We start from the raw sequence: 121,896 nt of genomic DNA on the forward strand, positions 1-121,896 counted from the left end.
TAAAGGCAGGACAAGAAACAATGGATGGAAACCAATCAAGGGGAGACCTAACCTAGAACTAGGAAAAATTTGCAGACAGTTTGAATGATTAATCAGTGGAACAACTTGCCTCCAGAAGTTGTGGATGCTCCAATACTGGAGGTTTTTAATAAGAGATTGGACAGCCATTTGTCTGAAATGATATTGGGTCTCCTGCTTGAACAGGTGTTTGACGTACCCCAACAGGTCTGGTATCCATCAGCCTTTTCACTACCACCACCATTTAGGATTTATCTCAAGATACTGTCATTTATGCTTCCTATTTTCATGGTGCTTCATTCTCCTTTTTCATTTTCATTTGACTAGTGCTTCAATCTCTTCCTTTCCCTATCACCACATTACCAATCTATTAGTATACAAGTCCATATGCTAGGTAGTGTTTATGTTGACCAAGCTATTTTCTCTTTGCAATACATATAGTAGTTGCTTGATGTATTCAATGTATGATTGAAAAATACAACTGGAATTAGCTGGCAGACCTCAAAAGTTTCCACTTCAGGAGTATCCACTGAAAGTACACTGTGTAATTCTGCTGTGGAAACCAGGCCTCCAAGAAGGATCCTTTGCTCTACCAGGCATGCATTCAAATGAACATATATGAGTTCATGCCTTGCTATCAAGAGAGACCCTATGCAATCACACAGAGTCCCATTGTGAGTATTTTGTTAACCGTTTACTTTTTGATTTGCTGCAAATTAGTACTGGATATTTCTTATTTATATTGTGCAACAACACAATGCTGAGCCCAAAATTTCTGTTGCTGAGCAAAACAATTGTTAAGTGAGTTTTGCTCCATTTTATGAACTTTCTTGCAATGGTTGTTAAGTAAATCACTGCGGCTGTTAAATTGTAACATTGTAACATTCTCATTCTCATTGGCTTTGCATGTCAGAAGGTCACAAAAGGTGATCCCATGACCATGGGACACTGCAGCCATCATAAATACCTGTGTCTGAATTTTGATCACACGACCATGGGGTTGCTGCAATGGTCGTAAGTGTGAAAAATGGTCATAAGTGACTTTTTTCAGTGCCATCATAAGTGAAAAACTGAAAAACTGTAAACAGAGAACTACCTATATTTGCCTTTTGTGGGGGCAAGGATATACTTCTCTCCAGAACAATAGAGATTTCTTGCTTTAGGTTTAAGCCTCTTCTCTTTTACAAGAACCTGGACGCCTTGTGCAAGCAATGACAATAGAGGAGGATATATATCCCAAAACTATGACTCCCCAACACATTCTTAAATTACATTTCATTCTGTGGATTTTTATGGCAGTCAAATGTTATGCTTCACTGTACATACCATGGAAGGATTTAAAGCAGCTTAAAAAGATCTTTCATTATAGATATCACACACAAGAACCCCTCCATTGTACGCATAACTATCTGCATATGATTTAAATTCCCAACAGTGGCTTAGGAGAGACTGAGGCCACACAGCAGCCATAGGTGAATTTTGCCACAATAGGATTTAGGATGTTCTCTTGCATTAGTTAATAGTATTGCAAGAGAGATGGAAAGAATGTAATCCAGTGGTGGTGCTGTGAATGAAGTATTAGGCTGGGGAGATTTGGACTCAAATTGCCACCCAGCTATATTACATTGGGCGAACAATTATAATTCATTTTCATCTATCTCATGAAATATGGCTGTGGTTGTTATGTTACAAAATGGAGTGGTGCAGACTATAGTGAGTGCAGCGTGGTATGCCCATATAATACCTCTTCTCCATGAGCTGCAGTGAGCTTCCAGATGCAATTCAAGGTGCTGGTTGTCACCATTAAAGGGGGCCATTAAAGGGACTGAGTTGTGAGACCTGATGGTTTCTAACCATGCCACTAGACGTGCCACGGTAGGCATGCTCCTTATCCCCTCAGCAAAACAGCATCACTTGGTGAGGCCCTGGAGGCAGACTTTCTGTGACATTGTGCCTTTATAGAACAGCCTCCACTTGGAAATGTAGATGGCCTCAACCAGGGATGGTATACAGTTACCTTCCCTACCAGTTCGCAAATGTGAGTGCATGCACCACCTCTGCGCATGTGCACAGCCATTCGTGCCTGCGCTTTTGGCAAAAAGGGGGCCTAAATGGTTCTATAGCCAGGGTAAGTGGGCGGGGCCACCCACGATTTCTGCTACCAGTTTGGGTGAACCAGTCTGAACCGGTAAAATACCACCTCTGGCCTCAACTGTAGGAGACAGCGAGGCTGAGCCAGAGGGGGAGGGGTCAAAAGCATCATCAGTCATGAATCCCTTCATGCCCACAAGAGTTCTAAGTTCAGCCAACTGTGAATTGCTTTTTATTCTTAATTCCCGCTAATTTCCCTTGAACGTTAATAGTTCAGATTTTTGTAGAAAGCTTACTGAAAGATTGTCACACATCCTCAGCCATCTCAAATAGGAGATTGTTTATATATGGATAGAAAGCAAATAAAAAGCCTTCTGTGACATTCTTATAAAGCATCTTGCAATTAGTATCCACAAGTTACAGAACCATTTCAAAAGCATTTCTCCTTAACCAAGAGAGAATCCAGAAATGAGTCTAGGATGTTAGCTGTGGATAAGGAAATAATGACAGAGGAAACCAAGTGAGAAGTTTCACTTTACTGCAATTGCTGTAATGAATCAGCATTGGCCTACCATGGAGACCACTAACCCCAGTTGTAATTGCATCATTTTTCAAGATTGTTCCCAGGTCTTCTGAAATGAGAATGTGAGAAGTACCTGTTAGAAAGACCAAGAGACCACCTGGTCCAGAATCTTGCTTCTGTGGTGGCTATTTCAATGCCTCTGGGAAGCCTTCATGCTACATTGGACGCATTAGGCTAATGAATACACAAGTGAACAAGTAGAAAATCTGAACAATTGATGACTTCCCCAGAATAACAAAGCCCAAGATGACCAGAAGATTGGGGAAACAGTGCATGCCTCAGCATGTTCATTTTCTGCTGTTTGTCGGAATTATTAAGAGCATGCTTTCATTGACAAAACTTTTTCCTTTTTTGTGTTCTGTTAAGACATATTATATATGTACACCCTCATATTTCAGTTTGCCCTTAACAAAGCAAGCTGCAAAAGGTGCAATTATCAAAACAAATACAATTGTTGTTTAGTCACTAAGTCATGTCCTACTCTTCATAACCCCATCGACCACAGCACACCAAGCCCCCCACCCTCATCCTCCACTGTCTCCTGGAGTTATCTCAAATTCATCTTGTCATTGCATCAATGACACTATCTAATCATCTCATCCCCTGCCGTCCCTCTTTCCTTTTGCCTTCAAACTGTTTGGTAGCCCATTTGCAATGCATTGTATTCTACTAATTAGGAGTTTTCAATATTCACGTCAGATTACCATTTTATCCAACTTAGATCTTAAATCCAACAGATTTCTGGCTGCCATTAAAATGACTTCCTTGGAAATATCCACCTAAAGCAATGTCTCCTTAAATCCCTGAGTCTGACAGTCATAGGTTGTTACTTGAAACAACAGCTATAAAAAAATGTCCTGCCTTAATTTTTTTAATAGAAAAAAGGACTGACCAACTGTAATATATTCAGTACCTTAAAAATATTAGTACCAAATATTCTATAGTTCTAATGATCCATTGAGAATTAACAATCTGTAAAATATCAACATATATTTGATATCTATGTGACCCGCTAAAGGAGAATCTACTTATGCAGTGATCTTCAGAAAGTATAAATATATTATGTGTGTAACACACTCCTCTTATCAAAGTTTCTCTCCATTGTCAGTTTGATGCTTTTCCTAGTTAATTGGCCAAAGAGCATTATAGATGCACTTCTGTAAAGCACCAGCTTTCTGATTTAGACCAGAGTTACAAACTGTCTCTGCTCTCTCCCTATTATGCCTAATGAAGAGTGTGCCAGGCCACTTGCTAGCTAGAAAGCAAAGCTACTGTGCTGCTTGAATGAAGAAAAATGCCCTTGGACACAATGTGGAAGGAGAAAATATTTGGCAAATGGATGAAATTAATTCAAAGGAAATGGACAAGAATCTTTCAGAATCATCCTTGAAAAATACCTGCACTATGCAATGCTGAGCAGAAGGCCAAAAAGAGCTAAATCTACTCTGCTTAATAACATAGGCTAGTCACTTTATGCATATGTCCTTGTCTTATCTGAAATATACAGGGAGATAATTTTATCCATGTATTTGTCATGAATGTCTAAAAGGAAATTACTTCCCTACTGAAATTTTCCATTCAAGCTATTGCCTCCAAGGGTTTGGTTTGGCTTGGAAGAAGGTTATGGAATTTGTGTTTTTTTCCTCTCTCTCCCCTCCCTCCTCTCTGTCCCTCCCTCCCTCTCCCCTGTCTCTCTCAACAATTACACAATTTTCTGTGAGATTTATTCTGAGCCACAGTTGAAGACTCAGAAACTATTTTCAACGTCAAGCCTTAAGTATGATACACCAAGATACATCTGATGGATGCATATTCACACTTTTTCTGATAAAAGGCTGCCTTAGTGAATTTCTACATGTCTTCCTTGGCCAAGAGAAATAGATCAGCCTTGGGCAAATGAGATTCCCCTCCAAGGATCCTCATTCACTTTAATACTTCTAAACGGCACCAGGGCAGTTCCCATTCAATGGCTGACTCTTACTCCATGTCGGAGATTTCCTCAACCTGGTGCCTGGCAGGTGTGATAAGACCACATCTGCAGGGCTGTAGATCTTACTGACTGAAAAATATAGCAGCTATGTTTCCAATACTTCTGAAGGACTTCAGATTGGAGAAAGCTATGTTGATCAAAATGATGCCATCTCGGTTTTACGTCTTCCTAAGAGAAGGAAGTTTTTCAGTTATCCAAAGAATCAGAAGGGGAGCGGGGATGAAGAGTTCTGGAAAAACATTCATTGACATCCATTACTAAGAGAATCTAAGACAGGTAGGGCTTAAGTTCTGACATTGAGGGACCAACTCCTGCTGTTCCTGAAGACCATGTGGTCATTTTGTTCTCAACATTGTAGCTTCCTCTAGTTTGCTATTCTTGGTATCTATTTAATTTTTTTATGATATTTATTCCAACATATTAGTACTATCTAACATTTCTATGGAAGGTATTTCATTTGTTCTAGTCAGGGAGTCTTATATACCTAGAATCTCTACAAAAGTAGTGTAATTTGCTAGCATAAGTTGAGTTACAATCTGAATTATCAATTTAAAATTAACAGTAGAGTTTTATTTCTGTCTTGGGTTCAGCAACAAAATGCCCCCAAAATCACATCCAACTTGGGGTTTGATACTAGAACGGAGATCAGAAAACAACAGACCAGATTTTGAGTCTTACGAAATTTCAGTTTGGTTTAGACAGAATTTGTTTTTTCTTTCTTCATTGACACTCTGGAACTGAAAAAAATGCTAATCTCTTTGGCATGATATGAACTTTCTGATCTAATAGAGAGTGAATGCAATTGATGGTTCCATATTACAATATATTTTCATATGCAAGTCTATCACAAGAAACCTTGGTTTCCAGAATTTGAAGAAATAAACAATAAATCTTGGTTGAGTCACAAACTGGGTCTGCTCTTGTTCACTCGAGGGATCTTTATAATTGATTCCACCTATCCTCAGCTTTTCCCTGAATTTCAGTAAAAAAAAAATCCATTCTTTCATCTTAGACGTTCACACTTCACACTAAAAGCTAGGCAAATTCTCTTCTTAAAGCAGATTCTTTTCCTTTCTCCCCTTCCTAAAGTCTACCATTGTCTTCAATGGCATTAATGCGTTTACAAAATGCAAACAGAAGATCAAATAGGGCAACAGGTTCTTAAAAACTTAGAAGCCAGTGTAGGGTCATGTGTTGAACCTCTTAAAACCAGGATGGGCTGCTACGAGTTCACCCGGGTTCGGAAGAACACGTAGCTAATGTTATGGCCGGTTCGGAGAACCTCCAAATCCCACCCCTGGCTGGCCCCTCCTGCCCCGCTGTGCCCCTCCCAGTAGTCTCCAGGTGGCTTGTTTTGGATGCAAGGTAAGTGTAGTGCCAGCACAGAGGGTCAGGGAGGGGGGAAAATGGGCCTCTTGGAGGTTCCATTTCCGGTCTCCAGAGGACATCCAGAGCCCAGGGGAAGCAGTTTTTGCCTCCCAGAAGCTCGAGGAAAGCCTCAGAAGCCTGGGGAAGGGGAAACGTCGCCCTCCTGCTGTGGTGCAGGAGGCTAGATAGGCCATGCCACCATGGCCATGCCCACCCAGCAACTGGGCAGAGAACCAATTGCTGAAATTTTTGAAGCCCACCCCTGACTTAAAACATTCAATGGTAATTTTGCTCCTCCCAAATGACAAAGTTCATTTTCTTTCATCCCAGCCTGTTCTTGTTCTTGTTGCCCCACATTTTAGCATTTTTCCAGTTATTTCTGGTTTTAACAGTGTTGTACTGAATTACTATTTTGTGTTTAGAGGAGGAGGAGGAGCTTCCCTTAAAAACTTGCTATTGAGCAGCCACTGGCATCATGATGGTATTTTCCATTTCTGCTTGCTTTGTACCGAGTAGCATGGATGGTACATTTATAGGACAATTGGTTTGCATTTTAAAATGACAGGAAGACCCTTCCCTCGAGCTCCTTCCCCACTCGGCTGCAACTTCTGCTGTTCCATCTCATATTCTCCCTCTTTGCCAACACAAAGGTGCTGCACCTTCTCCTGTGCAAATACAGCTTGTGTGGAGCGCTGGTGACATGTTGTGGTTAGGCTAGCTAATCACAGGTGTTGCAAGGTGGCTTTCTGAGTCTAAGCTCCTGATCTGCCTGAAATTGCAAGCTCTGTTCCCTTGCACTGGGAGCCAGAGAAGAGGGCTCAGGGAGTCAGATGTAATGACAAATATCCCAAAGGCAGAGAAGTCTTTTTGTGCTTAGCAGAAGGCAAATTACTTGAAAAAGGCCCGGAGCTGTAACAAACAAAATTGGGTTGATATTTGCAAAGTTCTCTCCTATGGTCATTCAGAAGGAGTAGAAATTGGCAAAGTTGCAGAGGGAAGCAAGTTAGGGCATTGTCCACTTTTAAAAGACACTTCTTTCATTAACCATTCACTAGTACATTGGCTTTGGTCTGAAATTCAGATTGGAGTGTAAATTTCAATCAGACAAGAGCTGGAAGGGATCTTGGAGGTCTTCTAGTCCAACCACCTCTTTAAGCAGGAGACACTATACCAGCGATGGCGAAACGTTTTTGGCTTGCATATCATAACCGGGGGGAGCGCAGGGGGGGTCGTGCACAGGCGTTCCATACCCATAATGCAATGTGTGACCCACCCCCAGTGCACATGCACACATGACAGACGCCCCCCCCCCATTTTTTGCATGTTTTTTTCACCCTCCCCAGGCTCAAGACGCTTTATAGGAGCCTGGAGAGGGCAAAAACAGCCTCCCCACCCCCTGGAGGCCCTCTGGAGGCTTCAGGAGCTTCCCTGAAGACTCCGGAGGATGAAAAATGACCCTACAAGCAAATCAGAAGTCACTTCCCATTTGCTCTTAGGTCGGTTTTTAATCCTCCGGAGTCTTCAGGGACCTTCAGGAAGCCTCTCTAAAAGCTCCGGAGGACTAAAACAGCCCTACAAGCAAACGGGAAGTGACTTCTCGTTTGCTCGCAGGGTCATTTTTCGTCCTCTGGAGGCTTCCCTGAAGGCTCCAGAAGACTTAAACCAGCCCTATGAGCAAACTGGAAGTCTGTTCCTGAACTTCCTGTTTGCTCATAGGACCGGGTTTTTTGCACTCCAGAGACTTCAGGGAAGCTTCTGAAGCCTCCAGAGGGCTTCCTGGGGGCGGGGGGAGGCTCTTTTCACTCTCCCCAGGCTTCTATAAAGCCTCTGGAGCTTGGGGAGGGTGGAAAATTGCTTTAATTGCTGACCTAGTCAGCAAGCACATGCACGCTGGCCAGCTGACAGGGCAACACCTCACGTGCCATGACAAATGGCTCCACGTGCCACCTGTGGCACGCATGCCATGGGTTCACCATCCCAGCTCTATACCATTTGAGATAGGTGCCTGTCCAGTCTCTTCTTTAAAACCTCCAGTGATGAAGCACCCACAACTTCTGAAGTCCAGCTGTTCCACTGGTTAATTGTCCTCACTGTTAGGAAGTTTCTCCTTAATTCCAGGTTGCTTCTCTCCTTGATTAGTTTCCATGGTGCTGTCATGTCACACCTTGTCCTTCTTTTCTCTAGACTGGCCATACCCAATTCCTGCAACCGTTGTTCATATGTTTTTGTCTCCAGGCCTTTAATCATCGTAGTTACTCTTCTTTGCACTTTATCCAGAGTTTTCCAAAAATCAGTGTTCTCTTTCCATTTTCTTGCTTTTCTTCCATAAGAGCCATAAACTTTTTTTCATAAGATCATGGTGAGAAACTAGCGGTATAAACCAGCGGTATAAAAATTTTGACATCTTGCTTTCCTTTCATGTTATCTTAATGTACACATCTCCCCTAAAAATCTAATCACCGAAATGAAGACAAATGACTAATGAAAATAATGCAATGACACTTGGGTAAAGAAGGATTTATTGTAAAATGTACGACTAAAACATTCTTCAGATTCCCCTAGTATCTGTCTATACCTCCCCAAAGTAGGGACACCTCACTTTGGGAAGCCCTGATAGAACCAGATTTATACCACCATGAGCATCTAAACAAACATAGATTAACAATGGATAGAAAAAGAATTGCTAGGCAATTGCTCATATTTGCTTATTGCAATAACAACAAAAACCTTAGGGCATCTTAGAGATGAACAAATGTCTACACCAGGGGTGTCAAACTTGATTTCATTGAGGGCCACATCAAGGTTGTGTTTGTCCTCGGAGGCTGAGCTGGGTGTGGCCAGGGTGGGCATGGCCAGCTCGATATCACTCCTGTTGGGGGCGCCTGTGGTGCAGTGAAGTGCGGTGAGGGTTACCGTTGGTGAGACAAGAGCGCAGCAGCGGCGAGAAGCAACGTCCCTGCCGCTGTGTCCGACAGGCGTCTCGCTGCTACCGCACTCTGCTGCCTCACCCCCCCCCCACCCTCCTCCGTCCCCGCTGACATTCCAAAAGGACATTCCAAAAGTATGCCACCGAAGAGCAGCAAAGCCGGGATCATTGCCGCTCAGGTGGCCCTCAAAGGCAACAGTAATATATTGGGCTTTCTGTCTGGATGGTCTCTTGTGACGAGCCGATGGACAGAGAATGGAAGCAGTTAGCTTCCTCCCATAATTGGGGCATCCCAGGGGTTGTGACACTAAATATATATTTGTGCTGATAAATAAATAAAGGGAGACTAGTATAGAGCTATTTCAAGCTATTTAGCTCTCATTTGGGCATACCATATTTGGGCATACCAGGGGTTGTGACTTTAAATATATATATATATATATATATATATATATATATATATATATATATATATATATATATATATATATATATATATATATATATATATATATATATATATATATATATATATATATATATATACATGTATGTATGTATGTATGTATGTATATATATATATATATATACACATACATACATACACACACATATGCATATGCATATACATACATACATACATACATACATACATACATACATACATACATATATATATATATATATATATATATATATATATATATATATATAACTCAAAGCAGTGACCATACTTAACCTTCCTCCTCCTATTTTCCCCCCAACAACAACATTGCAAGGTGGGTTAAACCAAGAGTGAGTAACAGGCCCAAGGTTGCCCAGCTGGCTTTCAAGCTTAAGGCAGGACTAGAACTCACAGTCTCCTCGGTCCTAGCCTGGTGCCTAAAATAGGTTTTATTAAAATACGTAATTGTAAACCAATAGGAAATTGTTCATGCGGCTTTCAGCTTATTTTTTAAATACAAGTTGGTACAGCTCCTGATATTCTATGACACCAACTCAAGGATTTCATAGGCATTAGAATTAATGTTGCCCAATTAGTTAAATGCTAACTATAATTACCATTTGGGTTATGACATATAACCAAATCAAAATTTTCTTAAACAATCTTGCCTCTGAGCTTAGGGGTTGTTTTTGTTTGGTGGGTTTGTTGTGTTGTATTGTGGTTTTTGTTTTGTGGACCAGCGGTAGATTGTCATCGCTGGAAGAGTTAGAATCTCCTGAACACTTAAGGCATGGCTTGAAGGAGTCTGATGAACTGATTCTGTCAAGAAAGGTTTGTATAATCTTCTGGGCTTGTTAGGAAAAAGGAGGAAAATCTAAATGCATTTTGACATTTGTTTTTCAAACGTTATCTGTCAATTCTGCAAGGAACGGCATCATAAATTTCCAAAGCTGCTCTGTGGCTATCTAAGGTATCACTAGCAATATGTAACTCATACACATGATTTAGTTTGAAAGTCAAATGTCTAAAAATATAAGAAAATTTCACAACTGCACATGCATACACAAACATTAGAGTGGTTTCAACAATGGGAAGAGGAGAAAAGTCATGCCAGACAAACTTATCTTAGAAATAGATATAAATCCAAAGAGGTCATACATTTGTGGCACTGAAAGTAATTTCATGGTATTCAGGTGAAGATACATAGACTACAGTACTAGACTAAGTGAGGCCGAAATTTCTATTGCTAAGTGAACATTTTGTTAAGTGAGTTTTGCCCCATTTTACAACCTTCCTTGCTAGAGATGTTAAGGGAATCACTGCAGTTGTTAATGCGGTTGTTAAGTAAATCTAACTTCCCCTTTGACTTTGCTTATCAGAAGGTGGCAAAGGGTACTTATATGATTGTGGGGGGCACTGGAACCATCATAAATATGAGTTGGTTGCCAAGCATCTGAATTTTGATCACATGATCATGGGGATGCTGCAGCAGTTGTAACAGTGGGTTCCGGCCAGGACGCCCCGGTACAGGCATACTGGTGCCTGCTGGGAACAGCAGGCACAATTTCGGTACAGTACTTCGGAGGACACACCCACCCGCCTGCGTTCCTTACCTGTATTTGACCCAACTGGGCCATTTGTGCATGCGCATGCAGCATACGGCAACTGCACAATGCTCCGCCAAGCAACTGGAACATTATGGGCGGTGGGTGTGCATGCATGCGCGGCACGTGGTGGACACCTGGCGCTGTCGCAGCGTACCATTTGCGATGGGATCTGGAACCTACCACTGAGTTGTAAGTGTGAAAAATGGTCATGGTCACCTTTTTCAGTATAATGTTGTAACTTTAAATGGTCACTAAATGAACTGTTGCAAGAGGACTACCTGTATAGCTTTGTATAGTATAGCTAGAAATATTAACAGTTTTATTTGACTGGAGTAATCAGGATTTAAACCTATTCAACCTAAAGTTGCTTTTTCAAGAGACAACTGGACTTTCCGTTTGGAAAGTCCAATTGCCTCTTTCAAAAGTACCTTTGGGACAACCATAACCTGGATAATAAAATATCTATAATCTTTAAGGCTATTCCATCATCCTCCACCCTACTTTACTTATTTTCATTCTCAGTCCTCTTTAGGGATTATCAACTGCAGTTATTCACTTAACAACTGTGGCAATAAAAGTCATAGAATGGGGCAAAATGCACTTTACAAATGTCTCAGGTAACAACAGAAATGTTAGATTCAACTGTGGTTGTAAAGCAAGGACTATCTGTATTTGTGACCTACACTGTAGGGCTACTGTGTAGGTACACTTTACCCCACTTCACCATCTATATATGGAAAAGTTGGTAAAACACTTGGCAATCCATTCATAATCATGACAGTTGCAGTGTCCCGTTTGAAGTCTTCTGATCAACAAAGTCAATGGGGAAAACAAATTCACTTAATAACCCTGTTACTGACTTAACTATTGCAGTGATTCACTTAACTGCAGCAGGAAAGGCCATCAAATCAGGCAAAACTCTCTTAACAAATGTCTCACTTAGCAGCAGAAATTGCAATGTTCCCTCTAAGCTGCGCGGCTGCGTGGCCGCACGCATGGCAACAAAACACCGTGCAGCAGTTTCCAACTGCTGTGCAGTGGTTTTTGTGAGACGCCTTCCACGATATTAGGAGAGGAGAGACAGCCTGGAGACAGCAATCAGTTCTAGGTCCACAAGGCAGAAAGTAGCTGAGAGAAGGGGTGTGGGGGTTGGGAGAAGACATGGGACAGGCTCCCAGCAGTGGCTGCTCGGATTTGCCATTTGCGAGAGAGAGAGGGGGGGAGGGAGGGAGCATGAGCATGTGTATCCCTCCTTCCTTCAGCCCAACACTTTCGCTGGCATCCTGGCCAGATGAGAGGGACTGCAGAAGGTCTCCTCAAGGCTAGGGCAATGAGTCATTCAATGGGAAAGTTGCCTCTTCGAAGGAATGACCCGGCTTGAAATGAGATGTTCTCTCTTACTCTTTCCTCTTCCTCTCTTCTCTCTCTGTCTCTCTCATCCTCTTTCTCTTTGTCTCTCTTCTCTTTCTCCTTCTTTTCCATTCTTCCTTCACTTTCTCTCTCCTTCTCCCTTCTTCTCTTTGTCTCTTTCTGTCTCTTTCCGTCTCACTCATCCTCTTTCTCTTTGTCTCTCTTCTCTTTCTCTCTCCTTTTCCATTCTTCTGTCACTTTCTCTCTCCTTCTCCCTTCTCTCTCCTCTTTGTCTCTTTCTGTCACTCTCACCCTCTTTCTCTTTGTCTCTCTCTCTCTCTCCTTCTTTCCCACTCTTCTGTCACTTTCTCTCTCCTTCTCTGTCTCTTTCTGTCTCTCTGCCCTCTTTTTTCTTCCTCTCTTCCTCTCTTCCTCTCTCCCACTCTTTTATCACTTTCTCTCTACCGCCCAACCTGTCCCCATACTTATCTTCGACTGATCATAATTTACCTTTTCTAAATAGGCGCAGTTCCATTACCGTATCCCTCGTTCACTCAAACACACACACACTCACGCACGCACAAAACCATTTTTCTCCATTCCAATTCGGATTCTATAAATCAATTGCTCTGTGAAACAAATTCAGGTGCTCAGGAAAATGTGCTGCTCAAACACTATACTTTTCTGCACACACTGAAAAAAAATTAGAGGGAACATTGGTTAATTGTGGTCACAAATTGAGGTCTAATACCTATACATACACATCCAAGGCTAGTTTACTTTGATGCTTCTGCTAAATAGACTTCTTGCCCTATTTCTTAGCAAATATATTAATATTATTGAAGGTCAAGGGTTTTTTTTTCTATACCAGGAGTTTACCTAGTGGATTTATCTCACTACAGGGGGGGGAAAGTACCTACATTATTGTATTTGCTTAGTTCTCTATTTTCACACTGGCCCAGACCAGGCTGTTGCTATCAAGCAAATTGCTATCAATTTACATTTAATTTGTTCAGTACAATTTCTGCCATTGCAATCTCATTCAGTCAAACTCACTCCAAGGTGATCTGACTGAGAAGCTTCCAGCAGTCACATTAGATTCCTATTTCCCCTCTGTGCTTGTCATTTTAACAATATGCAACAAGCCCTATTATTAAATAAAATATAACTGTATTGTTCGGGACACATTTGGAAGGTTATATATTTGCATTGCCAATGTTAAAGAAAGCCTGACCTCCCAAGCCTGCTGTACATTACATTAGATACTTTGATTTGTACATAGAATCTGCATAAACTGATGAGACATTGTACCGTAGAATTACAACAAAACTGCTGATGAGATATAATATAATATAGAGAAATTCAATGTGATTCAAATAGGAATTCAGTGGAGACACCGACTTCTCCAAATAATTTGAAATCACACATAGTATGTTGATGGGGTTTTATTTCAGCTGATTATAGTATTTCCAAAACCGAGTGCTATGGTTTCCCAACCAAAGGAGGACCAAAATTCATGTGTGAATCACCTAACCAAACACCAGCCTGAGCGTCAAATCCATGAAGCCATGAAAATGCTAGGTAAATTAAAAGAAGTATTGAATGAACCCTGAACCCAGACAGCAGACCATGGACCTGTGTGAAAAGTTGGAATAAGATTTATTTTTTAGTAATCTAATTTAATTTAAGATCCCTTTCAACTCTGTTATTATGTTAGTCAATATATATTTCAGTCTATTTTAGGTACACTGGGGAGACGTTTTTTTCTACAAACTCAGAGGAAATCAAATGTGAAAGACACACACATACCAGGAAGTTGCTGATGTATCTATGGAATCAAAGTCAATCAAAGAGAATATTTATAGCTCAGGGTTGAACTGTGGGCTCCTTATGTTCTCCGAGCTTGGTTGTTTTTCTTGCAGAAGTTTCATTTTTATGGCACCTTCCAGATGTGCACTGATGATGTTCCCAGCTGAGTAATGAAACATCTGCAAGAAAACAACCACGATCAAAGAGCACCAAGGACCCCAAGTCAATCAGTTGTTGTGGATGGGATGAGTCCATCTTTCAAGCACTAGTTCTTGCTTCCATGGGAGGGAACCTTTGGCTGATTTGTTTCTACTATCAGACAAAGTATACCAGTATATTAAAGTATACAAGTATAAATATGCATACTGGTTTCTGAGTTACATATTGACAGAAGAGTTTCTATACCATGTTTCCCCAACATTGGTCCCTTCCAACTATATGGGTTTCAACTCCCAGAATTTTCAACAATGACTTCAGTGGCTGGGGAATTCTGAAAGTTGAAATCTACACACCTGGAGGTTCTCCAGGTTGGGAAAAGGACTTGCATAATGAGAAGGTTCTTTATTCCTAAAAAATACTTTTTCTCTTCTTTACTCATCTTGGAATTAGTATCTTCTTGTTTTCCTTCCTTTTCCCAGCACTGTTTTTTTCCCTTTAAGTTCTGAATGTGCTTACAAGATAATATTCCAAAAGTAAATATACAATATATTTTATTATTAATATTGTATGCTTCTGAATTCTCCATCTTCTAAAAACTCAGTGCAATGTACAGTGATGGGAGAGATCAGGCTATGAAGTTTCAGGATAGGTTGCTTGAGCAAAGATTCAAATTAGACTTCTCTGTTCAAGTTTGCTCTCGGATCTAGTATTCCACAACTCCCATTTTATTCAAAACAAATAATTAATATTTTCCACAGAAATTCTGGGGTGTTTTTTTCTTTCTAATAACCTCAGACCAATGAGGGCCATTGGCATTCTGGTCATGTTAGGAATTCAATATTCAATAATAGCATCAACAAAACAACCATTTTATGCAGTACATTCTATTTATTGCAGTGAATTCTTTATGGTTGTTGACGCAAATGCCCATGTTGTATCTTTATTCTGAATACTGTGGGATTTCAACTATATACAGGATACAGGATATAGAACCACAGAGTTGGAAGGAACATTGGGGGTCTTCTAGTCCAACTTCTTGCTCAGACAGGAAGCCTATACCATTTCAGACAAATGGTTTCCCATCCCTTCTTAAAAAATTCCAGCTTTGATAATTTAGCTCTGGCACAATCTAGAGACAAGTTCAGATATTATCAATTGTTCTGCAAGTTTTGCAAACTACTTGAATGGTTTATAGTTGGGTAAATTCAACTTTAGATGAATCACTGGAGACCGGCTTTATAAAGCTTTTTTTTTATAAAGTTATATGCAGAGCAAACAAATGTTAGCAAATTTTTTCCAGAGTTTTATGCGACATCAGCAAGAAACTACAATGAGAAATATAAAGAACTTCAAGGAAGATGTGGTTGAAAAAGCTAAGAACATAGCAACACCTAGAAAAGATCCAAAAATGTGTTTATTAAAGTTAGCAAGTTACAATGAGTTGTGCAGCTGTTAAAGTGAAGAGCGTAATCAACGGCATCCCTGTGTCCAGAAAAAGAACATTTCATAATGTAAGGCACTTAACCTTTGAGAATATGATTGCCAACCAAGTGTTTTAACTTCTTGATCCAGCATCCCACTTAAAATGGGGAAAATTGTAAATATAATTTAGATGTCTTTTGATTTGCAAACTACATCTACCCAAAGGTTGCAACTCCAGAAGAACATACATCAAGAGAGTGGTAATTGTGACATGAAAACAAGGAAGACTGTTTAGCAGTTAAGGGTATTGTGACTAGTAACAATGTAATTAATGTAAACAGAGAATTAAAACATAGAGATCCTTCCAAACGTGCTTTTTCAAGAGGCAACTGGACTGGTTTTTCTTTGAACACATTTCACCTCTCATCCAAGAAGTTTCTTCATCTCTGGCTGGATGGTGGGGAAAGGAAGGATTTATACTCCTTGGAGACAGCTGGTCATTTGCAAAGGGACAACCATGAGCTGGATGACTGAAAATCTCCATTGACCAGAGGTATCAAACTTAATTTCATTGAGGGTTGTGTTTGACCTCAGAGAGCCAGGGTGGGCGTGGCCAACATGGACGTGGCCAGGTTGACATCACTCATGTTGGGCGCCTGGGGTGGCCCAAGCACTTTTCCAGCTGCCAAGCCTGTGGGTATCATCAGTCTCCTTTAAATAGGGAAACAATAACTGCTACAACAACTTCTGGTCCTTTTTTCTTTCAAGCTGCAGTCAGAGTCAGTGACAATAGCAAGAGAGAGAGAAGGTGAGCACCTGTCACTCTTTTCTGCACTGTCCTGCTGTCTTCCCTTCTTCACTAGACTGGTAACCTGATCTAGTTCAGCCTGGCCTAAGCAACTTATGTTTGAGGAAAATACAATATTTTTTTTCATATGGAAAGCTTTATTATGAAACAGTGGAGGAAGATTGATTCCCTGGGCTGTGACCTGCCTTGTGCCAGTACTTTTAGTGAAGCGTATAAAAGAAATTATCAGATGCAATGGCTCAGTGTCTAAGACATTGAGCTTGTCGATCAGAAAGGTTGGCAGTTTGGTGGTTCGAATCCCTATCGCTGTGTAAGTGAGCTCCCATTACTTGTCCCAGATTCTGCCAACCTAGCAGTTCGAAAGCATGTAAAAATGCAAGTAGAAAAATAGGGACCACTTTTGGTGGGAAGGTAACAGCTTTTTGTGTGCCTTCGCCGTTTAGTAATGCTGACTACATGACCACAGAAACGTCTTCGCACAGCGTTGGCTCTTTGGATTTGAAACGGAGATGAGCACCTCCCCATAGAGTTGGGAACAACTTGCACATATGTGCAAGGAGAACCTTTACCACCTTTACCTATAAAAGGAATTGCTCAATTGATATGTCAATAAGGAAGGAAGAACTTCACAGATTATACCTGTAGATTAAATTGTGAGGCAGAAACAGAAACACCCAGCTTCCTGCTACTTGGCAACAAATATGTGAGCAGCTTCTCTGTAATTTAAAAGCGGACAAAGTTTATTGCAGGTTTTTACAGTTTAGCAAATCTGATGAGAGTTCCTCTTCCAAACACGTCAAGAGATACAGGAAGCCTTATTCATATTTGTTTCTCCAGATGGGAAAAAAGGGCTGGAGCAATTTAACAACCATCAGCATTCTAATTGGCACCAGACATCTATCTATGCTACAGCACTTTAAAAACCTGGATTAAACATTTCTTCCAGGTTTTTTTAAAGAAGGCAAACAGAAGCAAATGCAAGTAACTACAAGAGAACTGTGAGCCATCTCACCATCTTTCTGATTATCTATTCTGTCAGTGTGTTACCATCTATGGCCATTGTTGGAAGAAATGTCCTTCTGGTTCAGTTCCAAGTGGAGAGAAAGACACTGGAAACATGGCGGCTGTTTGGAAAGATGGTTTCAATGGTGGACAGGATCACATGCTTTGAAGATATTGGGTGAAGAAAAAAAAGGTGAAGAAATGCTGAGAGTGCCTGAGTTTTATGCCCTCCCTGGGCTTTTGAATTTGAGCTTGTATTCTGATTGGTTGTCAGACTCCCATTGGGCCATGCAGGGGCAACTCTGTAGGCTCATGATGACGAACCTATAACACACGTGCCGGAAGTAGCACGTAGAGCCATCTCTCCAGGCACACCAGCCGTCACCTGTTACTCTTCCAGGTTCCAACATGCACATGCGTGCCAGCCAGCTGGTCTTTGCATGTGCGGGAGTGCCAGAAACCAGAAGAGCAGCTCCCTAATGCACATGCCAGGAAGCTGAGCTAGTTTCTGGTGCATGCATATGCACCGGACAGCTGGTCTTCGCGCACACATATGCACCATAAACCGGAAGACCAGGTGACTGGTACACATGTGCACATTGGTAATTGGAAGCTCAGTTTCTGATGTGCACATACGCACCGGGGAAATACTCTTCCAATTTCCAGCACTCTCCCACGCACGCGTTCCTGTTTCGGCACTCAATGCCAAAAAGGTTCACCAACGCTATTATAGGCTGTCCTGAGTCCCAGACTTCATTGAGCCTTGCTGGGTGATGTAATCTTCTCAGGTGACATGTGGTGAGATGTGTAGCATTGTTGGATCTTGGGTGAGGGCACCCAAGAATAGATCTAGCTATCTCCTTATCTCTTAAGTGCGGACATCTGCTGTGGGCTATTGAGGATGGTGGGGGCTATTAAGAGTGAGTTTGTTTCCTGCCTAAAAAACATGTTTCTCAAATCACATATGTGGATGAGAGACCCTACGTTTCATTCAGTGACTTTGTTCTCTCAACCCTCCTTACAGCATCAAGAATAACAGAAAGTCCAGTTGTACTATTTTCTATTTTTACCTAATAGATGTTGCTTTTTTGGACACTTTATTACAAGACAGTCTACCTCCTTCTTCCAGCAGATTGTTAAGTTTTTAATCAAAGCACTTTCTGTGTGAATTTTTTTGCTCTTTGGTAATCTATGTATAGAAGAATAAGAAAGTAAAATATATTTGTTTTGCTCTTTTTATGTTATTTCAAAAAGTTTAAATTTTTACCCATGCTGAATACTCTGTATGATTCTCTCTCTCCCCCTCTCCCTCCGTGTGTGTGTGTGAGAGAGAGAGAGAGAGAGGGAGGGAGGGAGGGAGGGAGGGAGGGAGGGAGGGAGAGGGAGAGAGGGAGAGGGAGAAAGAGAATGTCCTTTCAGCTAACATTCTGAGGGCCTTCCCTATGTAGATTGCGGTGGGAGGGAGGGAGGGAGGCATAAATCACAAAGCTCTATGGGCTGCAAATCCATCCTTCAATATTACTGGCTTGTGCTGTTCCTTGGTTTTCACCAACCTTCCTGATTGAGATACTTGCTTCCATTCTTCAGCAGCCAGGCCATTGTAAGTTTACTGTGTATGAATATCAATGAAGATTCTCAGCCATCCAGGTGGAGTCATCTGGAAGCTGAGTCACGGCAACTGGACTTGCCTTCTTGTTGGTGTGAGGCATTTCACTGCCCATCCAAGCAGCTTTTTCAGTCTGAACAAGTAGGTGAAGGGAATCTGAGTAGGCAGAGAGTCATTGGAATGTGGCGACTCCTAAATTGTATGTTTACTGTATGCAAACTCCTTGAGTTTCTGCAAAGAAGAGTCTAGCAGGACTTAAGAACACCTGAGCTGGTCTCAGTGAATGTATGCCTGCACTCACCATCTCTATCTATTGAGTAACACACTATTGAGTAAACTGATTCTATTTCATCCCGTACCTGGCCTGCAATCTACTAATCAGAACGATTCTTGAAATCAGTCATAAGTAGATATATAAACTGCATCTGCAGAATGGGGCAACTATCCTGCTCCAGGCCTTGCAAGCTTTCCATTTTCAATGAGATGGCAGAACACATTTAGTTACATTTTTTTGGTTCCCTCTCCAAACCTACGGAGGGCATTTTCATACATGTCACTCAAAGCAATTCTTGATCCCATTAGTTGCTGATGGGAATGTAAAAGAGCTGTGTTGGCCACAGGCAGTTTGAGCCGTGGCTCTGAAAACACTCATTTGCAGCAGGCCTGTGCAATCTGCAAGCTACCGAGATGAATGTAATGCCCCAGCTACAATAGCAGTTCTCTAGGGACCTGATAAAACTTCAATTTTCTTGCCAGCCTGGAGATACACAACCTTGCAGGGTAAAATAGGTGAATGGAAGATTACATTCGTTTTCCCAAAGGAAAAATTGTGTCTGTCAAAGCCTTCATTTCCTCAGGTAGTCTGTTGGGTGCTACCTGGTGTTCGCAGACAGAAACAAATGTGAGGATGGACATTTGTAAAGGCTCGGCGACCTCTTACGCTGAGCCATAAAGTGTGATTTAGTTTAGCATGTTATAAAAAGTCAGCCAACCATGGCTGATTCAAGAAACAATGGTTAGAGCAAACATGGTTTAGTACAATGCTTAAATTCAATGTCTCTTTCTGATACCCTCCTTTGTCCGATAATCCTTTTTCTCCTTTGCTTTCTAAATTCTTTCTCACGCAGTAGATTCCAAGAAAGAAAAATCACCAAACAAATATGCGGGCTGAAAAGTGTGTGTGTGTGTGTGTGTGTGTGTGTGTGTGTGTGTGTGTGTTGATTTTTAAGAATCATGTGTAAAGATTTTTGTTATTTCAGGACTGGTACCAGTGGTGGGTTCCTGCCGGTACGGCCCAGTACAGTCGTACTGGTAGTAGTTGGGAGCAGTGGCCACCGTACTGGTACAGTGGATCGTTTGGCCCACCTGCGTTCCAGATGTTTTTGAAGCAACCAGGCCAATTGCGCATGTGCATACAGCGTGCAGCATCTGCGCAACCTCCGATGAGCAGCTAGGTGTTGCAGGGGCAGTGGAGTGCGTACCGCATGTCTGGCACATGCACAGCGCACATCCAGTGTGTGCATGAACAGACCACGAGCAGCGTACCGGTAGCAACAGGAAAGCAACCCACCACTGACTGGTAGTAACTGAAGTAGCAGGACATTGATTGGATTTTGGCCTTTGAATTATCTTATTGGCATGTGAGCTCTGTCTGGCTATTGATATTTTTCCCTTTTGAAGTCAGCGGAAGGGATAGTGAGCATAGGTTAGTTTGAAACTGCATCCTCTTTGCCGTACTTTTGAGAGGCAGTTGATATAAACTTATGCCCATTTTCTTTTTTTTTAAGAGAGCTTTTTTATTTTTCTTTAAAAAAAAAACACAAACATGTCATCATTTATCAATCATTAAGACATTGAAGTACAATTTTTTTTTGTTGTGTATACCCCTCCCTCCCTCCACCCCCCCATCCCCCCTCCTCCTTCCCCCCCCCCGACTTCCCAGAACCCGTACACGGTATGGATTTTTAACTAACACAGTCTAAAATCTATTGAGAAAAAAGAAATAAAGAAATTAATGACATTCTAGATTGAACTTAGCTTCTTCTTACTGAACTGACTTTTAACAGTTTAAATCATTTCTGATCTTAAGCATAGGCTAACTGGAATTTCTTAGTCCCGTATTTATTTTGTATATAGTCAATCCATTTTTTCCAGTCTCGTTTATATCTCTCATTTGAATGATCTTTGAGATATGCCGATATTTTAGCCATTTCAGCTAAGTTTGTTACTTTCAATGTCCATTCTTGGATTGTAGGCAAGTCTTCCTTCTTCCAATATTGCGCCACCAACAGTCTTGCTGCAGTTATCAGGTGCAGAATCAAATTGGTCTCTACCACTGTAAAATCAGTACATATACCTAGTAAAAATAACTGAGGAATAAACTTTATCCTTCTTTTAAAAACATTTTGCATGACCCACCATATTTTTATCCAAAATGCCTTAACCTTTTGGCAGGTCCACCATATATGATAATATGTAGCATCGAGAGAACCACACCTCCAACATTTAGGCTGTACATTCGGATACATAGAAGCCAACTTTTTAGGATCTAAATGCCATCTGTAGAACATCTTGTAAAAATTTTCTCTCAGATTTTGAGCTTGTGTAAATTTCACATTTCTTACCCAAATTCTTTCCCATGTATCCAACATTATTGGTTCCTCAATATTTTGAGCCCATTTTATCATACAATCTTTAACTAATTCTGTTTCCGAATCCATCTGTATTAATACATTATATATCCTCTTTATATGCATTAAGCTTTGATCTCTTATTTGTTTAAACAGATTATCCTCAACTTGAATAAAACCAATTTTTTGATCTATTTTCCACCTAGCCTGTAATTGCCCATACTGGAACCATGTTTGAACTACCTTCTCCTCTTTTAATACCTCTAAAGATTTTAATTGTAATACCCCCCTTTCCGAGGTAAGAAGCTGTCTGTAAGTAAATCTGTCCTGTTTTTGTGCTGTATTCATATTTTCAATTGCATGTCTAGGAATTGCCCACATGGGTATCTTGTCATTTAATTTATATTGGTATTTCTTCCAAACCCGCAATAAAGCATTTCTTAAAATATGACTTTTAAAGTTCTTATCCAATTTTTTGTTGAATAACAGGTAAGCGTGCCAACCAAATACCAGATCGTGTCCCTCAATGTTCAATATTCTATCATTGGTTAAATGAATCCAATCACTAATTACAGATAATACCACTGCATCATAATATAGTTTTAAATTAGGTAGTTTCAGTCCTCCTCTCTCACGTACATCTTGCATTATTTTCATCTTTACCCTCGGCTTCTTTCCTGCCCACACAAATTTGTTGATACCCTTCTGCCATTCTAAAAGGTTCGCATCTTTTTTAAGTATAGGTAACATTTGGAAAAGAAATAAAAATTTTGGTAAAGTGTTCATTTTCACTGCCGCTATCCTGCCCAGCAAAGATAAGTGCAATTTCTCCCATTTTTTCATCTCTGTCTGTATGCTATGCCAAAGTGGTTCATAATTATGCTTATATAACTTCCCATTTGAAGTTAAAATGTTAACTCCAAGATATTTGACTTTTTAAACTACCTCACATCCTAGCATCACTCCTAATTCTTCCTTTTGTTTAATATTCATATTTATAGCTAATGTTTTGGTTTTTCCTAAGTTTATTTTAAAGCCAGACACTTGACCATATTGATTAATCGTATTCATTAAAACCATACTGGATTCCTGCGGTTGTTCCAATATTATGACCAAATCATCCGCAAAAGCGCGGACTCTATATTCTTGCTGCCTAATCTTGATCCCTTTTAAACCATCCAAGCCCCGTATTTTATTCAACAATACTTCCAAAGTTATAATAAACAATAATGGGGACAAAGGACAACCCTGTCTTGTACCTTTTCCAATTTGAATAGAGTCTGTTAAACTTCCATTGACTATGATTTGTGCTGTTTGCTGTTGGTATATTGCTTTAATTGACTGTAAAAAATTATCTCCTATCTGCATTTTTTGCAATATCTTCAGCAGAAATTGCCAGTTAACTCGATCAAAGGCCTTCTCAGCATCCAAAAATATAAACGCAGCAGGGATCTGGTTGTTCTTTCCCAAATATTCTAATGCATTAATAATTAATCTGACATTACTTTTCATCTGTCTCCCTTGTATAAAACCTGTTTGGTCCGTATGTATCAATTGTTGAATGACCAACATTAACCTATTTGCTAATATTTTAGTAAAAATTTTATAATCTACATTCAGTAATGAAATGGGTCTATAATTTTTGGGTTGAGTAGTATCTTGATCTTCTTTGGGTATCAAAGATATAAACGCTGTCTTCCAAGATGGAGGGACTTTACCTTCCGTTTGAATCATATTAAATAATTCTCTAAGAGGTTCTACCATTTCTAACTGTAAGTTTTTATAGTAAACCGCTGTCAAGCCATCTGTACCTGGTGCTTTCCCTGGCTTTAATTGCTTAATTACCTGCAGGATTTCCCCCGAGGTTATTGGTTGATTCAATTTTTGCCTGTGTTCTTCTCTAACTGAAGGTATTTTCTCCTTGTCTAAATATTTGTCTATGTCTAAACCATTAATTTTATCCCCTTTATACAGTTCTGTAAAAAATTCCCAGAAAGCCTTTTGAATCTCTTCCTGTTGGAACACCTCCTTCCCTCTGTAAATCAGTTTAGATATATTTCGAGTTTTCCTTTTTTTCCTAATCTGATAAGCTAACCATCTGCCAGGTTTGTTTGCATTACAAAAAGTATTGTGTTTTGCATATAATAAATTAGTAGCTACCTGGTCAGAGATCAACATGTCAAATTGAGATTTTAATATGTTAATAGTTTCCTTAACCTTTGTATCGTCTGGTTTCCTTGTTAACTCCAGCTCTTTTCTCTTAATTTCCTCTTCCAGTTCTGTTCGTTTTAACCCTTGCTTATTTCTATGTGTTTTATTTATATTCATCAAAACTCCTCTCATATACGCTTTGCTTGCATCCCATACAAATTCCATAGATGTACCCTTATTCATATTCAAAACAAAATATTCAGATAGTAATTTTTTACAATCATTAATATAGTTTTCATATCTAAATAAATTTTCATTCAGTCTCCAAAACCTTCTTGCCTGCACTACCCTTCCCAACTCCATCCAAACTGGGTTATGGTCCGAAAGGACTCTAGCTGCAATCTTTGTTTTCTTGACCCTAGAAAGCAAATCATTAGTGGTTAGAATAAAATCAATCCTTGAAAGGGATTGATGCCTGTCCGAGAAGAAAGTGAAGTCATATTCCTCTGCATTTCTTTCTCGCCAGATATCTCTCAATTCAAAATCATCCATAATGTCAAAGAAGGATTTGGGTAACTTTGCTCGCATCTTGGTATTTAGGCGGGAAATCTTCTTATCTCTCTTAGTGTCTATCACTCCATTCCAGTCACCCAATAGTATACAGGAACTATAGTCCCACTGTACTAATTTAGCATGAAGATTTCTATAGAATCTATCTTGCTGTTGATTGGGTGCATAAATTCCCAAAAGTAATGTCTTTTTCCCTTCTAAGATCAAGTCTAAAGCAATATATCTTCCGAAGGGATCTGCTTCTATTAATTCAGCTTTCATATCTTTTCTTAAGTATACAACTATACCATTCTTCTTTTCCATAGCAGAAGCTGCAAAATGTTGACCAAGTTTTGAGTTGATCAAATATTTTTGATCAGTTGACTTGATATGAGTTTCTTGCAAACAAATTACATCGTTCTTAAACTGTTTAAGATAATGAAATATTTTCTTCCTCTTCTGTGGGGAGTTCAGTCCGTTGACATTCCATGTTAAAATCTTAGTTGTCATCTTTGGTTGGTTGAAGCATTTTTAGAGCTTCCTGCACGGCCTGTTTAACCTTAGGTTTAGCTCCTCCCACTGCTTCCAGATTTGTTGTTGTAGTTCCTTGATCGATGGCCAATGATTGTTGATACTGTTGCTTCTTAGCTTGTTTCTCCATACGTCTAGTAGTCATGCGGCTAGGTCTTGGTTCCATAGCACCTTGCACTTCTAGAGAAGAGAGATGCTCCATCTTGTCTGGTGGTTGTGTAGTTTGCTGTCTATCCTGTCCTTCTTGTGGTCTTTCTCTAGGTCCAGATGGTGCAGGGTGTCCGGCCTTCAATATATTATAATAAAAATCTCGGGCTTTCCATACAGAGTTGAGGCGGTACCTTTGCTTATCAAATGTAAATATGATGCCGAATGGTGCATCCCATCTATACTGTATCTGACGGTTTCTGAGTTCTTCGGCCAAAAAAGCGTAGTCTCTTCTGGCTCTTAACATTTGAGGTGGTATCTCTTTCAAAACAGCCAGGTCTTGACCGCCAATTTGAAGCTTAGTGTTATAAGACGCTTGCAGTACCATATTTCTGAACTCTCTTGTAGTAAAATATATAACGATGTCTCGAGGAAGCTGCTTCTGCTTTGCCAGCCAGGAGTTAACGCGGTAAGCTTTGTCAATTTGCCAGCCTTGGTTGGTCCCTGGTCTTCCCATCAGGCGGTCAAAAGCTTCCGATAGGATCTGTTTCAGGTTCTCCTGTTTCTCCTCACGCAGCCCCCTTACTCTTAATGCGAGCTCCATTTGTCGGTACTGTATCATAATAATTTCTTTTTCAGCATTTTCCACTTTTTGTTCCACCACCTCTGTTTTCAATGTCAAGTTAGCATTGGCATCATTAAGAACCTCTAGAGTATCTTCCACTCCAGAAATATGTTCTGTTAATACAGTTACAAGACTCAGCATGTCGTCTCTAATTTTATCAACCTTAGCCTCAAATTTCTCATACAACTCCTGTTTAAGTCCTTTTATTTCACTTTTAATTTCACTTTTAATTTCTTCTTTCATTTCTTTTATTTCCTCTTTTCTCTCCTCTCTATTATCTCTAAATTTATCTTCCATTTTAATTGTCTGTGCATTAAGAGCCTCGCTTAGATTACTCAGAAAAAATTCTTTCGTTAACACATCCCCAGCAGGGGGCGTAGGAAGCGGAGGCTGCAGCTTTGTGCCAGGCACTGAGGATGTGCCCCTGGAAGTAGAGGGTGACGACTTCAAGTTAATATTTGGTTTTGAGGCCATTTCAAAATTTGTCTGCCTGCAGTTAATAAAACTCTATAGCCTAAATATGCAGCTTTAAGTAAAGAGGCTTTTATTTTGAAGTTTAAGGGTTATGCCCATTTTCTGAAGTCACATACCAGTGAGAAGAGATGAACCTTACTTAATTGGCCCGCACAACTCCATATGTCAACTGTGAGCTTACATTTGGCAAGGAAGCACAAGATGCAACCTCCCACATCTGTAATTTCCTTTCTGTTAAGGTGCGGTGTGATTAATCAACACCCAAGCAACTGTACGATGTTTCTTTTTTAGTACGAGATGAGCAGACAGTATAGTTTCTGTATTCTGTGACCCTGTGACTTTGTATGGAACATGAGTACACGTAAACATCATTTTGTTTGTCACAATGCAGAGTTGTAGCAATTTAAGCTTTATGTTTGAACTGTAAATATAAAAATGCAATGTTCATTTGGAATATCACTTGGGGAGATGCTAACCGGTGAACCTCAATATCTAGCTAATTGTGTCCCTGCATGAAGTAACGCTAGGAGAAGACCCTATAGTTGAATTTTTATAAAGTGCATTGTATATTCCAAAGTGAGCTGGTGATAGCTCAGAGTATAAACACAGCTGTTACTTTATTCACTTAGCTCTACAAAAGCATTGCTGTCTGGCACTATGGCCCTAACAAACAGCTGCAACATATTTTACAAACCAAGGCAACATAAGAGGGAAAAGAGTCTTAAAAAAGAAGTTGCAAAATATGTTGACAGCCAAATAAAATATGGTGTTTCATTGCCTGCCTAAATATCAACTTATTTCCAAATTCTACCCTCCATTGAAAAAAAAGTATCTTATATTCCTACTATATGTAGTTTTGATTGGGGGGGGGGGTTGAAACCCACAGAAATAAATAGTAAAAATGAAAGTAGTTTTAATAGATGCTGCTTATTCATCCTTCAACATTGACCAGACATATGGTGCTTCAATGTAGAAGAAAAAGTTCAGTTGTGAAAATTGTAGTCAAATTCCCTAGTGGTATGAATAGCAATATTCAAAGTTTTTCATTATTTCTTCAGGCAAGCAGTGATTTCTTCCCCTACCAATTCAAATTAGTTCTTCATATTCCAGTCTCATTTTTCTTTTATCTACTCTTTCAATAAAATTGAATTATTGTGATCTTCTTAGCTTCCTATGCTTCTCTGAACTATAAATTCAGAGCATGGCCTAATTTTATTCAACACTTAATTTAAATCTCTTTTTTTTCCCTGAACCAAAGATACATTAGTTTACAAATCTTGGTTTCAAGAAAATGCCTTAAAGTGTTCGATTTAGGAGGTCAGGGAAGAGATTTGTCTGGAAAAACTTTTGCTCAGTTCACGCTCAAATTTGATTCCAATCACACATATCTTCTATCTAATTTCAAGGAATTAGGCTTTTCCAGTGTAGAAATCCACTCTCTTTTTGCCAGATACATTTAATTAGTACGGAAGATATATGTGCAGTGAAACATACAAATCCCTTTTATGAGATCTGCTACATAAAAAAGAAAATCTACAAAATCTCAAAATGCCCAAGTATCCTGTATTAGTTGTTTTAACAAGAAGGAGCAAAACTAGCTATGGGCATATGTCCTTGGGGAAAGAAGGTCTAATACTTTGGCCACCCATATATATATTTCTTTTGTTCTGTTTGTTTGGGGGTGGCAGGAGAGATATTCTCAGCAAGTCTTCCATAAATGACCAGACTGGGACAAGTTCAATTTTGGCAACATGCATAAATTGAATTACATGGGAGAGACTGTTTGGGGGAAACAGTCACTGAATTCCACCTTTTCAGGTCTCTTGGAAAGGGCTCTGTTCATCAGATGCATTGAGGGACCTTTACAATCCACTCCCAAAATTAGACGTTTGTCACACAGCTGTAGTATTTCATGAAGTCAACGATAGTATTTTATGGAAAAGTGTACATTTCCCAAGCAACGGAGGTTCTCTTTTTATCATTTGAAGATTTAAGTCATTATTTGTTTTTTATATTGACTTGTCCTGAATGTTATATGTACATTCTATAATCCACCTACAATCCTTCTGGTTTCTGATGATAGGCAAAAAATAAATACAAGAGTTTCTTTCATTCATTCATACGAAAGAATGAGAATTAAAACCGAGGTCTGTCTTTGAACTATGTCATCCTTTCTCAGTTAGGGTGTCCTTCAACTGTCTAGACTGCAACTCCTGGAATTCACAGCCATGGCAAGGACAGTTGTGGCTTTCTACAAAGTGAAGCTCTCCCTATCTAGATAAGGTCTTCTTCAAAGCTACTACAGGATTTGAGAGGCATGTAATCCATCACTGTATCCTTCCTCCAGAAATACACTTAGTTGCATCTGCTTACCTTCTAATCCATGTAGTTTTGGTCTCTATCACCCACTCTTCTTGCCTGATGAACTTGGGGTCACTGCTATCAATGACCCCAGTATTGGATTATGGTAACACAGCTCTCCATGTATTTTCTCTGTTGATATGAGCTTACAGCAATTTCCAAAGAAGCTGCCTCTCTTTTTCTTTGCTCAAAATATTTCGCCAATCTTCAGTGACCACTTCACTGAATGAGCTAATTAAATGATGTTTCAGGGAGTTTTGTTTTAAAAAGCCATTTCATCTAATCCTTTTCAAAGTGAAGATGATTTTCCCTAAGGAAGTGTGAACAGCTTCTAGGGGATGTGTTAAGACTTTTCTGGCCTGTGAAGAGGTTCTCCATAAGCACGTTTTGCTGTCATTTGCAGAGAATGGCAAGGCTTGAACACAAGTGTCTTCTTTGACTAAAAGAATGAACTGCATTGCTATTCCTGCAGACACATCAAGTGTACACATTAAGGGGAGAGGCTCTATTATTGTAACTCTTCTAATTTAATCTAATTTAGCCTACAGAAATAATACCCTGCAGTTTGCTAACCATGCCAAAACTGCTCTGTGTCTAGGACACCATTGGCATCAATCAAAATACTTCCAGAATGTATCTGGGGCACCTTGATTTCTGGGAGAAGAGCTACTTATAACTCTGATAATGTTGCCCTAGTCAAAGCATGAAATCTTTGCATTCCTGATTTAAGGATAGAGTTACAGTAGAATAACTGGGTAAACCTCATTCTTTTTTAATTTATGTTGTGTTCAATGGACTTATTCCTTTGTAAGTGGAGTTTAGGCTGTAGGCCTAAAAATGTTTACCAGAGAGTAAGTTCTGAAAACAAGAAGCTGTTGATTAAACATGGATAACTTCTCAGTTCAAATGGCTCAGCCCCTACTTACAACTTGTGTCTTGTTTTGAAAATGATATTAATAGCAATAGCACTTTGACATATATACCGCTTCACAGTGCTTTACTTAGAGTCCTCTCTAAGGGGTTTATAGAGTCAGCATATTCCCCCAACAACAATCTGGGTGCTCATTTTACTGACTTCAAAAGGATGGAAAGTTGAGTCAACCCTGAGCCAGTGAGAAGCAAACTGCTGAACTGCTGACAGCAGGCAGTCACCAGAAATAGCCTGCAGTACTGCATTCTAACCATTACGCCATTACACAATGGTTAGAATTGTGTTTTTGTTTTATTATTAAGCTGTTATTAAGGTGTTTCTTTTCCTTTATTCTCTTTGATCTGATACTAATTACTACTGTCTTCCTTCCATTGCCACCCATTGTGCAGAGGGGTTCCTAGATATTAAGCAAGCTCTTCCTTCAACTTCTAATCAAACTAAAAGAAAGCAATATCTAGGTGCTCAAGAAAGACTGTCAGTCACAGATAAATGTTGCCTTTGCTCTATAAATGGCCCCCATACTCATCATATTCAATTGGGGTGGGGGCTCCAGATCAATCCTGCAGAACATACGACGATATGCAAGAATACACAATGACCAGTACAGAACATACAAGCAGTCTTGTGCGGATTACCAGCATTTACCAGTATCATAAATTCACCATGCCCACCTCCAATATGGGCACCTTTATTGGCTCCAAGCATCACATGAACTCCAACAGTGCTGCCATTCTGCTGGCCACCAAACAACTGATCAGCACACCAGGTATTCCTTGTTAGCCCGTGTTGCTGTTCCTGTATTAGCAGTCTGGTGCTTTAAACACACCATCAACAAGATATAAGCACTATGATTCCCAGCAGTGTCTTATCCTGGCACTATTGGAAACAATAGCAATCAGGTTGCATCTCCTGTACAACAGGCATGCAGGAGACTGTTGACAGGTGCAAGGAACCAAAATAAATTCATGACTAGGTCAAAGCAGTCTCTTTATTGTTGATCACCTGTATTACAAGAATCTTGCCAGGTTGGCTGTATTCCCTTTGGGAACCAGTAGATAAGGCTTCACTAGTCTAGTCTATGAACTTTCCTCCACTGGAACCATTCTGATACACCTCATTACTCCTCCTTCTCCTTTAGTCAGTGTTCCCACCAGAGTCTGACCAATTTGATCCTGTAAGGTTGGTTCACTCAGGACTGCTTTGATTAAACGTCTTCTTTCAGAACCTGTAAGCATACTTTCTCTGAAACGGCACCTGTCTTCTGGAATGAAGTATCCCCGAGATCCAGATGCTGCCCCACTGCTGTTATTTAGGGCAATCATTAAGACTGAAGTCCTGACTTTTCTCCCAACCCTCCAGCAAGTCCAAGAGAGACCCCTGTTTTTACATTTTACGGTTTACTGATTTTATTGTAATTTATTTGCTTGATTGTTGTGAGTCACCCAGAGTCATTGAGGGTTGGGTGGCATACAAATTAATACATTATTAATAATAATAAAAGATACCAACACATAATAATTTTGTTCTTCGGGAATTTTTCTAATCTCTTTGGAAACTATCTCTAAGTGGTAGCCATTGTGGTAATGAATTCTTCAGCTATCACTATAGGTGAATAAGTCAGAATCATTATTTGTTAATGCATTACCAACAGTTGTTTCTTTTTCGAGAAAAGCAAGAAATGCATTCTTGAAATGTTTCTGAAGTTTTAAAAAAATCCATTTTATCCACTAGGTGGTGATCAGAAAGATCATTCCAACTGTATTCAACAGAATACTTTCAGCTCTTTTCCTTGTAATGAGAATGTTAGATATATCTCTGTCACACAAATTGTTATAATTGTATTGCAGGCTAAAGAAATGTCATCCCCAAGAAACAAACTTAAATGGAATATGAACTGAAATAAGAAGCCAGTTCATGACCTATTTCACCAAATTGTTCAGCACCAATTTAGGGGTTTGCTCCATTTTGCAGTTCCCCAGCAGAGTTCATGCAGCAATTGTCAAATCCTTTCACTGTGACATTTGCCCTCTCATGTTGCAGACAAAATGGGTTAAGTAGTGCCAGTACTTAACCTGTCATCTTCCTGTGCACAGATTTCAAGAGATGTTGTCTGGAGACAAAACAAAACAAAACAAAAAACACCATAGTCTATTTGGTTCACCTGCATATATTTGCTTACCCACATCTTTACAAAATGGTTACTTTCCATAGGCAAATATCACTGTGGGCAACTCCTGCATTTCCTTTCCCTCTGAATTATTTTTTATCTTAATTCTCCACCCCAAACACTGGTGGGTGGATAGCCTTCTTCCTAACCTCTCTCTCTCATTTCACAGAAGACATATTTCAGATAAGGAATCTCCCATGTAACTCCATGAATTGCTGAAGATTGGTAGTACCCTTTTGTGTATTTTCACTGGGAAGCTGTTTGTGACAGAGGCTTTTTGCTACACACTTAAACAGCAAGAGAGGTAGAGGAATTGGTCATGTTATATTCCTAGAACCAAATTCCTTCGGATTTTCTTTGTCATAGTAATTTTTAATATTTTAAGTAAATTGGAAGAATGTTAGCAACAGCCAATGTGCGAATATATTAATTAATATATTCTGCAACAAAAAAGAATCCTTGAATTTTAGGGCAATTTCACATGGCCTCTTTAAGCTGCTTAACCGTGGATACCAGTTAGAAATAAACCATCTGAAGAAATTAATGCCTGGATTTCAAGCTCTGCCAATGAAACTGAACAAATGTTTTCCTCAGACCAGTTAGAATACCACTTGTGGACTCTCCTTGGTTTTTGTCCTTTGCTCCTGTGCAAGGAAAGGAAACGTTTCTAGATAGTTCTTTAAGCATGTATGGTTTCCACTGATAGACCTCTATGGGCTCCCATTTGTGTGTTTGGCACTTTCCCATTGGGTGTGTCCACTGGTGGAGAAAAGATCACCTCAGTTCACTCAGAAGAAGAAACTGGAATAAATCTTGCCAATTTTACTCCATAGGAAGAGGGGGGGGGGAGAGAAAGAGAGAGAAAGTATAGTCGTTTTATCATTCTTCCTCTCACCCTAGCTAGACAGGAAACTGACAGAATTGTCAATTTCACCTTTTAAAATGAGGAAGGAAGGAAGGAAGGAAGGAAGGAAGGAAGGAAGGAAGGAAGGAAGGAAGGAAGGGAGGGAGGGAGGGAGGGAGGGTTTTATTTAACCTCCCATTCACTAGGATCAAAAGGGGAAATGTCAACTGGTTCTTTAAAAAGGAAAAGACCAGCCTTTCATCAGTCCAGAAGCCCTGGATAAATTGACCATAGGGAGCAACAATTGATGATCAGAGGCAGAAGTGGGTTTCTACCAGTTTGGACCGGTTTGGCCAAGTAGGTAGTAATTCAGCCCGCCATGCCCCCGAACCAGTTCTATTGTTGGTGCCACCAACTTGATTTTTGGGCCTGCACATGCGCAGAACAATCTTCATTGCAAACATGTATTTTTTCCCTTTTCTAATGCTGTGCGTATGCGCAGACCTTCTTAGATGTAAATGTGCACGAGCAAAGTTTGAGTTTGAGTTTGAGTTTATTGGGATTTATAGGCCGCCCTTTTCCCTGAGGGGACTCAGGGCGGCTTACAACCACAAGGGAGGGGGGTGCAGTGTCAAAAAAAACAAAACAAAATGTGAACAAAGAAAAATAGTAAAAACACAACTTTCGTTCAGCAATCAAACACTCGGGCGGGTGAATTGGAACCTATCCCCAGGCCTGCTGGGAGAGCCAGATCTTGAGGGCTGCGCGGAAGGTCTGGATGGTGGTGAGGGTACGGATCTCAACGGGGAGATCGTTCCATAGGGTCGGAGCTGCAACAGAAAAGGCTCTCCTCCGTGTGGTCGCCAGTCGGCATTGACTGGCAGATGGAATTCGGAGGAGGCCCAGTCTGTGCGATCTAATTGGTCGTAGGGAGGTAATCGGCAGAAGGCGGTCTCTCAAGTACCCAGATCCACTACCATGGAGTGCTTTAAAGGTGGTCATCAGTACCCTGAAGTGCACCCGGAGACCAACAGGTAGCCAGTGCAGCTCGCGGAGGACGGGTGTAACGTGGGCGAACCGCGGTGTGCCCACTATCACTCGCGCGGCTGCATTCTGGACTAACTGTAGTCGCCGGATGCACTTCAAGGGCAACCCCATGTAGAGCCCATTGCAGTATTCCAGCCTAGAGATCACAAGGGCTCGAGTGACTGTTGTGAGAGCCTCCCGATCTAGGTAGGGCCGCAACTGGCGGACCAGGCGAACCTGGGCAAATGCCCCCCTGGTCACAGCCGACAGCTGGTGGTCAAAAGTCAGCTGTGGGTCCAGGAGGACTCCTAAGTTGCGGACCCTATCTGAGGGGTATAAAATTTGACCCCCCAGCCTAAGCGTTGGTACATTAGCCAAATTATTGGGAGGGAAGCACAACAGCCACTCGGTCTTGTCCGGGTTGAGTACCAGTTTGTTAGCGCTCATCCAGTTCTTAACGGCCTCAAGACCCTGGTTCATCACGTCCACCGCTTCATTGAGTTGGCACGGGGCGGACAGATACAGTTGCGTATCGTCCGCATATTGGTGGTATTTTATCCCGTGCCTCCGAATGATCTCGCCCAGCGGTTTCATGTATATGTTAAATAGTAGGGGGGATAAGACCGAACCCTGGGGCACCCCACATGTTAGGGGCCTCAGGGACGATCTCTGCCCCCCGACCAACACCGACTGCGACCTGTCCGAGAGGTAGGAGGAGAACCACTGTAGAACAGTGCCTCCCACTCCCACCTCCCGCAGTCGTCGCAGAAGGATACCATGGTCGATGGTATCGAAAGCCGCTGAGAGATCAAGGAGAACCAGGATGGACGCATAGCCTCCATCTCTGGCCCTCCAGAGATCATCGGTCAATGCGACCAAAGCGGTTTCTGTGCTGTAACCAGGTCTGAAGCCGGACTGGAAGGGGTCAAGATAACTAGCTTCCTCCAAGGCCCGTTGAAGCTGGAAGGCCACCACCTTCTCAACAACCTTCCCGATAAAGGGGAGGTTGGAGACAGGACGGAAGTTGTTTAAAATGGCTGGATCCAAAGATGGTTTCTTCAGGAGGGGTCTCACCACCGCCGTTTTAAGTACGGCGGGGAAGTGCCCCTCCCGAAGGGAGGCGGTCACGACCGCCTGGATCCAGCCATGTGTCACCTCCCTGCTGTTGGCAACCAGCCAGGAGGGACACGGGTCCAGAATGCAGGTGGAGGCACTTACAGCTCGAATGGCCTTGTCCACATCCCCAGAGGCAACATCCTGGAACTCAACCCAGAGGTGATTTGCCAAGTAGTCCTCTTGTGTCTCGGCTGGATCTACTGCGGTGGAGTCCAAGTCCGATCGAAACCGAGCTATTTTGTCCGCCAAGAATTGAGCATAGTCCTCAGCCCTACCCTGCAAGGGGTCTCCCGCATCCCTCCTATTAAGGAGGGAGCGGGTTATCCTAAACAGGGCGGCTGGGCGTGACTCGGCGGACGCAACCAAGGCAGAGATGTATGATCTTTTGGCAGTTCTTAATGCCCTAACGTAGTCCTTGGTGCAGGTGGTCAGAAGTGCTCGGTTCGCCTCGGACTTATCGGACCTCCACAGGTGCTCTAGGCAAAGTGAGCACAGGTGCTCTAGGCAAAGTGAGCACAAAAAGTTTTGCGCGCCAAACCGGCAGTAATGCCGGCAGCAACCCACCCCTGACCAGAGTGAAGAGTCATTCCACCTCAACATCCAGTAGCCAATCAGAGCAGAGAAATGAAGGACATTTCCTATTAGGAAATGAAGGGCAGCATACAGACCATACAGTAGGCCTTGTGCGGTGTGGCCTTATATGTGGCACAAGCAAGGACAGGTTGAGCTTGTCTTTGCAATGAGTTGGGAGCAGGTCAAGGAGAGAATTGTGGGTTCCTGTCTTTGAAACGTGGTTAGCGGACCTTCCTTATACCAGATGAGAGCATGTTCTGCTTATCTCAGAACAAGTTGCTGCAATCTAGAAAGGCTGCTGTTCCAAACTTCTGTACAGCAGGAGACTGCTACAGTTCTTAGATTGTCCTGTCACTTAAACAAATTAAGAGCTCTCAAACTACCTACGTATTACTTAAACATTGCATATATTTTTCATAGCAAAGAGTGCTATTCTATGTAACTCCCATTCCTGACTCTAAGCATTTTTCCTTCATTGGTTTCCCTTTTAAGCTTGATATCCTCCCTCCCTCTCCCCCCCCTCCCATTTGCAGATATCTGACAAAATGAATACCCCTTATGACCCATCTTCAGGCTACTTAGTGCAATGCTGGAGCTATGGAGAAGCGGGAAATTGTTGTAGGAGTTCACAGCAACTGACATGATTTTTCAATTTATTGTGTGTCTCATGTTATTTCACATGTATGATTGTAGATGCAAACGAGAGAGCAAAATATGAAAATGAATGTGAGTAGATTGATTTCTACCGAAGGCCTGGGGACTAAAACACATGAAGAATTGTGCAGGAACTTGTATGGCTGGTCTAGAGAAAAGAAGCACTAGTGGTGACATTATAGCAATATTCCAGTATTTGAGGGGCTGCTACAATGAAGAGGGAGTCAATTTATTTCCAAAGCACAAAAAGGCAGGACAACTGAAAACTACTCAAGGAAAGAAGCAACCTGGAATCAAGGAGAAACTTCCTAACAGTGAGAACAATTAACCAGTGGAACAACTTGCCTTCAGAAGTTCTGTTTCATCACTGGAGGCTTTTAAAAAGAGACTGGACAGCCACTTATCTCAAATTGTATAGAGTCTCCTGTTTGAGCAAAGGGTTGGACTAAAAGACCTCCAAGATCCCTTCCAGTTCTAGTCTGATTGATTGGTAGATGAGAAAAGGAGGAGGGCGGAGAAGAATAAGGCAGAAAGAAACTAAGGGCAGGAGGTAGGGAGGAGAAGCTGTTCAGAAGATTGGTGGGTGAAGGAATGATTGAATACTTATTCTGCATGGACCTGACATTTTTCAGCAGATTGTACTAGCTGGAAGCTCCCGTGGTCCAGGCATCCATAAGGCATCAGGCCATGTTATATATTTAGTTTGCCAGCCAACAGACTGCCCTTCATCCTTTGTCCCCAGGCTGCTTGACTAAATGCCAGGATTCCTCCAAGATTAGAAAGTGATTTTAGGGTAGCAGCCAAAAATAAAAATACCAAAGCCATAATCTGTTCTGTTTACTGGCTTCCATGAGACTGGCCCCTTCCCCAATCTGCATTTTCATAAAGACAATGGGACAGGGAAAAGAATAAACAAACATTTTTCTTTATATTTATGCAAATATCCAAGTCATCTCATCTGCAGTTCTCATGCTGAGTAAATAATGATGCTCCATTTCCTGGAGCAAAGTATGGGTGTTAATTGTGAACTTCATTTGTAAATCCCTTTATGATTCTGAAATGTACCAAAACTCTGACTTTATAGCAGAATCTTGGAGTAACCATGGTATTTAACTGTTAGTGAAAAACACTTAGAAAACAGAGTAGAAAGTGGATGAGAAAATTACAAGCAGATAAACAATGCAATGAAAGTGGCATGGTGGCTTAGTGGTAAAGATGTTCGTCTCACACTCAGAAGATTGAGAGTTCAAACCTAGGTAGCAGCAGCAGGTGTTTCTCTCTTAGAGAGCAAAGAGAAAAATATCTGCTGCAAACTCTGCTTGGGCAACACTCAGCTCCAACTAGTTGCAATGACCCCACCCTGAATCAAGGGACTACAGGGTCATTAAAAAAGAAATCATACAATGCCACTGGCATTATAGAATGAATACATTATTAATGTCCTGTTGAGACTGACTTCATTTGGATAGACTTAAAGATAAAAGTAAAGGATCCCCTCGCACATATGTGCTAGTCGTTCCCAACTCTAAGGGGCGGTGCTCATCTCTGTTTTAAAGCCAAAGAGCCAGCACTGTCCGAAGACATCTCCGTGGTCATGTGGCTGGCATGACTAAACTCTAAAGGTGTATGGAACGCTGTTACTTTCCTATTTTTCTACTTGCATTTTTTACGTGCTTTCAAACTGCTGGGTTGGCAGAAGCTGGGACAAGTAACGGGAGCTCACTCCGTTACACCGTGCTAGGAATTCAAACTGCTGAACTGCCAACCTTTCAGATCGACAAGCTCAGCGTCTTAGCCACTGAGCCACTACATCCCTTGGATAGACTTATGCATCTTTTAAAATAATTAATAAATAAATGAGGGACTGGCTGAATTTTTAGCCCCATAAAGTCACTGTATTAGAATTCGCCTAATACGTCTCATAAAGTCCTGGCTCAAATAGAGCTTCTTTGTACAGGAATAGAGAGCATACATCTATAATCATTTGCTCTGATGCTACTACAGCACTACGAGCAGTTAAAGTAGGTTAACGGGCAAAAAGCTTGCAAATATTTAACCCCTGAGAAATATTGCATTGCAAATATAGAATGGCCTTTTCTAATCACACAATCAACATATCCACCAGTCTGGTATGAGATACTTTTGCAAATCTCAACTTTCACTTTAGAGAAAAGAGGAAAAGTTTCTAATTTTTTTACTTATGGCATCAGAATAGGGGAGAATGAACCCAGCATTATTTGAACGATTTTGTTCACTACAAAGTATGCTTGTTAGAGTTTCCAATATCATAGCTAATAAAATGCTTTGTGTGGAAAGTTTTTCTCTTAGTAATTAATCTTCACTGTGCTTATACTTGCTTTTTTCTAAACTGATTTGTTTATAGGACAAAAAAGTGACAAAACAAGTGAAGAAATATGGGGATTTCATGAGTGCATTTTAAATGCTTAGTAAAATTCCAGAAATGATGTAGGGTGATTATATCCTGAAAATCTCTTACGGAAATATCCTATGCGGTTAATATTACAGCTTAGACAACCAACACTTGCACCTTCATTTTTTTAAATGATGTGTCTGTAATGGTATGTGGAAATGACCTTGGGGGACAGAGGGAAGGACGGCAGCCAGGGCCAGGGTCAAATAAGATGCAGTTTAGCCCACAGCACAAATGTAGGCATTGCAAATATCTCAGAATGGATCTTCCCTAGTCTCTGCAAAAGTGACCATGAGAAAGGATGGAAAAAACTTGCAAGATTCTGTTCCTGTAATCTTGCTAGAATTCATTCATCTCAGTGTCTTCCCTGGACTACTTCACTAGACTGATATTAATGGGGCAATACGCTTGTACTCTTCCAAAGAGAGGAAGAAGATCCTCCTGACAATTTTCTAGACAGCCTCTTTTCCAGCTTGGCTGTGGCTCTTCCCTGTCTCCCAAGGTCATTTCCACATGCTACAGCATCAAGTCTGAGCCTGTAGGGTGAATAGCTTAAATTTTCTCTCCTAGAAGCCCTTTAGGACTATACAACCTAGCTGTACATCTTGTCTTGCTTTGCAGCTTGATATTACTGCTGATACCGATATTATTGTTTGTAGCTGAACCCTTTGCTATCAGATGATTACATTCGCAAGTTTTCCCTTTTTTCACAGCAGGGGTTAAATATAATCTTCTTGATTATGGTATAATACAGGTAGTTCTCAACTTATGACCACAACTGAGCCAACATTTATGTTGCTAAGTGAAACAGCTATTTCTGTTGCTAAGTGAAACAGCTGTTAAGTGAGTTTTGTCCTATTTTATGACCTTTCTTGACACAGTTAAGTGAATCATTGCAAGTAAGTTAATATCACAGTTGTTAAGTGAATCTGACAAAAGGGGATCACATGACCCTGGGATGCTGCAACGGTCCTAAATATGGAACAGATGCCAAGGATTTGAGCTTTGATCACATGACCTTAGAGATGCTACAATTGTGTGAGTCACTTTTACAATGCCACTTTGAAGTGGTAGACAGATAGCCCTCAATTTACAACAGTTCATTTAGTGACCATTGACTAAATGGGCAGTGAAAAAAGTGACATGAACTCTTTTCACACTTACGACCCATGGTCATATAAACAAAATTCAGATGTTTGGCAACTGACTTATATTTAGGACGGTGGCAATGTCCCAGGGTCATGCAATCAGCTTTTACGGCCTTCAGACAAGCAAAGTCAATGGAAGCCAGATTCACTTAACAAATAGCTGTAGTGATTCACTTAATAACTGTGACAAGAAAGGTCATAAAATAGGGCAAAATTCACCTAACCATTGTCTTGCTTAGCAGCAGAAATGTTAGGGTCAATTGTGGTCGTAAGTCTAGGACTACCCATATAAGTCTAAGTGCTATTGCTATTGTAACATCAAACAGTCACTAAACAAATAGTTGTAAGTCAAGGACTACCTACCCTGTCTCTCCCTGCCTTTGGTTGGCAATCCTAGTAAGCATTTGGGGTCTAATCGAAAAGAACAAGAAAGCACCAAGTTACTTAACGTATTTTTCAGAGTATATAAGACGCATCAAGGTTTTGAAGAGGAAAATTTTAAAAAAAAGGTTTTGCACTCCGCAAACCTCCCAAAAACGGCCTGTTTTTCATGAAAACGGGTCTGTTTTTTGTTTTCAAAAAAGGGCATGAATAGCCCTTAGGCGGCTTGTAGAGTGCTGGGGGGGGGGGGCAAAAACAAGCAAAACACGGCCCGTTTTGCATCAAAAAAGGGCATGGATAGCCTTTAGGAAGCTTATAAAGCGCTGCTGAGAGTTGGGGGGGGTCAAAAACCAGGCCATTTTTCACTCATTTCTGTCCTCCCCAGCCCCCAGGAGTTCTCTGAAAGCCTTCTAAAAGCTATACACGACCATTTTGGTGAAGGGGGACGGGTCGGGAGGCAAAAAATGCTCTATTCAGTGTATGACGCACCCAGATTTTCAGCCTCTTTTTTGAGGGAAAAAGGTGTGTCTTATACAGTATCTTATTCTCAGGTCAACAGCATTCTCCCATTCAGCTAGGGTAAATTCTGTTATCAGTCTTTATAACTTTTGGCACATCGGGGGCTGTAAAGGACTGGCTAATGATAACATTTTTTAAAAACAAAATCATCACACCCTCCCACAGAAACAGGCCACACATCTGCAGTATAAAATGGGCTTGCTAATAGAAAATTAAAGCATGTGTCAGGGTCCTAAGAAGAGAAACTGATACTATCTTGTCACAGCATGCTGATGGCAGCATAATCCACCCATCATTATTTCTTCTCTGTGGGTTTCTGCAAACTGGATTTTGCCTATAATCAGCTCAGTGTCAGCGAAGCCCTCTCCTTCGCCCATTTCCTCTCTCTCAAATGCTATTGGTTTAAATCTGGGTTCTCACCAAATGTACAGTACACCGCACCCATTGAAAGTGCTCTTTTTCAACAATATGCTTTTTAAAAGGGTTCTTTTGGGTGTAGGGATGTAAGCTAGTACAGCAGGTATCCTAGAGGAAATTACAGTCTGAAATTCTATGACTGCCTTGGTCCACCTGCCATTAAGAGACGATGGTGTTGTCTTCTCACAGGACCCAGAACAGCTACAAAGATACATACAGGAGTTGCACAAAGCAGGAGAACCATTTGATTTAAAAACAAACTTGAAAAAAGAGCCAGGTTATGTTTAATAAATTCACAAAAGAAAGAAAAAGCATATATCTGGAGAAGAACTAGATGTAGCAGACCACTACATACCGTATTTTTTGGAGTATAAGGCACACCTTTTTCCCTCAAAAAAAGAGGGTGAAAATCTGGGTGTATCTTATACACTGAATACAGCATTTTTGGCCTCCTGAAGCCCCGCCCCCTTTGCAAAAATGGTCGTGCATAGTTTTAGGAGGCTTTCAGAGAGCTGGGGGCTGGGGAGGGCAAAAATGAGTGAAAAACAGGCCATTTTTCGCTCATTCCCCCCCCCCCCCAGTCCCCAGTCCCCAGGAGCACTCTATAAGCCTCCTAAAGGCTATGCATGCCCTTTTTTAAACAAAAATGGGCGCGTTTTGGGGAGGTCTGCAGAGTGCAAAAACTTTTTTTTAAATTTTACCTCTTCAAAATCTTGGTGCCAAGGATCTCAATGGAAGGTTATACAATAAAGGAAATTGAACAGCATATTAAAGTGTGGTTGGCAGGCATTCAGCAAAGCAAGCATAATTTTCAAGAACAACCTCACCCCATGCTGAAGAGAAAAGTTTTCAATCAGTGTGTGCTACCTGTTCTAAAATATGCCAGTGAAACATGGACACTAACCTCACAATCGATACAAAATACATCGCTAGGTCTCGCTGCTTTAGCAGAGTAAGGAAGATACTCAGAGATGATTCACACCCTGGTCAGTGTCTCTCTGCACTTTTACCATCAGGCAGAAGGCATCAAAGTATAGCCAGCCGAACAAATAGGTTTAAAGGTAGTTTCTATCCTTGGACAACCACAATCACTCCATGCACACACTAGTTCTTTTTTCTTTTCTTTCTTTTTTTGTTTCTGCTATAATTTTGCACCAGTGAGATTAAAACCAATTTTGTTGTATTTAAGTACAATGACAATAAAGATTATACTTATGCTTATAAAAGCTACGAGTGGCACAAAGAGCCATGGAAAAATACATGCTCAGGATTACAAGGCAAGATAGAAAGACCTGCACATGGATTAGAAAACAAACGAAAGATATGATATCATCAAGAGAGTAAAAGAATTGAAATGGAAATGGGCTGGTTATGTAACAAAAACAGATTATAAAAAATTTAAAATCTACAGATCACAAGGAATGAGTAAAGGATCACCTACAGCAATAATATATCTTTATTACCCTAAGTGCACTTTCCTATGTTCTTTCAGTCCTTTCCCTTCTTTCAGTATTGAATGTAAACAAAGTAAGAAAAGCAGAGAACTCCACAACCTCAATTTAAATACGGAAGTTTCTGCTAATGAAATCAAACTTAAGACCTGGGTTTTAGGTGCTACTCCTAACAGAATCGCTTGCAGAAACCTCAGAAGAAGCAAAAGCCAGCTCTGAATTTGGCAAGTGCATTTAGCTTTCTTCAGAAATCCCCTTTTAAAGTTCCCTACACCAGGAGCCATTTCCTCCCCTTTTGAGTCCTTTTGAAATATCAACATCGAAGAGTTTTTGAGAACCAAAGCAATCAGAAAGGCAGAGACATTAGTTTACCTGGGGCCTAAGATCCCAACCTATATATGAGGCTTGGATGACCTTTTTAAACCAAGGCAGAAGCAGCAAGCTTTTTGCCCAGGCCTAATTGCCACTCCAGAAAGGTAAGGCAGCGGATTTGCCAATGGAGAGGAAAGAATTAATTCTGGTCTCACCACTTTCTATATGGCAATTAGGCTTAGAGAGAGAAAAATAGTGTCAATAGACCAGAGACTCTGATCCTTGCAGCATCCTCCATGCCACAATTAGGCTTGAAGGAAGAAAGTTCTCTTTTATTAAAAGCAATGGAAGTTTTTTAAAAGCCCAGTTGCAGGAAAACATCATACCTATTCTCCAAAAGGAAAAGGAAAAGGGCTGAAAAGGTCAAAGACAAGGAAAGAAACACATTTACTGTTTGATAACAGGCAGGAAGCCCTTTCCTAAATATCATAGAACAGGAGTGGGCAACTATGACAACTTTATGATCTGTGGACTTCAATTCCCAGAATTCCATACTGGCTCAGGGATTCTGAGAATTGAATTCCGCAGGTCAAGTTGCTCTAGTTGCCCACCCTGTCCTAGAAAAACTTAATATATACCGTTTCCCCAAAAATTATTTATTTTATTTTGACCCCCCCAAAATAAGCACTTGGACTTATTTGGGAAAAGGTCTTATTTTTGAGGTGCAGGAGGCAGCAAGCATGGTCACCTCATGGCTGCTGCTGTGTTGCAATATTTTCAGGGCAGCTTATTTTCAGGGGAGGGCTTATTTTAGCGCATATGCTCAAAAGCCCGATTGGGCTTACTATCAGGGGAGGTCTTATTTTCAGGGAAACAGGTATTTGTACTATGGCATCTTTTTATGCTCTGGCATGTTCTACATGCGTATAGATTATACACACAGGAAGAAACAAGTTCTTTATGGATGTGATCTGTGTGTGTTGCTGTAGAGCAGGAGAATCAGAAGTTGCGGAGAAAAGGGGGCATCCAATGTAATGGCTCCTTTCCATCTTCTTGCTCTCTCGTTTCTATCCTTGCTCAGCCTAAGAAAGCCTCTTTCTTTCAGCTTCCCATTCCTGCTTCATAATAAGCTTCTTGCATTCTCTGCATTTCTTTATACTCTTCCTGTTTTATGTTCCACTTTCCAGCTTTGCTCTTGATACTATTTTTAAAAAACAACATGCAATTATATAATATGGCTTACATCTAGGAGTATTTATACATGGTCCAAAAAGTCAAGATGGCAGGCACCACCAATGTACATAAAAATGAATAGTTTTGTCAGTGCTGTTATAACCACTATTTTGACTTTTTGGACCCTATCCTGTGGATATCAGAGTAGCCTGCATCAAATATAATAGCTATACAGATATGTCTGTGTCACTTCCTTGATATTAAGGCAGAGTTTCCCAAATTTGAGAAGTTTAAGATGTATGGACTTCAACTCCCGAAATCCCACAGCCAGCCATGTTGAATGGGGAATTCTAGGAGTTGAAGTCCACGTCTTAAAATTCCTAAGGTTGGGAAACATTACACTTAAGTGACCACCATTGCCTTCCTACAGGATGATTTTTTTCTCTATCTATAGATTAATCTCTGTTCTGAGTCAACCAAGGTCAGCTATGCGCTGCCACCTGTTGTGGTCATTTTTAGCTCACATTATATTTATGACGATTGTCATGTATGAAAAAGATAATTCCAGAAAAGACTTGATGAAATGCTGAAGCTGAAACTAATTGAGAAATGAAAAACTTTTCCTCAATTATTCTAAATTTGTTTTTGGATTAGTTCTGGTCAATTGCATAGAGTTACATCGTTATAGCAAAAGTTATCAATTTTAAATACGCAGACTGGGCTTCTATTTATCTCATTAATTGATGCTTTTGTTTTTAATTATTTTTCTATTCAGAATCATAAATGGGAAGGGAAGCTTTATACATTGATGTAATCTTGTGTGTGTGTGTGTGTGTGTGTGTGTGTGTGTGTGTGTGTGTGTGTGTGTGTGTGTGTGTGTATATTCCAGCATAACTCTGGAACTCCTCAATCTCAACCAAACTTGGTACACAGATGTCTTACTCTCTGGAAACAAATACTGTGGGGATAAGACACCCCTAACACACCTCAGGGGGGGGGTGTTCTGTTATGATACAGCCTGTTGTGCCTTCAAATGGTTTCTATTGTACAATGCAGTGGAGTTGCCATGGTAACGGATTCACAGTACTCCACAAGGGGACTCCCTCTGGTAGGGGGGGGGGGGAATCCAACATTAGAAATTATGTTTGGTCTGGACATTTTTCCCCTATAAATAAATACCAGGGCAGCACCAGGTTATCAGCTAGCTAACAATAAAAAGAACCCTAGAAATGTACAATTGCCGGTTTTATTTAAATCTTGATTATCCACGTATTGTTCACCCCCTGTTGTTTTTGCAACATTCCTGTAAGAAAAGCTGAGCTCAAATATAGGGACTAGTAAACCTGAGATGAGACTGTATATCAACAATGTCTCTCAATTGTAAATGTCAGTTTCATTTACACACATACAATTAATCAGAAGAGTTTTCTTTAATATGCAACAGCATTTCCCAACCTCAGGTCCCTGTTGAGCTTCTCAACTCAGTGTAAGCTTTTCTTTGGAGCAAGACTGAGGAGGCTTCCCTATGCCTTGGATTTCTTGGTGGTCTCCTTCCCAAGGAGGAACCAACTCAAAACCCGCTCAGCTTTTTCAAAATCAACTAGACTCCCTTGTATTGGACACAACTTTTATATAATATTGACTGCATTTATCTCTCGGAGCTCAAAGTGAGATTACTTTTCAGCATCAAAATATTAGACGGAGGTAGATTCACCTGAGATCTATTGGCCTCTCAAGACGTGGGGGAATCACATCTGTTGCAAACCAAAACCGATTTGGGTCGAATGAACGACCTAATTAGCTCCCTTTCGGGTAGATTTTTAACTAGGTTTGCCTATTTAAATTAAACCTGGTTGTTCGCCATTTGCACGCGCGTTTTTCCGGATAAAGCAATCAAAAAGCCAGACGGATTTGGACTCTTTGTGCCAGGAGCCGGAGCTCAGGATCCACCGTCCCACAAGAGGTAAGAGCGCGGCGGGGCTTTGAGCCACCCACCCTGCCGCTTTCCCCCAGCGTCTCGGATCCCGGAGAGGCGGCGAAGGGCACCGCGGCACTTCCTCAACAGCGGCCGAAGCCCCCCTCGCACATAACACGTGCACCGGTGCCAGGCCCGGATCAGGAGGCAGGCAGGTCGAGCTCGCTCGTGGAGCGAGGCGGGGAAAGCAACACGGAGCTGGCAAGAGGAGAAGGGGGAGGAGTCCGCCGTTTTTAATTCCCTCGCCCTACGAGAGCGGCCAAATAAATGAAGAAATAAAAAATAAAAAGCGCCCACTTTCAACCTCGCTTCGTCGTCTGCCCTCCCGGACCCCGTAGAGCGGTGAGTAGAACAGCCGGCCGAACGCGGGGAGCCCAGCGGGGGAACCACGAACAGGCGTCCCTTGGGCTTGGACTCCCAATTCGGTCGCGGCTTCTCGCGCTGCGTGGCTGAATGCCATTTGCTGGCCGTGCGTGGAAGACCAGCGGGGGGAGGGGGTGGGAGGGAGCGAGGAGCTATTGCTTGAAGAAAAAGGGTGGAAGAGGCGCTTATAGGGGAGCCCCTAAGGCGCCGGGAAGGGCCCGGTCGACAGGCGACGCTGCCTTCGCCTCCTGCTGCCTAGGGAAGCCCCCTTTTCCCTTTCTTGGGTCCCTTGCGAGCCACAGGCCGCGCCCCTCAATGGCAAGTCTCAATGGATGCCCCCCCCTCAATGGAAGGGCTTCGCAGCCAGCCGCCTCCCCGCCCAAAAAAATCCCTACGAGACATGCTTTGCGCGGCTTGGTCGGTTCCCGTCTCGATTCACCCTCCTCTCCAAGTTCGCTCGCCTCGTCTTCCCTTCCGGGCGAGTCTCTCTCCTCTCCACTCCCGCTTGTGTTTCTCTCTTGCTCCGCTTTACTCTAAAAGCCAATGATTTTTATTTTAATTTCAAAGAGTCTGGCGTGTAGAGTGGGGGGAAGGGGGAGCCGTTTTTCTCCTTCATCTTCCCCTCCTTCCGGAAACTAATCGTTCGGCCGCTCTCATGTCTTAGATTTAGAGGAATAATCTGCATGGCGTTAAGATAAAAAAAAAGAGGGCCGTTTACGGGGCTCCCGCTTTCTGAAGCGTGTATGCAGGGTCCGGTTTGTGGGTGCTGTTTAAAGCGACGGTGCAAGAGCGACTTGAAACCTGTTTTGGATGAATGTCGGTCTTGGGGTGTATATCGCTTGTAGCGCTACTCCGTCGCCTGCTCCTGGTTTTCCCCTTGGTGCACCTGGATTACTTTAATATTATAGGCTGTGTTGCTTCGATTCGTTCTGTTGTAGCAACCTTGTCCCACTAGTCGACTTTAGTGGGGTGGGGGGAAGTTTCCAGTAAAAATCTTTTATGTTTACCTACCACCGATTTATTTATTTGTTGAATTTATTTGCTGAATTTATTTGCTGTTGCCGTGGGGGGGGGGTACTCTAGGGGCTTATAATAACAAACAGGAAGAAAAATGAAAGGAGTGTAAGCAGAACAGTAGTAAAATAATAGAAAAATAAATTAAATAATGGCAAAGAAGGAATACAATGAGAAGAATATGTCAGAGTAGGTCATTTTTAAAAACACATACTTTTTCAGTTCTATATCTTAAAGGGAAGACCCATTGAGAGCTGTATGCGATGAAATTTCATTTTAATGGATGCCTATTAGTGTACATTCAAAGTGACAATGAAGTAAGTTCTAAGTCTATTAGCAAGATCTGTAAAAATAACTGAGGTTGGGCTCTATTCCTAATGACCATGGACATGATTTTGTTGTCAAGAATAAGTTTCCAGTCTAACTTGCAGCTTTATGATTTTCTGGTGGTCCCCCATTCAAGCATTAACCACATCCCTGTTATCATTATTTTTTAATTCCACAAAGCAGAGTTAGATGGTGGCATCTGAGCAAGGCAGCCGCAAAATACTTAACTGCTTGAATGCTGGATTAAACTATTGAGGAGAAAATTATATCTATCCGCTACTATTTCATATCTATTGTAAACAGTGGATTAGATTAGGAAGGCATGAAATTTTTCACTCTTTCTGTGAAATAACATGAAGGAAAAGATGAGCTTTTGAATGAAACATTCAATTGATTCCCATCTTGCTTCTAAATGTTTTTATTGTGGGCATAAACTAGCCTTCCCAGTTCCGTAACCTCAGGATTTATTGAGAGTACACATTTTAGGCCATGCTGGTTGGCATAAGTTTTATGAATGAAAAGTTTCATTTAAGATTTTTTTTAAAAAAAATGCTCTGAACAATATACGCGTTGTTCAGCCTACTCGTTGTGAATTTCTCTGCCATCAAATTCTTAAATGTTTCCTAACTTTTTAAATGTGATCACAAAATAGAGCAAATTATCAGACATCAAACATTCCCTACTGCACCTCTCTTGATAAGGATTGGCCTTATGACTGCCAGTATCTCTTACAAGCAACATCTTTCTTTGCCTAAACCATGTTCCTCAACCTTGGCAGCTTTAAGATATGTGGACTTCAACTCTCAATATTTTCCAGTCAGCATGTTGAGTGAGTTAATATCCATACCTCTTCAAGCCACCAAGGTTGAGACACATTTGGGCCTAAAGCTAGCTTAGTTAGTGATTAAGGCACCAGACTAGAAACTGGGAGACAGTGACTTCTAGTCCTACCTTAAAAATAAAGCAAATGCTGGGTGACCTCGGACCAATCACACACTCTCAGCCATAGGAAGCTGGCAAAGGCAAATCTTTTCTAAAATCTGGCCAAAATACCCAGCAGAGACTTGTCCAGGCAACTGCCAGGAATCAACATTGACTGGAAGGCAAAAAAAAAAAAAAAAAAAGCTAATGATTAAGAGAGCATATGTTTATATTGGTTGTTACATATGGCAAAATGCCAACAGTCAGGCTGTAAGTTAAAAAGAGTAGAATTTTGTCAGAAACGTTGTACTTGAGTGTTTTGCCTTTGTTAAGAAACTTGTTTCTTGGGAGGGGGGAAGGGTGGGGGATAGTAGCAATAAGGCAGATCTTCTATAGCAATAGCAATAGCAATAGCAGTAGACTTATATACCGCTTCATAGGCCTTTCAGGCCTCTCTAAGCGGTTTACAGAGAGTCAGCATATTGCCCCCAACAATCTGGGTCCTCATTTTACCCACCTCGGAAGGATGGAAGGCTGAGTCAACCCTGAGCCGGTGAGATTTGAACCGCTGACCTGCTGATCTAGCAGTAGCCTGCAGTGCTGCATTTAACCACTGCGCCACCTTGGCTTCTATCCTTAGTTTCAAAGGAAAAAGTTGAAACTGCTCCATTTACTGTTTTTTCCTTGTAGTTGGTAGCAGTTGGCAGGAGGATACATGGATTGATTCTAAGTTTCAGTGTTCTTAAGACGTCCATTAGCTACTTTGGTACCTGCGACAATAAGTGTCCCACATTCTCTCTGTGTATCAGAATGGCTCTATGGTAACACTTATGTGGTTAGGGTGCAGTACTGAAGGCCACTACAGCTGACTGTTATCTGCAGTTCAGCGGTTCTAATCTCACCGGCTCAAGGTTAACTCAGCCTTCCATCCTTCCGAGGTGGGTGAAATGAGGACCCAGACTGTGGGGGCAATATGCTGACTCTGTTAACCGCTTAGAGAGGGCTGAAAGCCCTATGAAGCGGTATATAAGTCTAACTGCTATTGCTAACTGCTATAATATGGAAATTCATCCTATTAAACAAGCATTAGACTGCACTAGTAATTATACAAGGAAACAAGCTGTGTACTACTAAAACTGTCGTCATGGCTTTTACCTGGACAAAGTAATGTGTCATAGGTCAACAATTTTGAATCTGGGACCACAAGTATGCTAACTTACAGAATGTGTCCAAAATCTGGAACCCATGACCCATTATTTGGAGAAGTTGTGACTGCTGATGTGCCATGGGCTGCTGCTGCCGTCATGTGATCTGCATTTTCAACAATCGAAGACATGTTCCCAGTCACTCATTCCCCCCTTACCCAGAAATTACCTGCCTAATGGAAAGGGGAGGCTACCCTGTGTGCCTTCCCCGGATCACACGGCTACCCTGAACATCATCTTCCCTCTCCCATCCAGCAGTCTCTTAATCTGGGCCTGTCTCTGGTTGCCAAAACCCACTAAATCTCCAGGTATATATTCCATCCCTAACCCACACAGCACCTCCTGAATCCCTCCATGCACCCTTCTCAATACACATCAGTCCTGACATGCAGCAGGTATTGAGTAGTCCATGCACCCTTCCCACCTCTTGCCAGCCTCCTTGCACCATCTCTGAGCTGCATGGCACCTCTTGCACACTCTTAAACACTCCCAGGCATCTTTCCCAATCCACATTGCCACCACCCACATGCCATCTCTGGCGTGTATGGCACCTGTCACATACTCCTGTGACCCTCATTCATTATTCTTTACCTATGCCATCCCTTGACTGTCCACCCTGCTTGACCCATGCAGCACCTCTTGCACATCCTCATGAGCCCCATGCATCCTTCTCAGCCTATGCTATCACCGCCCTCCTGTGTGCCTTACCTAACTTTTGTGGATATCTGAGCACCCTTCCTGACCTATACTGCCTACCCATGTACTCTTCCCAATCACACACCCTTCCCAATCATCCAGCACCCCTCCCAGAAACCCATGTACCCCCCTCATCCCCTCTCTCACCCAGGAGCAGCCACTTGCTTGCTTGCTAGACTCAGACTAACAGGTGCCTCCTGGCTTCCCCACTGACTTCTCTCTGTTAGCTTCCCAGAGTAAATTCTCCCAAAATATTTTCAGAAAGTAATCCACAATAAGAATTCTGGAATTCTGAAAAGTGTTTAGTTTGCTGTGCCCAACTCAGCAGTGCTAGATCGTCAATCAGTAGCTTCAATATTAAGACACAGAATTTGTGACACTGAAATCATGGCTGATTTATGAAGAATAAAAAGGTACAGGAATTGGGTAATTAAAAAGAAAGCAACAGGAAGCATCAGTCATATATTACCTCTTATTAGAAATTAATAGGGGGATTGATTTTTGTTTTGTTACTGTCACTGGGCAAATGTCCAAGAGACTTAACTTTAAAGAATGCCAGAGGTGGGACTTCAGATCAATTAAGGCTCTCTTACCTAATTACCCATAATGAGCACGCCCAAGCGTCATGGAAAATACGATCAATTCTACCTAAGTCTTTTTGTAAGCAATGGGATAGGTAATTTTACAACAAAAGTAGGGAACAGCAAACATCTGAATTTCCACAAATCTCTTTTTGACCCATTTTTCTTATCTAATGCAGCTGAGGTATCCAAGTTTCCAAATCAGTTCACATTTTGAATCCAGTCCAATAGAAGCTTTCAGTAGCAAAAAAACAACAACAACACACACACACACACACACACACATACACACACATACACAAACACAACCATCATTCTGAAAGCCTTTCTGGCTGAAGAGCAGAGTATAAATGCTCTAAATAATATATAAATGGCAGAAATATATTGATTGATAGCTAAGTCCATATTACTTATTTATAATCCATTTTGCTAACTTTTCCATATAAAGATGGTGGGGTGGAGTGAAATGTACCTTCACAGCAGCCCTGCACTGTAGGTCAAGAATTGTGGTTGCCTTACAACCACAATTGAACCCAACATTTCTCTTATTACTTGAGACATTTAGGTGAATTTTGCCCCCACAGTTGTTAAGTAAATCACTGCAGTTGATGAGTTAGTAACCTGGTTGTTAAGTGAGTCTGGCTTCCCCACTAACTTTGCTTGTCAAAAGGTCGCAAAAGGGGATCACATGGTCTAGGGACACAGCAACAGTCATAAGTATGAACCAGTTACCAACCATCTGAAGCATATGATCAGGGGGATGCTACAAAAGTTGTAACTCTGAAAAATGGTCATAAGTCACTTTTTTCAGTGCCATTGTAACTGAATGGTCACTAAAGGAACTGTTGTAGGTTGAGGACAACCTGTATTTTATTTTATTGTCATACCAAATGAATGCTGAGGGGAAAGGATTCCATGAAGCTACTGTTTCATCAAGAGCAAAACCTGAGCACAGGTTTAATCAGTCCAGGCCTGCACCCTATTGTAGATTGATCCTTGCAATTCTCTGGTTCAGAAATGAAAATTCCAAATTTATAGCAAAAAACTAGTTCCCTTGCTGATGGATGAAGTAGTTGAATTCTGAAATCGGAGCATGAACTGTAATACAGAATTTAAGTAGGTGATGTCAATTTAAATTGTTCTTTGCTGCAGTATTTTTGGGGAGCAAACCTGAGATAAAACTGTCCATTAGATGTAACCGAAAGAAAAACCACATTTGGTCTCCAAATAAATTACCTTTAAACTTGGTGAGTTTTCAGTTTGCTGAGAACATGGTGATGGAAGCAGTTGAGGGTCTTTCCCCGACATGGGAGAATTAGTTTAAATCCATCCCCTTTTCAGATTATTACTGACAACACAATGATCCCCAAAAGTAATTTTAAAAGAATCCTTTAAAATCTAAAGACAGAAAAAAAGTATTCTGCACACTAAATAAATGTCCAAGTTTCCATATCAATATTATGGCCAAGATAAGCAATTGAATTAACTATGAAATACTTCTGATTTGCCATAATAGTTTTTTTATTATTATTACTTGCATCTTTTTACATTTTTATCATTTTATTCCTATCGTACTGCATTGCTTTATTGAAAGAAATAAAAAAGAACAGTGATCATACAAAACAACAGGTCTTTCACTGGATGAATGCTGTTTATTGATTGCATAAATTAAGCAGTTCATCAAAAATTTAATAACTCATATTTAATATACGACAATACTGCTGCAATGGAATAAAGTTGTCTCAGCTTTAGTGATTCATCAAGTAAAGATTTGTTAATAGAAAGTTAGGGAGTATCAATTATCTGGATAGAAAAACATTTTCCAAAAGCAGTTATTCCTCACCCCTCAATCCAAAATGATATGAATTAAGGAGTTGGACTAGGAAAAAGAATTTGGGGGTAATTGCTTTTGTGCACTTCTTGTCATTCAGATAGCAACTCAATTTTGTTTTTCAAGGAGAAGAAGTCACACTAAGTTTTATTTTTTTGACCAGACAAAAAGGAGGGAAGGGGTCTAACTTTACATCTTTTAATAAAAAGATAGATTGGGCCTCCCTGCATCTGCTGTTTGGAAGAGAAGGGAGACAAGAGGGTTGTGGAACCCCATCAAATTGGGGTTCATGGTTTCATTCAATACATTTACGCACACATAGAAAACACACAGCATGGCACTCAACCTATTTCCTTTAAGTACATAGCTCTCTAAAAATACTTTTTCCAAAGCAGCAATTGATTGACTTCTTTATTATTTAATAATAAATTCATTCTTATTTACATAAATATGTGTGTGTGAGAGAGAGGGAGAGAGAGAGGGAGAGGGAGAGATTACAAACACATTTTAAACATCCATCTGAATAGCTTTGTCCAAAATGATCTTTATACACATGTGGATATTCGATTGTAGGAATTGTCAATAAAGCTAATAGCCAATTGAACTTCAAGCTATAGATTAACAATGCTACATTAATTTGGCTGTCATGTTAATTTTTTAAATACTGAGGATCCAGTAGAAACATTCTACAGAATTTTTTCCAGTGTTTTGCAATAAAGACCTAGCCTTGTACAGATTGCAATCATTTGAAGTTTGAAGTTACTAAGGCCCTGGGGAGAAAATGAATTATGAATGGGTTTTGTGACACTTAACAACCATTTCAGCATTTCCATGGTCACGTGATCAGAATTCAGGTGCTTGGCAACTGGCATGTGCTTATGACAGTTGTACTGTCCCGGGGTCATATGATCACCATTTGTAACCTTCCCAGCTGCCTTCCAACAAGCAAAGTCAATGGAGAAATCCAGATTCACTTCATATCTGCATGATTCACTTAACTGCGGCAAAAAAAGAAAGAATGAAGCACAACTCATTTAACTTGCCTTGTTTAGCAACAGAAAAAGTTGGGCTCCATTGGGTTGTATGTCAAGGTCTATCTATACTGCCAAATTCTGTAAATGTAAAGTGTCTCCTAGTTTTCTTCAGGTTTAGTACACAAAACACACCTGACTAGGCTAAATAGGGTTGGATGATTTCTGGCTCACTGTGCTATGAATCAGATAATTATATTAAGTAATCATTTGTTTGGGCAAAGAATGTTTTATAACATTGGTTTAGCACTGTGATGGTAAACCTATGGTATGCCATAGGTTGTCCATTCCTCTTTCGATGTTGCCCATTCCTCTTCCAGATTTCTGGCACACAGGTGCACGCGACAGTCAGCTGGCCTTTGTGTATGTGGCAGTGCCGTAAGCTGGAAGAGCTGGTCTTCCATATTCCAGTGTGAGCATGCATGCCAGCCAGCTGATTGGCGCATGCACATTTGTGGTAGTAACCAGAAAACTTGCCAGTTGGCGCACATACCAGAAACCGGAAGTACATTTTCCAGCATGCACATGCCCCCTGGGCAGCTCATCTTCCTGGTTGTGGCCAAGACGAGAATGCATGAAGTGCTCCCTTTTCGGCACTCAGTGCCACGTTGAGCGCACATGTGCTCCCTTTTCGGCACTCTGTTTAAGCATGTGTGAACCCAGCCTCAGGATTTCTTAGGTCCTGCTTAGGCTAGAAAAAAGCCAGGCTTCTCATGTATGCTAACCTTGCAATATCCTACTGTGTTTCCCCAAAAATAAGACCCAGCCAGAAAATAAACTAGCATGATTTTCATGATGCTGATAATATAAGCCCTACTCCAAAAATAAGCCCCAGTTAAGCTCATCAGCCAGATGGATGCATTTAGTACTGTATTCCCCTGAAAATAACACCTAATCAGAAAATAAGCCCTAATGCATCTTTTGGAGAAACAATTAATATAAGACCTGGTTTTATTTTGGGGGAAACAACGGGTTTCATTGTTGAGGAAACAGTCAGCCAAGCAATAATATTTTGCAAACAGGCACAGGGAAATAATTTAAGAGATGAATAAATACAGTATATCCAAAGGCCTGGTTAACTCAATAATAATAATGACCTGTGAAACTAAGCTTGATTTTGCTCTGGCAACCCACAGGGCTATTATCGGATTCGTGATGTTGGGTGTTAGAGTGGATTTGCTAGGACCAGCCACCCTTTTGCCCGCCTTGTGTAGGTTTTCCACTAAGCCCTTTTTGGTGCCATTTGCATTGCACTGACTCCTTTCAGGAGAGTTTGTGGTAACAGAGCTCATGTCACAATTTTCCAACTGCTATTTAGAGGCAAAACATGTTAGGTCACAAATTTGAATAGAAACTGTGCCTAGGAAAACAGATCAACTTCAGGTGCCAAAATACCTTTTGAAAAAGGTGCCCTCGGGGGAAAGGCGTTGAGCAGTGAAGAGAGCTAAATAAAGCCTTTAGAAAAATAAGAACACCCTGTCTTTGAACAGTGAATACAGTTTGACCGGAATCAGAACGTAGGATATAAATCCGTGGTAGCAAACCTATGGCACGCATGCAGGAAACAGCATGTAGAGCCATCCTGTGTGGGACGCATGGCCTCGTTGGCTCCTCTTCTGTGTTCCTGTGCTGGTCAGCTAGCCTTCGTGCATGCAGGAGCACCAAAACCTGAAAGAGCAGTGTTCCGGAGCGCAAACTTCCAGGTTTCCGTTACCCCAGGTCACCGCCTAATATTGGGTGTGGCCCGTTTGGAATTGGTCTGTGCAAGTGGCGGGCCGGTGGTTCCCCTCTCCCCCTCCCCCTCCAGGCCATCAAGTCATATGCCATCAATGGGAGGCTTTAAAGCCAATGAGAATAATGGCAAATATGAGCAAAATTTCCTTCGTTCCTTCCATATCCCTTCATGTTTTCTTTCCACTCTTTCTTCTAAAGACTACCAGGAAGGGGGAAAATAGCTGTTGCCAACAGTCTCAATTAGTCACTGAGTGGGTGGGGAGGCTGTTTTAATTAGGCCAAGGACAGCATAAGGCCCTAGAGCATCAAGCTGATCATCTTTCCAACTAGTCCACCAGCCATATGTATTATATTTTCTCTAGTACAAAATCCGGGACTTGGCTTGCTCTGGAAAATGTGACTTCCTAGAAGCAGTGCAGAATTTGGAGGTAGAACATGTAAATTGCCTGGTGCCCTTTAAAAAGGAAGAAGCAAATGCATTGAAAGTACCCTTAAGTGATCAGTCATTAGCGGTTGCAGGCAAGGAAGCAGGCTGTGTGTGTGTTTGTGTGTGCCAAAAGCAGGCTGTTGTGTTGTATCCTGTTGGTGCTTTGTTGTGCCTGCTTACTTGCTAGCAACCTTTGCAGATGGCCTTGAATGTGTCTTGCCTACAACAAACCATTTATTATTTTAATCTGCCGATGTAGCTAAGCCTGTAGAAAAATGATTTAGTTCCAAAGGGATTCAGTAGCTGTGTCAGTGCAGAAGAGAATGCTGAGTATCACTCCTTAATTCCTTATCTGCTTCTATAGAAGCAACTACAGAATATTTATACTTAGTAGGTTATATAATATGCCTTAAACGTGGATATTGTGCTCCAGTGAACAGCATTAGAGAGCAAACTACGTAACATTAGAGTTTCAGTTGTTGGACTAAAGTGTGTGTGTGTGTGTGTGTGTGTGTGTCATAGTTGTTTAGTATTTACTATGCTAGCTAGACTGGTGGCAATTCAGCCAGTGGTGAGATTCAGCCAGTTCACACCACTTCGGGAGAACCAGTTGTTAACTTTCTGAGCAGTTTGGTGAACTGGTTGTTGGAAGAAATCATTAGGGCAAAGAACCGGTTGTTAAATTATTTGAATCCCACCACTGAATTCATCCTATTGTGCCATGATTTAATTAAGCATCCAGGCACTATGAGTGAGCTATATGTGAGGATTTGGGAGTACATCTGAATGTGTGGAAGTAAGGAATGTGAGTCTCTCTTAATCAAGTTGACTCCTATCCTGGTGACTCCATGGAGAAGTTGATGTTTTATGATACAGTGATAGACCATTTCTGGATTTTCATTCAACTATTCAATGTACTCTACAACTTGTGATATCCTGCTAGTCTTCCATTCAAAAACTAGCCAAGAATGACTTTGTTTGGTTTTCTTTCAATCTAGGTTAAAAGAACTTGGGCATTGAGCCATGGCCTGTTCTTCTAAACCTTCCCATTTCCAAAGCCATTGAAGAAATGTACTGCAATCCTGCCTCAGTAATAGAACACTTTGAAAGTCAAGGCAGAAAATAGAGAAGCAGGACCACACCCACATAAGAAATGAAAATTCCTAATATGCAAAATTTGGCAACAGTAATTCAAAATTATGCAACCTTAAACCACAATTTATCTTGTTTGTGTTTTTGACTTTGTTTGACTTCAGATAAGTAAAAGAAAGTGAACTCTTTTTCAAACTGAGGTCATCCCATGGTATTCCATACATCCGTGATGATGAATCTTTTCAGCACCCAAGTGCCCAAACCGGAGTGTGTGCGCATGCATGTCGGCGTGCTAGAGTGCCGAAAACCCAAAGACCAACTGGCCAGTGCACACTGCCTGTTTTGGGGGCATTTTGGGCAGTTTTCAGGCTGTTTTCAGGCTATTTTTGGATCTTTTTTGGCCCAAAAAACAGTCCCCAAACAGCCTGAAAAGGACCTGACAAACAGCGTGATTTTGGGTCATTTTGCAGGCCATTTTTCAGGCCGTTTTGGGCCATTTTCAATGACCCCCAAAACAGCCTGAAAATGGCCCAGAAACCAGCCTGTTTTGGGGGTGATTTTTTGGCCATTTTCAGGCCATTTCCTGGTGCTCCAGTGCCCACAAAGACCAGTTGGCAACAGTGCCTGTGCCCACAGAGAGAGCTTTGTGTGCCATCTCTGCCACGTGTGCCATAGGTTCGCCATCCCTGCCATACATGATCCCATGGCCATTCCATGCATCATAGATGCATCTGTAATATAGTTTTCTTAGCAGCATTATTAAAGTTGATCATTGTTGTTTTTTTCAAGACGTTTTTAAGATTTCCCAGTCTGGTTGACAATTCTTAGATTCTCTGGTCGTCTTCCCTCCATGTACCAGACCTAACTTTGCTTGGCTTAATTTGGCGTCCCTTCGCACTCATAGGAGACCTATCTAAGTCCACTGAACCTTATGTTCTTTTTGAAATACGCAAGGGAATTGTCAGGAATTCTCTGAGTTCCATCATGGGGTTATACAAGTAGTTCTTGATATACAACCATAACGGAGCCTGCTCATAATGGTCGTTATGTCATGATAATTTTAAAAACGGGTTGGTGACATGATCCAATTTTATGACTTTGTTGTTAAGTAAATGCTGCAGTGGTTAAGCAAACCATGTCAGCGTTCCAAGTATCATGCAGAATTAAATCAGAGTCCAAGGCAAAACTATCCTTAAAGTTCCAATTTAATAAGTCAGACATCTTACTACATCTGTGGAATCCCAAATCTGAAACTTCCTGGGATTCCACCCAGTTGAAAGTTCATGATCTTATCCCCACACCCATAAATCCATCACATGGTCCAATCTTCTTCGCTCATGTTGGCATCTCCACCCAACTGGTTCCAGTTCAGGTGCAGAGGTGAGGAGACAAAAGATGACCTTGGGCTTCTAGAAAAGAATGACAACAACACATTCCACAATTCTACTCCTTTCTATTCCCCCCTCCCAACTACTACACTAATGAAACAGCATAATGAAATAAGAGAGAGTGTGGAAGAGATCCTAAAAGGGATATAACTGGAGGCCTGACAGGCAGCCTCTCCTCAGAAGAAAAACGTTTCCTGAAAAGAGAATAACATAAAAGTTAACATAACACAATTAACCACCTCTTCCCCCCCAGGGGAACCCTTCGGCTTATCGGGAAACTTCTCATGGAATTGTTCTGGTGTTGGTCGCCATGATGTAGAAAAGATGTGGAGACTCTAGAACGAGTGCAGAGAAGAGCAAGATGATTAGGGAACTGGAGACTAAAACATATGAAGAACAGTTGCAGGAACTGGGTATGTCTAGTTTAAGAAAAAGAAGGACTAGGGGAGACATGATAGCAGTGTTCCAATATCTCAGGGGTTGCCACAAAGAAGAGGGAGTCAAACTATTTTCCAAGGCACTGAGGGTAGAACAAGAAGCAATGGGTGGAAACTAATCAAGGAGAGAAGCAAATTAGAACTGAGGAGAAACTTCCTGACAGTTAGAACGATAATCAGTGGAACAGCTTGCCTCCAGAAGTTGTGAATGCTGGAAGTCTTTAAGATGATGTTGGATAGCCATTTGTCTGAAACGGTATAGGGTTTCCTGCCTAGGCAGGGCGTTGGACTAGAAGACCTTCAAGGTCCCTTCCAACTCTGCTATTGTATTGTATTGTAAAGTGAGGCAATAGAAGTTGCAGGTAGTCTTCCATTTACAACCATTTGTTTAGTGACTGTTTGAAGTTACAAAGATACTGACAAACGTGACGTATGACCAGTTTTCACACTTACTGCCATTGTAGCATCCCCCATGGTCACATGATCAAAATTTGGACACTTGGCAACTGATTCATATTTATGACGGTTGCAGTATCCTGGGGTTATGTGATCACCTTTAGTGACCTTCTGACAAGCAAAGTCAGTGGGGAAGCCAGATTCACTTAACAACCACGTCACTAACTTTAAAACTGTAGTGATTCACTCAACTGTTTTAAGAAAGGTTGCAAAATGGGGCAAAATTCACACCTCAACAGCTATCTTGCTTAGCAACAAACATTTTGGACTCAATTACAGTCATTAAGTAAAGAACTACCTGTATTTATCAGTATTTTTCTCCCACTCTCCCTCCTTCACTGAAGATAAGTGATTAAACTAATTTTCAATGGTTCCACCAAGCTTTTAATAATCTCATGGGAAAACTTGCGAATACATACACCAAAGTCACCATCTAAGTTTAAGATGATCCAGGTCATCCATGTTCAGGGAAGCTGCTCTGTCTGATGCTTCTATTTCCTTTGTAGTAATTTGGTTTCTTTTATTTTGTGTCCAAACAACATGCTTGCTAGGTGCTGGATATGATGTTGTTCTCCCCTTTATATTTCCAACAATAAGGAGCTACAGATTAAAATGCCCTGAAATATCTGCTGCATTAGACAACAACAATAAAAGCTTAACTCTCCAAAGTTGTTTCCTTTTATAAAGACTGTTTTGGCTACCTCTCTCATAGCCTGTAATTATTTATCTATTTAAAAGATTTGCAGACTGCCATTTAGAATAAAACCTCCCAAGACAGCTCCCTGCATATGTTTTTACAATAAATAATCAACTATGAATTTTTTAAAGCATAAAGCATTGCAGTATTAAGAAAAATAATTCAGAATGAGCATTCATAACATGGTTTGTTAAAAAATAAAATACAGCTAGAATTGCATAGTATTTACAGAAGATAAAGAAATACTAAATGCATACTATAATAACTAGGCTAGAAACCAGGAGTCTGTGAGTTCTAGTCTCACTTTAGGCATGAAACCCAGCTGGGTGATCTTAGACCAGTCATTCTCTCTCAGCCCAACTCACCTCACAGGGTTGTTGTAGAGAAAGAATAGGAGAAGGAAGGACTGTTAGAAATGTTGTCGCTTGAGTTCTTTATAAAAACTAACAAAGACAGGATCAAAATAAATATCATGAAGCTTTAAAATGTGGGAATGGAGCCCTGTGTATTCCTACTAAAACTGAGTTCCATAAATGCAGAGCCATCACTGACTCTTCCATTTTATCGACAGGGTAATGATTGTTACTAGTAGGTTAGTAAAATAGATTTACTGTTGATCTAAGAATGCAAAAAAAGCAGTCCATCGTGTAACTTGAGTACAAGCTACTTAGAGGTTTCAAGATTCTTTTCTTGGGTGTATTCCTCCAAGTGAGATTTTCATTCCTGTGCCTGGACAAGTCTCTTCAATTTTCTTGGAATGATTTTAGAAGTGGTTCGTCGTTGCCTCCTTCCGAGGCAGTGACTGACCTAAGATCACGAACTGGCTTCATGCCTAAGGCAAGACTAGAACTCATAGTGTCCCAGTTTGTAGATGGTGCTTTAACGACTACACCAAATTGGCTCCTCAGAATATACAATATCAGTAAATGAAATAAAACCCAATAATATATACCAGCTAAATGTAAATTAGTATGATATGGACCCCAAGTGCAACTGCCTAACCATAACCCCAAATGCAGAGCAATTCCCATTAGTATCACACTCCTGGTAATTTTGGGACTGCTCTTAAAAGTGATTTTTATTTGTAAAATATTTCGAAAATTGCATTTTGAAAAACAGACTTTATCCATGTATCCATGCAGCCCTAGAGAGAAATAAATTGTGCAAAACTAATACCCTCCCGCCTTGCAGTTCAGAAGCATGCAAATGAGAATAGACAAACAGGTACCACTTTGGTGGGAAAGTAACAGTGTTCCATGCGCCTTTGGCATATAGCTATGCTGACCACATGACCACAGAAATTCTCTTTGGATGACATTGGCTTCCTTGGCTATAAAACGGAGATGAGCACCACCACCACCACCCCCGAATCCGACATGACTGGATAGAGGAAGCCTTTTATCTTTAACTTTTATATGATCTTGTCTGTGTTTAGTCACTTAAGAACTTCTCCCAGGGCCATTGCTTATTCTCTCTGCCTGTACCAAGATGCCAGATCTTTCTTGCTACTGCTGTGATTGGAAAGAAAGGAGAAGTGATTGCAGTTAAAGCTTTGGGATTTTAAAAAACCGCCTTGCTTTTTCCCCACCAGTATCATATGAGTTCCAAACAAAATCAGAACAAATGGTACAGTTGCACCAAGGAGGGAGTCCTTTTCATTGGATTTACCTTAGTTCCAATTTTGGAAAGCCGGAACAAGGTATCTCTGTATATCCAACACTGTCTTGCTAGAGATAAGCACTGCATATGAATCAGCAAAAATAAAGGCTTAGTGTGGACCACCAATGGCGTCTGACTCATCTGTTTTAAGGTGAGATACTAGACCACACTCCTTTATAAGAATCTTTGAACAAGCTGTCTTAATCATGTTGACTTCAAACAATGGTCTTAGTTAAATCTACCATTAGTGAGAGTCCAGACTTCATCTAGTCCCCTCCTTTTAAAAATACCACTCTTTTGCTTTTATTTTCAAAGAGTGTAATGCTTCAGATTTAGATGGATTGCATCATCTATTGTCTTGGCAAATCAAAACAAGAGAGCACAATGTTTAATTTAAAACTTTGCAAATCTGCCCTTGCTCATTTTGAATGGCAGTTTGCAAAACACAGGTGCCAGACTATAAAAGAGACTAGGACAGTTCCTTATCCGTGGGGAGAACAGCTTGCACGTTTGAGGCATCACTGGTTCATGAGACAAATCTCTAGGTAAATTCTATCTTGACATTACTGAATATTTATATATCTTAATTTCACTTAGACAGATAAGGTTCTGTTTGTTTGAAGTCTGAACTGGGCAACAATTAGCTCTGAAGCTGTCTCATTCCCAATCTTCTCTAGCGAACATGTCCAATAGTGAGGGATAATGGGAGTTATAATCCGAGGTCATCTAAATTCTAAAGGACTGCATGTCAATCATGCTGCTTTAAGAGTATAGCTTTTAAGAGTGCTTTTAAAAGGAACTTCTGAAATAGAGCTCAAAAACTGATCTGTTTTTTAAACTGATAATTTTGTTCATTGGATTAAATGAGTATAATATAAGAATGTTTCTGCTGTAATTACAGGAATGGGTTCTCAAATCAGGGGTTTCATATTATGAAATGCAATTCTAATCTGTATTTATTCCAGAATCTTTATTGCAGATGTTTTTGATGTTTTCTCTAAAGATAATGCAAAAACAATAAAGATTGTTGGACAATGTTTTAAATAAACTAATAAGCATAGAAACATCATGAAATTTAATTCTTATGAGCTAATCATGGAAATGTGTAATATTTTCTAATTCATACTTACTCAAGTGCTAAAAATATTCTGTTAAAACACTATGTATTTATAAAATCATATTAAGACTTGCTTTTAAAGTAAAATTTAGCTCTTCATCAGGAAACACCAAAGATTTTAGAAGTAAGTTTAAATGAAGTTTGTAAGTAGGTGTTTTCTTCTTTACTTAATGAGTTAATACTTAAGTATAATTCAATATTTTAATGACAAATTCTGAAGCCTGATTTAAATATTTATTGATTAAAGTATTTACTGATTTAAGTGTTTAAGTATTTATTATAAATGTTATAATAACATTCAACACTTATATTATAGTGTACAACTGCATGAGATAAAGAAATTATTCTGATTTTTATTTGAGATGTTCAAAGAACTTTCAGTGTGGGACTTAAGCTATATACCGTCAATAATCAAGCAGATGCTTCATGAAAAAACCCAATGTGGATGTTTGATATGACCTTGTGTTTATTTGCTTTAGCTTTACGGGATGCCAGGAGGCGACATGGCCAAACCACTGCTAGATCATCAGAACACGGACAGTAATTTAAGTCTGGCCCCAGCTGCTGGGAGCAGGACAATTGGGATTCTGGGAAGTGGAGACTTTGCACGCTCCTTGTCTATGCGCCTGGTGTGCTCAGGTTTCAAAGTGGTGGTCGGAAGCCGGAACCCGAAGCGCAACACCAGCCTCTTTCCTTCTGCAGTTGAGGTAACATGCCAGGCAGACGCCATAAAGAAGGCCGATATCATCTTTGTGGCAATTTTCAGAGAACACTACACCACGCTCTGTGACCTCAACAACGAGCTTTCTGGCAAAGTACTGGTAGATGTTAGCAACAATGCTGAAATAAATCATCACAAAGAATCCAATGCAGAGTATCTAGCCTCGCTTTTGCCAACCTGCATAGTGGTCAAAGGATTTAATGTCATTTCAGCCTGGACCCTGCAGTCAGGTTCCAGAGATGGGAACAAACAGGTAATGTTTTTTTTCCCCCTTTGGTACATTGTGGACATACCGGCGTCTCTGAGCTTCTGAGATTTTCCCCTCCTCAGAAGAAATCATAATTTTTAACCAGTTTCTTCTGCGTAAGGTTGAGACCCATCAGAAACTGTGTGAATTTAGCTTGGAAAAAAAGGGAAAAGCATCAACCATCTCCACCCCAATGGAGGAAGTTGATTGATTAATAACAGATCCCATCTCCTCTTCCGACCCTGCCTCCCCATCTATAATTGACTTTTAGCAATTGGATTAATTTATTTATGAGAGTGTGTGTGTGTGTGTGTGTATGCACGCACACACACATATATCCTCCATCATACATCATATATGTATGCTTGTAAGTCATCAAAGTTATCTTGTGTAAGATTGGCAACCAATTTTTTTTTCTTTTAACAAACCTGTAATCCCTTGCTGGAATCTGGGTGGCTGAATGGAGCTGAGCATTTCCTGACTGAATGCCCTATGTGGAGTTCACAGCAGATATTTTCTTTTTGCTCCCAGAGAGAGAAATATCTGCCACTACCAAGGATCAAACTCACAGTCTCCTGCTTGTGAAGCCTGAGCTCTACCTTTACGACAACACGCTGTTCATAAGATGGGCAACCAATAAAATATTAGGCTCAGGCATCAAATTCTGGCTGGCCTTGTAATTGAGGTAGTCATCATTATAGAAAATTATTGATTCATTACAATTCATATAAAGTACTTCAGTACCTTTTTTACGATCCCTCACCAGAAGCTTCTTGTTATTCATAATGGTTCACTGGGGGGAATGCTTATTTCCACATTCAAGAATAAGACTATCATGGGAAGTAAAAGCATCCAGGAACAGAAAAGAAAATGATGTTAGGTGAATCATTTTTCACTGCTGCTACTGCTGCTGCTGCTGTGGTCATCCATCCACCCATTCATCCACATTTATATCCTATCTTTCACCTGAGAGCTCATACGGTATACAAGTGGATTTCCTCTCACTTGACTCTGTATGGTAGGTTGGAGTGAAAGAGAATAAATGGCTCCAAATCAGCAATGAATCCCATGGTTGAATAGGAATTTAAAACTGGGCTTCTCGGGTCCAATTCTAAAACCTTAACTACTAGACAACACTATCCTGTTAAGATTCCTTTGGTTGCACAACTGCCTTGGATTCCTGGTTGCAATTTCCCAGATGTTCCCCCCCCCCCCTCTTTTCGTTGCAGGTCTTCATTTGCTCTGACAACCAAGAAGCCAAACAGGCTGTTGCTGAAATTGCTCATGCCCTGGGCTTCATCCCAGTGGACATGGGTGCCTTGTTCTCAGCTCGGGAAATAGAGAATATTCCGTTGCGTCTCCTCCCTGCCTGGAAGATTCCCGTCTTCTTGGCCCTGGGCCTCTTTCTCTGCTTCTACACCTACAACTTCATCCGGCAAGTCTTGCATCCTTACATTCGAGAGAAGAAGAACAAATTCTACAAGATCCCTGTGGAGATCGTCAACACCACCTTGCCTTGCGTGGCCTACGTCATGCTCTCCTTGGTCTACCTTCCTGGAGTGCTCGCAGCCATCTTTCAGCTGTACCACTGCACAAAGTACCGGCGTTTCCCTGACTGGCTTGACCAGTGGCTGCAACACCGGAAGCAGATAGGCCTCCTGAGCTTTTTCTGCGCAGCATTGCATGCTGTCTATAGTCTGTGCCTACCCATGCGCCGGTCCCACCGCTATCTGTTGCTCAACGAGGCAGTCAAGCAGGTACGGTACCCTGAGGAAGGAAATTGGAAAGCTGGCTGCTTACTCCTTTCATTGCATGATCTTAGGAATCCCTAGCTCCGCTGCTTCATTCCAAGTTGCCGCAACCTTGTGCTAGCTAGTGGGCTGTATAAGTAGTCCTCAACTTAACTACCATTTGTTTAGTGACCGAAGTTACAATAGAACTCTAGCAACATCTCCGTGGTCACATGATCATGAATTCAGATGCTTGGCAACTGATTTGTATGGTTGCAGTGTCCTAGGGTCATTGGATCACGTTTTGTGACCTTCTGACAAACAAAGTCAGTATGGAAGCCAGATTCACTTAACAACTAGATTACTAACTAACAACCATGGCAAGAAAGGTCATAAAATTGGGAAAACTCATTTAACAACTGTCTTAGTAAGAGAAATTTTGGGTCAATTGTGATCATAAGACAAGGACTACTGCAATTATATTTTGGCAGGATGGGAGCCGCAGTAGAATGGTGATACCAAATTGCCAGGATTAGAATGTCATGGGAGCTTTTTCTTAGCTTTGGGAGTGAGATAGTTTGGAGATTGTTACTTTAAGGAGAGAAAACACTTCATTGAGCTGCTATCAGGATTAGCCCTAAAGTTTTTGAATATTCTCAGAAGGACTTCATTGAATAGAGGAGCCTAAGGCCACATTCAGCCGTGGAAGTTTGGATTGCCCACCATTCATTCATTCCATAGTTGTAATCAAAAGAAGAGAGTATTTGTAGCTCAAGGTTGAACCGTGGTGCTCCCTAAGCTTGGTTATTTTCTTGCAGATGTTTCATTAGCACTAATTATGTTACCTACTTCGGTAATGAAAGGTCTGCAAGAAAACAAGCTCAGAGAGCTCTGAGGACTCCATTGTTATGATGTTTGTACCTTTAAAAGATACAAAATGTGGGTTCTTTCTGGCATTTTGTTCTGATTAACCATGCAACAAAACAAAGAGATTTTAGTCTCCTTCCACACTTGTTTTCTGGATTTTCCATCCCAAAATTTCCATAGCCATTCTTAGTCTATATTCTAGATACCAGAAAACTGGCTGTTATATTCTAGCTAGCTTAGGCTTCCAAGTATTTCCCATGAAATGAGACATGAATGATTTAGCCCAGGTTCCCATTCTCCAAGGATGAAAAGAAGGAGATCCTGGACATAGCATTCACCTGAGCCAGTAGGAGGAAAGCTGGGTCAGAAGGCATTATCCAGTGTGAACTGTGGATATTCCTGGTTTTCCTTTGCCCTTCTGAAAAGTTAGAAAAGTGGTTTCTTTCTATGTGGAAGTCAAGATCCACGCTTAACCTCAAAATCTAAGGTATGATTAGATGATTTCTATGGAACACTTCAATATAATGGTTTCATTTCAGTTTCTAAATTAGCAAGGACCCCATAGTTCAACCCTGAACTACAGGTATTTTTTCCTATCAATAAAGATTATAAACTTGATGAAGTGGATGCCAGGCAGTGGTGGGATTCAAATAATTTAACAACCGGTTCTCTGCCCTAATGATTTCTTCCAACAACCCATTCATCAAACTGCTCAGAAGCTTAACCGGTCTCCCAAAGTGGTACAAACTGGCTGAATCCTACCACTGATGCCAGTGGACCTCAGTTCTACTTAAGTAAGTGAATAAGAGATGCAGTGTAGAAAAACAATTTCAATTCCATTCTAGCTTGCCTGCATGATCTCTTGCCCATTCGCCTTCCTGTATTTGCTGCTAGGAACACAATATCCCCACCATAGCTTTTAATTCTGTTCCTGTTTCTTTTGGGTGATTTTTGTAAATAAATCTCAGGCAGGTTTTCCTGGTCTGTTTGTTTCTCTTCTTATGCTAGTTATCCCTACCCCCACCCCCAAGCTTCATGAATCACATTGATTTAACAGAATAAATGGAAGGAGCTAAGTGTCAGTCTCTGTAATATAGTACAAATCCCATTTCTGAGAGGTTTTTTCCCCATTAGCCTGAAGACTTCTCTCCTAAAAGCATTTAAACCAAATCCCATTAAGCCCTTAAGCTGTCCAGCATTCAGAGAGTGATGTTTGTGGTCTTTGCTTGAAATTAGAGCCTCTTTGCCATTTTAACTGTACCTTTCAAATGGCAAAGTGTGGTTTGATCTTCCAGGCACCAAATTCCTGGCACAAACTTGCAGAGGTCGGTGAGAGTTATAGACATTCTGTTTTCTTTCTGCCGCATTTCAACAATATGGGGGAATCAATTCGGTGGCTCCTATATGGGTGACTGGGTTTAGAATAATAGTTTTGTTGCCAATCCAGCTGTCAGCCTCATCCAGATACCTATGTGTGGGTATAAGTAAGATTCACTCTCTTTATTGGTACCAGATGGTAAGTGAAGGTAAGTGGGAGACACTCCTGCAGCAGAATTAAATTCACATTTTTGTTTCAATCCGCATGTGTCCACCAGGAAAAGGAACAGGTTAAATCTTGCTGATTGATCAAAAGTTTTTGCCCAGCCCTAAGCCACATGGCACAATTACAAAAGCTCTGAAACTTTTCCTTTACAATATTTTTATGCCAAGATATATGGTTGTTGATTGGTGTATTGATACATGCTCATCTCTAGGAAAATTGTTTCTAAACAGATTGTGATCCAGAAAGAGCTTTCCATCCAGCCTAGGAGAAGCAAAACCCTAAGCACACTTAGATGCCAATAAGTGACTTAAAGGAAACTTTGGGAGGGCAGTACTAAAAATCCAACACATGCACAAACAGTGTACTGCATTGAAAACACAGGTGAACCCTCCTTTTATGCAGTATTAAGAGCAATAGGAAGGAAGCTGTTAGCTAATTGCCAGTGGCACAACTGAAGCACTTGTACGTCACTTGTGGGAATTAACCATGTGCCAGCTTAAACTATTTAAACTTCACTATCATTGATGAACAATTATGAAACAGCCCCACATTGTGTATGCAAGCTGTGTGAAGCTGCCTGGGGCAATGGAAGGAGCGGGCCAAAACTGACGGTTGGAACCCTTGTGACTATTCCCAGATATGAAAAGTTCCCACTCCTATTTCTTCAAGTCAAATGGAGGTTAGGAATCAGTATCTGATCAGAAAAAAATGTTGGCTGAAGGACAGGCTTCCTTTGTCCAAAGTTTCAAGATATCCTGAAGCTGGCAAACATTATATGGAAATTAAGCCTGCCCTCGAGCTTTTATTCAGTTCGCCATCCTGTTCCCCATTGCTTGGTTTATTCAACATGACTTTCCCACTGTTCTTTCAGGTGGAGAGGAGAACAGATGCCTGGGTGGAAGAGGAAGTCTGGAGGATGGAGATATACATCTCTTTTGGTATCATGGCTCTGGGCTTGCTCTCGTTACTTGCCATAACCTCACTCCCGTCCATCTCTAACTCTCTCAACTGGAGGGAATTCAGCTTCATTCAAGTAAGTGCTACAGTTCAAGGTTGTTCTACAGAAAGAATGAATTCCTGAAGCCAGACTGGTGATGAAGGAGACCGTGTTCTTAGGTCCATTCAGTATACACGTAAAGAATTTCATCACTATCCAGCCTTGTTGCTAACCACCATAGGTGAATATATCTTCTGTGACAGCATCCCTTGAATGGAGAACCAACATGCTGATGATGCCCACATAAATAGGAAGTAGAATGCCCTTGGCTCCAAGCCACAGGGAATCTTCCAGCTGCACGAAGATTGCCCAGCACTGCATTAAATAGGCCTAGATGAGATGAAGTCCACCCTCTGTTCTGAGCGAGATAGAAAGTGGAATCAAAAAACTCAGATTATTACATGATGTTGATGATTGGCCATCCAGATGTTATCCAATTCAAGGCAGCATATATACATACCTATTATGTCCCTATCAGTAGTGGGTACTACCGGTTCAGACAGGTTCGGCAAAACCGGTAGTGGTTTGGCGGCCTGAGTCGCTGGAACCAGCAGTGACCCAAGCCTACCACGCCCCTGAACCGGTTCCCCGGGCGGCGCCATCTTGTTTTTCAGTTCTGTGCATGCGCAGAACAATTTTAATTACACTGCACATATGTGCGAAGTGCACACATGAGCAAACCGGCAGTAGTGCCTGCCGGAACCCAGCCCAGGTCCCCACCTCCTATTTTCTTTACTACCACAACCGCCCTGTGAGATGGGTGGGCTGAAAAGAATAAGTGGCCAAAAGTGGGGATTAAATTAAGACCAAAAACCCTGGGATCCCTAAGTTCAGTTGAGGAGGGGGGAATGTTGGTGGCTCTAGAAAAACATCTTTCTCAATAGAGTCCCATAATAACAGTTTTACTTCTTTAAGGACCCTTTTGGCAGCGAGGGTGAATATTTCAGTGATGGCAAAATTCCACAAACCGCACATGTGCATCAAGAAGATCCTATAGTGCAGGGGTCCCCACCCTGTGCGCCACAGCCCACTACCAGGCCTTGGCCATCAGGCCACATGAGTGGCTGGCCAGTGGGCATGCATGGGCACACACAATTCACCCACTTACATTAGCACTGCATGAACGTAGTGCAGATGCTACCCTCACCGCAGACACTGCCGTCACCACGAACATCACGCCCACCTGCAGCTGTTTGCACATGTGCATATAAAACCACCTGCCCCCCCTCCAGGCCACCAAGCCAGTAAGGTTGGGGAACTCCACTGTAGTGTACCAAGAAGATTTCCTATAGGAAACCTTGACAGTTTCATTGGTTTCAAGAGAGACATTGGTTCACTACAACCTTCACCTGACATCCAGCGGACTGCTCTGATGAAGGATGTTGCAGGCATCCCCCATGGCTGAAGAAAACGAGGGTAACGGAAAGGGATACTGATGAATGAAAGCAGTCGATTCTCAGAAGAGTTTTTTGCTACTCAGAGCTGTCTCATCGTCAAAAGAGATCCTAGCAAGAAGCTGTTCCAGTTTAATGAGACAGAGATTTAGCTTAAAACACCAGAGCACTGCCAAAAAAAAAAAAAATCACCCAGAATATAAATAGATGTTCCTGGTTTTGAAACCAGTCCTAATTTTCTAACAAAATCAAACAATGTCACCAATTACTTCTGTACATCCACTTAGGTTAGTCTTTCTGTTTCCTGCTCTGACATGGCTTTCTGGGCTCTTGTTCTGATTACAGCACTCCTGTAATAAGCCAGAAAGGCAAAATCCTTTTCAAGGTCAATGCTAATGACTTTCTCTGACAGGCAAGGAATCTTTCTGCCAGACAGCCTTGTGCACTTTCAGAGATGGTTGCTGTACCATTGTGTTGTAATAAGATAATGTGGAATACATAAAGGACTAGCTGAAAATACCGTAATCCTTTCAGGAAGGATGCTTGTTGAGTCCTTAGACGAAAGCCCTGGTTTTGTTCTAATTATGATTTGCTGCATACAGTTAAGTCACAGTGACTGAATTCAGCCATACTAAGGCATATAAGCAAAGGGGAAAGCCATACGTACATAGATTTGCTTAAATTTATCAACATAAATGATAAAGAGGGACCCATGTCCCTCTCCAGCAAAGATTGATCCTGTTGAATTTTTTTCTATTGGCTGAGGCTCTGCTAAAAAGATTACAACATCACACAAGGGCTCCAAAGTTATTGCTCCACGTATTTGATTCAAGGTATATGTTGGGTTAGGTCTGAAGGAGGTTTTGATGATATTTGAACTAAGAGCTCTGTTAACTTAGCTACCTATGTCTATTATGTGCAGATTTATGGCACATGAAGCCATGTGGAAGTTTTCAGCCATGCGAGCCTCAGGCCTCCCAAATGGCAACTGCTTGTAAACCAAACACATATTTCATATTACCAGTTACAGCTCCCTCATGATGTTTGCTCAGTCCTTGTTTCTAGAAGAAATGGCATAATGATTCTTTTTTTTAAAAAATGCACTTCCTTCCCAAATCCGTCTATTACAATTCAGCACAGGGCAAGATGCTTTAACGTATGTCAGAGCCTTGCATATTTACACATTACTGTTTTAAAAGTCAAAGCAAGCCAGATTTGTAGTCTAATATATCATTTGGGACTCGTAACAGTCCCTGGCTGTGTCACTGTAAACACGGGCCTCCTTCATATCTTTGGCTGCTGATGAGGAGAGAGTTCAGGCCAACATCTAGCTTTATCTCCATTTAGTTTGAAGCACACCTGGCATTCAGCTCAACCCATCTCTACCAGGTTATAAGTGGTAACTTAAGTCTTTTGAAGGGGCAGAAATGAACCTTTTGCACCCATGATGTGCTCAGTTTACAAATGGTAAAGGGATCAGAGTTCCTCCCAGAGCCTTCCAATTTCCTATATCACTATTATTTTTCAAAATCTCATTGGACTTGGGGTGCAGGTGTCCATTGCTCATCTAAATGACTGGAAAGGGGTTGACTATACCCTAACAAAATTAACAGTTATGTTTCCATTGACTTCAACAGAATTAATATCACATTTCAGGGATATTTTTCATGTGTAAGTTAACTGCTTGTGGGTTTACTGGAGACTAAATTCTGTTGAGTCAAGGATTCAGTGCTAAGTGCCTGAGTGAATCAAGATAAATTTCCAGGTCTGGATGTATGTTTGAAATAGAGCAGGGGTGTCAAACTCAAGGCCCGCAGCCGGAACTGGCCTGCAGGGTGCTTAGATCGGGGCCATCCTAGAAACAGCAAAGGACTAGCCTACAGTACAAGCTCTGTTTTCAGCTGTGATGGTTTCCTGCAACCCTCTGCCAGCAAAAACTGAGCTCGGCCCTCCCAAGCTTCATTTTCGCTGGCAGAGCGCTCATGCCCCCAACATGAGTGACACTGAGCTGGCCACACCCATCCTGGTCATGCCCAGCCACCCCCATCCCCAAGATCATACACAACCCTAATGTGGCCCTCAATGAAATTAGTTTGACACCTCTGAAGTAGAGTATAAAAGTTAACATTACAGAAAATAACAGGTCTTTATTCCTTCCCACTTTTTTCAGTCTACCCTCGGTTTTGTTGCTCTGGTGATCAGCACATTCCACACCTTGACTTACGGATGGACAAGAGCCTTTGATGAAAACCAATACAAGTTTTACCTGCCTCCCACTTTCACCCTCACCCTCCTGGTACCATGCACCATAATCCTAGCTAAGCTCTTTTTCAACTTTCCTTGTATGAGCCAAAGACTGCAGCGCATCAGGGGTGGGTGGGAGCGGAACAGGTATGTCAAGTTCACGTTGCCAAGAGCATCCGGGGAATTTTCCAGTGGAGAAAGCAGCAGCATTGTGTGATGCTGATGAACCTCTGTTTCCATTACAATTGTGAAGAAGCATTATGATTCTGTTTTTATTGGGTGCGTGTTTTTTTTTTAAAAAGCCTTTTTGGTATCATTAAATGGTGGGCAATATCTTATTTCAGGAGAAAGTTATCCAACAGAGTAACATTGAGAATGCACTGATAATTTCCTAGGTTATAAAAAGGTTGCCTTAAAAACATCAGTGCAGAATTTTCACTTAGATCATTGAGGAAACACAAGCATTCTGCTTCTTTAATACAGGTAAAACACAATACTAGAAACATTTTGTTTTTCCCTGATACCAGTCTTTTTTTTTCTCATAAGGCTGCAATCTGACACACACTCATGAATAACATCTGGATTTCCTTCTGAGCAAAAACAAAATATGTTTTAAGTTCTGTGAAACGGACTTTCAGCTATACCCAGCCCCTTATCCATTAAACAATGAGAACTAATTCTAACAAATAACAAACATCTGGTTATTAAAGAAAATATTTTAATTCACAGGAGAAGGGGGAATCAGCCTAGAGGTTAGTCAACAGAGGTCAGGGAGGGTTATTTTAAATACCCTGCAGCTCATTGTTGTGTTCCTCCCGGTTCGGCCGAATTGGTAGTAGTTTGGCAGCCTGGGTTGCTGGAACCAGCAGCAACCCAGGCCTACCACTCCCCCGAACCGGTTCTCCACCATCTTGTTTTTTGCTTCTGTGCATGCGCAGAGCAATTTTTATTGCTCTGTGCATGCGTGCAGCACGCATCAAACACGCATGCACGAAGCATCCACAAGCAAACCGTATGTAGTAACTGCCGGAACCCATCCCTGCTGCAGCTACTGATGTAGCAACTGTGTTTTAACTCCTTCCACTTGTTTCCAAAACTTTTCAGCATAGTGTTCTATATACAACATGATATGGGCAAAGAAGCTTTGGGGCTACAATATCAGCCATTATGGAGACAGAATTAAATATTTTACATATGTACACATAGCTGCAACATATAATATTCATCACATTTCTCTTACATGGACAAATTCACACACAGGTTACTTGATTCTTCTGAGTAAATGCAACAATAAGTATGCCACATTCAAGTTGGTATGCCACTTGTATTCCCTGGTGTGGTTAGGGGTGGGGGGAAGAAAGGAGGGAAGGATGTTTCTTCCATCTATTTCAAAATCTTGGGAGATCACCAGGTCTCCTAAAATGTTGGCATCTTGCATAGAACCTCATGAGCTTTAAGATATCATGATCTCACGGCAATCTGAGATTGGATCTTGTTCTCTTGCAATATATATGTGTGTGTGTATATATATATGATTCTGCAGATGCCAAGTTGTCCACAGATGCTACATTACAGTGCCCTTGAAAAGCATTTAATGACATAGTAAATCCACATAAAGGACAATTTTGGAATGGCTGCTCTAGATCAGCAGCCTTTTAGCACTTCAATCAGTTAGATAAAATGGACTTTGGATTCCTTTTATAATTAGTATTAGCAAAAGCTGCTCTTCTATTCCAAAGAGCTGGCCCTCAAGTGTGCAGCTGTTAAGAGGTATTGTAGTTACGCTATTCTGAGTGCTTTATCCTGCATCTTTACATTATCTTATTTCCTCATTGTCTCAGGCATGGGGTAACACAGAATGAAGGGTTGGATTTTCCTGAATAGTTTGATTAGACTGCTTAGATTTGTGAGGGCTGTCCTTTCCTCAGTTAACCATGGCAGCAGTGAACGGATGGGGGCAGAAACTGCCCAAAGAAGATAAAGCTTGGGACAAGTGGCAGCAACTGTGTACCGGCAACCTATTAGCGTATACAATGGCAGAGAAGTTAACTTAAGCTAGGCCGGTAAATACATTTAACAGATTTAAATTTAACAAAATAAATGTGACATTTTGAATGGTCTTACAACTTTGAAGAATGAAAAGTGTTCCAATGCTGTCTTACTGCACATAGACATTGTTATTAATTGATGGCTGTACACTCACCCGGCCTCTGCATTGCGATGCTAATTCTTCATATATATTAAAATAATTTTAGTTTCAGTGTGAACTTTAAAAGAATTGGCAACGGAACACAATAGAGAAAACAGTTGCAATTGCCGCATAATCCAAGGAAAAGTCATGAGTTCTGTGTACTCCAAAGCATCTGTTTTTAGTATGAATTGAGCCTACTGAATGGCCCAGCTACAAATAATTTGCCAAATCTTTCAATTCTTAAAGTGTGTAATCATCCAATGAAGAACTTAGCTGTATTATAGTCACATTTGAAGCAAGACCTGCTTGTTCCAGATTTTGAAGTCGGGAAACCGAGTCCCATTGACAAGCTACTTGGCTTCGGTCACACACATCACTAAAGTAAGACAATATATATATAATATTTGGCTTAGTTTCATATAACCAACTTTGATCAACAAACATGGTAAAAATGCTGGCTTAAAGGTGAATGGACTATTGAGATTTAGGTGAGTGCACAGAAATCTAGTGACCTGCTGGATCCACAAACCCTTGTAGGGTGGCATTTATCTATTTACACATGGAGTCTGTCTAGCATAAGTGATATATAAGTCTAATGCTATTGAATACATACACACAGTATTCCTTACATTACCAGACAAATTTCTGCTGAGGCTGGCACAGTTTAAACAGGCTATAAAGTTATGCAGCAAAGATTTTCAGGTAACTGCAGAATTTGGTCCTGAGCCATTGTTCCCATGGAAGCTGGCAATAAGAAATATAATTTCTGTAATTATTTCACAATCTTGGCATGGATCTTGACTGGAAATAACTGCAAAGTAGCCATAAGAATCAGCTGCTTATCGTTTCTTTACCTATTATTTTAATCTGGTTCTTGTCTGCCTGCATCTGGGATCCTAGCCCATAACCACAGACCCACGCTCATAGTGACTGTAACAGTTTTCCAAAATGTTCGGAACACTCCTATTTTTAGAAATGGGCCATTCCAGTTGCAAATAGCTTTTGTTTTCCCGCCAATAAGAGTGTATGCAGCATCGCACTTCCGTTAGTTATTTGGTGTTTTCTATAGCGCCATTTCAATTCAGTTTCGGCCTTTTGACTGCAGAACTCTGTTAACGTATATTTTTTAAATATCGGGATCAAGTTTTCTGCCAAAAAGTGTGCGATTTGGGGATCTAAACTTCGAAGAAACTGTTCTAAAATGCTATGAAGAAGCAGAGTGAACTGAGTGAAGTAGAATCGGATTGCGACAAAAATTTTGTCATGGACAATGAGGAATCTGCTGCCAATTCTGACATCAGCGATGATGAAGCTCCCAATGAAATTGATGACCAGGTACAATCTACATCACGCAATAATTTATATGGCAAGAACAAATTCAAATGGTCTTCGGCACCTTTTGGAAGCAATAGATCCACAACTGCTAGTCACAATATTGTACTCTATTACCTGGACTATGGCCAGCAGCTAGAAATCTCGGGAATCTACCTACCCCCTCAGAGATTTGGAAATTATAATTTTCCAAAGAAATTATTAGCACCATCATTCAGTGGACCAATGTAAACATTGGAGCAGAAAGATTGAAGTTCAAGGATAGAGAAACGAAAAGTGACCTGTGCGATGTGATTTTTATAGAGATCCATAAAGTTTTGGGTTTACTGCTCCATATATCAATTTTTAGATCCAACCATGAAAACATTGATCAATAAATGAAAATTTTAACTTTACAAAGTAAATCTACCAACATATCCTACCTATTATTTTCATAGATTAAGAAAATTGTATGAGTGGTCATTATGACCTCACGTCTGTAATAGCGTAGCCGAAATAGTACATCTGTGGTTAAGGGCTAGAAACGACTTAACATTTGGACTCTGACATTTTGGATTTCCAAAAAAAAAAAAAACACCTCAAAATGTGTTCTGTGCCACAGTCACTTAAGCCAATTTTAGATCTCCTTTGAGAAGCTTTCTGGCAAATAGAAACTAATGAGTAGTATGAAAGGTTGTGCTTATGTATTAAGACTCTTTAGAAGTTCCAGAAATGATGCTTTATAACTTGTGGAAGTTCAGTAAGTGTCAAGCCTACTGTATAGGGCTAGTGGGAAGGAGCTTTCAAGCCAGCCACGCAGTCCCTACAAATGACACGGCTGCTTAAAATTTTTACAAAGAGGTTTTTTTATATACACTTTCCCCTATAGCAAAGACTTTACATTTTTTGGAGCCTGGATGTCTCCCACAACGTGAGGATTTTAATTCCTAGAATTCTCTAGCTGGCTAGGGCCATTGCTGAGAATGCACTTGGATTGATGAATACAGCCTAAAGTATGGGTGTCAAACTTATATGTTTTTTTCCCTTCATGGAGCTGGGGAGGCTGTGGCCTGCACGCAGTTTGACACCACTGGCATAAAATCATCACTAAGAAAACGGTGCAAGGGTTGATCACTTTGACCCTGATGGCGAGAAATAATGTGGCACCATCCAGCCTAGCAGGTGTCTGTTTTTATCCAATAGAAGCAAAAATCCTTGTTAAACAGCCAGGGCAGTGCAAGGCAGAGTCCTCTTTCATACAGTGTATATAGGATATACAATCTTGACAAGTACAATTTAATAGATCCTTTGTCTCTATTATCCAAAGATGTCCATACAGTTATTACATTAGTCGTTGACTGCTGCCAAGAATGTCACATGTACATGTTGCAAAGCATCAGAATTGCTTTAGTTTTTGTGAAACATTCCCATCTCCATGAAGCATTTTAAAAGTGACTTTGATTTTGTAAAAGAAACCAGTCATGTTCTGTCTCTCTCTCCCCCTCCCCTCCCTCCCTCCCTCCCTCGCTCTCTCTCTCGCTCTCTCGCTCTCTTGTTCGTCACAATAGGAAACACAACCTCTTTGTAAATAGTTTCTGCATTTTTAACCAATCAATATTGGGACAGAAAGGTTTGTGTAATGCTCGCTTGAAAATTATTTTTATATCTATATTCTGTATCTGCCGCAAAACTAAACAATGGTAACATACTGCCTATGTCAATGTTTTTCTGCACTGCCTAATTTGTGCCTTGGGAATTGTAAAGTTACCATCCTGCTTTACAGTGGACATTTTATTATTCTTGTTATGATACTGTAAAAAAAATGTAATCAAGATATATCTATGAACTGATGCAAAGAACCTGCTCTTTCTCTCTCTTTTTTCTTATTTGCAGTAAAAGACTATTTCTAGATCTCCTTTTCATTTTATCCTAGATTTTCAAACTTGGGGAAACGAGGGGAAAGGCACTGAAGATATCTCAGGAGTTGCAAAGTTCCTGGGAAAATTTGGAATTTGAGCTTTTTCCTAAAGTAGGTTGAAAATTCCTGCTTAAAAAAGAACTGAATGGACTGAATGCTCTGGCAGGGGTTTGTCCGTGGTCCACATAGTACTTTTGAGAACCAGAGCAGATTGCATTGGCCCACTTTAATGACCACTTAGAAAAGAGTCATTCTTCAATATTTACATACATACATACATACATACATACATACATACATGCATGCATGCATCTGAAATAGTAGGGGATAATGGCAATGGGTAATATTCAAGATTCATCATTTTAATTTTTAACAATTACCTCAAAAGAATCCAAATCCCTTGGTTAAGAGGACATGGGATTTTAATGAGCTTATTTGGCAGCTGTTTTGTTTTTTTAATGAGTTTGTTTCAAATTCAGGCAGCAAAACTTAATCTCTGCAGGTAAAGCTTATACAGGTAAGTCCTTCACTTATGACTACAATTGAGCCCAAAATTTCTGTTGCTACATGAGGCATTTGTTCAGTGAGTTTACATATAATGGTCATAAGTGTGAAAATGGTCATAAATCACTTTTTTCAGTGCCGTTGTACCTTCGAACGGTCGCTAAATGAACTGTTATAAATTGAGGACTACCTATAACATTCCCTAGGTATCAACTGGAATTTTAGCAATTGTACTTGTTTCCACTAAACTCAATTTCTTCTTTAAAGCAATAATTCCCGAGCCACAATATTAATTTGATATGAGATTTAAGGGATTATATTTTTGGTCCAGCTGCGTTAAGACAACTCCCACCAACAATTCTATTGGATGAATACAAAGAACTGTAACTATTTGGAATCTTTGAGTACCGAGTAACATTACAAGAAATGTTATATATTTATACATACAAGTTAAAGCTTTACATGTGGTCCACATTTATTCAAAAGTAGCACTCCCAATTAATTTTGGAGTGAAATCTAATCGGAGACATGAAACCTAACCTTTTTTTTTTTCAAAAGAAGGGTACCAGGGCATGCTCCCTGAAAAATGGGCAGATTAAGCCTTAAACATTTTTAAAGATGACATGGTAATATAGTAGCAAACGGGACATGACTATTTAAATGTATGAAGAAATCAAGTTCACAACAGATCACCATATAAAGATAACTGTGCTACATGATATTCACAGGTTTACATTCATTTGTGTATTAGTAGCAATTCAGCATTACATAAAACTTTTTTTTAAAAAAAACTACGGCATACAATTTTTCTTAGCAGCCTTTGGTACCTCACTAGACACTCAATTCTGTACATCTTTTCCCCACTCCTACATGAAAGAAAAGTTGTGCTGACACCTTGTGGTTTTGGCTGAAGACAAAATCCATTATAGTACTTTGTTCTAGTATTTGTGTAAACTGCACTGCTATTTCAAGGTAGTGTGTTTCTTGTAGAAGTGCCTGATGTGAATAAACCAGGTGCTTGGTAATAACCAGGTGACTCCAAGGAGTTGCAGAGTACTTGAGAACATCAGTCCTACTGTTCTGACCTAGGCTTCTCAAGAGCCTGAAGCAAACTCCTTTATCATGACAAAAACCTCTTCTATTAATTTGCTGTGAATTCTGCTCATTTTATGTCCATCAAAGTCTTTCAAGGGAGGATATACAGTCACAGAACTTATCTGGCTTGAAGAGCTAACAGACCAATATCTGCAAAACTTGGCAAGGAGTCTCGGAGAGTCACAAACCAATTAAGAGAACGAATTCTCTCCTGAAAACTCCACTCCCTTTTCGCTCCTCTTTTATTTCCTCTGCGATGGGCCATTCATGGTCCAATTGTGACCTTACTCCTAAGTCGACCCCTGTTCTTTAGCTGTTCCCTTCATCTGGCAACTCTGTGCATGCACACACTGGGAACAGGCTCCAGTTGTTCGTCTGCCACACTGATGTCTGACTCTGAAGATAACTGGCATACAGCTCTGGCTCCCTCTCTGCCTCTGACACAGCGCCCTTATCAGAGCCTTCCCCAGACTCCAGGACTGGCCCATGTTCCTCCCCAACCTCCTCACTGTCCAAATCTGCTGCCAGCTCAGCTGGCCACTGGCAGGCCACAACACCTGCAAACTAAAATAACTTGCCTGCATCATATTTCAGTTAACTACAAACTTCAAATCTATCCAATTAAATTTAACAAAATTTGAACGGGTTGATCCCATATCATGTGAAATCAAAGATATGGAAATACACTATATTGCCAAAAGTATTCGCTCACAACTGAGTCTGATTTTGTGGATGGGTGAGTGAATACTTTTGGCAATATAGTGTATCTTCTTTTATAAAGGTAATCACGGGTAGCCTCACATTTCATTGAATAAGGACATACATTTTGCAGCTACTAAGATTGTTGGCCGTGTTGGTACAAAGACAGCCAAGGAAATGATTGAAGCCTGGGAAACAGCCTCTTGTCAGTCAACCGGAGTGCTAATTTACCACCAGCTTATCAAGTACTTAAGAGCCAAGGACTTGGTAGCACAAGAAAACAACTGCTAATCACAGGCCATCAACTCACTAATCAATCAATAGGAAGGCACCACATAAACCCAAAGCATAGAATAGCTCAAAGCAGATATTCTGGTAGAGAGAAATTTCCAGAGGATGGGCTCCAGCATGAGTCTAAAAGCTTGGAAGAAAGACTAAACCTCTGGTCCCGGTGACCAGTTTGGATCTTGCAATATCTTTTTTTAATTATAAAAATTGGGGGGGGGGGAATCTCAGCCATCTAAAGAGAGTGGGTGAATTTTTCCTCCAAACACTTCCTAAAGGGCCAATACCAAAAATGGTGGGTGACCTGCCAGTATTTTTTGTCCCATTCTTGGCATTCTAGCTACAAAATTCATACCAAATTAAAAACTTGGGTCGCTGAATCCAGTATACATTTGGCCTAGAATAGCTAGGTTGCAAAAGTCCTTACTAGATGGCAGAAAAGAGTTAGAAATTTCTATATAGCTCTACTGGGGTGGCCTGGCTTTTGCAGTCAGATCTGGCAGACCTATTTCCAACTATATCTTGGTTATTTTTCTTCTTACAGCTAATTGGATTCTTTGCGGCATTACTCTTATAGCTAATTAATTTAATTTTGGCATTCATTCTAGAATCCAGCAATTTGGTTTTTACCCTGAAGCCAAAGATCAACTAAATATTCCAATTTCTCTAGAAGAGAAGTTATTTCTCATGTGACAAAGACAAAATCACCTTTTTTCCAGAATCGAAGGAGGGAATGGTCACACGTGGGTTTTATCACAGCCTGATTGGTCCAAGGCTGAGAGGAAATCTATAAATACCAGTGCCTGTCCATTGCTGGCCCAGATTCTCTCTCAGCCTGGTCCAAGCTGTAGAGTAGTTTGATAGGTTTCTATTTGTTTTCTCCTTTTGGGTGAGTTCTATTCAATCTGATTCCTATTTGGCTAATTGGGCACTTTAAATCCTTTTAAATTCTAAATTGATCTGCTGCGGCCCCAAGGGACAGATCTCTGCCTCGGGCAGCTGGGGGAGAGCCCAGTGGGGCACTAGTCTCCCCCCGCAGGCCAGGAGCCTTTGCCCGTCCCCGGGTGCGGGGGTGCGACCTCCATTCAAACTGCTTCATTCAAACTGCCTTGAAGCAGCTGTTTTTGCAGCAGGAAAGTTAAAGTGAAACTTTGAAGCCTCGAGGCTCCAGCGAGCAGAGCAGATCGCTCCGGAGGGGCCTCGCTGCAGGCTTCTTTTGTTTGTGTTGCCGGGGAGACAGAGCAGGGGGAGGGGAGCTGCTCTCCCTGCTCATTTTAAAGTAACGCCGGCTAGGAAAGCCTGGCTGGGCTGCTGGTGATTATTTCCAGCCCTTTTCTCCCGCACACGGAGTTCCAGCGGCCATTTTGGAGGCTGCCACGTGCGTGAGGCCTGGCCCTTATCGACGGGCCTAGTGCAGCCTAGTGAGAGGCCTTGAGCCTAGGTCTCCCCACAGGCTTCAGGCCCTGGTCTCAGGTGGGACTTTGGAGGCCGATTCCTGCTCCTTTCGTCGGACACGTGAGTGGGGCATGGACGAGGGAGCGGAGATTCCCCAGGGGCAAGGGGCAGGCCCTACTGGGAGTGAGGAGGCCTTGGATCAGGAGGTGGGGGGAGGGCTCCCCCTCAGAGACCCCTTTCTTCAAGGCGCCCCTCCAGTTCTGTCTCTAGGGATGAGGCAGCTCGCCATAGGGCGCTGGAAAGGACCTTTGCCTGGGCAGAAAGGCAGGCCCAGTCCTCCAAGCCTTTATCTAGGGACAGATCCAGGTCCCCTGTTAGGCCCATTTCAGAAAGGTCTCTACTTAGAGGTTTTAGCCCGGCTTCTTCATGCAGCTCCCCTGGTAGGTCGCGGGCCTTCTCCAGGAGGGGGCGTTCTCCATCCCCCATAGATGATCCTCTGGAGGGCACGTCCAGAGGCCCCTCTTCCCCCCAAAGGTTGGCCCCTCAGGGCCCTGCTTCTACTTATGGGGATGTGGAGGATCTGGATAATCTCCCTGAAGGGATTAAGAGGCTTATTTCTGCAGCCATCACTCGGGGTATTGCCCTGCGGGACAAAGGCTCTCTTTACTCTAGGCATGGGGGGCTGAACAGGGCTCAGTTTCGGGCTTCCTCCCCTTCCATGATCAGTGAGACTTCCTTCCTGGGGGGGGGGAGTTACCCCAGGAGATGGGATTCTCAGATGATGAGAATACCACTGTTTCAGAGGAACCTTCTTCTAAGGTCCTATTTATGCCCGCCTTGTTTAAAGTTCTCTTGGATAAGGCGAGGCACACCACCAAGGTCGGAACTGGGGATCCTTCTGTGCCCCCCCCCAAGGGATCCCGACATGGTCATGTTCTCTGCCACGGCCACCAACAAGGAAGAGATCCCTGCCCCTCCCTTGTTCCTAGAGGTTCTGACCGACCAGTGGGCTAAACCTTCTAATTTCTCTTCTCCAGGCAGTACCGACCGTCGGCATTATAACATGGAGCAAACCTTTGCTCAGGCCATTCAGCTCCCGACGGTTGACATCCCTGTGGCCGCATTGGTGTCCTCCTCCCCGGTGGTGTCGGGCGATGCGGCAGATAAGTTGAAGCCGGAGGAAAAGCGTGCAGAGCTTACTTTGCGGAAGAACTTCAACGCCACAGCGTGGGCCATTAAGGCGGCGGCTTCAGCTTCGTACTTTAATTGTGCCACGGTCATGTGGCTCAAGAAGCTGCAGGCATGCATTCCCATACAGGAAGACCGGATCCATCAGGATCTGGTCAAGATTCTGGCAGCGTGTCAGTTCTCAGCTGACGCGACCTTGGATACGGTCAAGTTTGCTTCTAGCGCCCTGGCCACCTCGGTCACCTCCCGTAGGCTCCTATGGTTGTGCCATTGGCAAATGGACAACAAAGCGAAATGGGACTTGGCGGCTGCCCCCTTCAAAGGGCCCGATCTCTTCGGGGAGGCCCTTACTCGCATCCTCGTGGAGGATAAGGATAAGAAGAAGGTCCTCCCCTCCACGGTTAAGAAGGCCGAGAACAAGTCACGTCCCTTCCGTAGGCAACGGTATAGGGCCCCTAGCTTCGGCTATAACCAGCGCTTCTCTTCTTTCTCTTCTGACAGGCAGTTCTTGGGGCAGCCATTCCAGGACAGGAGCCGATTCCAGGGCCAGGCTCGGCGGCCCTTTCGGGGGGGAGGCGGCCGTCCCTTCCGCAGGGGGAAGTGACTCGAACCCGAGTCATCCCATCGGCAGCCGCCTCGCTCTTTATGCGGACCGGTGGGACGACATCACGTCGGACGCCTGGGTCCGAGCCACGGTTCGTTACGGGCTCAGGTTAGAATTTCTCTCCACTCCTCCAAATCTCTTTCGGTCGTTCCCTCCAGCCCGGAGTCGAGAGAGCCGCCGCCTGATGAGTCAGGCGATCGCCCACCTCCTCGAAATCCAAGCGGTGGAGGCGGTTCCCACAGGGGAACGGGGCCGGGGCCACTACTCAAATCTCTTCGTGGTCCCGAAGAGCACGGGGGGTTGGAGAGCAATTCTAGACCTCAAGCGCCTGAACAGGTTTCTGGTCTACAGGCGGTTCAAAATGTCATCGCTCAAGTCCATCCTTCAGGGCATCAGGAAAGGCGATTTCCTGGCCTCCGTGGATCTCACGGAGGCCTATCTTCACATTCCCATCCTGCCCGCTCATCGCCGGTTCTCCCACGGGTCCCACCATTACCAGTACAGGGCTCTTCCCTTCGGCCTGGCCTCGGTCCCGAGGACCTTCACAAAGGTCCTGGATGCTCTGGCGGCCCATCTGAGATCGGTCCCGGTCCGCCTCCAATGTTATTTAGACGATGTCTTGCTTCAGGCGGGCTCCCTGTCTCAGGCCGTTTCAGATCTTCGGATTACCATTCGAAGCCTCCAGGCCCTGGGGTTCTCGATAAACTTCGAATAGAGCCATCTCACTCCCTCCACTCACATTCTGCATCTGGGGACAGTCATAGATTCCAAGTTGGGGGAGGTGCGTCTGTCTCAGGAGAGGCAGGTCAGCCTTCGTCGGCTGGCGGAGAGCGTTCGCACAAAGCGCTCCGTTTCCATCCTCTCTCTGTCGCAGTTATTGGGCAAGATGGTCTCTTGCATAGGGATTGTCCCGTGGGCCAGACTCCATCTTCGGCCCCTTCAATGGGAGCTTATCCCCTATCAGAGGGGACAAATGAGCAATTCCCTTCGGACTCTCCGCATCTCGGCGGGGGTCCGTGGATCCCTGGTGTGGTGGCCCTCCCCGGCCATCCAGCGGGGGTGTTTGTTCTGGGAGCCGAGCAGGGTGACCGTCACCACGGACGCGAGTCTGTTCGGGTGGGGGGCCCTGGTGGGCTCTCGGATGGCTCAGGGCAGATGGACGGCCTCGGACCTCTGTCACAACATCAATTGGCTGGAACTGAAGGCCGCGCGTCTGGCCCTGAGTCACTTTCGCTCCTCGGTGGAAGGGAGCCACATTATCCTCCTGACGGACAATGTGGCCACCAAGGCGCACATCAATCGTCAGGGCGGGACCCACTCGAGAGCCCTTTGGCTGGAGGCTCTGCGATTGGGTTCGTGGGCGGAGAAACACTTACAGTCTCTGGTGGCGGAGCACATCTCGGGACTCTCCAACGTCCAGGCGGACTGGCTCAGTCGAGCAACTCTGGACAACGGCGAGTGGCAACTCCACCCGTCGCTGTTCTGGGAGATCTGTCGTCGGTTCGGGTCCCTCCGGGTGGACCTGTTTGCGTCTCCCGAGAACATACAACTCCCGCGTTTCTTCACCCGTTTCCAATCCAGCTCGGCGGAGGGCACGGATGCCCTCAGGAGCCGGTGGCCCCCGGGCCTTCTCTATGCCTTTCCCCCCATTCCACTCATCCCGGGGACCGTCAGGAAGGTGGTGACGGAAGGGGCCTTGGTCATTCTGGTGGCCCCATTTTGGCCCAGGAGGCCCTGGTTTGCGGACCTGGTTCAGCTGTCGGTGACTTCCCCATGGAGGATCCCACAAGGGGAGGTGGTCTTACGGCAGGGGCCCCTGATTCACCCAGAGCCTCAGTGGCTTCAGCTGACCGTTTGGCTCTTGAACGGCGGCTTCTAGGGGGGGCTCATCTATCTTCCGGGGTCATTCGCACCATCGAAGCGGCACGTCGCCCCTCGACGACCCGCATTTATAACTCCACCTGGGCGGCGTTCGCCCGCTGGTGCTCCCCCAAGGGCATCTCTCCCGACAGAGCCACCATTCCCAACGTCTTGGATTTCCTTCAGAAGGGCCTGGAGGACGGGCTCTCGCAAAACACCTTGCGACGCCAAGTGGCGGCTCTGTCCTCGGTCTTGGGGGGGGGGCGGGGTCTTCTTCCCTTTCCCAGTCTCCTCCTCAAGCTGTTCCTCAAGGGGGCAGCTAATCTCAGGCCTCCCCCCGTTCATAGATTCCCCACGTGGGATCTTCCGCTTGTCCTCAAGGCCTTAACGGGAGCTCCGTTTGAACCTCTCCACTCGGTGCACTTGCGCTTCTTATCACTGAAGGTGGTCTTCCTGGTGGCCATCACTTCCGCCCGGCGTATATCCGAGCTGGGCGCCCTGTCTTGTAAGGACGACCTCTGTCATTTTCTCTTGGGCCCTAGAGTTCCTGTTCTCCCTCCCTGGGACTTTAGCTTGGGTATGTCCCACGTGTGACCATTCCCTCCTCCCATTCTGAAAAAAGGACGTTGGTCTTACCTGAACGTCTATTTTCTGATGGGAGGAGGGAATGGTCACAACCCGCCCTGAGTTCTGTCTGTTGGGGCCAAGGGGAGGGCCCGGGGGGTGTTTCCCGGGGTTTGTTGTGTTGTTTCTTGTTTTTCAGTTGTACCGTTCATGTTCGAGAATCTGGGCCAGCAATGGACAGGCACCGGTATTTATAGATTTCCTCTCAGCCTTGGACCAATCAGGCTGTGATAAAACCCACGTATGACCATTCCCTCCTCCCATCAGAAAATAGACGTTCAGGTAAGACCAACGTCCTTTTTATCTCCAAAAATGCTGAAATCCTATAGTGTAGTAATGCAAAACCTGGATCATTTCACTAGTGAAAAGTTCACATTCAAAAGGCTCCTTTCTCTTCCAAATAACCACTAAATCCCAAACATTCTTGATTCGTTGCCAACTTCAGATGTGTATTTTGCACCAAAGGTATCTTTCAACTGAACACTTATCTTCGTTTAAGTTCTTCTTTTAATCAAGGTGGCCTAAACTGAGCGCTTTTTTAATAGAGACTTTTTAAAATCATAAAAAAGTCATACTTATCTTAAAAGGTGTATGAAGTGGCTACTACATCAGAATAAGGGTTTTATTTTGGCTTAGTAAAATTGCATGAAGTGGGCCACATCAACCCTTGCTCCCCCCCTCCCTCCAAAGCCAATCTGAGCACCTATTTCTCCTTCTTTATGTACAGATAGTCCTCCATTTACAAGTTTGTTTAGTGACTATTCAAAGTTACAATGGCACAGAAAGAAGTTGCTTATGATCATTTTTCACACGACTGTTACAGCCTCCCAATGGTCACATGATCAAAATTCAACTGCTTGGCAAATGACTCATATTTATGATTTGTTGCAATGTCCTGGGGTCTGGTGAACAACTTTTGCCACCTCCTGATAACCAGTCAATGGGGAAGCCAGATTCACTTAACAACTGTGTTACTAACTTAACAACTGCAGTGATTCACTTAACACATGGTGGGGCAAATTATGGCCTTGTTAATGATGTTTCTCTATTATGAATCTCCAAGTAGTGTTTACTGTATTTTTTAGTAGTTCTTGGCAAGAAGGATCGTAAAAGGGGGCAAAACTCATTTAACAAATGTCTCCCTTAGCAGCAGGCTCAATTGTGGTGATAGGTCCAGGACTCTCTGTATATGCTACAACAGTGATGGCAAACCTTTTAGGCACCATGTGCCTAAACTGCCTGTGCGTGCATGCCCAAACTGAAAGGTGCACATGCGCATGAACACACACACGGACGACAAACGCAAACACACACATGCATGGACATGCGCAGCAAAGACCCGAAGACCAGGTGGGGCATCCCAACACCGACAGCGCGGCAAGAGGTAAGATCTTTTTCTTTCATGAGTTTCTGCTTCGTCATTTGCAGGGAAACAGAAACTCCCAAAAGAAACACTTACGGAGATCTGACCTGGCGCGCGTACCAGCAGTGAGGGCTCTGTGTGCCATCTGTGGCACGCATGCTATAGGTTCACCATCACGGTACTACAAGCAAAACTGGCCACTACAGGAGGATTACAAGATTGTCTCTTTCAAGTCAAGCCCAAAACTGAAAACTCCATGGCAATAGCCATGCAGCGATGCAGAAGTGTTTCACGCTGCCTCCTTTCTGGAATGTTCCCCCTTGTTCCCCATCTAGTCTTCAGCCTCTGTTTCCTGGAAATCTCTCACTAGGCACTACCCCACACCAATCTTACTTAGCTTCCAGGCTAAGTCAGTGTCAGTCAGGTGTTGCCATCTGTTGAAACCAATTAAAAAAGAGCTATTCAAAATACAGAAACATCATTAACAAGACCATAATTTGCCCCACTGTTCAGCCCTGGGAATAACCTGGTGCTCTTTATGAAACAGCAATATTAACACTTCCCTTTGAGTTGGTTCCTAATGTTTTTCAATGCAGGCCAGCACAACTAAACCATCAGGCAGAAAGTGAAGTGATGCAACCCAGCTTCCAAAGGAAGTTAACGCGTTAGAGACAGTATCTTTTCATAATGAAAGGAATTTTGTCCAGTCTGAACCATTGTTCAACCATTTTGTCCAAACCATTGTTATATCCTTAAAAGAAGAGCAGCAGAAATAACAAGCATTCATTCTTGACCATGTTGATACAGAATACCATGTTTCCCCCAAAATAAGACAGGGTCTTATTTTATTTTGACCCCCAAAATAAACGCTTGGCCTTATTTTCAGGAAGGTCTTATTATTTTCGAGGTGCAGGAGGTGGCAAGCGTGGTCACCTCATGGCAGCTGCTGTATTGCAATATTTTCGGAGAGGGCTTAAATTCAAAAGCCTGATTGGACCTATTATCCGAGGAGATCATTATTTTCAGGGAAACAGGGTAGTTACTGCAAAGGGCTCCTTTAATAGCATAAATGCATTCTGGTATCAAATATCATAGTTATCATACCACAATGACCATATCTCATAAATCACAGTGGCCAACTCTTACCATGACGAGAACTAGAAAAAGTTATGGCTACACTGAAGAAAGTTTTACCCAGCCCAAAATCAAAGGCAATAGGAGAAGTTACTTGGTGATTGTTAGATGCTCACTCTGCAAATGACAATTTTTTAAGTTATTTTTCCCCTTTCTACAGGTTTAGCACTATATAAACAACTCTTGGGCACTCTGCCTTATTCATTAAAAGCAGCATAAACCCTGAAACAAGCCCAGCGTAAAGCATGGATCTGCCAAACGAAATAAGGCATTTTTCATCATTCCTCACAATCTTAAGAAAACGCTGTGGAGAGACAAGGGAAGAAATGCAAAGGACTCTTTTAAAAAAAAAGCTGCAGTGTGGTAAGATTACCGGGTGTTGTTTTTTTTATGCATGGTTCTTTTTTGAAGCTGATACATCTTCATTTTGACATAAATGACTCTGTCAATCCACATACAAATTCCTATTTGCAAGCCATACAGAGAAAGTATCAGCGTATGCTTATTATTTTACAAAATCACACATTTCAGGAAGAGAAATTAGTCTTGTCAGAAAGCAATGTCATTGTTTGTAGTCCCCCCCCCCTGCTCTTCAATGGGTCTTGCATTGCTGTAAATAAAAGTCTCAATGCCTGTTAACATAAATGTTGGATTTCAGGATAAACTGTCTCATTAACAGTGCAGATTTTCCCCCCTCCTCAATTTTCTTGGTGTTCACCAGGTAGCAACGGGATTGGTCTTGTATTTTCTGTAATCATCCATGCAGAAAAATGCGAGTTCTGTTTCATTCGCTGAAATGAAGAAAACACACCTATTTCACCTATTTGAGAAAGACCAGAATTTTCCCATAGTGGAAAAAAATATAGCAATAATTAAGCTGTCATTTAAGGTTATTGTTGGTTCAACATCTTTTTACAGCTGATCCCAATGGCAAGAAGACATAGTAGGCTTGGTAGAAGGGACAGGAAAGCACCCTTGCTTAAACACAAAATTCAAAACAAAAACATTGAGACAGCACTCCACAAGCTGAAAGCACCACTCCTTCTCTTTCATTGTATTCTTGTTTCAAAATATAAGAAATAGCTAAACCCATATTTTAAACTTCCTTGTTCTATTTAGTGAGAAGGGAGGCAGGTTCCCCCTGAAATTAACCTGTAGCAGTAATAATTTAATACTTAGCGGATCAGTAGAATATTTTACAGGTCACTTTACATTCTCCCTCATGACCCATCAAATGCGAGACTGAAGCAGCTAATTCCCCCCCCCCCCCTCCTGCCAATGATTAATTCATGAGGCTTCAACAATATGCAAAGTGAAAGACACAAATTGGCTTCTCCAGCAATACCTTCAAATGCCTCTAATTATTCACAGGGGATCTGCCAGAGCTCAAGGAACCACGGAGGTTCAGAGCAAGCACAGTTCTTCCCACCAGCAGGTCAAGGACTTCTTCTAAAACAGTAAGTCAGCAACATTACTAATTCAGAGCAGACACATTGCTGATGGAAAGTCATCACAATTAGAAGACGTGGAAGCCCTTTGAAGTGCGAAGCGACCAAGTTCGGCACTCGCTTTTCAAAATTAAACCGTTAAGTTAATGAAGTCTGCCTGTGTCATGAAGAAAGGAGCAAGGAGTGGGAAGAGCTATGACTGAATATCGACTAGGAAATCTGCAGAAAGAGAAAAGAGGGTCCTGGAGGAATCAAAAGTGAAGGCAGACACTTTGTATAAAACTTTTGGGTGAACTGCACCACAGATAGTATTCTTCTGGTTCGGACAGGTTCGCCTGAACTGGTAGTCGAAATCGCAGGTGGGCCTGCCCACATTTTCAAGCCAAAGCGCATGCGCAGAAGCTGAGCGCAAGCATGGAGGGGAGCATGCGTGGTTGGGCACTTCCGTGCGCTCACATTTGCAAATCGGTAGGGAAGGTAAGTGAATACCACCCCTGAATTGCACCCTGTTTAAGCCTTGCTTATCAGATCATAACTGCTCCTAAAAAGTTGCTCTATTCTCACAATTTGTTTTTCTCCAATGAGAGGACCTGTTGAGGAGGTCACATCTTGACACCATGAGGAGCAAGCTTCAGATTTGCACCCTTATTCAAAAATTTCTTCAAATGAAGAAATTTGCTTCCTTTTTCTAATGATTATTATGACTTCTTATTTTAATACATTATAATTATTCTTAAGGTTACAGCCCTGGTTATTGTTATTCAAGTGAGATGAATTAAGCACTCCCTCTTCCCCCTCGGAGCTCTCGGGTTGTCTTGCTGCTGATCCCAGAGTTACCTTGTGGCAAGATGGGCAGCAAACAAATTTAATAAATAAAGACAGTCACTGAACAAGGATTACCTGCAATGCCAAATCAATATTTAACTGGCACCCGGTAGCCACCTGGTTTGGCCTACACAATCCTCTTTCTCTACATTTCTTACTGCGTAACATACCACAAGGGCACTCCACTTCAAACATTGGGATGATTTCACCGCTGTGCTTTATTAAATAGATGCCTCTGTCATGTCTCCTCGCTGGTCCCCTTCTTAAATTTCGAACCAAACCTCCATTTAAATGTTACTGAAAAGATGGAGCAGATGTAATTCTAATAACCAAACTGTCAATCATTTAAAATTACTCTCCACAGAGTTCTAGGCATACCTTCTTTTCTTTTTTTAAAGGAATGCCTTCGTTAACATTCTGTAGGGAGAGGCAGGGTGCCCTCAAGTCCAATAATTTGAATGTACATTATGCCAGCCTCCTCTCCCGCTCCTGAATAATTACCAGTTTGTGCACCGAGCACACCAGAAATAGTGTTTGCTTTTCGGCTGGCTATCCAAATACGGTCAGCTGTTCTCAGAATAAAGGCCAGCACAATGAACCACATCTTCTGTCAGTTCAAACGAGCAACCTACCTACTCCAGCTGCTTTCAAGGTGTTGTCTTCCACCAAGATGAGTTTGTCATCATCCTCTAAACTCAGAACAAGTTCATTGGTCTAGAAATATGGGGAAAGGAAGGGCGGAATGAGAGTGTCAACATTTTCTAAGATCAAGGGAAAATAAACATTAGAATGATCTAAAGCAAAAGTGGGGAACTAAGGGCCCGTTATGATGTGTGGACTTCAACTCTCAGAATTCCTGAGCCAGCCATGCTCAGGAATTCTGGGAGTTGAAGTCCACAGGTCAATAAAAGGGTCATAGTTCCCCATCCCTGCTTTAGAGGGAAATTGTTCTGACCCAGCTCCCCAAACATGACAAACCCTCTGAAAACAATCAACGATTCCTTTATTAGGAGCACCAGCAAAAAGTCTCTCCCTCAAGGCAGGCTAACAAATTTGTCCGGCAGGAAGATGAATAGTTGTATGCCACATCTATTCAACTCCACCCCCTGCATTTTATCCCCAGAGCTAGGGTGGGGTTTTTGCTAGCAACGGTGGCACTTCCATCCCAAGGATCAGCCCAGAGATTTCCACTGCTCTCCTCTCCTCTGCCTCTGAGCATCTGCGCATCAGGCATTGGACCCAGTTGTTCCTCCTCTTCTTCATCTCTCTCTCTCTCTCTCTCTCTCTCTCTCTCTCTCTCTCTCTCTCTCTCTCTCTCTCTCTCTCTCTCTCTCTCTCTCTCTCTCTCTCTCTCTCCTCTCCTCTCCTCTCCTCTCCTCTCCTCTCCTCTCTCTCTCTCTCTCTCTCTCTCCCTCCCTCCCTCCCTCCCTCCCTCCCTTCCTCCCCCCCTCTCTTTCTGAGAGCTCCACTCCCTCTTCCCCCTCAGAGCTCTCAGGTTGCCTTGCTGCTGATCCCAACTCCCATGCCTCCTCCTCATCTGATTTGGCTGCTGGAGGGGCCAGTGGCCAACAGGCCACAACAGAAATAAAGGAAAGAATCTTTGACATCTGATATGAATAATAAGTAATGACTGTGGAAGAGATGCATGAAAGTTAATTGTAACCAATTGACATACTTTCTACAAGATGTAATGTAAGATGATTTTTTTGTGTTGTTTGTTTAATAAAAATAAAAAATTCTTGCAAAAGAAAAAAGAAAAAAGGAAACTGGGCTGTCAAAGAACACAATGGCTGGACACCATCAAAGCTGACACCAGACACAGCATAGAAAAATTCAAAGAAGCAGTGCAAGATTGGGAGATGTGGAGAGACCTGGCCTACAGCGTCATCAACAGTCGGACACAACAGAATGGATAATATCATCATCATCATCCGAGGCAAATAAGGAAGCAATGATAAACGCACCTTAGAGCCATGCGCTTGATGGATAATCTTCATTGTGTCTGAAAGAGATTATTTACTTTGAGACAGGTTTGATCTTAAATACTCATGGACACTTCTCTGATTTTGTGCATGCTTCATTCATTCTGCAGAGTACTACTTTTATTCATTTTGCTAGAATTAGACAGGTATCACAGTTTGAAATATAAAATCACTTTTTCCCATAGTGATGCCACTAGGGATAAATTTAAACCCACAAAAAAGAAGGGTTAGGGTTATCAATGGACCCCAAATAAGAATACGGAAAGTTTACAGCCAGTCATTGTTTATTTCATTATGATTAATTTGAACATTGGCTTTAGAATTTATTTCAAAAGTGTTTGTTTAAATTATAAAATTATAAACCACTTATATTTGTCTGTTTCATTGCAGCATAAAAGCACTATAAACAAATTAAATCAATACAACTGGTATAAATACACCCTTGCATGGGTTTTAACTATTAATTTAAATGTTTAAATAATTTAACTATTAAATGTTATCAACTACGACCTCTCTCTTAACATATTTTCAAATTACATATATAAATATACCTGAAATACACTAAACGCACAGAACAACATTGTTAAGGTTAACAACCAGCATGTCTTTAGATTAGTTAAATTCAGGCTCCAATGTGAATTTCAATGTTCGGTTTTCTTATTCTTGTTTTATTGTAATATGGTTAAAAGAGAAACCATACAAATATATTTTAGTTTAGAGAATAGATTGTTAGGATTATTTCTAGTTCCAGTCAAGTAATCATCATGTGATTTGGGAGCATGTGGACAGTGATTTTTAATAACCTAATTCAGCATGTTTTAAGACTTTAGCCAGTCCAGCTATCAACACAAAAATTCTGCTATCATGCATACTTTACTCGTTATTCCTCTTTTTATAATGCATGTGCTTAATTATAAACACAAAGTAAAAACATATGGTATAAAGCAGGGGTTCAAACTCAAGGCCCGGGAGCCGGATTGGCCTGCAGGGTGCTTAGATCTGACCTTAGGCCACCCTAGAAACAGCAAAGGACTGGCCCGCAATGTCTCTGCCAGCAAAAACGGAGCTCGGAAGGACCACGTGTGACCCTCCTAAGCTCCGTTTCACTGGCGGAAGGTTGCAAGAGGCCATTGCAGCCAAAAATGGAGCTTGCAAGGGGCGCGGGCAGACCTCCCAAGCTGGTAGAGGGTTGCAGGAGGCCATCAAAACCGGAAATGGAGCTCGGGAGCCTGTTTTCGCTGGCAGAGTGCTCAGGCCACTACAAGCGCCCCTGAGACGAGTGATGTCGAGCTGGCCACTCCCACCTGACCACGCCCACCCACCCCCAAGGTCAAACACAACCCTGATGTGTCCCTCAATGAAATTGAGTTTGACACCCCTGATATAAAGCAACCTAAGAATGTGGTTTACCTTGAACTTTGTTCATACCAAGAAACTGTGCTGCCATTACAGCAGCTGTATTTTTCTTGTCAATTGACTTATTGGGGGGAGTGGGTAAATCCTAAGCTATCTTAAAAATATGAACAAATTCTTCAAATTCATTAATTTATCCCCTTAGAGAATGACTACTTTTTCCCCTCACCTAATTATAAAAGATTGCTAAGAATTACAAGTAGTCCTTGACTTACAACCATTTGTTTAGTGACCATCCATAGTTATAACAGAACTAAAAACAGTGATGACTGTTTTTCACATTTACAATAGTTGTAGCATCCGCATGGTCTTGTGATCAAAATTTGGACGCTTGGCAACTGACATGTATTTATGATGGCTGCAGTGTCCCAGGGTCATGTGCAGGAGTGGGTTCCTGCCAGTTCTAACCTCTTCTATAGAAGAGGTTCCACAAATCTACAGTGCCATTTAGAACCAGTTCCAGCTTCCTCCCCCCACCCGTCCACACATCATCAAGTTGAAGAGCTAGAGGAGGAATTTTGGGAGTTGAAGTCCACAAGTCTTAAAGCTGTCAACTTTGAACACCACTGGGTTTCTTTTTTCTAAAGAGTAAGGGGTGCAAGGGTCTTGTAACTTGATAGCTTTAAGACTTGCATGCTTCAAATGCCAGAGTTTCTGAGCCAACATTTTGGTTCCTAAGCAAGAGCGTTGTTAACTGAGTTTCACCACATTTTACAAGTTGGCCATGCCCACCCAGTCACATGGCTGCCAAGCCACTCCCACTCAGTCACATGGCTGCCAAGCCACTCCCACAAAGCAGGCCACACCTACAGAAGAGGTTTTTAAAAAAATTGAAACCCACCACTGGTCCTGTGGGTCCTTCTGACAAGTAAAATCAATGGGGAAGCCCGATTCACTTAACAATAGTCTTACTTCATTTAACAACTAGGGCAAAAAAGTTCATAAAATTGGGCAAACTTCACTTAACCACTGTCTTGCTTAGCAATGAAATTTTTGAGTTCAACTGTTGTCATCAAGGGCCACCTGTACCAGGCTTCAAATAATTTAGAAATCAAAACTAATATATATATATATTCAAACTCAGATTTTACCATATTTATTTTTGGGAAGTAAGCAAAAGTTTAATAAGCACATTTCTGTTTTTCTGATCTTGCTTTCCCAACCATCTAGAGTAGATCTAACAGGAGGAAAAATTTATTCCCTTGACACCAACTCATCAGGGAAGACCTTAACTCTGCATCACTTTCGATTATCTTTGTAAATCCCAGATGTGTTTAATGTTTCCAAAAGGGGGGAAAACTACACTGTTTTCACCACAAAGAGAAAATGAATCAAATCCTCAAGGGGCTCTCCTCTACTTTCCATCCCCTAGCATCTATTAAAAGTCCCCTTTTATTTTTTTAACACTAACACACAATTTGTTGGTTTAATAAAAATGAATTAATAATAACAAATAAAAACAAATAAAGAAAACTTGAAAACATACTAATTCCTATTCAAACTTTACTCTCAGTGTACCATGCAACAGCTTTACTATAGAACTCTGCCATCTACTGTCTCTTAATCTCAACAGGCTGGTTATACAATATTGTCAATTCTTATTATTTTCGGAAAAAACAAATTCTAAGTCAGTTTAGTATATTTTGCTTTTTAAAAAAAACCTGCAAAAACGTGATGCAATTTTCCTGGGAGAATTTTAACGTTCATATATTTTAGCACTATATTCTCCGAATTAATTAAATACTATATAACAGACATTCATAAAACGTCTAGGAATACTGTATAATTTTTTATTTATCCAAAGGGATGTATTATTTGATTTATTTTTAAACATTTGCCAGCTAGTGCATTCTTTTTACATTAGCATGGTCCATTACATTACAACATGCAAATTTATTTACTGAAAAACCTGGCATGGTCATTAAGTGAATGTTAACATATACAGCAAAACATTTAATTATTTCAAACCATCCCATTATTGTATAATTGGCATAATTGGACTATTACAATTCATTAATTTATCTTTTAATTTACTGATTCATTTTGATTTAAATATTACTTCGTCTTAGAATCCTGTTTGTTTGTCTCTGCTCTCATTTGCGCCTTACTTACTATGTAAATTCTTTCAGCACATAATTCTTATTTGTTGCTTCCAGCTCCTACTTGATTCCCCCTTCTTGACCTCACAATTAGTTGCTGGCTATTGAAATGCAGAAGCATGGAAGAAACTGAGTTCAAAAGATTGTGGGTCGTGAATGGCATTTCAGCATGTAAGTCAAGTCCAAAAAGCATTTTGGGATCATATTATAAAAATCATACCCCAAGGACAACTCTGATAATTAATAAGTGAAAGTTGAATGCCAAAATACAATTCCAGAAGGAAAAGTTCTCGGTACAATGGAATTGCAATGCCTGATATTTTTCAATCAATCAATCTGAGTGCAGCTGGAAGGGATCTTGGAGGTCCTCTAGTCCAACCCCCTGCACAAGCAGGAGATCCTATACAATTTGAGACAAGTGACTGTCCAGTCTCTTCTTAAAAACCTCCAGTGATGAAGCACCCCAACTTCTGAAGGCAAGTTGTTCCATTGGTTGTTAGAAAGTTAGGAAGTTTCTCCTTAATTCCAGGTTTTCTCTCTCTTTAATTAGTTCCCATCCATTGCTTCTTGTCTTGCCTTCTGGTGCTTTGGAAAATAAATTGACCCCCCTCTTCTTTGTGGCAGCCCCTCAAATACTGGAATACAGCTATCATGTCACCCCTGGTCTTTCTTTTCTCTAGACTAGCCGTATCCAAATCCTGCAACTCTTCTTCATATATTTTTGTCTCCAGGCCTTTAATCATCCTAGTTCAGGAATGTCAAACTGCGGCCCACGAGCCAGATGTGTCATGTGCAGGCCATGGCCACCCCAGCTCCGCAAAGGCAAAAAACTTTGCAATATGTCATGATACGTCACGTGACACAATAGTTTCACACCCGTGTCCTAGTTGTTCTTCTCTGCACTTTTTCCAAAATCTCAACATCTTTTTTTGTAACGTGGTGACCAAAACTGGATGCTGTATTCCAGATGTAGCCTTACTAAAGGTTTTTTAAAGTGCGACTAATACTTCACACGATTTTGATTCTATGCCTCTGCTTATACAACCAAGGGTGTATTCACTTTTTTAACCGCTGCAGCACACTGCTGGCTCATCTTGAAGTGATCGTCCATTAGCACTCCAAGGCCTCTCTCATAGTTACTGTTTTTGAGCCAGGTTTCACCTCATCTGGTATTTGTACCTTTGGTTTTTCCTGCATGGATGTAAAATCTTGCTTTTCTCCACATTAAATTTCATTTTGTTGGATGGGAATTTTTTTTTCTATTTTTAAAAATTTGGATAGGAAACATTTTGTCAGGAATGTGTTTTCCTGGTCTCGCTAGCACCAGTGGAAAGATGGCAGCTAACAAGTCATAGAATTCAGTGCAAGCAAGAATGTTATTAACTGAATAACAGAATTGGAAGAAACCTTGGAGGTCTTCTAGTCCAACCGCTACTTAAGCAGGAAACCCTATAGCTGTGATGGCGAACTTATGGCACACGTGCCACAGGTGGCACACAGAGCCCTCTCTGCGGGTATGCCAGCCATCGCCCCATCCCAGCTTCATTGCACATGTATGCGCACCTCCCAATGGCCAGCTGGTCATTGGGTCTCTGCTGCACATGCGTGGGGGGAGGCGCCTGCATTGTATTTTGAAGGTGTGTGTGCGCCCCACCACCACCCCGCACCCTGTTTTGGGCTTGGAAGGCTTGCACCAACCTTGATTCCAAAAATGGGTGAGGGGGGGGCGAGTTGCATGCGCGAGGGGTGTGCACGTATGCGCGGCAGTGGATCGCATGTGTGGGGAAGGATGCATGCACAGGAGCCCCTCGCCTTGTATTTTGAGGTTGTGTGTGCGTGCACACACATGCACGCTTTGGGCACTTGGCACCAAAAAGGTCAGCCATCACTGCCCTATACCATTTCAGACAAATGGTTGTCCCATCACTTCTTAAAAACCTCCAGTGTGGAGCACTCACCATTTCTGGAAAGATAATTAAACATTCAAAGAAAAGACCATGCCAAACTACATGAGCCGAGGTGGCGCAGTGGTTAAATGCAGCCCTGCAGGCTACTTCAGCTGACTGCAGTTCAGCAGTTCGGCTGTTCAAATCTCATCGGCTCAGGGTTGACTCAGCCTTCCATCCTTCCGAGGTGGGTAAAATGAGGACCCGGATTGTTGTTGGGGGCAATATGCTGACTCTGTAAACCGCTTAGAGAGGGCTGAAAGCCCTATGAAGCGGTATATAAGTCTAACTGCTGCTATTACATCCCTTCAATTTGTCTGGACCTTCAGAACAACAGCAGGTGTACCTCTGAAGGTGTATCAGTTGGCAGTGGTATAATACCTTTCTTTATGTCTTTAAGTCTATGATAGGTTCACAAAGAGGGGCCTCTTGTCTCTAGCAATAGAGGTATAAACATCCCAACACCTGCAGTTAGCCTAGTGGCACATCTTAGTAATGATTTGGTCATAATTCAAACATTTGATACACTGCCAGGGATATTTTTGAGTAAAACTTGGTCTCCATTCCCCAACACCTGGAGATAGTCTGATGACATGTCTTATAATAACTTGAGTACCCAGATCCCTGACCCTCTGCCATGAGACATTACTTCTGACATTTCTCTACTTTATCCTCTCTACAGGTATCATACTAGAGAACGTTGTTTTCTTGATCTTAATTGTCACAAGCATCAACACAAATAAAGAGATGAAAGGCAAGACTGATTTACAAATACAGTGATGCAATCTGCAAAGTTTGTTAAGAAAATTGTTTGAAGCATGGATGAGCAGGAAATTAAAATACAAAATTTGATTGAAGAAATAATTAATGTTGCCATCATATCAGGGCAGACCAAAAATGTAGATGACATCATTAATAACTCACCAACCTTGTCCAGTGATGGAGCAGGTTTCTCTGGTTCCTACCAGGAAATCTTTAAACCCACAGTAATGCAACTACCATCAGCTCCAGAGAAAAGCCAATTCAGTTATGCTGTTTACTCAAGAGGAAGCAAATGGAAATTCTTCCTTCAATAGCTTTACTCGCAGGAATACATGCATTAAAGACTGGTAACATTGATCTGCATGAACATTACTAAGTCAATAAGATTGCAAGCCTTTATTTATTGATTTAGGGTTTTAAAACCAGAGGCAAATTAAAAGGGAGAAAAGGGGGGGGAGGGAAAAAAGAAATGAAATTGTCTTCAGAAATAATTGATTTCAATCACCTGCTTCCCAAGCACAAGGTCCTCCGCAGCATACACATTTCTACAGTTCAGATCATTGTTTGAGACACAAAATTAAATGTACACCACATCTGGCACCACTGATCCCCACCTTACTATGTTAATTCCCTGATCTCCAACCCTGAATTTTATGGGTTAAATCTTCAAAGAAAGTTTGAATGGATTAGAAAACCAAGACAAATAGATATCCATGCTTTCATGGATTGCACCTTACTTTATTCAAAGCAGAATTAGTGTTAATATTTAAAGGTTGTTTCAAAAATAAGGAAAGGAAATTACCATACGTATATTTTCTGAAAGGCGGCAAAAGTTCTGTCCTCGATGTAATATCTAGAGGGGGAGCAAAAATAAAAATCAACATTATGTTCCCTTACATTTAGCAATTTAGCAATGTACATAAGCACCTGGACCATTATCTTAGACCAGAGGTGTCAAAATGGCAGCCCAGATGCCAGATGTGTCATGCGCATGCCACGCCCACCCCAGCTCCATGACGGGAAAAATGTCACGAAACATCACATGATGGCAATGTGCCGCCGTTTGACACCCGTGTCTTAGACCAAGAGAAAAATAAGCTGCTTTTCAATACCAGTCAAAGTCCACCAAATCCAATGGAACTCACAAAAGACGTATACATATGGTAGGTAACAATGAGATCTTCTCCCAAAGAGACCAATAGGTGGCAGTACCTAGTCAACTTTCACTGATCTTGAAAGGTTAAACAGGGTCAGAACTCGTTAATACTCAGATGGGAACTCACCAGAAATATCAGCTAAAGAAAGCATCGCCCAAGAAGTCATGACAAAATACTCCCATGTCAAGACAACTGGATGGCTGTAAGTATCAGAGATTGGTATCAGGCCGATAAGGATCGTCATATTTTAATAAAGGCATGTTTGATGTCTTGACAATAGCATGGCAATAGCATGAAAGGTTTTTACCATTTTTAGGTTTGGTGGGTTGTTTTTTCACTTTTACACCCAAGACGGGTAGTTCTCATTTAACAACCACTCATTCAATGACTTTTGAACTTACAACGGTGCTGAATGAGCGGTAGCTACAACCAGCCCTCGTACTGATGATGTACACACAGTTGCAATTTGGAAACCTTTCCTGCTGGTTTCTTCTTCTTTTTTTAATATTTTTTTTATTTTAAATACAAAAAATACAAAGAGTCCATATACATCTAAATACAAACAAAAGGAAAAAATACAAATATTACAGTGCGCACACACGCACACAGAGAGACCATTTTTTCCTCTTATATTTCCTCTTCTATAACAACTAAAAGATATACAATATATTCTAATTGTGCCCTTCTTTCCTGCTGGTTTCCAATAAGCACAGTCAATAAGAAAGTCAGCAGGAGGTTGCAAGCCAGAAGCAGATAAGGTCTTCATTCAATGTCCCACCTAATCCTTTCTTTACAACAGCAACCAGGACTTGCTAAGTGGTGCAGTCGTGTTGTCTTTCAACTTATGCCCATGTCATTTAACCATGGAATTTCTGATTCCAATTAGCACTGTGGGGGTCCTTGGTACCCTCTGAGCTTGGTTGTTTTGTTGCAGACATTTTATTACTCAACTAGATAGCATCATCAGTGCAAGAAGGGAGTGGGTTGGCTCTCATTTCATATACTAGTGGCTTTTACTGTTGGTGAGAGTGGTCTTGCTGTTTCCTTAATTGGGCTGTTCTGGGTTTGACTGGGTTTACTGTTAGCTTGTTTATCTGAATTTTTAGTTCCTTGATTGGGATATTATTTGTTTTTTGTTAACATTGTTAAACAAGGACCAGCTGTAAACGTTGTGCAATCCATTCAATGGATTGTAACAATCATATAGACTGAAATGTTATAATTCAGAATCTGACATGACTTTTTAAAAAATTTGTCTGCAACCTTTAAGTCAGTGTTGACTCCTGGTGACTGCCTAGACTGTTTGCCTGCAGTTTTCTTGGCAAAGTTTACCAGAAGTGGTTTGCCATTGCATTTTTCTAAGGCGGAGAAAGAGTGACTGGCCCAAAGTCAATTAACTTCATCCCTAAAAGAAGACCAGAACTCACCATCCCTCTGTTTCTCGCCTGGTGTCTTAATTAAACTGGCTCTCACAATCTCTTAACATATGATACTGTAAAAAAAGTTGCTTTGTAGGTTGATTATCCCTTAGAAAGCATATATTCTGATAGAAATAAAATGTTACTGAGTTTGACTTTTCCAAATCATGGTCCAACAGAAATGCTATAGGAACAAAGGAGATAATATATAAACCAATCAGACAACTGGCCCAACCAACACATACATGACTCCTGGACTCCTGGCTGACTGCAGCACTCTAGTTCTGGGCAGTGGGGGGAGTCAAATAATTTAACAGCTGGTTCTCTGCCCTAATGATTTCTTCCAACAACCAGTTCACCAAACTGCTCAGAAACCTAACAACTAGTTCTCCCAAAGTGGTACGAACTGGCTGAATCCCACCACTGGTTCTGGGTTGTTTTTTCCCCTCCAGCTTGCCTAAAAAAGCATTTTGCAGGCAAAAATGTGCATGCTCTAATTCTTCTGCCAGAGAGCTGCCAGAAAATTCCCTTTCTTCCTCCCCTCCCCTCTGTTCTGTCTGCCAATTAGACTTTCAGTGCGCTGGCCAGCAAAGTCAACTTTCACAGCTCCTTACCCTTCTTCACAAACGCAATAAATTCTTTTACAGTCTGGTCCAGGTTAACATTGCGGTACAAAACGGGCCTGAAATTACGATGTTCAAAAGAGCGAATAAGACGAACAGTAACTATCATACTTTCGGATGACATGTGAAATTAACTGCAAATTACCTGGAAGGCAAAAACAAAACAAAACATTTAATTATTGCCTTTGAAAGAGCTGAACTTCTTTGGAAAATAAGAAAATAAGAGATCAACTAAGAGGCATAAAGAGATTTTTAGAAGGTACATAATTATTTCATTCATTTACAGTAATCCTTATTTCAGAAATTTAGAAACATTTGAATACTATTTTGAAAAGAAGCGTTAAAAGCTGCATGAAAAAGTAGCCCTAAAACAGTGATGTTAATAGAAAATTACTCAGTAAATTGTTAGGAATATAGTCTAACAGTTGGGTTGGCAATATATAAATCATATAGCAATGCTGTACCTGTTTCTGTAAAATGTGATTGATTGCTGTTTTCCTCAATTGGCCATAAGAGGGAGCCAGAATGACTGTTAGCTCTCTGTTAGATGCTGGGCTGATCTGATCTGAATGTTTTGGAAGCTGGCTGTTAGAAAGTGAGCTATTGTAAGTTTTACAACTGCTAGCAAAGTTGTGTACTGGACTGTTTATGTAATACTGGACGATGTTATTTGGATTATCCCTTAACTGAAAGACATTGATAACTGACTGTCTTAACCGTGTATGACTTGGAATGTTTGATGGACTCTGATACCTCTATTTCCACGAAAGTAAAAGCCTATTTAAACTGCAGTATCTCTGTATGTTGGTTTGTGTGTTCTCCAACACAACTCTCACAATGCCTCGCTGAACGTACTCGCTCTCCCAACGGGGAGCTTATCTAACACTGGTTATGGGCCCAGAGTGTACCAGACGTAGCTAAAGGAGAGTTGGTGTTGATAAGCAATACCGCATACAGACAGCTGTTTATTTAGTGATTGCACTATCCTGGAGAAGATGGAGAGTGACCTATCAACAAGTCTATCGATGATAACCCGGTTGGATGGAACAAACTATGTTTCCTGGTCTATGAAATGCAGTCTACTCCTGCATAGGGAAGGTTTATGGGATGCTGTACAGAATCCACCAGATGTAACTGTTTGAAATCCAGATAACGATGATGATGCCAAGAGGATAGTAGATTTTCAGCGATGCAACGAACGGGCGTTGCGTATAATTCGTCTAACACTGAATGACCAACAATTAGTTCATATTCGTGGAGAAAATTCTGCTGCAAGATGTTGGGAGAATTTGAAGAAAATTTATGTACGTGACACTGTAGGTGCACACATACATCTCACATGCAAACTGTTTAGGGCACGTCTTCTGAAAGGTGGAGATATGTTAGCTCATTTAAACTTCATGAAAGGGTTTTTTCAGGAGCTACATGAAAAAGAACTAATTTTTTCTGAGCTACATCAAGTTTATATCATACTCTCCTCACTGGTTGAGAGTTACGATGTTTTTGTATCTTCTCTTGAAGTCCTAACCCGAAATGAACTAACATTGACTGACATTACTGCACGACTGTTGGAAGAGTCAAGAAGAAGGATGGAAAGGGAACAACTGAGAGAAAAACCACCACAATCACATTCTACTGCCTATACTGTTCGAAAGTGTTTTTCTTGTGGGGCTAAGGGACATAGCTAGGTTCTGTAAAAAGGCAAAACAACAGAATGCTGGAAGAGCTAGGAAAAAATGCTAATGTCAACTTAGCTATGTCTACTTTGGCTATGTCTAGCAATGCACCAATAAACCATGATTTGTGGGTTATTGATAGTGGAGCATCACAGAGCATTACTAGAGATAGAAAAAGGTTTGTAAAAATGACCACAAGCAAGGAACATGTATTTCTGGCAAATGGATGGAAGGTGAAGGCGTCTGATGAAGATAATGCATGTTGTTCATTCCTAAATGAGCAGTTACCAATGTTATATGTACTTAACATGAAATTCAACTTACTATCAGTTAGGGCTCTGGTTAACATTGGCTATATGGTAACCTTTAGGGGAGATATTTGTATCATTGAAAAGGAGGATAACAGGGTTACTGCTACTTTAAAAAATGGTTTGTATGTTATACCGGATGGCCAGACGGCTAACACAGCTTATCATAATGTTAACCCCCATGATGAATGCATACATTTACTACATAGACGCATGGGGCACATGTTAAGTTGGCAGAAGGAATAAAATTAAAACCATACAGAAAATATTTAAACTGCAATACTGACCTCTTCTACCGTCATATTCTTCCTCTCACTTTCCCTTATCATTTCCTCCTCTACCCCTTTAATTGTTTTTTAAAAATTAACAATCTTCTCAGCAGATCCCAAACTTTGTATCATATTTCATATGATACAGGAAGTTCACAGATATAAGAAAACAGATTTCATCCACCTTGGGACAAAATCCTAGGGTTACCTGATCTGGCCTGCAAACGTCCAAATGACCAGTAGGGGGCAAGAGAGATGCCCTTCCATTTTGAGCCATTATTTTCTGAGATCTCGTGATCATCCGGATTCCTTCAGGCCACATCTGGTACCTCTAGTAATCCAGTGCAACAGTAATCCAACCATTACAAAAAAAAGACCATACAAGATTGGAGGACAGTCATAATACATCAAGCGTCATGTGAGTCAATACAGAACGGGAAGGACAATCTAATTAAAATACAAACTGCAAGTTCCTATTTGCACATGCATTTTGGTGTACACGCGTGTATGTGAGTGTGTGTGTATGCATGCATGACATAAGCCCCCTGCGAGCTCACCACTGTAATAACAGCATTACAACTATACAGATCAGAGTTTAATTGACTTATTTTACTAGTAGAAGAAAATACTATTTTCTTTTAAGTTTTTTTTATTTTTTTATTTTTCTACAAACATATCATTGTGTGAACAGTGTGGATCCAGAGTTATTGAACAAGATAATAAGGAAAGATCATAATTCAACAAAACATGTGTATTATTATAATTATTTAACTTGTGAAATATAACTAAGATGAGCATTGTTTTATTTGTTTTAAAAAGAGATTAGAAAGGGGATTTTTAAAAAAATATAACAGTGGCATAACTAAAAATCGGAAAGGGGAACAAGGGAAGATTATAATTCAATATAAATCTGTGTATTACTATTAGAATTATATAAGTCTGTTAAACAAAACAAATATGATTATTGGTATTATATCTGTAGTAAAAGAAGTAATGTCGAGAATATGGAAATTGGCATAAAAATCTTATACTAAAATATGGAATAATTAAGGAAAGATTATAATTCAACAAAATATGTGTATTACTACTAAAAGTTTATAAGATTGTTAATTGTGTTAAGTATGAAGAATATTGTTTTATTTGTACTAAAATGTAACTCTGGTTTGTTTGTAGAAAAAAAAAATTAAAAGCTTAGAAAAAGAATACTATTTTCATTTATTTTTTGTTAGCCACCCAACTCCAATGGGCTCTACTCAAAAATGCCCACCCAGTTGCGCGCACCGGCTTTTCCCCACGTGCTAACGTGGGAAAGGCAGGCACCGCTGTCCACATCACTTTCAGCTTCATCGCCGTGCATGTTATTGTTCTACCTCTGAAATCACCTGCCACTCCCCGGGACGGCTTCGCTAAGAATCCTATAGTTTCCTCAAGAGAATCTCACTTCCTCGCCTCGCCGCTTCGCCCCAGAGAAGTCAGTCAAATGAATCCCGCCCCTTCCTTCGAATCACGTGGCTAGAAAGCTTCGTCGCCTCTCGCCTGTCATTTCCTGGTGGAGAAAGAAGACTCGTCTTCTACTATTCTCCGACCCTCTCGCCGGCGATTAACTCCTCCTCCCACTTTTTGCGTTCCACCCAATGACAAAGCTTAGAATTCCCTTTCCCTTTCTGCGACTACTCTTCGCCTCTCTCGCCGGCGATTGGCTGCTCCTCCCACTTTAGCCTTCCACTCTATTGACAAAGCCTATAATTCCCTTTCCCTTTTTTGCTAACTATTCTCCGCCTCTCTCACCAGCGATTGGCCGTTCCTCTTTTTTTTTTTGCGTTCCACCCAATGACAAAGCTTAGAATTCCCTTTTCGCATTTTCACTGCCTTTGCCTTGCAGTGAAAGGTGCCGCTGTCCTTCCTCTACCTTTCTTCAATGAATTGTTTTCCGCTAATCATTCTAAAACTTTCAGGAATGTTACGCGCTTGGTATCTATGCCGACTTTATTGGGATAGACTTCTGTGAACAACGAAAATAGCCTCAGGTGCCTAATTAAATCAAAGTATGTCTTACTTCCAAATAATGCCACTTTCTCATCACGTGATTGGGGTAGGATTTTTCCCCGCCCGAAAGGCTTATTCTCCCGTCTGAGTTGCAAAACTGGCTGGGTGACTTTGAGGCAATCACTACTCTCTCTCAACCCGACCCACCTTGCAGTATTGTTGTGTGGAAAACCAGGAGGAAGAAATATTAGGTATGTTTGCCATTCGAGTTACTTACAAAGTAATAAAGGCGGCATAAAAATCTAATAATAAAATAAGGATGCAGCAGAAAGAGCATTTTCCAACAATTATGCAAAGCACTGCAGTAATATAGTCGTGAAAGTAAAGCCTAGAATTCTCAAATAAAAATAAAATGTCCTTACATCATTCCCCACTTTGCCCATTTTGCAGCCTCTCCAACCTCAAGGTTCTTAAGTTTTGTGATCCCCTTATTTGATTAGAAATCAGACCTGGACCAGAAGAGAAAAGACCGCTGTCTTGTTGGGGACGATCACAGTTTTATAAAACACTAGATTTTCCCCCCACTTGTCTATCCGCATTATTATACACAAAGAAGTTGCAAGACAAAAACTTTCTCTTGGTTAAAAATCGCTTGAGTTCTAAGGTCATGCATCCGTATCATCATTTCCACTGCATTTTCTGATTTGGCCACATGGGGTCCTATAATCCTCCTCCACTGCGGATTGACTTGGGTGGATGCCGAGTGACATATCAAAGAGTTAACCTCAATTATTTCGCAGTTAGACTTCGGGTTCCTAGTTGCAACATATAGGCTGCTTTCCAGAGGATGAAGAACAGGACGAATGCAGGAGAATTCCTGAAAACAGAGCAACGAAGTGAACAACATTTGCATATTCATGAAAACGTCCTTAGGCAGCCTTCATTGGAAGTGCTGGCAAACCACGACCCAAAGTGCGTTTAAAAATGCATAATCCTAGGAATCAAAGAAGAACCTATGGTTGCAGATCGAACTAGGAAGATTTAGGGACACACAGTCCTTTTGATTCAAAGAATCTGCTAATTTCTACAGATTAAGCATTTAGCTAGAAATCTACATTAATCTGGCAGTCTACTGTTCTTATATCCACTGTTTTTAATTAACTAATATTTTGATATACTCTGATATTGTATTTATCAAAGCAAATTTAGTTTTCAGTGAGTTTCTATCACCTGAAATCACTGGGCAATAGGAGTTTCAATCAATGCTGTGACCTATTTTGTCCAGAATTTTCTAGTTCTGAACTACCCCTCCATACTCTTTCTTGATACAAAATTCTCTAGAGACACTTTCTAGGTCCCTCATTTCACATGCTAACAAAATAATACTTAGGATCATCCAATGCAGATTAGAACTCTACATTGAAAAAGAAATGCCATATGTTCAAGCTGACTTTCAAAGAAGCTGATGAATACAAGACATGTCAATGCATGCTAGATAATTGAGAAAGAAAAAAAAACACAGTCATGTGCTTCACTGATTATATATAAAAATGGCTGTGTGTGTGTGTGTGTGTGTGTGTGTATGTGTGTGCATGTTCCAGCATAATACCTCAAGCAATTTCAACCAAACTTGGTACACAGATGACTTACTCTCTGGAAACAAGTGCTGTGGGGGTACGACACCGCTAACACCCTTCAGGGTGTGTGTTCTGTTAAGATACAGCCTGTTGTACCTTAAAATGGTTTCTACTGTACAGTGCAGTGGAGTTGCCATGATAATGACTTCACGGTACTCCACAAGGGGAGTACTGGTAAGGTGGTAAGGGGGAGGGCAGACTCTCAGAACATCTCACTATCCTCATGAGAAATTTATATATAGGTCAGAAATCTTCAATATTGACGGAATATGATGAAACAGACTGGCTCCAGATTGGCAAAGGAGTGGAAGAAGGCACTTTCCCTTATTTATTCAATCTATCTGCCGAGTTGGGGAAATGGGATTACATAAAGATTAACATGATTTTAAAACTTGAGAAAGAAACATCAATAGCTTGTGTTATGCTGATGACACTACAGCCCCAGCCAAAAATGCAAAAGATCTGCAAACTGTAGTAATAAAATTCAAGCAGCACAGTGAAAAGGGGAGACTAAAATTATAAAATACAAAAAAGGCTAAACTAGTCTTAGAACAACCAGCCTTAGAAATGACAGTAAAGATACTGAAATGGTGGATAGTTTCTGTCTCTTAAGATTATCCATCAGTACAGTAGTAAAGGCAAAAGCAGTCAAGAAATACACTGCAGATTAGCAGTGCAGTTTAGCACTTAGCAGCCAGGAAGGCCTTGGAAAAGATACTACATTCAAATGCCATGATGTATCTTTACTTACAAAGATAAGGATTGTACAAGCCATGGTACTCCCTGTGATAACTCTATGGAAGCAAAAGCTGAGCTTTAAAAGAGAGCAGATTCCTGAAAGAAGAAAAAAAGCAAACCGATGGCTCATCAAACAAATTAATTGAGCGCTTTTACTCAAGGATCAAGGCTGACTTCGCTCAAATTATCCTACTTTAAACACATTATATGAAAACCTACCTCTCTGGGGAAACCTTTAATGCTAGGAAATATGGAAAGAAAGGGAAGAAGAATGTTTTGATTTTTTTTAAGGTCCCCCCCAAACCTGGTTTATGCTGCCAGGTCTTGGGGCTCCCAAGGGGATTTGTCTCAATGGGCTGTATAGCTGAGGGGGGCATGTTTATCCTCCTTACATGTCTGGCCTAAGCTCAAAGATGACTCAAGGAAATCCAGTCGAATCCAGTTCTTTATTTGCTTATATATACATAATAGATAATCTTCTAACCTAAAAGATATAACCTGTGAAATACTAGGGCGTGGTGACTACACTAAATCTCTTTCTCCTTATCCCCGTGGAGTTCAGGACTGTGCAATTGCATATATTATGCCTCTCTCAGGAACCTGCTGCCTTAGCTATGTCTAGTTTAATGAAAAGAAGGACTAGCGTTGACATGATAGCATGTCTCAGGGGCTGCCACAAAGAAGAGGAGTCAAGCTATTCTCCAAAGCACAAGACAAGGGCAAGAAGCAATGGATGGAAACTAATCAAGGAGAGAAGCAACTTAGACCTAAGAATAAAGTTCCTGACAGTTAGAACAATTAATCAGTGAAGCAACTTGTTCATGTTCATGTTTATTATACTTGTATGCCGCCCTATTCCCGAGGGACTCAGGGAGGCTAACAAACAAGTGGGGAAGGGGGAGATACAAAAAAACAAACAAGACAGAAACAAGATACAAAAAACAGAATAAAAGCTACACAACAATCACAACAATTCAAGTGGGGCTGGGAACTCATCAGCCCCAGGCCTGCCGGACCAGCCAGGTCTTGACGGCTTTGCGGAAAGCCTGAAGGGTGGTGAGGGTTAGAATCTCCACGGGGAGATCGTTCCAGAGGGCCGGAGCAGCCACAGAGAAGGCCCTCCCCCGAGGGGTCGACAGTCGACATTGGCTAGCTGATGGTATTCGGAGGAGGCCTAATCTGTGGGATCTAATTGGTCATAGGGAGGTAATTGGCAGGAGGCGGTCTCTCAAGTACCCAGGTCCAATACCATGTAGGGCTTTAAAAGTAACGACTAGCACCTTGAAGCGCGCCCAGAGTCCAACAGGCAGCCAGCGCAGCTCGCGGAGGATAGGTGTAACGTGGGTGTACTGAGGTGCACCCACAATCACTCGCGCGGCTGCATTCTGGATAAGCTGAAGTCTCTGAATGCTCTTCAAGGGCTGCCCCATGTAGAGCGCATTACAGTAGTCCAGTCTTGAGGTCACAAGGGCATGAGTGACTGTCGCGAGTGCCTCCCGGTTCAGGTAGGAATGCAATTGGTGCACCAGGCGAACCTCCTGCCTCCAGAAATTGTGAATTGGACAATCATTTGTCTGAAATGGTATAGTTTCCAGCCTAAGCAGGGAGTTGGATTAGAAGACCTCTAAGGTCCCTTCTAACTCTGTTATTCTATTCTATCCGGCCACAATATGATTGCCAAAATTCCTCTTCCACTCTTTCTCCTGCTGCCCATTCCATCACACTCTGCCCATGGTTACTATTTTCCTTTTTTATGTTAATTACTGTTGGAATCTTTTTAGATTTTTATCTTTTTATATTAGCTATTTTATTTATTTTTATGTGCCACCCAAAGTTGCAGCTCTGTGAATTTAGTTAATAAAGAAAAATGAAGTCAATCAGTACAAGATGTACTCGGTTACAGTGGTGAAGAGTGCCTTCTTAGAAGAACTAAAGGACCAGGTTAGGGACATAATGTCATGGAAAAATCTGTGTGATCACAAAGACAATAACTTGGTGCACACAATTCATCTATCTCACTTGAAAGAGACACACAGATTGTGGGTTCCCTACCTGCCTAACATGTTGAAGATATGGGGGAGGTGCCAGATGAATGCATTTCTCTGGAAGATAAATAATGGCAACGGCATCCACCAAGCCACAGCGTGACCCGTCAAAACCACGGAGGACAAAATCGCGCTCGACGAAAGCGCGCATGTGATGTCATCACAGCGCGACGAAAAAAATTAAAAATTGAAATAAAATTAAAATTAAAGCAAGCCGATTCACATAAAGGTAAGGGTTAGGGTTAGGGTTAGGGTTAGGTTAAGGGTTAGGCTTAGGTTTAGAGCGTTAGGGTTACGTTTAGCGTTAGGTTAAGGGTTAGCGTTAGGTTTAGCGTTACGTTAACGGTTAGGTTTAGGGTTAGATTTAGGCTTAGGTTAAGGGTTAGGTTTAGGGTTAGGTTTAGGGTTAGGTTTGGGGGGGTTAGGGTAAGGTTTTCGCTTTATTTTTACATTTTTCGATCACAGCGCGATGTTTTCGTCGCGCTGTGATGACGTCAAATGCGCGCTTTCGTCGAGCGCGATTTTGTCCTCCACGATTTTGTGGTGGAACCCAAGCACAGCACCACAAAATGGGCCAGACCATCTAAAACCCCGAGAACCTTGGGAATAGGAGGGTTGAGATTGCTTACCTTTCACTCTACAGGAGGCATGTCCAACCTTGGCAACTTAAAAACCTGTGGCCTTCAACTCCCACAATTCCCCAGCCAGCCACAATGGCTGGGAAAGGCTGGGAGTCAAAGTCCATAGATCTAAAAAGTTGCCAAGATTGAACATTACTACTTTTTAGGATCATCCTTGGTCTACCTATGCTTCCTAAGTTCCTGCCTCAACTTCTGTATGTGTTAAGGGGATCTTTTAAAAGACCAGATATTGGAGATAGTGTTTGCCAAATTGGGTTATTTTCACAGACATTTTATTACTTTAATGAGGGAACCATCAATAAGGAACCACACCCCAAGTTTGATTGGTAGGGCAAACTCTATGAAATCAGCCAGCAAATTCACCCCTCAGGCATAATGTTACCTAACCTGGTAAAAAAAATATGTAAGGAAACAACCCAGCTCAGCAAATGCCAAGAACTCAACATTTCAACAGTGAACTATATATATATATTCTCTACTATGATGTGTGTGTGTGTGTGTGTGTGTGTGTGTGTGTGTGTGTGTGAGAGAGAGAGAGAGAGAGAGAGAGAGAGAGAGAGAGAGAGAGAGAGAGAGAGAGAGAGAGAGAGAGAGAGAGAGAGAGAGAGAGAGAGAGAGAGAGAGAGAGAGAGAGAGAGAGAGAGAGAGAGAGAGAGAGAGAGACGGATACACACCTCTTTTCCAATCTTGAAGGCCCAATGCAGTGTTAACAATTAATCTTGTGATCTGGGGTTCCACAATACTCTCAAGCACAAGAGCTCAACACTAAGTACCTTTATAACATGCTGAGTCATAAACTGAGCAATCATATCCTAAGCCTGCATGTCATGCAAATCCAATTTTGGCATACTTTCTTACTTTAATGATGAAACGGGAGCCTTATACTTTCATCATACCATTTCACATTTTGCATTGACTGAAGTTCTGGAACTATCAAATATTTTAAAAAGAAAATAAAATGAGGCTCGTTGTTGGCAGGCCTAGCATTAAATGTACTTGAAAGCCTGTTTTTGTTGTAGAAAAAAACACTAATGTTGGAAAACAAGGAAGTAAAAAGAAGAGGCTCTGTACAGTAAACATGTTCAATAGGCTGCAATGGCAAAACTGGACGTAGCTATGCTGTTCTGGCATTTGCTTCTAAGGAACAAGCATTTGTCACCCACTCTGCAATTGTGGGATCTTGAAGTCTAGCTCCAGCTGTGGAGCTGACACACAGTATGGACTTTGTAATACTTGAAATATGGTGTTTGTAGTACTGCTGCACTGACTAACCAACATAGGCTTCCTTGATTTGGCCACCACTAGCTCTGCAGATGCTAAGACAGCTGAACTCGATTGAATTCGATTGCTAATTGCGGGAGAGTCCGCCAGAAAACTTTTTTAAAAACTCCAGGCAAAGGGGGAAAGTTTCTGAAAAAGACAATGGCAGACTGCATTGCTATAACGACCCTCATCAGGAATAGAAGATCCTTTTTTATTAGTTTGATATTTTATTGTGTTTATGAAATTTCGATGTGATCCTCTACTTTTTAGCCTGGGACTTGAGCGGTCCGAATTTCCAAGCTCCCCTCAAGAACCGGACGTGAGGATCCCTCGTCCCTCTTCAGTGAGCGAGAACTCTAGTCTCGCATTGAGTCAAACGCCGTCCATCAGCTCCTTTGGGGAGACGCGATTGAGGGAAGGCGCGGAATTCTCCGCCCTCCTCCCCCTGTGATTGGTCGGCATCCACTGGGCTGATGAGTGAAATAGTGGCGCTGGCAAAGCAAAGGAGCTGCAAAGGGGAAGCGCGTTCTCAGTAGTTTAGGCGGTGTTCGGTCTTTCTCTCGTACCTGTCGAGGATCTCTGACTATCTTTACCATTATGACGCAGGTGAGTTCTAACACCGTCCGGGGACGAATAGCCAAAAGCTTTTAGTCTTCTTCTTTCTCTCTTTTGAATTACTCTTTTGTCTTGCATGGAGAGAAAAGGGGGGGGGGAATACGGACGTGCGTGCCATGCCTTATAACGCTCCCCCCACCCCCGCGCCCATTTTCTTCCTTCTCTTTTATTTCGTCGCTAAAAGAAACCTTGCTAAATTAAATCCGCATGGGCTCCATCCCTCATAATTCTTCGGTTTCCTATCGCTGGCGACCTGCCCTAGCAAAGCGGGGGGGGGGTCGTCCCTGCAGGTTTGTCGGAAGTGATTTTTCCATGTGCAACTGAATGCAGGAAGAAGAATTGTTTGAAATTTGTTCGGTGTTTTAAACTATTCAGGGGAAAATAAACTACCTGAAGTTTTTGCCGGCAGCTGAAGTGCTTCCAAAACGCATGCAAGAAAGCAGCTTCTGATCCTTGCCGGGCGGGGGTGGGGGGGAGCCAAATAAGTACTTTGTTTCCAGTGTATTCGGTGAAACAAATGGCAATTGTGGCTACAGTGAGTGGTGCTGTGAGTGGTGTTTGCTAGTGTAACTTTTTTTGATACTGTCCTTAACAATGTTCAGGGGAAGGGAGGTCTAGGAACTAATCGAAATTGTAGGGGAAGTGGGGAGGAGACCCAGTTACAATTCTGGAGCCTCAGCTGCCTAGTGTTGGGACCTTATTTCACAATATTTCACAACCCATATCATACTTTTGATCTCTGTAGACTTTGTTCAAGCAAGCACTGTGTAGGTTGAAAATAGAACCCTCTGTAATAGGCATCCCTCAATTCAAGTTGAAATTGGTGACAGGTGCACTGTGTTTAATGTGCTGTAGTTAGGTTAAAACTGAAGGACATTTTAGAAATGACAATCTTTATGTGGAATACAATTAAGAATGGCCAACTTCCAGCCATGGGACCACTAAACCTTTTTCTTACTGCACCTCCTGAAATAGGCAGAGTTTGATAAAGCAGCTGAAGAAGTTAAGAACCTGAAGACACAACCATCGGATCAAGAATTGCTGGATCTCTACGCCCACTTTAAGCAAGTTACAGTTGGAGATGTAAATACAGGTAAGAACTACTGGTAGTAACTCTATGGGCACACGGTTGCAGCATCTCAAATGAATAAAACCACTTTGATCAAAAACTTTTCAGAAATGATCTGAACAGAACTATTTCCACAAAGCCTGTGTGATAAAATATACAAATAGGTATTGGGCTGAAATCAAGATCTGGCTCATTTTTAGCCACACACTCTTAACCCGTTCTACTTTCACTTTTATATGTATGTTCATGACAGACTTGCTAATAGACTTCAGCTTGACTCCTGATTGAAAATTCTGTATTTGGTCAGAGATGAGCTACAGGCAGAGATGTGCACCACTTTAATATGCCTAAAAGATCATTATTACAGACAGTATTAAAAGCATAACTATTAATACATTGTCCTCAATGACTCCTGACTCCCTGTAAATTTATATTATATATATGTGTGTGTGTATGTATTGTGTCACAACCCCTGGTATGCCCAAATATGGGAGGGAGCATACTGCTTCCCTTTTCTGTCTATCGGTTCACTCTGGGAGCCATCCAGGCAGAAAGCCATTTTTTTATGTTGCCTTGTTTGTGTTGCAATTGTGCTGCCTTTATTTATTTATCAGCACAATTGCAACACACACACACACACACATATGAAATTAACACACACACACATATGCAAACATTATTTCTATCTTGTGTCTAAGACCTTGAGGAATCTTTGATTAAGCAGAGATTTGAACCTGCTCCCTAATCCAACAGGCCAGCCACTGCATAAGGAATGGCATAGTTGCAGCTATAACATACCTATCACAATATGTTCACTATTATAGATTTATATTGTGCCTTTATTTTGTGCAACTCAAGGTAAGAACGTAATTTTCCAGGATCTAACTTTCCACACAGCAGGTCTGCTAAGGTGATTGGATTAAAAGAGAGAGAGAGACGCCTAATGTTATCCAGCCAGCTTTCATGCCAATGGGGAACTAGAACTTTCTTGGTTTCTAATCCAGAACCTTAATCATGACACCAAAGTGTTTCTATATCATTACTGGTCACAATGATTGCAGTGGTTCTATGACACAGTGCTTGAAAGTGTTCAAGTTAGCCATCTCTCCCAGCCATCCTGGGACAACATCTAGAATTTCCTAGCCAATATAGTTTCTGTGTTCTGAGAATCTGCATGAGATTGCAAACAATGTGATACTACAGTTTATTTTAGGTTTCTTGATCTATTCCTTTTAGCTATTCTTCATAAAGCAATAGAGACCAAGTATGGTGGAACTTGTAGTTAATGCCTTAAGCAATATTCTGCAAGCAGGCTTGGCATATTCTGATGCTTAGGAAGAAACCATGTTCCAAGCAAGATAGACAATCAGAGATAAAGCATTGCATAACTAATTAAGAAATCTGCCTTATTGGCAAAAGTTTATAGCCAATATGCTGTTTAAGCAACTTGTGTAAGGACCAGCACACTTTAGGCTTCTACTGCTTTATGGGGATTAATTAAAATGACTAGACCAAGCATCTTGGCACATATCATGGAACTGTTCCAAAATAGGAGTTGTGGGAATTGCAGTTTCAACTTCTAAAATCATGTTGGTTATTCAGCCTTTTCCACTTGGCTTTTGTTTATAGAGCAGGTAGTTAAACTAAAAATTGTAACCTGGTTTTCTTGACTAATTTTGCATGGATTGGGGTATAAGAAATCATTATAGAAGCCATGCCATGTTAGTGCATGAAGTGTTTGATTCTGCAAATTCTAGGAAACTGAAACCAAAATGCCAGACACTTGATTTTGGTTGTAACAGAACATGATGTTATAACAGACAAGTGGTGGAAAATATAAGCCTTGTTTTGCATGATTGTGCCTAGTTGTATCTGTTAGGAAGGGTACAATATGGTGCCCTGATAGAAGATAGGAAAATATTTACTTGTAATACCATTTGATTAACACCTTACAATTAACTAAGGTTTCTACTAGAGACCTGCATGTTTATGTTACAGGAAGGCTATCTAAAAAAACAACTCAAGTTAGGTAAAATAAGCAGCCATAAGCATCATAAACCTTTAAAAAGGGATAAGCAGCCGAGAGAACTCCATATATCTTGGCCTTTGTAAGCCATCTTCCTTGTTCAGCATAGCCAATATTTGCATTAGTTGTTGTCTGATGTATGTAAATGATACCAGATTCTCTGCCTCTGCTTCAAGATCTCCTACTGCATGGGAGAAGGGTACGTTGTATGAGAATTTGGAAAGAAACTTAGTCTAACAGTCCTGTTTAAAAAAATAATGAGAATGCACTTATGTTAATCGTGAGAATTGAGCCTGGAGGCAATTCTTTAACATTATGTCATAAACCATTTCAATCACTGCCTGCTATTATATCCTCGCCTTCTTAAAGATTTGCCCTATTGTGCAACTGATCCTAACTTTATGGTGGTTTGAAATACTGTTCCTCTTTTATACTTACTGTATTTGTCAGAATATAAGATGCACCAGAGCATAAGACGCACCAAGATTTTGAAGAAGCAAATTAAAAAAAAAGTTTTTGCACTCTGCAGACCTCCCAAAAATGCAAAAACAGGCCCATTTTTGTCAAAAAAAAAAAGTATGCATAGCCTTTAGGAGGCTTATAGAGTACTCCTGCAGGCTGGGGGGGGGGGCAAAAACAAGCAAACCATGGCCTGCTGTTCACTCATTTTTGCCCTCCCCATCCCCCAGGAGCACTCTGGAAGCCTCCCAAAGGCTATGCACGGCCATTTTGGTGAAGGGGGAGGGGTTTCAGGAGGCCAAAAATGCTGTATTCAGTGTATAAGATGCATGCAGATTTTCACCCTCTTTATTGAGGGAAAAAGTTGTGTCTTATACTCTGGAAAGTACAGTAAACGTTCCTTATAGTTTCAAATAATTTTGCTTACCCATAAAAAAGGAAGTCTAAGGTCAGCCTGGAGATCAAAAAAATGAGACATAGAAGCCTCTTCCCTAATACAGTTGCAACTATACTGATAGTGTTGGACATTTGAGGGGGAGAGAAAGTTCCCAGCTGAGCATTGCTGGCATCTCTGCTGGGGAAGCAAGGGACAGTAGCTCATTTTTTCTCTGGGTTAGTGCTGCCAACTTGAGCTCAAGGTCATCCATTCCGCCTGGTGAGCAGTGGATTTTTTTCCCCAGAGAGTCTCATTGCCAACTTTGAAAATTAAAGTGGCAGATTTGTTAAATGACACATTCGAGGCTTAGGCCAAAAGTTTAGGCATAGAACAGATCTCCAAAATACATTTCACATGAGACAAGTACACAACACTGATTCTTTTGTTCTGGTGACCTGTCAGAAGAAGAATTGCCCCAAATGGATAGATTGTCAAGGAAAGGGAGACTACTCTGCTCAGATAACAATCTCACTAGGCAGAAGCACACATCATTTACTGAGAAACAGAGTCCATATTCACAGAACAACATGTAAAAAGGAAAAGTCAGGTTGTATGACTGTACACAGGAATATTTTCATCCACATGCTTTGTTTTTACAAAGGTTTCAGATGCAGGATATCATTCAGGGTGGGTGTGATATTACATCCCTTTCACTTGGATATTATATATAGTTGTATCAATTAATACCTGGTTGGAATTAACCAGGAATCTAAAAGACTATTCATGTTGAGTTCACACAATACACCGAATCTTGGGTAAAGCAGGCACAGCAAAGGGTTAAAAATGGCACTCTTCTATAAAACTGCTTTAAGTTTTTCTGGTCAGCATAAATATGCAAACATGGCCAGAAAGTTCCATGGAAGTTTTCTAGAACATGTGTGCTCTAAGGATCGAAGGACACAATGTCAAAGTAATCTGAATTCTTGAAATACAATTGCAAATGCAATTAAATGTATAGCAATTTTAAGTAATATATAATAGAAAGTGCACTATCTTCATCTAAAAGAAAATGGTGTTTTAATGTGAATAGTTTCAGAACACAATCTTTTTTCTACCTTTAATAGAACTACTACTAGCTAGAACCAAATACCCTTCAAAATTGGGGATGTATGTTTTTCATTTCTTTGTTTTACATCTTGCTGTTCCATTCATTTGGATGATAAGGAAGACAAGCAGATATAAAATAAAGCAAATTATTTTTTTAAATTTCCAAAGTGAGTCTGGAAAGTTCAGGAATAAATTAGTGCAGTACTTGATTATGAAAGGCAGATGGTTTCATGTGGAGGTAAAAGTTTGTTTTTAATGGTGGATGTGTACTCTACCATTTCACACAAAGTGTGCCCTTTAATGCAATATGCAAGTAGTTGACTTTCAACTGCTTGGAGTTATAATGGACCCCTAAAAGCTACTTGCAACCCAATTTCAAAGTTCCAATGTTGTGTGCACACACAATGTTGTGTGACTGTATTTCAGGCACTGGGCAACTGCCCCACATTTGCAGCCATGTGGAGTGCTCCATGGTTTGCATGATTTACAGTGTTTTACCATAAAAAGGGTTTACTTTCTGTTTCCAGCAAAAAGTACTTCATAGCAAACAATAGGTTCTCTTAATGACTGCTGCAAAGAAGGTTGTAAAATTGGGTCCAGTCACATGGTGAATGCTTTACAACTGCCATGACTTACAAAGCAAAATTGCCAGGCTCAAACACGGTCATAAGTCAAGAACTACCTGTAGAGCCTGTTTTCAAATCTTTGTGACCTAATCTGCAGCAGAAGAATCTGACTTCTGCATGAGCGTACATGTCGATAGGCACGTCAAACTGAATGATGTAAGCCGAGCTTGTCCATGTATGTCAAGTTCTCCATTGCAGTAGAAGCCATGCTCCGCTTCACATAACAATTCATGGTAGCTTGTTTTCCAACTGTTAGGAAACCTCTTTGACATAAGTACTGTTAGCACTAATTAGCAGACCCCTGTAGTGTACTCTGACCTAGCAACAGCTACACTATATTGATTGAGTAGAAAAATATTACAATTATCAGCACCATTCCTTCTCTGGTTTTCTAATAAATGTCATGGATCAATAAATAGTGATAGTCCCACACTGACAGGATGTTTTAGTTTAAGTTAGAACAGCTACAATCTTTTTTTAGCAGATCACAAGAATTTGTCCACTCTGCTGCAATGAAGCATTTTTAATGGTGTGGACGGTAATTAGTATCTGGTGTTTTTTTTTAAATGTGCTTTCAGTCTTCTAGTAAGCAAGATTTAAAATACATAAACTCTTAGTTTAGCATATAAAATAGAACCAGGAGAGCCTTACATTTTTTAATGTCAAAACTGCCTGATTCCATATAATTTTTTAAAAATCACTTGTTTTGGTAACACCACTTGTGTAGCCTGTAAAGTTAAAAGCACATTATTTTTGCTTCTGTGAAGTCTTCTCAAAGCTGTGATTTGTACAATAAGCACATCTAAGAGCCATGTGAAAATGTTTTCTTTCAGAACGCCCTGGAATGTTTGATTTAAAAGGCAAAGCAAAGTGGGACGCCTGGAATAAATTAAAAGGTAGGCCTTGGCAAAGAGAAATGAAATGACAAATGACTTAAAAGCACCGATTCTAACCAAACCTTCAGCCTGCAAATAGAAATAACATCATTTCTATGATCTTAACAGATTATTTGTTGGTGGCATAAACAATTAATTTTTGCACATGCTTCTTTTGCAAAAGAGGGTCATTGAAATTCAGTGCCAATCTAAAATTACTGAAAAAATAGGCAAAGGTTCCCCTTGCACATATGTACTAGTTGTTCCCAACTCTAGGGGGTGGTGCTCATCTCCATTTCAAAGCCGAAGAGCCAGCACTGTCCAAAGATGTCTCTGTGGTCATGTGGCCGGCATGACTAACCGCCGAAGGTGCACGGAACGCTGTTACCTTCCCACCAAAGATGGTGCCTATTTTTCTACTTGCATTTTTACGTGCTTTTGAACTGCTAGTTTGGCAGAAGGTGGGACAAGTAACGGGAGCTCACTCTGTCATGTGGCACTAGGGATTCGAACTGTCGAACTGCCAAACTCTCTGATCGACAAGTTCAGCATCTTAGCCACTGAGCCACCACATCCCTTATTGAAAAAAATAAGAGGATAGAAATCTCTTACATTGCTCAGTATTGTTCTCTAGGCAAATTCTTACCTGAATATTGATGGTTTTATATAAGAAAGTTTCTATAATAGAACTTGGCAATGATAAGAATCTGAAAGTTCAATTAATTGGTCAGGATTCCCAGTAAATTGAACTGATGAAATGCATTGCTTGTTCTTACCAAAAGTTATGGCTTAAATCAAAACTCAACCTCATTAACCACAAGGCTATAAAAGCTAGGAGTGCTGTTAAATGCATAGTACTCAGCATAAGTTAACATTAATATATTTACTATTATTTTAATTGTTATTGAACTTTTCCCCCCCTCAAGAAGTTTACAGGGGAGGAAAATGAGATTTTTCAGGGAGCTTTTAATTTAAACATTTCTGGAGCCACCAAACAATCTGTTGATCTAATGATTTCTCATGAAGGAAACTTGCATGCATTGACAAGTTTTTTGTCAATCTTTTCTATAATTTCATATTGCAGAAGGAATGGCCATCACTGTTTCTTCGAAGGCATAAAGAAGTCACTTATTTTTATGCCACAAATTGGCACACTCAACCATTACTTACACAAGAACTTCCCAATTAGGTTGTCTCAAGCTAGTTGCAAACGGGAGAAATTGGGGTAGTAAATAAATGGGAATTGCAAAAGTTTTCATACTATATTTCTGCTCACAAAAAAACTTATTTCCCCTTCAGGTATGTCCAAAGAAGATGCCATCAAAATATATATAGCCAAAGTTAATGAGCTGAAGGAGAAATATGGAATGCAATGATCTCCTGCCTGAATGGAAATATGCTTTACTAACAATATGGATACTTAAATTGTATAGCACACAGTACTGCCAACAGTGCCAAATATTTGCCACTTCTGAATAGCAGTGTAAAATTTTCTTCTAATGGTTTATAAAATAAAAATACACAGTCAGTGTTCAACTGATTGGTAACAACAGCTGCTTCTACTTGTTATTCATTAAAGTGCTATAGTAATTCATACTGTAAGTATCAATTTCCCTGGTGGGTTGACATCATATGCTTATTCACAATAAACAAACCACATTTAGTTTTGTGTATTACATGTGACAGCCCTTGATTTGCCTGTTTCCTCCTTTGGGTCCTGGTATGTAGGCTGTTCCAGCAACTTGGCAACAATTGAAACATAGACAGGTATACCCACTGCTTGCCTAAGATCTGGGGAAGGCAGATAAATTCATCCCTCCAATTAAGATGCTCTTCTAGATCTAAGA

The 121,896-nt window shown here is 41.4% G+C and overlaps 3 protein-coding genes across 3 annotated transcripts; 2 read left to right on the top strand and 1 right to left on the bottom strand.

Moving 5' to 3' along the window:
* The first annotated feature begins 45,967 nt into the window (after positions 1–45,967).
* Positions 45,968–77,902, top strand: STEAP3 (STEAP3 metalloreductase). Its single transcript, XM_014056642.2, has 5 exons — positions 45,968–46,112; positions 63,226–63,720; positions 64,944–65,471; positions 68,726–68,887; positions 72,416–77,902. The coding sequence occupies exons 2-5, from the start codon at positions 63,235–63,237 to the stop codon at positions 72,704–72,706; spliced, it is 1,467 nt and encodes a 488-aa protein (XP_013912117.2). The 5' UTR covers positions 45,968–46,112; positions 63,226–63,234; the 3' UTR covers positions 72,707–77,902.
* An 8,478-nt stretch (positions 77,903–86,380) lies between these two features.
* Positions 86,381–106,254, bottom strand: CUNH2orf76 (chromosome unknown C2orf76 homolog). The gene is made up of 6 exons (XM_014064839.2): positions 105,957–106,254; positions 102,325–102,478; positions 99,938–99,988; positions 92,898–92,935; positions 91,566–91,647; positions 86,381–89,451 (listed from the first exon to the last, which is right to left on the bottom strand). The coding sequence occupies exons 2-6, from the start codon at positions 102,455–102,457 to the stop codon at positions 89,375–89,377; spliced, it is 381 nt and encodes a 126-aa protein (XP_013920314.2). The 5' UTR covers positions 102,458–102,478; positions 105,957–106,254; the 3' UTR covers positions 86,381–89,374.
* Positions 106,255–113,345: 7,091 nt separating this feature from the next.
* Positions 113,346–121,601, top strand: DBI (diazepam binding inhibitor, acyl-CoA binding protein). Its single transcript, XM_014064829.2, has 4 exons — positions 113,346–113,502; positions 114,487–114,604; positions 120,008–120,070; positions 121,349–121,601. The coding sequence occupies exons 1-4, from the start codon at positions 113,494–113,496 to the stop codon at positions 121,423–121,425; spliced, it is 267 nt and encodes an 88-aa protein (XP_013920304.1). The 5' UTR covers positions 113,346–113,493; the 3' UTR covers positions 121,426–121,601.
* Positions 121,602–121,896: the final 295 nt, after the last annotated feature.

The sequence above is a fragment of the Thamnophis sirtalis genome, unplaced genomic scaffold (assembly GCF_051295495.1).
Source record: "Thamnophis sirtalis isolate CommonGarterSnake01/CBP01778 unplaced genomic scaffold, rThaSir2_p1.2 scaffold_1, whole genome shotgun sequence".
Lineage (NCBI taxonomy): Eukaryota > Metazoa > Chordata > Lepidosauria > Squamata > Natricidae > Thamnophis > Thamnophis sirtalis.

What these genes read in the sequence shown, in the direction of transcription:
- STEAP3 (XM_014056642.2), top strand. Translation starts at nt 63,235, where the DNA reads ATGCCAGGAGGCGACATGGCCAAACCACTGCTAGATCATCAGAACACG. An exon ending in CCAGAGATGGGAACAAACAG is followed by an intron (nt 63,721 to 64,943) that starts GTAATGTTTTTT and finishes TTTTCGTTGCAG; the next exon opens with GTCTTCATTTGCTCTGACAA. An exon ending in TCAACGAGGCAGTCAAGCAG is followed by an intron (nt 65,472 to 68,725) that starts GTACGGTACCCT and finishes CTGTTCTTTCAG; the next exon opens with GTGGAGAGGAGAACAGATGC.
- CUNH2orf76 (XM_014064839.2), bottom strand. Translation starts at nt 102,457, where the DNA reads ATGTCATCCGAAAGTATGATAGTTACTGTTCGTCTTATTCGCTCTTTT. An exon ending in TTTCAGAAAATATACGTATG is followed by an intron (nt 92,936 to 99,937) that starts GTAATTTCCTTT and finishes AATCTCTTTCAG; the next exon opens with ACACAATGAAGATTATCCAT. An exon ending in CTTGAAAGCAGCTGGAGTAG is followed by an intron (nt 89,452 to 91,565) that starts GTAGGTTGCTCG and finishes TCTTCATTTCAG; the next exon opens with CGAATGAAACAGAACTCGCA.
- DBI (XM_014064829.2), top strand. An exon ending in AGTTGGAGATGTAAATACAG is followed by an intron (nt 114,605 to 120,007) that starts GTAAGAACTACT and finishes GTTTTCTTTCAG; the next exon opens with AACGCCCTGGAATGTTTGAT. An exon ending in CGCCTGGAATAAATTAAAAG is followed by an intron (nt 120,071 to 121,348) that starts GTAGGCCTTGGC and finishes TTTCCCCTTCAG; the next exon opens with GTATGTCCAAAGAAGATGCC.